Below are 137,851 nucleotides of genomic sequence, written 5' to 3'. Positions count from 1 at the left end.
AACTTTACATTACTCCCCTTTATTTTGAAAAATTTAGGATGCAGCTTAAACAAGTGTAGCAGTTCAGCCTGAGCACACATTGAATGCACATAATGCATTGCAGTCTACTCATTTTGTTCATCCATTCTTAACATTCGAGCGCCATGCCTGTAAATAGTGCTACATTTTTAGAATCAGAAAGGACCATTGTTTTGCAATACTAGTGGATCAGTATTAGCATACTATACCATGCATGCCGGCTATAGCAGTGCACTTATAAGCATGCCTGCCTGAAATAGGGCAAAAAATGTACGATTCTGTTTCCCTTGTTCCACAGGCCATGAGTAGGTTCCACGGCATGTGCATCTTATGTGCCAGCACACTTTCACTGGTATGAAAATGGATGGATGCATATGCAAGACCCCATACATCACTTCCATGACTGCATGAATACAGCCAATAACTACTACTATCACCTCAGGTAAATTGCACTCTAAATGGTTGCATATAGTACTGATGGCAGTAGAATTGAGTGTAAGTGTGTGGATTAAGCAAGATAAAACAGCATGCGGAGAGGCTATTTCCTGTCTCTACACTGAGACAACATTGCATAATTGCTCATAGATGCTTAAGGGAGCAGTAAAAAATGCTGTTCATTTCATAAATACAAATGTGATTCAGTAAGGTTGCTAAAAACATGACTAATAGAGCAGGTCCCTAGTAAATGCAACGTTACAGAGAATTTAGAAATCTTAATTATCAATGCACTACAAATAAAAATATTGTAGTATTGTTAAAATGGTAATTCAATTGTTTATAAAATGGGTACAAGGGACCAGTTAGCTTCTTTTGAGAGCATCACTAAATGTAGCAGACTTTATTTTCAAATAAAGCAAGCAGTGCAGAGAAAGAACAGGTTAAGACTTGGATGGAATTTTAAACTTAAAAGGAAAGCAAAGATGTATTCACAATGCTCTCTTGAATATATCTTTCCAGTAACCAATGTTATAAAAGACTCATTTTGCCTAAATCATGGCTGCAAAAAGTACCATTGTGACCCACCCACGCACCCACACCCACACCCACACACACATATTTGGAATTACAACTGAACTGTGGCCGGCCTAACACAAAGAGATTGGTGTGGGCCCTGGAGCCATGTGTTGATTAGGAGGCCCACCATTTCTGCTAACCGGAAATTCTGGATTTTCACCCTGGAATACTTTGTTGCAATCTTCTATGGACAGCTGGAACTCCTATGTGGGAAGTTGGTCGATGAGATCACAGCTACAGAACTTCCTTCTTCGTGCGGGCTCAATGGTTTCTAGTATTCTGCATGAGTTAAAACAAGAAGACATCAACAGTGTAAAACAAATTGTGCATCAATATTATTACTCTCTTTTAAAATCAATTAATGCACCTAGGACAAATTAAATAAGGGAGTAGTGACACAAGAACTTCGTGCCCCACTTGCGTGATTCTTTAGGTAGTTGCCGACCCCACAGTTATGACATGGAGGCTCAATTCCTTGAGTGTTGCTGAACAGGACAATGTCATCTGCAAACCGAAAATTGCTGAGATATTGACCATTGATCCTTACTCCTAAGCCTTCCCAGTTTATTAGCTTGAATACTTCCAAGCATGCAGTAAATAGCACTGGAGAGATTGTGTCTGACCCCTTTCTTTATAGGTATGTTCCTACTTTTCGTGTGGAGAATTAAGGTAGCTGTGGAATCTCTGCAGGTACTTTCCAAGATATTTATGCAAGAGTCCTGTACTCCTCGATTACGCAATGCCTCTATGACTGCTGGTGTCACTACTGAATCAAATGCCTTTTCGTAATCTAGGAAAGCCACATAGAGAGGCTGATTGTGCTCTGCAGATTTCTCGATTACCTGACTGGTGACATGGATGTGATCCACTGTGGAGTATCCCTTCCTGAAACCAGCCTGTTCCCTCGGTTGACTGAAGTCCAGTGTTGCCCTTATTCTATTCGAGATTATCTTGGTGAATATTTTATATAATACTGGAAGTAAACTATATAATAGGCCTAAAATATTTCAATTCTTTAACGTATCTCTTTTTGTGGATTAGTATAATGTTGGCATTCTTCCAGTTCTCTGGGACCCTTGAAGTTGATAGACAGTTCATATGAAGGGCCGCCTATTTTTCAAGCATTAAGTCTCCTCCATCTTTCATTAAATCAACTGGTATTCCGTCTTCTCTTGCCACTCTTCCTCGTTTCATGTCTTGCAAGGCCCTTCTAACTTCATCGTAGTTATAGAAGGAGCCTCTGTAACCTGTTCATTACTACTTCGAATGGAGGTATCGTGGCTGCTTTTGGTACTGTACAGGTGAGTATAGAATTCTTCCGCTGCTTTTACTATATCTTCAAGATTGCAGATATTGCCCTGCTTATCTTTCAGTGCATACATCTTGGTTTGTTCGATACAGTAAAAGCTCGTTAATTCGAGCTCCGCGAGGATGCTACGAAAATTCGAACTAATGAAAGTAAGAGAAAAAAATCGCTCGGTTAAGGCGCGTATATATAGTCCGACGAAGCGTGAGCGCGCGCGCACACACACGCGACGTCACGTTGGCGGGAATAACAACGTCTATACTTCGAAGCACTGGCGCACCCAACGTAACCGGACTCGGCCAACGCGATCCGACATGCCCAACGTCGAGATGGCTCTTGCTGGACATCTCGTAGTTTCGCACGAAAAGCGCGAAGCATCGATTGCGATAGCAAATTAGTAGAAAGCTAAACGAAGGAAGGATAGGGTTTATCGGCCGTCTAAACTAGTAAACATTCGCTTATTAACTAAACTAACAAGTGCAGTGTCACGCGCGCACAGGTAAACATGAACACATCTCTCTTGATGACCGCGGAAACTCGCTGAAAAACGCTGGAGCGAGGAATCGCGGCACTAGCAGCGAGCGAATTGACCTTCGTACAGCTCTCGCTCAAGGCGAACGAAACGTAGCAAGCACATCGCATGCGAAGCCAACGGCACTACGCGCACTCCGCAAACATAGCAGATCGCTTTGAAGATGACGCCCACGCGGGCGCGCACCACGTCGCAGATCGCTTTCAAGATACGGTGCCCGCATGGCCGCGTAGTAAGCAGCAGCCGCCGGAGAAGAACGTCCCCATAAGGGGCTTCATCGCCACCTCCCTCCGCCTCACTCCCGTGCCTCGCGCGCGACAGGAGAGGACGCGCATCCGCCCGGCATTCCTCGCTTGCGCACGCGAGATTGAGCCACGTTCGCCCGCACGCTTTCACTCGCCAATACAGCATAGGGCGCATGGCGACGATTTTATCGCCCTTCAGTTTTATACGGAACTTCACGGGAGAGAACGCCTCTGTTGCGACCTGCAACAGAGGCGTTGGCCATGCCATGGCCAAGCGCAAATGTGTCTCTCTGCAGTCAGGCCTAAACAAAGGGCCGCAGATGGAAAAAGCAAAGCTGCGCGGCCCGCGCGGCGACGACAGCATCGTCAACATGCTCCCGCACACTATAGCACTCGCCCCATCCACGATGGCGCGGTGGTCGAATTATCGGTGGTGGTGCGGATTTCAGTGTGAATTAGCGGGATGTGTTACATATTGCTTTCGATACCTTGCTGCACGGACAGCGGCGGCTGCTTCGAATTATCCGAAATTTCGAATTAACGAGCTTTTACTGAACCAAGTTTCCTTCTCACCGATTTCATGCTGCGTCTATTTTTTACTGCTTCCTAAATCTTTCGCGCATTATAATTTCGGATATCTCTTATTTTCGCCTTGTTGATCAGTTTTGGCAGTTCTGCAAATGTTATCTGGTCTCTTACACCACTCCCACTTTCATGCTATGCTACTTGTTCTTTAACTGCAAGTGACTTTCTTTCTTGTTTCGTATTGCACTACTTGTGTTCCTCTGCTTTATTATTTTTGTACTGCTTTGCATATCTGTATATTTACTGGAAAATGTTTTTTCTTTAGAGTGGAGCTTTCTTTGCCTCTTCCTTTGACTTTTCCACTGCTTCCACTTCCACTGCTTTGACTTTTCCATGCCGCATCGGTTGGTGGTTCAGAGCATGCATGTAATGGCAGGAGTACAGTGCCTAGAATATATTTTAGGCACTATAGCAGGAGCACCACTGAGAGTAAAGGCGATGCAAGAAACTCGTTTGAACCTTTCCATCGCTTTGCATGTGCACAATGCTCTCTGGAGCTCCTTGGACATTGCCACATTATCGTATTGACAACTGTAATTATTCGTGACCCCCTGCAAAAGCATTGCGGATACTTCATCATCATCATCACCATCATTATCATCATCAGCCTGGTTACGCCCACTGCAGAGCAAAGGCCTCTCCCATACTTCTCCAACTACCCTGGTCATGTACTAATTGTGGCCATGTTATCCCTGCGAACTTCTTAATCTAATCTGCCCACCTAACTTTCTGCCGCCCCCTGCTATGCTTCCCTTGGAATCCAGTCCGTAACCCTTAATGACCATCGGTTATCTTCCCTCCTCATTACATGTCTTGCCCATGCCCATTTCTTTTTCTTGATTTCAACTAAGAAGTCATTAACTCGCATTTGTTCCCTCACCCAATCTGCTCTTTTCTTATCCCTTAACGTTACACCTATCATTCTTCTTTCCATAGCTCGTTGTGTCGTCCTCAATTTAAGCAGAACCCTTTTCGTAAGCCTCCAGGTTTCTGCCCCATACGTGAGCACTGGTAAGACACAGCTGTTATACACTTTTCTCTTGAGGGATAATGGCAACCTGCTGTTCATGATCTGAGAATGCCTGCCAAATGCACCCCAGCCCATTCTTATTCTTCTGATTATTTCAGTCTCATGATCCGGATCCGCGGTCACTACCTGCCCTAAGTAGATGTATTCCCTTACCACTTCCAGTGCCTCGCTACCTATCGTAAACTGCTGTTCTCTACCGAGACTGTTAAACATTACTTTAGTTTTATGTTTAGTTTTACCTTTCCGTTAACATGCAACAGTCCAGAGGCGCAGCAGACAGAATGTTAGAGAGGAGGTACGGAGAGAAGGTAGTGAATGAGTAGAACGGACGCAGTCATGAATCGAGTGAATGACAGCCTTGCCACTCTTTGCTCGCAGTTCCCATTCATGGGGGATGGGAGGGGGAAATGGTGATGCAAGATGGCGAGCAACAGCTGCTACCAGACACGACAGTGGTCATGGCCAAACTGGATAAAGTTCAAGGTACAATAAGGTACATTTTTGCCTTTTCTGAAAAATTAACACCATGCAAATTTGTCAAGTGTACAACTGATGCAAGGCGTACAGACGTAAAGCAGCATTAAAGCACCGTACTGTCTAGGCGACACTACAGAAGCAGTCACACATAAAATCAACACTTTTGCACCTGCCAAGGTAGCTTCACGACTATGGCTTGCTCGAGGTTGCTGGTTTGATCCCGAACACGGCAGTCGTATCTCGAAGGGGGCCAAATACAAGAATGCTAGTGTACTTAGATTTAGGTGCACATTAAGGAACCCAACTGGGTCAAAATTATTCCGGAGTCGGCCCCTACGGCATGCCTCGTAATCTGATTGTGGTTTTGGCATGTCTGGCCCCATAATTTGAAAGGTTAGCACTTCTGCCGTAATGCGATGTGCCGTGTGAGGCAATGACAATGCTAATGTTTTCGGAGGTTATGAACAATGACGCAGAACAACGCTTCAAGCAAGTACACCCCACTGTGTGCTCTGTTTACTACGCAGGCAAACAGCAGTTGTGCATTGCACACAAGGTAAAATTTAACCTCAACTCACTACTCTGGTATTGGCCTAAACAGTGAAGAAATTGAACATTTGCCGTTGGCACTACCGCTAATTGTCAAATTAAACAGCACAGAAAGCTTTGCTTACATCAGCTCCCACAGTGCAAGGGGTCCACATAGTTATATGGTTGCTTTTGCTTTTTGCTCGTGCCTGCTTCCCTCTGTAATGTTGTGAAGCCGAGGGCACAAATACATGAATTGAAAAGCCTCATAGAGACTTCATATGAGGCTTTGTTCATTTAAGTAGAAAAGCAGGCATTGTTGCCTTGATGGGTCAGTAGTTGCATCTGGTCCTTTCCTTCATTTCATCCTCCATTAGAAACAGACTTGCGAGATTGCTTATCAAGAGAGAGAGAGAGAGAGAGAGAAACAACTTTACTTGCCCTTAATGAAATGGAGTGCATTAAGGGTGGCTATCTCTTGACGGGCTCCATATGCTTCCGGGGCCGCCTGGCCCCTGTGGATCAGTCGGAGCTGGTCTTGCAGGGCGGGGCTGGATAGCATGATCTCCAATCGCTTGTAAAGGGTGGGGATAGTAGGGGGGTTAGTTATGGGTATAGGTGGGGTGTGGTCCTTGGAAAAATTGCACTCTTCTATGACGTGCCGAAGGGTGCCTAGTGCATTGCAGTGAGGACATGTGTTCTTGTACCTTTCTGGGTACATTTCGTTCTGGAGGTAGGGGTGGGGAAATGATCCTGCCTGGATTTGCCTGTATATGGTTTGCTTGGCTCTGATCAAGGCGTGGTGGGGGTGCGGGAATGTCTTCTTACCGTCCCTGTAATACTTGACTATATCTATAAATGGTGATGGATTGCCATTGCCTTGCCTCCTCCTTGGTGGCCTGGGAGTCGAGTGCTCGGGCCTGTTGATGAGTCGTTGCCCTTAACCGAGTGGGCCAGGACCCAAACTAGTTGGATTGTTTGTTTAGGAGGCGTAGCTTTTCAGAGGATTTTTAGTGCCGCAAGGGACACCCAGCCAGATATGTAGTTCTTGTATGCAGCTTGTGAGTCCGTGACGATCTTGGTGACGTTAGGTTGTAGGAGTGCGAGGGCTACCGCCGCTTATAATGAAGGCATAGAATATTGAAAACTAGAATACAGGCAAGTGGTCCCATTAAGTGGAATTCACTTAGCAACGACAGTGATAGTGCATGGTAATTGTTAAAGAGCTCAAAGCATGAAATTTTTCAGTGATTAACTGCTTCCCCTGCAGTATGAAGTGAAATCTACAAGAATAAGAAAAAGAATAATTCTGGTCCAATGCTAGAGGACTGCAAACATGGTGTTAAATTTCCTTAACCATAATAGTTAAAGGGCTTTTCACCAGGTCTGTCCATTTCGAGCTGACAAGCGCAGAGCATACATTGTGCGATAACGAACGTGTCTGCAAAGTATTACATTGCTACGCGCTGTGGAAAGATCTGAAATTTCAAACCGAATGCCATTTTTCCTTCTCCTCGTGGCCGCCGCACTCCAAGGGGGACAGTGACGTACTCGTGTTCCTGCGTCTATGTATTCATGTCTGCAGTGTGACGTTGCTCGTGGTGACACGGGACTTAAAGAATTATTCAAGACATCTGTTATCTGTGCGATCTGCTGCTTGAATTGACGAATTGAAGCTTTGAGAAATAATAAAACACACAAACAGAATGTCTGTGTGCTTTTCTTGTTTTACTTCGCACCGAAGCAAGAGAGATGTACTTCTGCTGAGTCTGCTTGTTCCCACGGTTGTGCAGTCACGTGCACAGGTACCGCAACTATGCCATTTTCTTCCGTGTTCCAGCGCGTGATCATGCTCTGGCAATCCGCTTGTTCTGCCTCAGTATTCGTGTAGCACTGAATTATACCGCTAGTCATGCTTCCTTGTGCATAGTGCGCAAAATCATGTGCTGCGTGAACGAGACAATAGCTCGCGTGCGACTCCGTAAGCGGAAATGCGTAGCGCCGAAATAAAAAAAGCAAGAATGAAAAATGAAGGCGGGGCCTGTGACGTGTGCATCATGTGATCCTCGAGGTCCAGTATGGGAGAATGCAGAGAAGGAATTTCGCTTGCGCAGGCTAGACGGGGCGAGTGGAGAGAGCGTCTTGCTTGGCAGTGGACCCCGCCTGCTGAAATTGTGGGTTCGCGGCATTGAAATATTTCTATCTTGGCTATTAATGAGCCAATTTGAAAAATTCTTGTAGCAGAACGCTCCCTAGAGGACACGTAACAACTTCCAGCGTATAACCAAAATTTGCTATGGGGCCTGGTGAGGGGCCCTTTAAAGTCTGCCATCTTTGGTAAAAATTTTAAAATGCAGGAAATGATAGGTGGATATTATTAATGAAGTTTGGTTTTAACTGAAAGAGAATGGCACAGGAAAGAAAGAAGAAGAGGCATACATAGTTGGCAATTCTGCAATCTTTAATGGTGAAGAGAAGATAGCAGTACAGGTTTGGCATACAATCAATAATAATTTTTATGCCTAAGGTGTAAAATGTACACTTCATCACATTAACAATAATAATGTGGCTGCAAGCAAGATAACACTTGTACAAAATGATTGACTTCTTCAGCGTGAATACCCGCCCTACTTTCTACTGTTTAATGAAACAGTTAAGCACTACTTTTTACAGCCATGGTATCAGCACTCGGCACCACTTATGACAATATTTTAAGAACATTCATCGAGTTTTACAGCTCGTACACGCATTGGTTGCACATGCCTGACGACAACACAACACCATAGTTGTCAGACCACTACAGTAATTTTACACTAGTAAAGAAATGAAGCAGGGGCCACAGCGCATGATCTTAAAGTCAACTGGAACAAAATCTACCTTTGGCTAAATTGGTAATGAATGAGTAGTATATACTACTGAAGCAATCATGGCAAAGCTGCAGGGCTTGTAAATGTCTAAATTTCTTATTAACAGCCTTTGATTAGCACCTGAGCAGACAACGCGCACACCTGTTGGTTAGCGGATGTGATGCAAGTCCCATCACATCGCCTCTACGGCAGCTGCAAGTTGCAATCAATCTTGGAGGTCATGCCAAGAGCTGCACGTGCCGAGTCATGCGTCACTTCCGACAGAGGTAACGGCAGCATTATTTTTCTTTCAGTTACGGTATCAAGAACATCTACTCCTACGAGCTTTTTGTGATGCATTCACTTGTATTTCAAATGTAAAAACATAAAATTTTTCACGAAGGCTTAACTATGACTACACTATCTAAATTATGCTTTTACGCTGCCCACAATTTCGTTGCAGTTGGCTTGAGTAAAAATACCGCAGAGGTCACTGATAAAAAGAGGTATATGTGTAGAGGTAGACATTCATGTGAATAGCTTTCACTTCAACCTTTGCCCCCAAAATAAACTCTTAGTACAGTCTAATGTGAAAAATAAAGAAAAAATATGTCACCATAATGACTGATAAGCTTGAAGTCAAGATTTATGGTTGCCTAGGAAAGCAAAACATGTCTTCAGAGAAACACTGAAAGAAGTATGAAAGGTACATGTGAAAACGCTGAATCTTAATTACGTTATTGCACCTGACATTGTTCAAGAAGATGAACCTACGAAGTATCCTCACGCAGACTTGCATGAGGGTTACCCGCCGGCTTCATCACCTAAAGTCTTGGTGTCAGCAAAGTCAAAAATCTACTTTCCAATACTTTTTTTTATTAGAAGTTAACATTGCTTGCTATATCTTAGTAGCTTGAAATACACAATGCGCAATTTAAGTAATCCAGATTCAGAGTAGGGGCTACAAAAGAAATACATAGCGTCATGTTTACTGTGCATGCACAAAGTTCAAATGGTACTTGTGGTTCCCATTGAGCACATAATTGTTTTAATGTAGTGGGTTGTCCAAACTGCTTCGTGCCAACAAACATGGTGGCACCCATTGAAGTGATGGCTGTTGTCTTAAAATCTAACTAGATTTCTGAGCAACCCGGTAGCTTTGCAAGCAATGAATTGTGATGTAGGCTACCACTTTGTCTCACCTCACAAAAATCCCAAAGACTGAACAATAACCTACCATGGTTTAAAGCCAGAAGGTTTCGGCATTGCTGGTTGACCAGACAGAAACAATTTCACATTCAGATTCAGAATCGCAAACAGGATTGTAGTCTTATTTATTTATACTATTACTTAGAATGAACATTAACAATGAGATGCTTAAGGTTATACTACTTAGTTCATATTCATTTAAAATTTTGTAGTTCTTTCCTGTAGCTGCAGTGGTGCTGCAAGCGCGTGAGACAAAGCGTGACTGCAAGAAAAAAAAAAAAAGTTATTCTAGAGCTTGCTGCCCTGCATACCCTCATTGGGGAATATGTACCTCCACTTTGGTGTACCTATTCTACAACTATGTAATGGCTCGGTGCGGTAAAACCATGCCAATGTTTTAACAAATATGATAACTGGCTTTCACACATAGCGGAAGGACTAGAAGACTGGGCACAAAACTGGACATCAACAACACATCATGAGTGGAGCATGAAAGATCTAGCACTACTGTAGGCAATGAAATCAAACGTTTGTACAAGAGTCCTGCTTGGGGCTTTTGCAAATTACATTTGCATGTTACATGTTTCTATGGGTCCCTCAAATAAAGCAAATGCGAATAGCAGTGTGTTGAGAATACAAGCAAATTGTGACATTTAAACACTCCCAAATATCAACGTACTTTTGATACTTTAAGAAATATAGGTCTAGCAGGGCTATACACAACAAAGTAGCTTTCTGCTATCTGTAAGTGACCATTCAGTTACAGCGCAAGCAAAGAGTCTTGCAACCAATACCTCTAAACATATACAGCTGTCATTGGCATTAAAAAAGTACGAGTTCATTCTGTTGTGTAAATGCACAAGCATGGAGAACAGAATGAATAGGTTAAGCTCGTTTGCTAGATTTGAGTTCTGGAATACCGGATAGATCAGTCCTAATATGAGCGGACTGGAAAGCCGGAAAAGATTAAAAAATAAATGACAGGTGGCGATGCCAGCTTGAAATTCTCGCACCAGCTCCCTGAGATATCATATATTTCTATGAAATCTACTTAGGGTTGGATAGGGTCCATCACAAAGAATGATTCTATTCAAAAGCGAGCGGCAACTCATCATGACAACTTTCAGGAACTCTTCCAACATAAAGCTATTTGAAGATACAGTGACACCAGCCACTTCATATTGACATCATTAGCACATGAGTTATGGTGAAATATTCTGAGAAGAAAGCTTGGCCTCTTCACTCTATCTAATATCAATTAGCTTTCTGCCAAAAAACAAAAATGAAGCAAGCAGAATTCTTTAAGGACTACTCTGCTAATTTAAAATAATTTGGTGCCGCTCCTTAGTGTTCCTTTAGTAGTAGCCATGCAATCGTAAGCCTCCACAGTGTAAAAAAAAAAGTAATTGCTAGACAGGTCTACCTTCGTATGTTTGGCAGTGACGTTTTAATTACAATGACGCTAGATGTCGGTGTGTGAAAGACTATGTGAAACGATGAAGTGAAGAATGTTGATTACAGCTGCCAACAACAATGTAAGGCTTTCGTGCCAAGGCTAGAATGACCAGATTTTTCACATTGGGAAATGAGACATATAAGCACTTGGAAGATGAGGATAGGAGAGGACTTGGACACAAAAGAATACTTAACAGAATGGATGCTATGCATTGCTACTCACTAATAAATAAGCATGTATGGTTTTATGTCAGTAAGCCACTGTAGCCTCCCTACTACATGTATATCCCTTTACTAGCTGTATTTTCGTAAAGAGGACATTGTATTGAAACAGTGCCCAGGCACTTGTGTATGAATTATCAAAGGTATCAAAAGGCATGATGCAAGGTAGTAAAAAATCTGATTTCTCTACTCTGGATTCACTATCTTTAATCCATGCGAGATGTCCATCCTAAGAGTGTGCCATCTATTTATCTGAGCCAGTGCCGCACCTGAATCTTTCTCCTTTTTTACCACCATAAATAAATTCATCTGACCTTATCTTTTCCATGGCACCTATGCCGGCTTACAAAGTACAAGGACTTTGATAAAGCTGCTAAGAAAAAAAAAGGATAGATGCTTTTCAGTTTGTCACACAAACCACATCTGATTTCTAGTGCCCTGCAAATCATCTAAAAAGGGCCTTATGTAGCTGGCTACCAGCTCTGGCTGATTCATGTGAATGTGGTGATCACCATCGAGCATTGCCATTTGAAAAGTGCGGCAGTGTTTTTTCAAAGCATTTATCATTCTGCCATTCTGGACTGAACAGCTGCCAAAACCAGGCACAGCGTCCAAAACAAGAATGTCATTTTTAAACGACTTCCACCATGGGTCGAGGGCAGCTTTGTCGACCTTGTCCAAGTAAAGTGCCTTTAGCCGAATATCTCTAGTAAAGGTGTAACGACCATCTGCCTGGAGCTGGCAGCCTCGTTTCATCAATACCTTCACATCATCAGCACGAATGCATCCCCAAGGCATCTTGGCATAGAGAGCCATGATCTCCTCTTCAGTATAACTTGGTTGTTGACTGAAGTCCTTCTCTTCAAGACGCAGAAAAGACTGAAATGTAGTTCTTACAGTGCCCAGGAGTTGGCTTCTAGCTTCATAGGTTTCTCCAAAGCCCTCCACAAGTATTAGTTTTGACACCTGAAAGAAGTGCAAAGGTCACAGTAGAATGTTTTCAGATGAACATTGGTTTTATATCCAGGAAAATTTCGAAGATGGGTCAAGAAAAATAAGCCTTCTGTACAAATATAACAGCTGGTTGATTATAGAAAAACAAACAAACAATATAGTACTGGCAGACAATTCATTCTACAGATGCAATGTAAGCTTCAATTTATTGACATCAGTAAGTAAGTAACCAGGTTTAGTATTCATGCTTCTGTCTGACCTAATTAAATGCTATTAAACTGTTAAGTATGTAATCCAGCTTTGTGAATGTTCCTACGAATATTTCAATACATTAGAATGTGAGAAGACATAAAAAGTGCCTGTCTGCTTCTCTCTCTGTCTTCCTTGTGCAAAGTGCGTGCTTGTTCAACTCCTTCCGTGCCATGCCATTATTTTAATGTTTGACCAAAAATGGCCAAACTATTTTTAGAGACCTCAGTTGCGTGCACATTTTAATTCCTCAAAAAGAATAAATTTGCTTTTGCTTGCACTGCCTAATGGATTGTGTGCTGCCATCTACCAAAAGCATGACTAAACAATGAGACAAAATTAGGCTTGCCCATGGCATTGCTAGAAAATGCTAAGTACTGTTGACAAGTGGAGCTCATTTTTGGCCATCTTTAGCAAAAATGCGACGACGAGCGCGGCTCGCTCAAGGCACGAAAGTGGTTAAAAATGCAAAAATATATTTTCCTGAAAAGAAGAACAAGCAAAACTTATTAAAATGGACTTCTGATTAATATCAGTGATAGATATAATACCCCCTTTATATAAAATATAAACTGCATAACATTTTAGATCTATACAGGCACTCAATATTTTTTACATTTGCAACAGTGCTATCACCATACAATGCTCTACTGAACTCTTGTATACCACCTTAGTGGTCATACCAGACAATTTTCAATAGGTCCAGATGCACTCTGAAAAGTTGTTGAGACACTTGAGCATTGGTCTAAGAGCTCAGCAGACAGCTATGCCCATACGGGCGCTCTGCCCTGCACTCCACTTGTGAGAGCAAAAGAACAGCTTTGAGTTAAGGCACGTTCACAATATGAACATGGGGGACACAGCATCAAGCTCTTGTGCTCTCAAGAAAAAAAGGCACCAACCTTTTGAGGAAATATGCTGGCATATCTGTGTCCCACGAGGCCTCCTACACTGTGGCCCAGCAAGTTGAACTGGTCCCAGCCAAGAAACTGAACAGTACGAGCAATATCCAACATTAGGTGTGTCATGGTGTAGACGCATCCCTTCGGCAGATGCGACGAGAGACCATGGCCAGTAAAGTCTAATGCCACAGCCTGCCACCCACCATCCAGCTTTTCAAGCAATGGATCGAAGCTCCCAGCATTGTCTTGACCACCGTGCAGGCAGAGAAGGTGTTTCTTGGGATTGCGCTTTCTCTTGGCCGGCCAAACCTTGGCAGCCAGCTGGCCGTAAGGCACGGGAATGGCTATTTCCTCTGGTGGCCGGTTGGCAAGCAAGTGAGCTGTTGAAAGTTTACGCAGATGCTGCACTCCAGATGTGCTCACACTACACTTTAGGCGAACATTGCAGATACTTCTGGGGAAAGAAAATGCTTTTATCAGTTTCTGTATGTTTGCAGAATTTCGTCACTGGGCACAGAAAGACAGTCCACAATTTCTGAACTGCGGGCAGGGGGCACATTTCTGCATTTAAGCTTAAAAGCAGTGCAGGAAAAAACTTTGATGAATTATATGAAACATACCATAGCAGGATAAGGAACCTGAGCACTTGCCTGCATGTGGGTATGTGCAGTCCAACTACATGAGACAAAATGTTGCGGGCTGCTGGCATTTCTTCAACAAAACATAAGCCTGCAATTAGAGATAGACAAGATTATTTACATACATAAATTTCGGCTAGTTAGTATAGATTCACTGTGGTGCTTAAGACCATGATGAACAAGATTACTTGTTGAAGTGCTAATGTGCTTCGTTGCAAGAAACGTGCGTAAGAGACGCCAAACATAAAATACTTAGTTATTATTAAGAGATAATGTGTACTGTCTCAAATAGCTGTAACCTTTGCATGCAGTAAATAACTGCACTACATGATAGACCAAACGAAACGAGATTGTGAAGCCTGGTAGTATAGTCGATGTTTCATGATCAACAAAGTAATAAAAGCTGCAAAATTATAAAAAGTAGTGTTAAAAAATTTATTCAACATTTTTTATCTGAAAGGACAGTTTGGCTACATGAATACAGTAACATATATGTGTTTAGGCCAATATACCAATGTTGCTATGTTGAATTTGATTCCATGCACTTTCACAGTACTTTCATACGGGCAATCATACAGCGGAAAATCAAGGCTGAAGCTAGTTTCACTCATTCTCTGCAATAGACGTTTTTATACTTATGTTGGCATTGACCTTACTTCCTCATGAAAAGAAACAGTAGACAGGGCATAGTGTAGTACAACTTTTTACCTTTGATTCTACTTTTCTTTTATTACCTGTTACATTTACTGGTTGCTATTAATAATATCACAGAAAATAAACCATATTAGACAATGATGAAGTGCAAAAAGAAATGGAATAGAGTTGTTGCCTGATACCTCCGTCTTGCTAATAGTCTCATGCATATAATTGTAATAAAAAAAGAAAACTGGGTAAGAACGACCTCCATTCATAGAATTTTTCATTTGAAAGGTCTGTCAGACACCATTACAATTCAATTAGGGCATATCATGTTAAGATTACCCAAAAATGGTAAATGTTTGCTTTGTAGCATTACTGACAGTCTATAAAATGTTGGTCAAGTTTGCAAGTGAAAGAAACAGTCAGTGCAACCTGTACTTAAATTTAGGTGAATGTTCAAGAACTCCAGGTCAAAATTAATTGGAGCCCTCCACTATTGTGTCTCTGATTGGCACTATGCAACTTAGGACATTAAAATTCAACTTGTTTTAAAGATAAAAGAAGCTTATGGACACTATGGTGGGAGTTCTTTTTATCTTTGTATTCAGCAACGCGATCAAATGAAAAAAACATTGGTGGATAGAGCATGCTGAAGCAGCTTCTACAATGAGTGAAACAGCTGCAAGTTGTACTTTGTGCGCATTATGTGGGATGCTTAATTGGTGAGGTGCTTTGACCTCTAGTGGAATGGGGAAATGGGCACTTTTTTCGACACGTGCATTTTCAAAAATATTCATAGCTGGCTGTCTGGCCTTTACATGACCTGGTGCGATATGCGCTTGGTAGCCCATATTATGCTGTTGTCATGGCGACGATGCTGTGCAACAGCACAATAGAACGCAGGATGAAGTGGCAGGTGGTTGAAAGCAGAGAAGAAGCTAATGGAAGTAAAGAGTGAGAGGGAGGTGTGAAATTCAGTGAGCAGAGAGGAACACAGAGTGGGTGAGTCGACACAGCTGACGAAAGTGGTCGTCGGTGGATGAATGGGAAGCCACCGTCCGGAGCCAATGTTTCAGCAAGGGGGCTTGTTTTCGTCAGTGTAAAGCACTAGCTGGAAGCACCTTGCAACTAAATTTGCAGTCGTATGCAATTTATAAAAAGGCGAAACATGGTTCTACATAGCAATATGAATATAACTGGTTGCATGCGAAAACAATGGGGGACGAATATTTTAGATGTTAACTGTATGTACCGGTGCTTATGATGGAGTGCCGCTGCTTTAGTGCAGTATTAGTGTGTTTCGCGTACTCAGCGTCATTAATTGGCGCACGTTAAACGGCAAGCGACGTTAGTTACCTACTGTACAACAAAATTAATTAGCTACATAACGAAGAAACGAAGCTCCCTAAGCCCAACAAACCCACGCTATATTGAATGTCCATATTTCTCACGAACATTGTTTCAAGCGGACGTATAAACTGGACGAACCTGTCTGCAGAGCTGCTCGCGCACTAGTCTGTTTACACATAGATAGATGCTCACAAGTAAACGATTAAATGAGATCTGGTTGTTCAAATAAGACTTTAGCTTACTTTAAATTCTAACCAGTTATTAGAAACATGCAAAATATATTTGGAAATGAACTTAACAAATAGCACCGATCACACGCGACACAAACATGACAAGGACACTCGACATCAATGATGTTACCTGTCGGTAAAGGTATTCAAGCTGAATCAGTACCGCAGGCTCTCGACGAACCATTTCGTTTCGCCGAAAGGTACTGAATTGACATTTGTGAAACACCCAGCCTAGATGGAGGGCAGCCTTGGGAGTTTGCCGTAGTCGCCGGCCTTCAGCCGAGTAAGGACAGAACGCGGGAGAAATATGACTAAAAGGGTCGTGACCGCAAAGGCAGAGGAAACCAATGGTCATAAGAACACAGCGCGGTCTCATGATAAAGCCAAGATGAGTGAGAGGAGTGCCGCTAGTTAGCGTTTACAGACAGTCGTCTGCCAAGATAATGATAGAAAGGGGAAATTGCAAATAAACGTAACATAAAAGAAAGTACCTCTTACAAAGCGAGGAAGGCTGGAGAGTTACGAAGGACACTCTGTGGCATATGAGAGGTGAAGTACAAACTTTCGTGGGATACCAAATGCAAGGACATGTATCTCAGCACCTAAGCAAACTATCAAGCTCGCAGCAACTAATGGCAACTAGAGAAACCGCGCGACCGCCGTTGCTATTTGTGACTGAGAAGAGCCGGAGCTGGTGGAATGGTCAGTTTCGCTTCGACAGCAGCATAGAAATAGAAACTCTTGACCGAACCGCACAAATTTTTCGCACAAATGTAAACAAAAATACCAAACCAGTGTCTGCTAAGGTTACCGGACAATAACTGACAGCTGAATAATTTTCAAACCACTTTGAGTATTCACGATTAAGCTACCTATTGTCGCAGTCATCAAAATTTTCATCTGGCCACATAGGTAAAAAGGTAGCGCGAAAATGTGAAAGGTTCATGGAGGGAAAGGTTGCTGAATTTGGCTGGCGGTATTTGCTGATTTGAGTCCGCAGCCGCGGCCAGAGCATCGATAGAACTCGTGAAGAGCTCAGTCGAATGTTGGGGGAACAGAACGCTCCGGGTAACATGTACAATTAGTGAGTAATATGCTCTGTAAAATATGTAAAGAAAAAAAAAATGTGTGTGAGTGTGTGTGGAGAGGGGGGGGGGGTTAAACTGTGGATTTCTTTTAGTCGAAAATACGACGATAATTTCATTTATGAAAATATTTTCTTTTCCTAGCCGTCTTTTTCTCTTTGGATTTAAACAGAAGTGGTTCCTATGTAGAGTGAAAACCTTGTCATGAATAGCGTAAGCATACACTGTGAGCATAATTAATTTTGTTTGCTTCTTTATTACCCTGCATTAACCTTTATGTGTAGCTGTACTACCCACGTACGTGTTGGCGCAAATACTCGCTCGCTCGCTCACTCACTCACTCACTCACTCACTCACTCACTCACTCACTCACTCACTCACTCACTCACTCACTCACTCACTCACTCACTCACTCACTCACTCACTCACTCACACACGCACGCATGCACGCACATATAAATGGGATTCACAGCGTGTGCGTACGAGAAGCGCAAGAAAGTTCCGTGATGTTTCCTTCCTTCAAAAAGGTAGACTATGAGCGCAATTTTTTTACTACTGTATAGAGCACAATCATGCGACATTTCTGTCCATGAAGCAGGCATGACGCCTTGCACACGGGTCGCGTGCTCAAACGAAGAATAAAAAAAGAAAGAAATCGCAAGGAGGTCGCGCGTCGAAGAAATAAAATCCCTGCTAATTCATTTAATATCTTCCCTTGCACACGGACTAAAATTATGAGTGTTTGGTACTCCCTGAAAACTTCAGTCAGGAGGGGAACCAATTTTTGGTTTCGAGATAGGATTACACTCCCACGCCAGAATTCGCGAGAGGACAGCAATTTTCGCCCGCTCTGGTTTACTCTAATTTCTTTCTATGAAGCAGTGGCGGAAAAAGACCTATCAACATATTATTTAGGTGAAACTGCAGAGAAAGCAAGAAGTGCCTCGAGTCACAAATGTCACAATGTGCCTCGAGCGGTCAGTTGCACGGCAAATTTGCTTGTATTCGCTGCCTTGTTTCACGCTCGGAAAAACACTGTCATGTAGCACGTACTGAGCAATAGAAAGCTGTATCAGTAGTTTTCCATGTTGCTCTACAATATCGTCATTGACACTTTTCATCTAACTATAATATTTGAGGAGTTGATTAACTAATTAAAGCTAATTATGTAATTAGGCTGAATGCCCAAAAAAATAATAATCTGAGTACGCCCAAGCGAAGGCAAACAACATTAACTCGGTTCTGTCCAGCTACGTGGCATTTGCATATATAGCAAGCGATTGCGCCACGACCACCATTCCCACACGAACGTGAGCTGGATTCACATATACATTAATGAAAGCTTCCAGATTAAATAGGTCCAAGCCGCAGAAAATAAAAACAAAACGCCTAAGAATCACATGTGCGCACCGAGAAGCGTATAGCGTGCCCGGTAAAGTTGGGGAATGTATATAATATTGCTTCACGATGAGGCACGCGTTCGGGGAAGGCGTAGGTTTCTCAGCACCATCTTGGAAGACAATATTACTTTGTCGTACAGTGCAAGCTGACCGACAAGGACGACAGAAATGCACATCTGACACACACAGCGCTGTGTGTGTCATATGTGCCTTTCTGTTGTCCTTGTCGTTCAGCTTGCGTTATGCGACAAAATAAGATATGCCGTACCAACAAGCCCCTGTATCTATACTCATCGGAAGACAATACACGCTTTAACGTTCCAATTCACTAACGGGGGTCACGAGAGCCCGCAAATCGCAGAAACCAGCTGACACGGCTGGCTGTACGTCGCCTGCGATTCCACAGCTACCGTAGCGTGGCGTCGACAGCGGTCGCTTGGCACGGGCTGCGGGGTACACCGGTGAGCCAAGGGCGTACCGCGCGGCATGGTCGGGAAAGTCGCCGTAATAAATTTTAGCCCTTTTTAATCGCGCATCTTTACTTCAAGTACCGTGTCTCCAGCACTAAATTATTTCGTTCATTCAATTTTTTTTTTTAAGTATATACGCAGTTCTGGACTTTCAACTACGGAATTTGCTATATCAGGTTCCTTTTTTTTTTAAATTTTTAGTAGCCGCTTCGATTAACTCTCGCAGCGCAGGATTGAAAAGACAAGCGCGTACGCGAAAGAAGAAACGAAATAGACGGGACCAAGGTTGGTCGTTTCTTTCTTTGTGTGCGCGTCACTTCGAGATTGCGCTGCGATAACGGATGCGAGCTTGAGCAACCACATAGCCCACCTTACCGCTTTGCCATCCTATAGTAGCCGATTTCCTTAAATTGTCGTTGCTAGCAGACAATAATCAAGCCGACATAAATGGTGAAGCAGATAGCAGATCCCCTTCATCATCATCATCATCATCATCATCATCATCATCATCATCATCATCATCATCATCATCATCATCATCCTAGTTACGCCCACTGCAGGGCAAAGGCCTCTCCCATACTTCTCCAACTACCCCGGTCATGTACTAATTGTGGCCATGTTGTCCCTGCAAACGTCTTAATGTCATCCGCCCACCTAACTTTCTGCCGCCCCCTACTACGCTTCCCTTCCCTTGGAATCCAGTCCCTAACCCTTAATGACCATCGGATATCTTCCCTCCTCATTACACGTCCGGCCCATGCCCATTTATTTTTCTTGATTTCAACTAAGATGTCATTTACCCGCGTTTGTTCCCTCACCCAATCTGCTCTTTTCTTATCCCTTAACGTTACACCTATCATTCTTCTTTCCATGGCTCGTTGCGTCGTCCTCAATTTCAGCAGAACCCTTTTCGTAAGCCTCCAGGTTTCTGCCCCGTAGGTGAGTACTGGTAAGACACAGCTGTTATACACTTTCCTCTTGAGGGATAGTGGCAACCTGCTGTTCATGATTTGAGAATGCCTGCCAAACGCACCCGAGCCCATTCTTATTCTTCTGGTTATTTCAGTCTCATGATCCGGATCCGTGGTCACTACCTGCCCTAAGTAGATGTATTCCCTTACCACTTCCAGTGCCTCGCTACCTATCGTAAACTGCTGTTCTCTTCCGAGACTGTTAAACATTACTTTAGTTTTCTGTAGATTAATTTTCAGACCCACCCTTCTGCTTTGCCTCTCCAGGTCAGTGAGCATGCATTGCAATTGGTCTCCTGAGTTACTAAGCAAGGCAATATCATCAGCGAATCGCAAGTTGCTAAGGTATTCTCCATCAACTTTTATCCCCAATTCTTCCCACTCCAGGTCTCTGAATACCTCCTGTAAACACGCTGTGAATAGCATTGGAGATATCGTATCTCCCTGTCTGACGCCTTTCTTTATTGGGATTTTGTTGCTTTCTTTGTGGAGGATTACGGTGGCTGTGGAACCGCTATAGATAGCTTCCAGTATCTTTACATATGGCTCATCTACACCCTGATTCCGTAGTGACTCCATGACTGCTGAGGTTTCGACTGAATCAAATGCTTTTTCGCAATCAATGAAGGCTATATATAAGGGTTGGTTATATTCCGCACATTTCTCTATCACCTGATTGATAGTGTGAATATGGTCTATTGTTGAGTAGCCTTTACGGAATCCTGCCTGGTCCTTTGGTTGACAGAAGTCTAAGGTATTCCTGATTCTATTTGCGATTACCTTAGTAAATACTTTGTAGGCAACGGACAGTAAGCTGATCGGTCTATAATTTTTCAAGTCTTTGGCGTCCCCTTTCTTATGGATTAGGATTATGTTAGCGTTCTTCCAAGATTCCGGTACGTTCGAGGTCATGAGGCATTGTGTATATAGGGCGGCCAACCTTTCTAGGACAGTGTTCCCACCATCCTTCAACAAATCTGCTGTTACCTGATCCTCCCCAGCTGCCTTCCCCCTTTGCATAGCTCCCAAGGCGTTCTTTACCTCTTCCGGTGTTACTTGTGGGATTTCAAGTTCCTCTAGACTATTCTCTCTCACCTTATCGTCGTGGGTGTTACTGGTACTGTATAAATCTCTATAAAACTCTTCAGCCACTTGAACTATCTCATCCATATTAGTAACGATATTGCCGGCTTTGTCTCTTAACGCACACATCTGATTCTTGCCTATTCCTAGTTTCTTCTTTACTGCTTTTAGGCTTCCTCCGTTCCTGAGAGCCTGTTCAATTCTATCCATATTATAGTTCCTTATGTCCGCTGTCTTACGCTTGTTGATTAACTTAGAAAGTTCTGCCAGTTCTATTCTAGCTGTAGGGTTAGAGGCTGTCATACATTGGCGTTTCTTGATCAGATCTTTCGTCTCCTGCGATAGCTTACTGGTTTCCTGTTTAACGGCGTTACCACCGACTTCTATTGCGCACTCCTTAATGATGCCCATAAGATTGTCGTTCATTGCTTCAACACTATGGTCCTCTTCCTGGGTTAAAGCCGAATACCTGTTCTGTAGCTTGATCCGGAATTCCTCTAGTTTCCCTCTTACCGCTAACTGATTGATTGGTTTCTTATGTACCAGTTTCTTCCGTTCCCTCCTCAAGTCAAGGCTAATTCGAGTTCTTACCATCCTATGGTCACTGCAGCGCACCTTGCCGAGCACGTCTACATCTTGTATGATGCCAGGGTTCGCGCAGAGTATACAGTCGATTTCATTTCTAGTCTCACCACTCGGGCTCCTCCACGTCCACTTTCGGCTAACCCGCTTGCGGAAAAAGGTATTCATTATCCGCATATTATTCTGTTCTGCAAACTCTACTAATAACTCTCCTCTGCTATTCCTAGAGCCTATGCCATATTCCCCCACTGACTTGTCTCCGGCCTGCTTCTTGCCTACCCTGGCATTGAAATCGCCCATCAGTATACTGTATTTTGTTTTGACTTTACCCATCGCCGATTCCACGTCTTCATAGAAGCTTTCGACTTCCTGGTCATCATGACTAGATGTAGGGGCGTAGACCTGTACAACCTTCATTTTGTACCTCTTATTAAGTTTCACAACAAGACATGCCACCCTCTCGTTAATGCTATATAATTCCTGTATGTTACCAGCTATGTTCTTATTAATCAGGAATCCGACTCCTAGTTCTCGTCTCTCTGCTAAGCCCCGGTAGCACAAGACGTGCCCGCTTTTTAGCACTGTATATGCTTCTTTTGGCCTCCTAACTTCACTGAGCCCTATTATATCCCATTTACTGCCCTCTAATTCCTCCAATAGCACTGCTAGACTCGCCTCACTAGATAACGTTCTAGCTTTAAACGTTGCCAGGTTCATATTCCAATGGCGGCCTGTCCGGAGCCAGGCATTCTTAGCACCCTCTGCAGCGTCGCAGGTCTGACCGCCGCCGTGGTCAGTTGCTTCGCAGCTGCTGGGGACTGAGGGCCGGGGTTTGATTGTTGTGTTCATATAGGAGGTTGTGGGCAAGTACTGCACCAGGGTGGCCAATCCTGCTCTGGTGAGAGAGTGCGTTACCGGTTCTGGTCACCGGGATCAGGCCGCACTCAGGCCTGTTTGTGCAATTTTCTCAACACACGGTTGTTTTTTTTCCTGGTATTTTCCGGTGGAGAATTGTGTGGCCCGGGATTTGAATCACGGTCCTCTTGCACGGGAGGTGGATACTGTACCGTCCCCGCAGGAGTTAAATTTAAAAAAAAATTGTGGGATTTTACGTGACAAAACCACTTTCTGATAATGAGGCACGCCGTAGTGGAGGACTCCGGAAATTTCGACCACCTGGGGTTCTTTAACGTGCACCTAAATCTAAGTACACGGGTGTTTTCGCATTTCGCCCCCATCGAAATGCGGCCGCCGTGGCCGGGATCCGATCCCGCGACCTCGTGCTCAGCAGTCTAACACCATAGCCACTGAGTAACCACGGCGGGTCCCGCAGGAGTTGTACGCCTCATTTAATATACAGTGGTACCCTATTTGATCAGTCAAGGTGGACCAATCTGAGCTCGGTTATACCGCACGGATGGCACTCGGCTAGAGAACCTGGTATTTATGACCTGCACATGTGAGGCCATACATATTTGAAGATATATATATCTTTCTTTTTTTATTTTAGGAGGGTTCCCGTACAGTGATAAAATAAAGGAAAAGACATTAAAAGAAAGAAAAAAAAAAAGAAAGAAAAAGGGGCGAAACAAAGGAACATAACAGGTGATTTGAACTCGTGACCCTTCGATGTTGCCCGGAAAGATAGCTCAGTCGGTTGGTTCGTCAGGCCACAGGCTACTTTCAAGCGCCACAGCTCCTGCTCCGAGCCTCACACTTACGTGGAAAGGGACTCATGTTGTCCGTGATAGTCGGTTGGAAGGCATACTTTCTTGGAAAAATGGCTGCCCGAGGAGAAGAGCGAACTCGAGCGGCTTTAGAGACAAGGAAAACTGCCTTAAAATATTTCGACTTGATGGAAAGCTTCGTTAACAAACTATAACACGGCAATCAGAACTCGAATACGACGAGAGAAATTATTGAGACGTGGAAAATTTCCTTGAAATAAATATGGTTTGCGAGACAAATGCTTGTAAGTATTGAACCTCTTAAAAGATGAGGGGAAATTTGCGCTCACCGAGAGGGCATCGTCCGTACGAGACCACCACCAGGCACCTTACTGAGACGTGGAGAGCTTTGCGGCCGGAACAAAGCCTCCCGTCCCCGCCCCTTCATAATCGCATATTATTAGTCAAAACTGAAAGCTGAGCAAGTTTGTAAACGAGCGCAGAAGAAGGCAGACAGAAGAAAACACGTACGCTCAACACGAACGTTCACTAATCGTTGAAAAAAAAAAAAAAAGAAAACGAAGCCGGAAAAGCACGAAGACCGAAGTAACAACTTCGCATGCTCATTCGAATCCCCACAGCGAACACGTCAAGCCCGAGTAAACAGAAAAAGGTTTAACAACTGAATACTGGAAAGCACAGTTCCAAGACGGGAAAAAAGAAAGACACAGAAGCACAGTACAAGCGCTAACCGGCAACTAAATTTTATTGTGACGATTTCGCCTAGTTAAATACACAGCAGACCAGGATCGCGCATGCGCACAGTCCATAAAGCCAAGCGATGCATCATATCAAGAAGCGTATAGATTACAGCATCATTTCTAGAAACTGCTTTTCTTTGTTACGCAAAGCAACCGACGTATCGCTAATACAGGCGCTTTCTTTCTTTCTTTCTAATATAATATGCCTCCATGATTTCGCTGGCCAAAGCATTGTCGCTCCTGCCTAGAATTCGAATACCGGAAAGAATTGCCTCACAGGGACAGGACCTACAATGCATAGGCAACTGGAAAGAAGCTTTGTTAGCTATAGATCGATCATGTTCCATGCGCCCGATCGTTGATGCATCGGCCGGTTTGTCCGATATATACCTTTCCGCACTTAAGCGGAATCGCGCACGCAACGCCAACGGTGCATGTGACGTATGGCGTAGTATGCTTCTTCCCACAGGCAGGTTTCCTCGGAGATACCGAAATGAGTGGGCACAACCCTGAAAGTTTGCGTGGCGCGGAAAACACAATAGGCACGTCGTACCTTTTTGCCACATTCTCCAGGTTGTGCGCAACCGAACGTAGGACACCATTTCCGGCTTTTTTGTTCGTAGAACCTGCCGAGGTATTTTCCTGCCCTTCAGTTTCTGAAGGAGGGTCTCGGACACAGCTGTCAAAATCGAATGAGGGAAGCCAGCCGCCTGTACGCGCTTAATCCTGAGCCAAGTGAGCACAAGGCTTCGCCAGCACCGACTCAAGACATTGTGTTGCGATCGCTCGTTTTACCACCTTACTATGTGCTGAACCAAACGGCAAGAGTTATTTACGAGCTCGCTGAGAGTATTTACAGCAAATGCGAAGCCCACTAAAAAGCATGTTAATATCTAAAAACTGCAAAGTGTCATTGTAAGGAAGTTTGATTATGTGAGTATATACGGTGAGTATCCTGAATAATGCTATCGCACTAAAACAGGCCATTCGTATAGCAATATACGGAACCCGGTGATGTCGAAGAGAAGGCCGGTTGAGGAAGCCTATGAGGCCGCATAGTGCAACTCAAAGCAATGATAGGGAATGACGTTGCCCTGCTGTGACGTCACATCTTCGCAATACAACGCACTGCCTCCATTGCCCTCGAGCGGGAACAACGCTGGGAGTGTTATCGACCGCCAGGAGAGGTGAGGCAGGTGTCGTAGGAGGTTGGATAATTAAATGGAGTCCGGCACTAATGGATTTCTTACCCCACATTCAGGCTGTATTTCGCTAGTTTGCCGCCGCAGCCGCACTGCTGCTGGTCAGACTGAGTTACGCGGAAAGTCGGGTGTAAGCGTTTTTTGTTGTAAGCACCAGCGGCAGTGATCCATTCGTTCGTGTATATGTTTTCGCAATCAATTCTCCGAAAACGCTTTCGGATAGATCGGTGCTCTTCTTTTGCTCGGAGGCACGGGCCTAGAGCCTACAACCTTCCTAGCTCTCGTGCTCAATCCAACGCTTTCCCGTACCTGGCAGGATTGTCGGCAGCCAACAAGGTTATTTACTTTACCCTCGCGAACGTGGCGCTCGGCTTCTACGCCGGGCATAAAACACGCATGTCTTTCTGTGATTCCAGGTTACGGCCTCTGGTTTCAATTCAGCCCCGTCATTACTGCAGTGCCTTCCGTTAAAGTGATGCTGAATCATTGCGCAATTGAGGGTCCTAAGGTAATGGCCGAGCATGCTTTCGACCACGGTGCCTCCAACTTTGTCTCAGCACCGCAATGCACAGTGTACCTGCGTTCAGGACGCGGCCGTGAAGGCCCAAATATGTGGAATTTACCCCTTCACTTGCGCAAACAATTACCTCGCAAAAAAAAAAAAAATCCCTTTTTTGCGCTTCAACTGATTACGTAATTTGGCGACGCGTGGCAGAGAGCAGTTACGTGGCACTTGAGGAGGAAAATAGAATACTATAAACTGGAACTCGACAAATCCCCAAATACTATTTTCTATGTAAATAGTATCGAGTGTGTGCTAATGACCCAACGAGCACACGGGGCGATATATGATATTCTATTTGCAAAAGGATAAACGGGGATACAGCGCCGCTATTTTGTAGCGATGCCTTATGCCTTACTCTATGCTATTCTTATCATCCACCACACACGGCCGCCTGATCCCGTTGATAATGTGGGCAGACCGTCGCTCTGACCACTGGCCAAGCGCGAAAATCCTGAAAGAGCATAGAATCGAAAAAGGCATCGCTACAAAATGCCGGCCCAGGTCACAAACATGAATAGATTCATTTTACTTTATGATATAGGGCCGTATAACGTTAAACTATTCCAATATGTTTTTATTCCACTCTCCTGACGTCAAATTTGCGTAACCGCCGACGCAAGCACCGGGCGGTCACCCGCAGGGTTGTCTGACCAAACCAGCCAAATGCTCCCCTCGTTCATAGGAGGTCACTTTTGTTTGCTTGAAAAACGAATAACATTGCCTGCACTGAGCGGCTTGTCTTATCTAATTGGCTCACAAGAGGCGATGAGCATGCTCAAGTGGAGAGGGATTCGATGGGGCCGAGCCACTGCACTGAATATCGATAACCGGATGAAGAGTGTGGTGCCGGCGTCTGCGATTGGTCCGCTTTCTCTTACTTAGCTTGCGGTGGCTCATCGAGAATTGCGGTGGCATGCAATGGAAGCTTAAGAATGACGCTGAAACGGATCCTCAGCAAAGAAGAGTTGGCAGAACGAGGTCGTAAACGTGCCGAAAGCTCTCGAAAACGTTACACGGCGACGCAAAAAGTTTATTACACGCAAATAAACCCACGCTCTCCAGCAGGGGCGAGTAGCCAGTGCCGGAGCGATCGGCGGCCGCCATCTTTTATTCCTTTCGGAACGGGGCCGCCTGCGGCTATTCAGAAGAAAATTCAGTTTTGTTCGGCATATTAATGCATCTTTAACGCGTACGCGTCACTTTGAAGCGGTAACTTTTTGCGGTTTCGTGACGTCGCGTGACAGGCAGGTGAAGTGAGTGCAGCCCGAAAACTTTTGACCAATAGTCGAGGGCTAATGGCAAAGAAGCGTCGAATCAGAAATAACTATTTTTGTTTTGTTCGGTCAATTTATGCATAATCAGTGTGCACACGTCATATCAGATGGGGAGCTATCGCGGTTTTCGTGACGTCGCGTGACAGACAGGTGAAGTGGGGGTGGTCCAAAAAGTTTTTGACCAATCGCGGTGCGCTGATTGCATAATTGGAATAGAAAAGTTTGGAATAGTATTATGTTATAGCGCCCATAGTTTAGCATTACAGGTATAATGTACTTAATCAGTGGGCAGCCGTTGGCCGCACGTGTGCTTGGTACTTTTAGATATGGCCTTTGGATAGTGCACATGAATTAGCATTTTGCAGGGCAAGTTGTTCATATAGATGCAGTGTGTCATTCCTGTTTATACTGATGAGCAACATGCAATAACTAGAGTTGCACGGGTCACATGTGTGCACTTCAAGATAGTCAAACATGGATTGATTTTGCATTGTACATGAATATTTGCCTTCGTTTGAAGTACTTGAACTCATTTCAGCTTTATGATTTTTGTTTACCAAATGCAAGAAAAAAGTGGGCTATATGCATGTGAAGAGAGAGAGCGAGAGAAAACAAGGGTAGGAAAGGCAGAGAGGTCAACCAGAACAGCATCTGGTTTGCTACCCTACACTAGGGGTGGGGGAAAGGGGAATATAAAGAGGAAGAAAGGGAGAGAGTAAGCACTGAGTACGGTGTGGGAGGGACACCATACACAAGGACGCTATAAACGGTCTCTTAAGCTCGTGCACTTCAAGCACTGCACTAGTGCACGAATCTCTTTTCGAGCCAGTGACGGGTGTGGCCATGGTCCGAGTATCTTTGACTCGGTGAACGGTCTCGAGTCCAGTCTGCGTAAAGTTGCCCGCAGGGAGAGGCGTTGGACATCGTAGCCAGGGCAGGTACACAATAGGTGCTCGATGGTCTCCTCGCACCCACAGGAGTCGCACATCGGGCTCTCGGCCATTCCCATACGGTAGGAGTATGCGTTCGTGAACGCCACTCCCAGCCACAAGCGACACAACAAGGTTGTTTCGCCGCGGGAAGGGCTAGATGGCAGTTGTAGCCGTAGCATGGGGTCCAGTTTACGTAATCTGCAATTGAAGGCACTTGAAATCCTGAGATCTTGTGACTTCTTGCGAGCAAGTAGGCATGTGAAGCAAGCATGTGAAGAAAATCTGAATAATATTGCGGCAAGAGATAACGAAATCAACATCAATAATCAACTGTGCGAAATAGTTTCCTATAAATCAGGTATAAATATGTACATTACATGACCCGTTTTTCTCAATTTGGGTCCCCACATTGGTCTAAAGATATAGCCTTTGTTTTCTGGACCTAAATTCTAGCGAACTTAAAGTGTTTCACTGACGCATTTGTCTCCGACTTAAATTAAAGGGGCGTCGTTTATTCAAGTTGTACTTCGTTATCCGATGCTCCGTCAATCCGTGCGTTTTTGTCATTGTCTACTCCCCCGAGCAAAAGTGTACAGACTAGGGATTTCGAAATAAAGCCGATTTTCTTACCCGTCGATCAATATAATCTAAAAATTGAGGAATGCAGTTCAAAACTGGCATTAAGAAAGTTACAGCGCACTTGTCAGTTTCAGCTGGTACGTCTTAATTACGAATAAGTTTTTATTTATTTTTTTCGGCGAGCAGCTGTGGCCCGTATACTTTTGCTGCTCACGGGTTACGTCCTTCCATTACTGTGGTCTCGGCTTCCATGACAGCCGCATCTTGGGGTGAGTTAGGCTTAGTCTGGTGACCGGCATAGCTTGTTGCGTTAGCACAGAATGGTATAGGCGCATTGTTTCTCTTCAATTGGTCTCTGCAGCTTGTTACGACTTTGCATCGGTGCCACCACTATTACGACTTTGAGGTGGTCCCGTAGCGCTCGTCACCCGTTTCGTGACAGAGCGTTGGTAGCGAAGACTCCGAGTCAGGCGTCGGTGAGAATAACAAAAAGGACTTTATACACTATATACAGGTCATTATACAGGACATGAAGGGATCGGCACTGGGGCCGAGAGCTCACAGCAAACGCGACTGTTCCCGCACGGCGACGTCCGGCGAAAACGCGTGACACATCTCACTCCAGTCGAGAGCGGCACTGGCTCCCGGTGGGTCGGCGGATCCGGTTTTCCAGGCGGCGCGTCGCGGCTTATAAGCACCGAGAACCATTGTCACTCAAACGGCCCAATACAAAGCCAGCACTCGACGGTCGTCCGAGAGGCCACCCGGTTCAAAGTTCGCGCGCGCGGTGACCTCCCGGAAAAGGAGGTGCGGCGCCGGGCTGTCTGGCACTTGGTGGCACGTTTGGACATGTTGCTCGCCGATACTTCTCCGCAGGACACCGCTGCCTGACGGCTCAGCATCTTGACTTGTCAAGGGAGAATTAGGGCGCTGTGCCTTTCGGCGCAGACCCGGGTTTGTCCAAAGGGCGCTCGCAGGATAAATTCTGCATCTTGTAGATTCGGAATCCGGGCTGGTGGTAATGGCACAACAAGCTTTACTCGACTGCAGTATCGGTCAGAAGAAGGAACAGCGACCGAAGAGTTTCGTTTGTACGTCGTCTTGTAATGATGTTGCCGATTTGCACGTACTGACGAAGGTAAGTGGCCAGTGGCCGCACACACTCTTAATATCGTTCCCCATGACTGGGTGGGTGGCACACTGGAATATTTTTGCCAATGTTGACGAAGGATAGCGCGACGCACAAGGAACAAGAAAGAATGACCACAAGGAGCGCCGAACTAACAACTGCGGTTTATTGGCAGAAATTTACAGAAACACAAATACATATTACATAGCATCACCACACAATCGCACGCACACACGCACGCACGCACGCACGCACGCACGCACGCACGCACGCACGCACGCACGCACGCACGCACGCACGCACACACACACACACACGCACACGCACACGCACACGCACACACACACGCACACACACACACACACACACACACACACACACACACACACACACGCACACGCACACGCACACGCACACGCACACACACACGCACACACACACACACACACACACACACACACACACACACACACACACACACACACACACACACACACACACACACACACACACACACACACACACACACACACACAGCTCTGGACTTCTTCTTTGCAAATATGTTCCACCTAGTTGATAGAACTTCTGCGTAACGAGGTTAAGAATGAAGCAATGACGCAAAATATGGGCATTTTGTTGCTGCTCCCAGACAATGCTACTAACTCGCTATATGGAGGGCAGGCCAGGAACCCCCAGCAGTAGGAACAAACAAAAAATCTGGGTGTTCTGAAACTTCTTGCGCAAACTCCTAGCTCTTTCTGAACCGTAGCGTCTGGTAACTTTTCCGACGTCGTCGTTGAAGTAGAGGTACAACGTCTTGTTTCGCACACCTGTTTATTGGAGTTCACCGACGTGGGTGCTGGCGAACGCTGTCGCCACAAAGAGGGTCAGAGGAGACAACGCCTTTGCGCTGCACACAACAAAGACCAAACGCCGGAGAGTGATCGCGGGAAAAAAAATTGTTTGGTTCGGGAATTTGGTAAGGCCTCGTATAGGCAGAATGTGATTGCTGAGGGGTGACCGTCCACGTCCATTTTATTTCTCGTATGCTTTAAGTATATATGGACAGCACGCTTCTGCCTTCTACCAGGCTATGAGGGGCATTGTTCTTGTCTTTATACAGCTCCTCAATGTTCCTCATGGTTCTGCAAAATTCTGATGAATGCTATCAATCTTAACCTTAACTTATTCTGTGTCAGCAAACCCAATCGCCAATATGTTGCGGCCTCTGCAAACTATAGCGTTTTGTTTGTCTCTCTTATCGTGGCTGGTACCTCTTATGGGCGCTTTTAGTTCCTTTCGCGCTTTTTCTATGCCCTTTTGATGCATTTTGCACGTGCTAATTCCTGACAGATTGCTTTGAAATGGATTTACGACGACAGCGGATCGAAGAGGCTGAAAGGTGAGCTTGTCTGCTTCCAAGAAGAAAAAAAAAACGATTACTAATACGCGGTTACGCGGAACACGGCATGCGGTCAGTGTTACTTCAGAGCATCAGATTGCTGGCGTCAATTGGTGTCACTAAATGTAGTCACGAAGCGAGACTGCACAATATGCCAACACTTTCGCATGCGCGAAGGCCAGTTAACGAAAGCGTTTCATAAGTGATTACTAGAGCGATCAGGCCGACCTCTCAGCCTTTCTAATAAGTTATCTCTCTCTACTAGAGCACGAACCTGGCGCTTGTGGCTTGCTAAAGCATGTAATAAGTGCAGCTCAGCAAGCCCGGTAATGACGGCATGTTCAAGCGTATTTGGGCTGACCTTTTTCTCTTTTGGCTTATTTTACGTCACAAGCTCGGTACAGAATCCGACCGGTCACATTTTGGAATTGATTTACTTGGGTGAACGTTACTGTCCTATCATTAACTAGCGTTATTGACATTGTCGATGGAGGCGAAGTTAGTGCCGTTGACAGCTGTGGATGTAGTGATCCCACTTTGGCTTGACTTACCTTTGCTGAAGGTTATAGCGTCCGCGTTGTGTCCTCCTACTTCGTATTCGTCTTTTCAAGAGCTTTATACCCGTTACTCTGCCATAAAAACAAGGCCGGACATCAACTCTAGTCAAGGGGTGAAGATACACGCAATAACACGTTATCTAACGATTGAATATTTTGTACTGCTCCAAACCTGTACCACAGGTATATTATTTTAGTCCATTGAGCAGTGGAAATGTTTACAAAAGGCCAAACCTGCCGCTCTGTTAATATACCTGCCTAAGGAAACACGTATGATCGATTAAGAATGGTGCGGATTCACACCTGCCGTTCCAGTGTGCATCAGGCGGCTGCGTGTACCACGCATTGGGGACACGCGCGGGATAGGAAGGAGCACAGGAACATTAGCACGTGAAGTGCTTGAAGCCTTTCATATTAAGAAGAAGAGAGATGATTGTGTCAGTGTGCCTTCCGTATCGCTCTACGAGAGTGAATCTTTATTTTTAGCTAGTGCTGCAAGATAGTTTGTTTGCGCGTGCACTGCGCTCTGTGCGTTATCGGATCTCTGAAGAACATAGATTCATTTGAATGGTGTGCGGAAGAATAAACGTCTGGGGAAAAAAAAAGTATGGCGTCCTATTCTGTCCCTCTTGAGTTTCCTGCCACTTACATCACGCCACAAACCTTTCGTTAAAGCTATGCACCAACTCGCCCAACGTTACACTCTATCGGAGGGATTCGCACTAACGAAGAAAGAGCGCAAGCGAAATGGAAATCACGCGCGACAGCCGGGCGTACTAATGTCCTGAGCCGCGACGCTGCACGAGACTGTTCCGCGATCGTGGTCTGAAGCAACAACGGCTAAGCTGATGACATGCGTAGTGCCGCAGCCGGTGCTCGCGCAGCCTGATCTGCATGAGCCGATTAATCGACGTCTAAGCTCCCGACCGAGGTTTAGCAGCACTGAACTCGGAACGTAGATCAGAACGCGTGTTGGAATGGATATTGTTCGATATTCCACTTTTATTATTATTTATTAGGGTCCTAAAGGACCCTAATAAACTTTTTCATTCATCCATCCATCCATCCACTTTACGCAATAGCGAAAACATGGCCAATAACTAAAATAAACGCAGTCATATATAAAAAAAAAGAAAAAAAGAAAAGAAAAAGGAAAACTGCAACGTATATGATCCCACCATTCGAAGGACCAATTTACATAATTATTGAGATAGCTTGCGGAAAACTCGCTCCTAGCCTTTCTTAGATTTATGCACAAAAATATACCGCTCTTTTTTTCTTGTCAACCCCCGCACTACAATGTCAAATAAACTCTGGTTTTGGTTTACGCGTCACGGAAACGTAATCATCCGTGCTCGTGTTCCCAGCCCGATTTTAATGATGGCCCTTTTCCTCCTTCAACAATTTCGGGTCGAAACTATAGTACATACCCGTGAAAAAATTCTCAAGCTACACATCGCAAGCAAGGAGTAAAAATTTGTGCTCATGTTTCTGATGTGCTCCTGTTTCGTCGCAGGTTGTTCCCTCGCGATATGTAGTGGTTTGCTCGCGAAGCCGATTGTGTTCCTTGCGCAGGCGATCGCATATTCAGACGCTACCGTCTGGGCTCGCTCGTGCACGTGTAACAAATTGGCATGCTCGTTCGCTGCGCCGCGAAAAAGCACTGGTTGAACTAACAGCTCTCGCTTTCAGAAAGCCGGAGGGTATAAGCTATTTAAAAGGAAGTGAAGTAAGTCGAGTAAAGTAAGCCGAGTAAAGTTTTTCGCCGAGTAAAATAAGCCGATCCCGGAGACGGTGTAGCGGTAAACTGGGCCCACCCCGGAGATGGTGTAATTTAAGCTGGGACCAACCGTGGATGTGATGTAATTAAAACTGGGCTGAACCCCGAGAATGTGTAATCAAAAGTGGTGACTTGGTGGAGCAACCCTTTCATCCTGCAGCTATATGCGCGATATATATGGTGTCCCAGCTAACGTTAGCCAAGCTGTTAAAAGAAAAACAAAACAAATTAAGGAACAGTGCAATTTTCGATTTCAAGTCCTACGATGATCAGGCGTCCGACCTCTGGTCACCGAACACCCCAAGTTTTATAATCGCTAGTACCGTGCCATTTCCATTTCTTTTTTCTTTGAAGAGCTTGGCTAACGTTAGCTTAGACACCCGGTGTGCCTTCGCATGTGGTTTATAATGCGAGCCGACCTCGCAAGCACTGCAATCCTGATTTTCCTGATAATGCCATACCCCTACAGTAGCTGAGGTGTAGCACGCAGACATAACTTCTTTGCCTCCTCCTCTGGCTTTGGCGTCGGTGTGGCGGTGGCTGCCCTTGTTTACTGCCCATACTTATTACAAGAACCTCTGTCTTGTTCGGATTTTCACCGTGTTTCAAGCGTTTCGGCGATCTTTAAACCAACATACAGATTGCCGACACCACCCTCCCCACCACGTGACATCACTTGGCTAACCGCTTAAATCAGGTACGACAAGAACGTGGAGGCCCCCTTCGAACAAAAAAAAAAAAGAAGGAAAAAGGAAATAATAGCTGGACCTATGGACCATTCGTCAGCTTATGTGAGGTACTCCATGCTATACCTTATTCCAAATCAGGTACCCTTCTATCAACTTTAATTCCCAATACACCTTCCCACAGCACAGGGTAGCCAGGCGGTTTTACGCTGGCTAAACTCACTGTCCTCCCTTCCTTTTTTTTCACTCGCTCCTTTATCTTACTCCTTTTTATTCAGTTTACCAAACATAAAGTTCTAAATAGGGAACATTAATTTATGCACCAATAATGAGTGAAGCGTCTATTTTCCTCGCCGAGAAGTTTTTGGAACTTATATATACTTTCAGGCCCGCCCAACAGAAAAACAGTAAGACAGGACAGAGCGCTAGCGCTCTGTCCTATTCCACATTTTTGCCCCGTTAGTCTTGTTCGCGCTAGTAACTATGTCATTGATACTGCACCAACACCAACTAGCCTAACTTTCTGCGTTAATGACTTTCAGGCCGGCCTCTCCGCCTTTCTACCATTAATGTTTCTCTCTCTCTCTCTCTCGCTATAGATTTTCGTCGCGATCAAATAAGGTATCCGTGATAAAGGTGTAAAACAGAAAAGAGAATGAGCAGCGCTCAAGAATGAGCGCGGAATGTATAGAGCGGAATGTGTTACGAGGCCAAAAAAAAAAAAAAAAAAACACTCTGCCATAAGCTACGACGACGACGAAGACGAGGGGCAAGGACTATCGAATTTACGACACCGTGGACGCGGAAGACAGGACGGACGATTTTCGCTTCATTCCACGTTCATTCCCTGCGTGCTTCAGCTGCACCACAGTCATGCGAGGCAATTTTCCGGTTCGTCGGACAAAGACTATACGCACGCACTCGGGCGCCATCGTTTCGACACCGGAAGGACGAAGAGTATGTCGTGGCGATGGTAGGTGCGTTGTCGGTGCAATTCTATAACTGGTGTAAACACGAGAAAAGAAAAGAATAACGCGAGAGAACCGACCATCCCTACGTCATCAATAATAAGCCGTTGCGTCGAAGAAAACTAGAAATTAAGTTGGAAGAAAATAATAAAACACGAAAAAAAAAACATCGTATACTTGCTGCTGTTATACTTGTCGCTGTGTTCAGGCGCAGAGATTAACAGCATGCAGGGGATATTGTGCATGCCTTTTGGTGCTTCCGGAGCGAGACGCGTCCGTGACATGCCGCGCTGTGGTGAATTCTGAGCTGACGCTGTCGTAGCCACGATTTTTCTTCTGTTGTCAGGGCGTCAGAAGAGAACACCGCTTGGAGATCTTGGTGTGGCGCACTTGCCGGTGTCGAATGTCAGTGGCGGAAGGGAAGGGTGATGGTGAACAGGAACATCACTTTGTCTCTTTCTCTATTACTCCCCACTTCCCCTTTCCTTTCCGGCCTCTCTAAAAACGAGGAAGAATGAAAAGAAAAGAAAGAATATATATATATATATATATATATATATATGTATATATATAATTTTAAGCAGTCACCTTAGGGCACATGAATAGCATTGATGATTTGAAGCGCCACACATCGACACAGCTAGCAAACTCATCGCGCATGCGGCACTATGGAGGCGAGAGTTCAACGCGGCAGTGATTCATTTCACTACATTTTACTTCGGTTGCGGGATCCGCTTGCATGCTTATGGTTACTTCTAGAAAAAAAATAAGAAAAAAGAAACCCGGAAGGCAGCTCCCGATAGCACGTCCGGTAAGCCAGTGGATCAGTTGCCTGTATCTCCGCCTGGGAAATGGCACGTCCGTAATCGGCGCGCGCCTCAGCCAAAGTCTAAAAGACTGTTTATAGTGCATGTCGTCTTATTCATCACATATGCTTCCCCTGTATTTCTCCTTTCGCATCCCGAGCGTCTTCGAAGGGGGTTTATTACGGGCGTATGAGGGCGCACGCACGCACGCGCGCGCACACACAAAACGTAAAGAAACACTTTTCAGTCGGGCGGAATAACGAATTGGCGCAGTCGAGCGTGCAGGCAACACTGCGGCGCACGCGACCGCGTATAAGCATGCCAGGAGAATCACGGCATCGCTGCTTTTTCTCGACGCAATCGAAGCGCAGCGTGCGTTGGGCCGAAACTCTACGTCCAGCCCTACTCGGTCTGCGTCGTCCATTATAATTTCCCAACTTCGAGTCCGGAAAGGCACGTGCGACCACACTGGATCGACTTCGAAAAATAAAAAAAAAACGAAACATAGCTGCCGGAACACCATACTTGCGCGTTGGCGATGTGCCGTATATAAGAAACCCGCATGCCCTCCCCGTATGAAGCTGGAATCCACCATAAATAATCGAGTTAGCGCCATTGTTCGCTTGTACCGCTATTGCCGAGTTATTGCCCGGGTGCGAGAAGGTTTACCAGCAAACACGCAGCACGCGGGAGGCCTTGAAAGAAAGACACGCATTTTCGTATCGGCCTTATAGCTCCGAACGATCATTACTCACAGAAGGCGCGCAGGCTTTTACTCGTCTGTGCGAGGCCATCAGTAAATGACCTGGCCAGATGTCTTGACGCTCGTTCTATATATCACGGTCTCCGCAACGCTGACGCAGTGCGCTTGTCAGCGCATTTGCGACACACCACAGCGTTAGCGAGGGAGTGGCGTTACTGGGAGGGGCGGGAGGGCGGAGCACGAGCGCCATGTCCCTGTGTCCACCGTGGTTTACAGCTGGTTGTGGTCGCTGTTTCCTCATTCTACAGGTTAGGCCTTGCCCTACCTATTTGTCATCGCGCTAACTGCACATTACCAGTTTGGTTATGGCGAAATATTACTGAAAGGAAGGAGATTGATGATTAAGTGCCGTAAGCCGTGGACAACCATGTATAAAACGTATACTTGAAAATATAGGACCGATCGTCAGCGCGTTGATCTAAACAGATATCGCTATGCTTCATATTAGTTACCCTGCATTGTCGGGTTGAGTGCACAGACAGCACTGAAATAAATTGTTTGAGGCAAAACAAGAAAGAAGAAAGCCATAAAACTAGCTCTGCAGATGTCTGAATGCGGTGAAGTATAAGTGCTGATGAACACGAGAGTTGGTGTGTTGAAGTTCGTCCTTTGCTGCCAGCGTGAATGAACCGGACTTAGAAAAATGTTCAGGATCAATAACTTTGACCATAGGCCGTAGTTTGAAGGGAACAAATCATTTACGTACGAAAAATACATGCTGTTGGCGATAATGGTTTCCAAAACGGGGAAAATTTGACGCAGAGCACAGGCCATATGTAGTGGATGGATGGATGGATGAACTTTATTGTAGTCCTTTAGCGAGCGCGCGAGCGTGCTGCGCGCCGCTCCCCCATCGTGACAGAGAGGCCGAGACTCTCCGCCGCGTCGCGGGCTCGTTGGACAGCCCATAACTGTTCTTCGAGGCCATAGCGGATTCAACGTGAAATCCAACGAACGGCGTCTCGTGTTCAAGGATTGCTTGATTTGCTTGCGCATGTGTCAGCATTTTCGGCAGAGCAGTAAGTTTTGTTGATTTTTACGCGTGTGTTGATTCCGGTGAAAGCGGTGGTGGTGACATCACGTCCCCGATATGCCCAACAAAACGACGTGCTTCAGCTCTTGCCCGTCTAAGGTCCTCGGCCTGTCTGCGCAGCGCTACGCGGGACACACCGGAGTCTGCCTTGTTTTACAATCGCTTCCAGGAATTAACACTTGTAGAAGACACTCAGCCAAAGCCAGAGATAACCACCCAAGCAAACCCGTCGTATTCTAAGGCGCTGAAAATTAAAAAAATAAGGACAAATCAGTTTATCGTTCTGCTGGCAACACATTTAATAAAGCTGATGTAGCTGAATAGCAAGATACTGTTGACTTGGACGCACAGATAGCGCTGCTGCCACGGCAGCTGGAACTGTTGCGCGAAAGGAAAGCACGGGTATCTCTACCCGCCGGAAGGAACTCGCAGCGACGATGCCACTTACTATGGCCACGTCTACCTTGCGATTCCCGCCAGCGCAAAAGGAAGCCCCTACTGGTTCGGCCACGTGGCCGTTTGTACTTGACACCCTGAATAAACTGACGCAGCTGATTCGAACAAGTATTCGGCATGGTCCACGTACAGTTAGTCGATTACAGCAGTTTTACAATGGAACTGCTGAGGTGTCTCGAGCAAATTAGGAGAACTAAAGTAAAAAATATATTTCGGGGAACTTAATGTGTGGGCGTTGCTTCTACAGGAGTCGCATAAACTCTGTGCAATTCCACATTTCATTAGTAACCATACCGCTTCCATTCCAGATAAGCGGAGAGGTTTCTGAACAGTAAAACCTGTTCCACTCAGTGACCACTCACCCGTGTTGATTGACACACATACTAAATACATTAACAAACTTTGTCGCAAAATACAGGTAACTGATTGGGGCGAGGGCCGCGGCGATGACAGATGAAAGGCGTTTGATGCAGTGACTGCCATCTCCAACTGACAAACAATTTTACACGACTCAATGATTTCTGCTACAGTGAATGAGGGCCAACCGACTCCTGACCTAAGCCTTCTCAACCTATGGGCGCAGCGCCGCCAGGCGGACCATCTGGCTAATCGTAATCCTTTGCAAAACGAAACCCGCGCTTTGGCTAACCGCGCCACTGCGCGTTCTCGGCACTACGGAAAAGCGACTGTTACGAAATCACTGGCCAGATTGGTGCGAGCACCTATAGGCTCTGGAGTAAGAAACAATAAATTATGGCGCCCTTTTTCGGCCATGGAGCGCGGTGGTTATCCTGCAGGCGCATTGTCAGGAATCCGACTGGCTCTCAGCTTTACGCCGGAAGATTTTGCTCTGTAAGCAGCTGTCAGCGTTTTTCTTAAATCACCAGCACCTCCTTCTTCAGTTGATGCAGATGATACAGTGGACATTACGATTCCTTTCACAAAAGCCCAGATACTCGCTGCAGCTGAAGGCCCAAAGCAACATCAACGCCTGGACATGACCGTCTGCCGTATGAGCTTTTTAAGAACTTTGAAGGTGAGGCCACTGACACTTTACTCCAGGTTATGAATAGCGTGTGCATCGAGGGATCTCTCCCACCTGAGTTGAAACACTCCACAGTGGTGCTCATATCTAAACCAAGAAAGCCGCCAACAAGTTCTGAAGCTGTCCGACCAACTTCTTTGACACCAACGATCTGAAAATTGTTTGAGCGAATGCTGACTACTCGGCTTTAACAGTGGCTAAACACAACCATAAATACCATGCAGCTCAGATAGGATTCAGGCCGTACTTGGGTACGGAAGATTGCCTAGCTATACTTGCAGATGAAGTGCTGCACGTCTCATCTTGAAATCGCTTGGTGTGCACTGTGGTGGCTACTGATATAGCTAAAGCGTACGATAATGTAAATCACGAGATTATTCTACGAAACATGGACACGCTCGGCTGGCTAATTCAAGTAAAGAAGATAGTGCACTCATTCTCACCCCGCCCGACATTTTCTGTACGTATATATAGGCAGACAGGACCTCAGTTCTTTTACATCAAACTATGGGGTACCACGTGGCTTCGTTCACGCACCGTTATTATTTAATATTGCGTTTACGCCTCTAGCGTGTAAACTGCAGGACGTTAGCAAAATAACAGTTCTCATTTATGCCGACGACGTCACACTGTGGTCCACTCATAGAGACCTTGAGATACAATGTGAACTGCAGAAAGGTCTTGTTGTGTTACACGAATACGTGCAGTCCACTGGACTCCGGATATCGACAGAAGTCTCGCTACATACACGTTGCCAACAAACCGGGCAGAAATTCATTTTGCGATAGCGTCTTCCACCGCTAGGTTGGCCCGTCGGTGATTCCTAAGACTGAATAGTTGCGGGGTCCTGGCCTGGAACTTCATCAGTCGGGGTCTAGCGGGAAGTGGATCGAGAAGACAACGAAAACTTCAGCAGAAACCGTTCACGTGATTCTCAGAATAGCGCCACGGAGTGATGAGGCTCGCTGACTCCTGCTCCGTCCTGCAGCCTCGCATTATAAGTCGTAGGAACGGCACTTGATATACAGTACTGTATATCAAGCGCAGTTCTTACTACTGAATGCTCAACAGTGGGACAAACTTGAGGTTATGAAAAGAAGTGCCCTGAGAGCAATTACTCCAATAGAAACTCCAATAAACCACAGTTTATCTGTCCTAGGCCTGCCCAACTCCATTTCTTCCTTTTAATGACTAGCATATATGCAATATAAGTACAGCAACAAAACGCATGCGTCAGGCAATGCGAGAAGACAAACTACGGCCTATTATTCATCCATCATTGTATCCAAATATCAGAGTAATGTAAAATGATTGGTGTTCTGGTTATACTCGTGTCTGCATTTCACTCATATATTACGCCTCAATGGCCGCAGCACGTGCTTATACTTACTGGAGTACAAAATATTTGTTTTGTTTTTTCAGACATAAGTCTACATTTGCACTGGTCAGAGTGTACAGCCAGGTATTGTATCTTAATCAATAATTGATTATCTGTAAATTTATTTGCTTGATTTCGTATTGCCTCGAGCATGCTTCTTGTACCTGTATACGGAAGAGATGCTCTTCCAATAAAAACGTCGTAGTTTCCCCGGAAAGGCGAAGCATCAATTGCGATAGCAAATTAGCCGACAACCATACGAAGTGAGGACAGTACTTTTATCGACCGAGTAATCTTGTAGACATTCGCTTGCTAAGTAAATTAACGAGCATGGTGTCAGCACGCAAAGCAAGCATGAACTCATCACACTCGATGGCCGCGCACACTCGCTGTCAAAAAGCTGGCGTGAGGAAATGCGGCAGCAGCAGCGAGCGAAGTGGCCTTGGTGCTGTCTATTGCTTCAATGCAAAATGAGAGCCGAGAATACACAGCACGCACAAGGCTACGAGCCGCCGGCGCACCTAGTCTCTGCCACATAAAAGTTGCAGCCGGAGTAGAACGCCGCCTCCTTCCTCCTTCCCTCGCCCCAGTGCCTCGCAACGTTGCGTGGCTCACGCGCGACGAAGACGGCGCGCTTCCTCCGTGCGTTCCTCCCATTTGAGTGGGCGAGAATGAGTCGCGATCATCGGCCCCCTTAGCACGCTTTCATTCGCGCGCACAGCGTAGGGCACGCGGCTACGGTGTTATCGCCCTCGTACTTTATACGGAGCATCACGGCGACGGCGACGGCAGAAACGTGCCTGGAGTGTCCATGGAGTGGGCACACATAAGATAACATCGATACTTTGTTGTTGCCAGAGATATGACGGCCGTGAATGACCGTTGTGGAGCGAGGTTACAAGACTTCTATAGAACAGAGGCAAATTAGTGTCTCTAATACTCTTAGCAGTCGAAAAGAGCTGCAATATATTGCAGAATAGCCAGACGTACATAACAGAACGGTTGTATTAATTAGCTACAATAGGTTAATTAGTACTCATTTGTACGTGAAGCTTACAGCTCCGTTGGGGAATATGTGTGTTTTGTGGTGGCACTAAACCCAAAAACACAGACACTCCCCGATTTGGAAAACACCGAAGAGCTGCGCTCACGGCCCAGTTTAATTTTCGTGCCTATACATGCTATTTCCTTCCTTATAGACTTTCTTCTTTCATACTTTACAGGCTCCCGGCGTTGCCTTCTCTGAATGCTTTGCTGGAGCTTCACAAGGAGCTGGAAGGTACCGTTGTCTCACGGAGGAGATGAATAATAATAATAATAATAATAATAATAATAATAATAATAATAATAATAATAATAATAATAATAATAATAATAATAATAAAGGTGCTATCCCATAACATCACCAAGCGTCACAAGGTGTATGGAAAATTGTCACAGAGAATCGTTGGGTGGCGCAGGAGCAGTCCCGCCCTTAGTTCGCGGGGTCCCCAATGTCCGGACGAAGACTGCTATCCACAGAAAGCATGACAAGATCCTCCACTGTCATAAAGCGCTGAAGTCCGTGCGCAACTCTGGGGATATCTTTCCGTTCGTCTCCTTTGTGGACAGAGTAAACACGGTCGAGTGATTCCTGACCGAGGTCACGTAGTGCTTGGTGCCGCCGAAACTAGAGCGACCGTTCCCGAGTTCGCTCTCAGCGACGACGTCTCTACGGAAGGCCATCGCGAAACGCTTCCGTTTTGCGTTGCTCTTCTGGAAGCACAGGAAGATGTATGGGTTGATGGCGCTGTTCGAGGCAGAGATAACTCCGAAGAGAGCCACCAGGTTTCGGTCCAGAGAGACGTCCGCACCTCCGAAGGCCAACACCATCTCCTGGACCATGTAGGGAACGTTAGTCACCAGAAACGCCGCGAAGACTGCCGCCGTCAACTTGACGGTCTTCACCTAAGAAAAAGCATGGGAGATAGGAACGCTATATCAGTTGTGAACGTGACTCGTTTTTCGCAATGATGACACTCCAGTGTAATCTTGTCGCATTTTAATCAGCGGGTTCACGTTGCATGCTGGCTCATATCAGAGGAGAAAATATTTGAGAAGAAAGAGTTGGGCTCCTCAAATAGTTTCTTTTTGTTACCAAGGGAAGGGAAGCGTAGCAGGGGGCCGCAGAAAGTTAGGTGGGCGGATGAGATTAAGAAGTTTGCAGGGACGACATGGCCACAATTGGTACATGACCGGGGTAGTTGGGGAGTATGGGAGAGGCCTTTGCCCTGCTGTGGGCGTAACCAGGCTGATGATGATTCTGTTACCTGAACCTGAACTTGTGCTAGTGTTCTGATCCATCACAACGTTCGCATTTAATGCCCGAACACTACGTGCGAGTCTGCAATCATGTTTTCACAAATGGCGTAATTTTTCGATCCCCCAAGCACCTGTATTGAACAATCAAATATAGAAACATGATGCTTCACCAACTATACACTCACCGCGGTGGCTTAGCGGCTACGGTGTTGCGCTGCTAAGCACGAGGTCGCGGCGGCCGCATTTCGCTAGGGGCGAAATGCAAAAACGCCCCTGTCCCGTGCATTGGCGGCACGTTAGAGATCCCCTGGTGGTCAAAATTAATCTGAAATACCCACTACGGCGTGCCTCATAATCAAATAGTGGTTTATGCACGTAAGACCTCAGAATTCAATTAAATTCACCAACTTTGCATAGTAGCGTGGTATGCCACATTAAATGCTGTAATTTACAAGGGTGCACCCCATGCGTCGACGCTACATTAGCCTTCAGGAAGAAACAATAAATGAGCCGGGTACAATTATGAATCCAATCACACGCAGAACTAGTTTACGATACATATTCCAAGGTAATTTAACACAGCAAGCACAGAGGCAATGCTCTCCTTATATCGGTAGGCCTTACTGCTCTCCCTATGTACAGTCAGTGAACATTATCTTATTTCTATGTAATACGATGAAATAATGGCGACTTCCGTGAAAATACTTTAATGCCCTGTTGTACAAAATGTGATGAATTAGGCCGCTTACGCCAACGCAAGGGTCAGAAGGCAATTAGAATAAAAGAATTGCAAACATCAAGTCAAGCAAAAATACAACGAAACTGCCTTACCTTTGCCTTTGGCAAGGACGAAGCCGTCTGGTGTCGCTTCCTGAAGGCCAAGCTCTGGTGCCAGATCTCCATGAGGATGCGACCATACAGGCCAACCAGGAGCACTAGCGGGAGCACAAACACGGCCAGGAACACGAATGTCATGTACAGTTGTCGAGGCAGTGTCGAGGCAGTCTTGCGCGCATAGAACAGTGAGGCACAGTATCGAACGCCCGTGGTGGCCTCCACCACACGGAACACGAACAGGTTGGGCAGTGATGGGATCAGCGATGCGATCCAGGCGGCCGCCGCCAGGCGCCACGGCGCAGGGCATCTGGCGAGAGGGTGCACGATCGCGAAGTGCCTGTCCAGCGCTATGCTCACAATCATGTACGTGGAGGAGGCGAGTGCGAACGTCTGCAGGACCTTGAAGACACGGCAGAAAGCGTCGCCGGCAATCCAGACGCGACCCATGACCTCCCAGACCGTCTGCGAAGCCATCGTCACTGTGGTGACCAGAAGGTCTGCCAAGGCGAGGTTCAGGAAGAGGACGTGGGCCTTCTGGTAGCGACGCCGACGGTGGTTGCGCAATAGGCGCCAGCAGACGACACTGTTGCCCGTGACCGAGAACGCGATCATGATGATGATGACGGTGATGCGGACTTGGCTATGGTACTGCGGCCCGAGGACTGACTCCGGGCTGGCATCGCCACGTCCATTTTGGCTGGTCTGGTGAAATGAGAGGCTGGAAGTGGTGTTGGCGAGGACCTCCGCTATGGCGGCATGGCTGGGGGCCTGTGGGATGCTGTCGGGCATCGCTCAGGTGCTGCACGCGTCGCCAACCATGAGGTCAGCTACTCCGACTGTGTCCGTGCCTTCGGCGTCTTGGACTCTGATGCCCGTTGAAGCACTGCAAGATGTAAAGGAGGCGAGCAGACGGACACGTTAGCCATAGCATATCAGCACCTAAGAAGAATTAATTTAACAGGATAGTTTTCTAGAAAGTTGCCATCATTGCAGTAAGAGGAAAAAGTAGTCTGTTGACGCAACCAAATCGGTCTGCTATTGGCACGCATGCTTAGAGTGTTAACCACCTTCAAAGACAAATATATTGGCACGCGAATTTTATTCTGTAATACCCTGTAGTATGTGAACACAAAATCAAACACATTATAGAACACAGCGTTTTCATCTTACCGGACAGTGGAGATGACACATTTAGAGGGAAAAAGCACTGCACTTTCTGTGCTTCAAGGGTTTCTTTACGAAAAGTTTACGAAAAGTATTTTTGTCTGGTTTCGGATATTGCGGCTGCAAGCTCAGACAAAGGTTCGAGACGATGTAGAAAATGCGTCCCCCGTGTATGACAGGTGCATCCAGCTTGAGTAAAGAAGGCGTCATTATGACCGCGCCAGTGACAATACTCAATCACCTCTCTATAGAGTTGAACCACTAATATGTTACGTGTCGATTGAATTGCCGGAAAGGATCACCCTCTCCCTTGCTTGCTCCAACTGGCATTGAATGAAAAAGCTGATAGGTCGACCAAGAAGGGTTGACGACTTTTCACCAGAATTGCGACTACGTGATCAGCGAAAGCGTTCGTATGACCAAACTGAGTGATTATTGCGGTAAACTTCTCTCCTTCCACTCTGGAACGGCCATAAGTCTGTTGAGTTCCATTCGAACTGTATTCTTCCAGAGCTGTTCGTTGGTTGTGCGGAAGAAGCGTACTCAGACGAGTGTTAACAGCGGTTGGGAGGGGGGTATTCTGTAAGAGTCCACCTAGTGGACTGTCCATTTCGGCCGCTGCTGATTGGATGCAGCTCTACAAGAGAGGAGGCGAGCGGCCCTAGCCAATATTTTAAGGCAGAAAGCTGGGCTAGTTGGTGGTTATTCGTATAAGGGGACATTGCACTAGCGCGTAAAAAAAGGACACGGACAGGTGTGTCTTTTTTCATGTTCCTGTCCGCATCCTTTTTTACGTGCTAGTGCAATGTCTCTTTATACGAATACCTAGCCAATCAGCAGCAGCCGAAACGGACAGTCCACTAGGTGGACTCTTACAGAATAACTCCCCCCCCCCTCCGAACTTAGGAAGAAAAAACAATTGCCAACCCTTCCCCTACTGGAAAAGGGGGGTAAGCCAAGCTTGTACTGCGTGCACTTGACCTTCGTCACGGTTAAGTAACCCACAGGTAACGGTGCCGGATTGCTTCGGTCTCCCGCTCCCTCAGCTCGGGATCTTCTCGATGCTGTCGGATTGCCTCGGCTCGGGCGGCTGTAAAGGCGCGTTTATAGTGCGACGTTATCAGCGCGCGGGCGAGCGTTGCTCGACGCCGGGCGCGTTGGGCGAGTCCGGTTACGTTGGCTGCGCCAGTGCGCCGGACCAGCGCCTCCTCTATTTTTCAAGCGAAGCTCGTATTGGCTGACAAGTGGCGTTGTCGTGGTCGCGGAAAAAGCGAGTTGCTCCCAGAGAAAAGCAGCTGTGGGAAAGGCGGTTTGATGAATTGCGCCGGAGCGCGAGTCATTAGCAAGGATTCTGCAACCCATCAGAGCCGTTTCGTTTCTGCCGGGGAGGGAAAGGGTAGGAAAGAGTCTCGCGCGCGCTGCACCGGCTTCGTTTCCGTTCAGTTCATTCTTGGAAAACGGATGGGACGGCTACACGTTATGCGTCCCCCCCGAGGAACTGGCGGCGTTCGACGAGTTGCTGCGAGAACTTGCCCGTGCACTGGCCCGTGAAAGGGCTCGCCGTCGGCACGCCGATCCAGCCGTTAGAGCCGCCCGAGCCCAGGTAACCGGACAGCAACGAGAAGATACCGAGCTGAGGGAGTGGGAGGCCGAAGCAATTCGGCACCGTTACCTGTGGGTTAACAGCGACGAAGGTCAGGTGCACGCAAGACAAGCTTCGTTTACCCCCATTTTCCGGTAGGAGAAGGGTTTGTAATTTTTTTCAATGTCAGGCCAGATGCGGCTGATCTGACCGTTCCCCACCCTCTCCTTTCATCATTTCCTACTCTCCCCCGCCGGCTGGCATTCGCGCCTGCTTTGCGGTCGTGGGGGGGGGGGGGGGGAAACCATCTGGGTGGCGCCTCACGACGGAAGTCGGAGGAAGACTGGCAGACGCGTGATAACCTGACAGACGCAGGGACGGAGCGTCTACCGCTTCTTCACCGCAACGGCAGCAGCGCGCGCTCAGACGCACGCGTGACGCAGGCAGTCGTAGCAGCTGGGTAGCGTCGCATCGCGGCAACTCACTGAACTAAGGCGCACCAACGGCTCCCATTGGGGAGCGAGTGATTGCACTGGCATAGCAAAAATAGAGGAAGCGATGGTCGAACCATCGGTCGAACTATAGACACTGTTGTTCTCGTCAATATAACGTAATTTCTGCGCGAACTCATGCTACGTCGGACAATATTTAGCCTTGACGGCTGTGTCGGCGCGCCGACGGCGAGCCCTTTCACTGGTGCGCTCACGCTGTCGCTCGTCGAAGGCTGCCTGTTTCTCCGGGGAACGCACAACGCGTGGCCATCCCACCCGTTTTCCGAGACTGAACTGAAACAAAACCGGCGCAGCGCGCGCAAAACCATTTCCTGCCCTTTCTCTCCCCGGCGGAAGCGAAACGGTTCTGACTGGCTGCGCGCGTGGCGTGAGCGCGCAACCAATCGAAACGCCCTATTGTTTGCGCTTTGCCGCCGCTGCTCTGCTCGGGGAACAACTGTTTTTTTTTGTGTGACTACATCGCCACCGAAACTTGTGAGCCAATACGAGCTTCGCTTCAAAAAACTATATATAGGACTAAGCAAGACAGACAAGGACGTCGCTGTGAAGCCCACTCGTCACAGTTGTATGCATGTTTCAACTAGTTCTTAATAGCTACTTTTGCTCAGTGTGCGCACGCGCGTGTGCTTGGATTCACTGATCCCGACACTGCCTCGTCACCACTTCATACCGCGCGCTATGTGCATCTTTAAAAAAATTAAATTGTGGCGTTTTACGTGCCAAGACCATTTTCTGATTATGAGGCACGCTGTAGGGGAGGACTCCGAGCATTTTGTCCACCTGGGGCTCTTTAACGTGCACCTAAATCCAACTACACGGGTGTTTTCGCATTTCGCCTCCATCGAAATGCGGCCGCAGTGGCCGGGATTCGATCTCGCGACCTCGTGCGCAGCAGCCCAACACCATAGCCACTGAGCAACCACGGCGGGTGTGCATCTTATTCAGCGTGTGTGAAAAGGCGCTCCGGTTTATGTAGATATTTGCCGCCACGCACCGTTGAACAGTGCGTTTGTGCGCCCATATATGCAATACCCGTGTTCCACGGGCACGCATGAATTCTTTTAGGATAAGAAAGCGCGAGATTTCCTAAGGGAGTTCAACCTCGAGGAAGTTATGGTCCTGCCACACGGCCAATAACGAGCTATTAAAAGAAGCCGCCAAAGGCGCTTTCTGCCGTGTTTTTTTTGTACAAGTACAAAAATGTAACTTCTAATTATGTTCGTAGCTATTATAATTAACGCTCCTTCCATAAAACATATATTATTTGATATATTCGACGCGAAAAACATACAACTCGTTAAATATGAAAATGCGCTCGCTAAATATAGCAGTGCTGACAGCGACGCTAGCCAGCCTGCACTTATCTGTGTGCTTCCTTGCGGCGTGGCGAGCAGGCTGCAAACTATACTCAAAACGCAACATTTTATGCACAGTGACATTTTATTTTGTGTACTGTGCCGGTGTCAGTCATGAGTGACCGCACCGACCACTGTACGACCATAGCACGACAAAGGCTATGTTTACATGAACCCGACGCGACCGGGTCGAGTAAAAAAAAATCTGGCTGACCGAGCCCGTTCGGACCGCGTTTACACGAACTCAGAAGAGTACGCATTTGGGCTGGTTGGTTCATTATTACGAGCAGTAAAACAGCCCTAAACAACAGGACGAGGAGAGGGACACAGACACCAGCGCCAGACACATGAACTCGCTTCTGACGAGTCTGGACAACAACGACGGCACACAGCATCAAGCTGAGACGTAAACGCGTTCTAGCTGTGCTTCCAGTTACCGCTGCCATATTTATGTGCCTTATCAGTATACGACGAGGTTGCACTGCACAGTGCTTGCTTTGGCCTTGTCTTGGTGCTATTCCCGCTGCGCCTAAATCGCGACGTCACAGTGGTCCCGCGCAAATCTTGGTGCTGGCGGGCCCGACTCGACGCTTGTTCAGCCAACCGACTAGCGTTTACAAGTACTTGACAGGCATATTCCAGCCCGACAAGCTGACTCAACCCGCTTCTGTCGGGTTCATGTAAGGCCCTGAAAGACGAGAAAAAATCGTGGTGCAAAGCGGCCTAAGTCGAGAGTATTGTGCAGCCTCAAGCATGACTGTTACTGAATTGTGTTCGAACTTTAATTCAATAGAAATGTTTTAAGCACGAGAAATACTAATTTTACTGCGAATAATAATGAAATTCTCAGTTTTACAACAACCAGTATGGGCACGAGAGTACTGCCTTCAGCTGCCGAGGGAGGGCGCCGATCTCACTTGACCAACAGTGTTCCTGTATATGCTCCCGCAGGGAGCAGAGTTGCGCATAACGTGTCCGGCGCCGCTCGCACCGCTATTTGCCGAGCGCTATCACGTGGTGCAAAATGACGTCAAATGTTCAACTGCGCCTCTGCGAAGCCAATTTCACGGGTGCGACACCGACTTGTTTCCGTCAGTGCCATTGAAATTGCAATCAGCGGACCGTCGAGCGTGCGTGGCACCAGTCGGCTCCGGTGCAGGTACGGTATTCGACGATATTAAGTTCGTACGGTATTCAACGATATTAAGGGCACGACTTTGGTGAACTGATAAAAACGCATCATTTTGACACTTGTATTCCAGTTATGACGGGGTGCAGCGCACCAAACTGCACAGACCGCACGCATAAGGTGGCAAAGCTTTTTACGCGGTGCCATGCGGACGGACTAAACCGGCCGGCTCCGAAAGGCACATGCGAGGTGCGTTCGCCTTGTTTACAGAGGCGAGTTCGGCTTGTTTACACTAAAGCAGCATTTATCTCGAGTAACACTCCTGTACGCGCTGAAACGCGTACGTCTGGCATGAGAGGTCGTTCGCTTGTGCAATTTTTGGTCTATATGTGCAGCGCGACACAGACGCGGGACAAAGAACGAATGACGCGTCTGTGTCGCACTGCACATATACGCCAAGAATGTTAACTTACCAAATCGTCCAATTGGCTGTGTTGCTTGTGCGATAGTTCTGACTATGCAGGTCGAGAACGGTGGGTTCAAAACAGTAAATACTAGAGAATAGATTTTCCCACTGCGCCCTGGTGTTTCTCTACTCTGTTCCTTTTTTTTTTGTCGGCGTTCTGACTTTTCAAGTAAGGTCGATTGATGTGCTGGCGTTCATTGTTTTGTGGTAAGCGAAAACATCGCGCGTTGACGCTGATGAGACAGCTGTGGTAGCTTAAGCAATTACCGCCCGCAATATGTTGCTTGTTCGATCAGCCTTAGTCGACGTGATGAATGTGAAGTTATTTTTGTACGTCTAATAATCGCTGTGTTATAGTAAATTAACCTGAGTAGCATGAAGAGATCAAGAAAAATTTGTTGTCATATTACAGTCTGCAATGTGTGAATAATTTATTCGCAAGTTTGCCATATTATGTGATTAGTGCAATAAAAATAACCTGTTGTTACTCTTAACTTGTTGCCTTTCCAGTGGCTTTGAATTCTGCCACAAAGGCTCCAAGAACCAGCACTCGTAACCTGCTGCAACCAGCCATTGCTCATTCATTCCCTTGCACTAAATAAATTTGATCTAGAAGCTCGTGCATCTCGATTTTTTTCCACTCGGGCAGATTTGCTGCTACGATGCAGCTCTGAAGTTCCCGGCATGAATCGTAAAAATAAGCTTTGTATAAAATGTGCGCATGTGAACATTTGAAATGCGTTTAAATCTACGTGTCTGCACGGCATATATCGAAAACGTGCAGCTGCTGTGAACAACGGTTAGTGATGAATGACAATCACGGTTAACGGTCACTGACATAACTGCAGGCATGATAGTTCTCTTGGCGAAGATCATTATTCGTATGGTTTCGGCAGCCAAAATGTGCTCACATAATTGTCCACCACACGTGTGTGAAGTTTTCTTTAAGCACCCTTTAAAACATTTCTTACCTTCCGGCCTCCGCGAGAAAACTTCATTTGCATGCTGAAAAGCATTGCACCGGTTTTTGTTGCAAGGTATTGTGTGTTTGCACATGAACTTTTGAGCTGTTCGAGCGTAGTGAAGATTTTATTTCGAGGGATCGAGGAGGACCCTACTCCTTATATGTACGTTCGTGCATGTGTTTGTATATGTGCGTGTATATATATACCTACAAACTAAACATTTCGAACGGTTGGCACGCCTCCGGCTACGCAAATCGTTCGAGCTTAGCCTGCATTATAAAGCGTCATCTTGTTCAGCGCTTGCGAACAATTGCCGCATGTAGCTCACGACTAGCAGACAAAAAAGCAAATGGAACACCGCGCAGCATTTGACTCCTGCGCCCGCAAGGACTGGCTTCACTGCAGAGCTGGAACATAAAGCGGACCTATGCGCAACTCTGCTCCCTGGGGGAGCATATACCGGAACACTATTGACCAAAAGCGTTTGCACATCCTTTTATCCATGCGGCTCTTTGTAACTGGCTTACGTATACACTGCATTGCAGCAGCGTGTCTCTACTTTGTTGCTTACACTACTGAACTACTGGCCCATTTTTATTTCGTGGTTGAACGAGCAGTATGCAAACTATTATAATGCCGGCTTTTCATCTATTGAACTACCATACCCTGGCGCAACCACGCCGGAGGTCGGAGTGGTTAGTGCCTTACTAACCGGAATAAGCAACGGTAAAAAGCGCAACAAAAACGAGAACGAAGCGTTGTTTGATCCGAACGTTGCACAGATGTATAAATGGGGATCTCTTTTGTGGCTAACCTCGTTACAGTGCACAAAGGAACGGACTCTAAACTGTGCTGGGTATCTTATAGACACGACCATCGCCATTTGTCGGAGTAAGGAATAGACGAGAAAACCATGGCCAGGCGGCGCTACTGCGCCTCCTGACAGCGCCCCCAATGTGGAAAGGTGATGCAGCGCGGTCGTGCCGTGGCGCGGTCTCCGCTTTGTTTACACCGGTTCGCCCGCGCGTTTCTTCGCTGCTCGTTCTCACGGCGCTCAGTTTTCGACGGCGGCAGATCGCCTGCTTGCGCAACAGCGACGCAGAGATTGCAATGCGGTTTCAAGAAGGCTGCCGACGCGGACAGATTTTTTTCGTGGCGGCAACCTCACGAAAGGGGAGCGTCTGCTTCCGCACGTGTACGGCGTTCAACAAATCGTGGACGGTGATGTGACAGTGAAAGCCAAGTGCGTGTCACAGGTGTCCAAGATCGTATACGATGTCGATTTAGAGGTATACATCAAGTTCAGAAGTTTAGCCACTTTATTTCTATATGATGCAGGCACAAAGCGGTCATGCATACTTGCAGAGATGTGGAGGGACGGTGACGATTGCCGTTAGTTTCCTCGGTAGCTGAGTGCGCGCACACGGCTGCTCTCATTTTGTGCTTCCCCCTTTTGCTGCTAAATTTCTTGGCTGGAGCATTTGTAAATTACACGTTTGTGTTCATTCTGATTTGCGCGGAGCTGTCAGCGAACAACGGCAAGCGTTATCGATGTCTTTGCTTCGCAAAGCCTGCTTGTTTTTGTAAATTCGCATGCTTTTGGATGGCTCCCAGGGAGTGTCATCAGCACTGCGAGCACAGAAAGAACACATGTATTAGGCACAAATGAGCATGGAACGTTACTAACGAGAAAGACCATCTTCCCACCTTCAACAACGTGGCCTAGCCTATAGCTCATTATACACTCTCAGGCTTAGGTTCAGGCAAATCACAAATTAAGCTGTTTTTGACAAACTGTACACGCCTTTAATACATGGTGATTCGGAGATGCTTGTGCCTGTAACTTGTGATGCCTATTTCTTGCCCCAATAACGTCACTGCGTGGCACGAAGAGAACTGCATTATAAAGCTAACGCAGTAATGTGGGAAGTTGGGCGAGTTGGTGATTAATCATCGTACCGTGTTGGTGAAGCAGCGCACTGACCAGTACAAATAGGAGAGACACAAGCACAGCGAGTGTCTTGTATTCATGTGTGTGTCTGCCTTGTCCTGGTCAGTACGCTGCTTCACCAGAACACTAAAGCAGTTTCCTTCCCAGGATACACGAAATCCTAGAACACAACAGCCAAAACACACATCTGCTCAAAATTAACAATTTAAATACTACATAGGCGCATATTGCTTTGAATCATGCTGCAATAAATATTTAGTGTATATCACGCCTTATTCAATGCAGATGTTGGAGTCATTGCAACTCATCGCATTAATCAGCAAGGTGCGTTTTCACTGCTAATGAGGATCGGCTCGTACAGACTGCTCCGCGAAATGAACCCAGACCACGTTAACAAGCCTTAGGACCAACAGCACGAGCGCAAGCATTAGAGATACATGCCTCACCAAAGCAAATCTAGTGCCTCGTCGGGCGAACAGCTAAAGTAAGCTTGCACCGATGGCCGGCTACTACAGGAAACGAAGGTTTTTGGCAGGAAGAGTGAATCAGCAAGAACGTGCAAGGTGGTAATTGCCTTAAAGCAAGCTTGGATATTGTGAACTTAGAAAGCATGGCCAAACAACAAACATAACGCGCACGTCTCGATCGGCTGCTTTCCGATCTGCCGCTTACCGACGCACGCGACGACCGCGGCTTGCATTAAATGCTGTCTGCTATCAGACAAAACTAGCGCGCGTCCCCTTTCGTTACCTGCACAACTAGTAAATTAAGTTGCAGCGTTTGGAAAATGGAAATAATTCTCTAAAGCTCGTCCATGCCGATTGCGAGTGAAGGCACAGTAGAATCAAATAAATTCGGGGGTTTTAACTGCCAAAACCATGCAAAACCACTAAATCATTATGAGGCACGCTGTAATGGTTAGTCTCAGGAATACTTATTACCTCCGGGGGTTCTTTAACGTGCACAAAAATCAAAGCACGCGGTAACAAGGGCGTTCTTGCACTTCGCCCCTATCGAAATGCGGCCGCTGTGGCCGGGAATCGAGCTCGCGTCGTCAAGCTCAGCGTCGCAACACGCATGCATTTACCGCTAACAAGCAGCGGATGTCAACACAATTCAACAACGCGGCATGACTAAACAAACGGTTGGGCGCTAAAAACAGGCATATCACTATTCCGTTTCATCGAGCAGCCGCGATATTGCACGCGAATACGAAAGTATGGTGCTTACTTGACTCGGCGCACTGCAATTATCCATGCTTGTCGTCTGACCTTCTCGTACCACTTCCCCGGAAATCTGTAGAATTTCACGGGCGGCGTTCGACCTTTCGTGTTTTCGAGGCTGTTATGGCAATCAACAATACAGCAGTATTGCGTGCCACCTTTCCTTGCTGATGAGGTCGCACTCGCCATCGCAAAAACAACGCGCCCGAGCCAGCACGAGCGCTCCCGCCGAACAGATCACGGGCGCGCTCTCGCGCAGCGACGACCCTCGAAACTTCCATCGGTCCGCTAGGGGAGCATTCGGCGCTGGTGCCGCGCGGGCAAACTTTAGGTTGCCTCGTCTATACTGGTGCACATGTCCCGGCCGTCATCTGCTTAACTTTCTTCAAACGCGTTGCTGCGATGCTAAAAGACACGCGAGTTGCCGTGACAAGCTGCAATTAATAAATGTTATCTCTGTGAAAAGAGGCTGGCAACGTGTGTGACGGCGGCAACTCGCTTTACAGCGAAGCTGCTAGCCTCTAGTTGGTCGGGATTATTCGCGGCGGCATCCTCACGAAAAAAAAAAAAAAAACTGCGATTGAAGTGAAAAGTGCGTACATTCTTTGGTATCGCGCATAGAACATACATCACAGCATTCGTTTCAATAAAATACAAGCACAAAACAAGCTTTCAATCAGCATAATTGATGATAAGGCACTCCCGCTAACAATGCGAAGCACGTAGCGCTCCCCGCATACGTTTCCCTGTTGCAGGTTGCGGCGAGGGGGGGGGGGGGGGGAGTGACGTCACTAGCCCTTCACATATAAGAAAGTCAGCCTAGCGACTGATTTCATTGTTGTAGTATCACCGCTATGGGTCAGTAACGCTGAGTTAGGACTCCAGAGGAGCAGCGTGAATACGAGGAGCGACAAAGGGAAAGAAGAAACGGCAATGCGACCAGCAGCGGCGTGTTGCCACCGGTCGTATTGCTGTGGAATTCCAACACAGGGGAGGTCCGCACAACCACAGTTTCCCGTGGCTAAGTAATGCGCCGGAGGAGTAATTGAGCAATAAACATTGCATATCACCCTAAGCAGTTGTTGTGGTGGTTTTCAACAGCTTTGCTTGGCATCCACTTTCGCAGGGCCGTGATGGCGAGTCAATTTTTCGTTTAGTCAAGCAATTCATAACAAAGATAGATCAGTTCAAACAAACAAACAAACAAACAAACAAACAAACAAACAAACAAACAAACAAACAAACAAACAAACAAACAAACAAACAAACAAACAAACAAACAAACAAACAAACAAACAAACAAACAAACAAACAAACAAACAAAATAACTAACTAACTAACTAACTAACTAACTAAGTGATTGCCTGACTGACTGACTGACTAACTAACCAAAAAAGGATACTGAAATAATATCCAAACACAAGTCGGACTGCGCTTACAGTTCACAAAAGAGTTAAAAGAAGCACATGCGCACATTAAGCGTACATAATATTTACGCAGCGAGTAACGACAGATTGTTTTAAAAACGGAATGAAAATTAAATAGGAGCTTACAAGAGCTTGTTGTTGGGCGAGTTGGTGCATATTGGCAAACAGTTTTATAACTGCGCGAACAAGCGACCTGCGACACAAACTGGCGTTGTGTGCTCTCTCTCTGGTCGTTTGTTCGCGCAGTTATAAAACTGTTTTCTCAATTGAAGCAACCTCACAGGCATTTCCCAGCCAGTAATACGCTTTTGCGGTTCACTTGTTGGCTATGGTTCCAACAATTTTTTGCCAGCGGGAGCAGTCTTCCGTCCTGAGCGCGCCGTTTCTTGCATAGTTCTTTTATATACGTCAGCATGGCTACTGCAGCGCAGCTGAAGGGGTTCAATATCACTGAACTGTTGCGCGCTTCGTGTTTGTGCGCCCATTTTATATTTATTCCTTTCCCCGTTTCTTTTTCCTCATCTTCCGTTTCCTTTATTCCTTTGCCTTTGCACAGCCTTTATGCAACAGAGAGCTAGCCAGCTTACCTCCCTGTATTTACCTCTCGCTATTTTCTTTCTCTCTCTCTTTTCTGAAGCGCTTTTGTGTAGCAATGAGCTTCGAGCTTAACGGTCGGCCTGATCACGCTGAGTGCCCTGGTTCTGATCGAATTGTTGAAAATTCGCCTCTCTTAGAAGGAAGATCGCAACTACTGCGGGCGTATACTTTGCTCCCATTTTAGTTTTTCGCGATTCTCGCGACGCTGTCTCTGAAAGTGGCACGCACTACGGCGTCGTCATTGTGCCGAAGCAACCGCCTCATCAATCTTCTTTTTTGATGCGCTGTAAGTTTCTCCAGTGGCTGTCTTCTTTTGTGGAACGAAAGTAGACCTGTTTTGATCGAAAGGACTGGCACAATAAAACACATAGTTTTAGGATGGGCAAGTGTTTGAAACGGTCGAGCATCACAACTATCAAAAGGTACAAAAAATATAGTGTAAGAGCAGAAACTAATAATAACAACTGATGGACAAGATTTTTAAATTTCGGTTTATCGATCGTGTGACCCGCGTCCTTAATTTCTCTTGATGTTTTTTGACCGCGAAGAACTGTGTACGCGGACAGCAGCCGATTCCACCTAACTCAGTCGCAGAGTTGTACCTGAGAGACCCATGTAATGTAGAATGAGGACTGCAGATAAAAAAAATAGCACATCAAGCAGAAGAGAAAAATAAAATAGAAAGAAAGCCCCGAGTCACTGGATAACTCAAGAGTGAGAGTACATATCGCGGTTGCACGCGATACGCACGTCTCGGACACTTGTTCCATATACGATGCTTTCAAAACCCACAGACGACGCAACGTTCAAAGCCATTCACGAGAGACTCCGCTAGAAGAAACACGATGCGGCGCTTCGCTTCCCATTTCTCTCCTGTTGTATGCGATCGCTTAGAGAAAGGCATTGAAAAAGAACGGACACTCTCAGAGAGCCCAGCCGCCGAATCGACTTAGTGCACCAAGCGGCTGATGCGAAAACCTGAAACACACTTCGATATTACATTAAATTATGGGGTTTTAAGTGCCAAAACCACGTTCTGATTATGAGGCACGCCGTAGTGGAGGACTCCGGAAATTTCGTCCATCTGGGGTTCTTTAATGTGCACCGAAATCTAAGTACACGGGTGTTTTCGCATTTGGCCCCCTATCGAAATGCTGCCGCCGTGGCCGGGATTCGATCCCGCGACCTCGTGCTCAGCAGCCCAACACCATAGCCACTGGGCAACCACGGCGGGCAAAAAAGCACCCTGCAGGTTTTCGTTTTGGGCGCGCGCGTTTAACGCTAGCTGGTACGCGTTACGACTGATCGACGCAACATTTGTTTTAGCTTCTACTACTGAATCGCGCGTTGTTTTAGTGCGGAATCGCTTTTTTAGAGCTCAGCTCTCCGGTGCCCGTTCTTACGGCAAGCGTCAGCGGCGTAACCGAGCGAACGAGCACAGCGAAAGATGAACACGAACGCGGAGCGCAGCGGGTGATGAAATACGCGAGGAGGAAATCGGAGAGGAGGGTGCAGGGGAACCATGAGGTGGAAAGCGGAGGAGGATATGGCGAAAGCGTGAGGAGAAAAGCGTAGTGCGGCTATTATGTCTACGAGATGGCGCCAGAGTAACCCGCGTCATCTGGGAGGTCTGTCGGCGGCATCGCGCCCATGCGCCACTCACGCGCTGGCTCTCGCGATTTCCAGATAAGCGAGGGAGCTGCGCCGCACTTCACTCCATTTGCAACGTGCCGAACGAAGCAGATTGTCCGCGCCCTCCAATATATCGCGGAATGAGAACACGTATAGAGCTGCGCTCAAATTTCGCATTAGGTAGTATCGCAATCGTCGGTGAATATTTATTGAGTAAAATAAATATGACTGCGAGCGATCTTTACATACCTCCATCGAACGTGCAAGATGCAAGTTCATAAAGTAGACGCAAGACGCCTTGTGAAATGATGAAATGTTTATTTTGCTCTCAAAATGCGTGTTCCGCACTTTTTGTGCGTTCACCCAATGTTGTGGTACTAGATAAGCAGCAGTAGCTCCCGCACAAAGCTCCAACGGAGGGCATCAGCTGAAGAAGTAAATTTCAAGCATGTGGCGTTTTGATACTTAGACCTTATAGGAAAACTGCGTGTACAGACCAAACGTGCGAAAGTGGCGAATGGGCGATATTACCAACGAAGAAAGTTCTCTTTTACAAACATGGCGTAAAAACAGCTTACTTATCCCGAGCAATACCATGCACGAAATATGACGAAAACAGCATTCCCCCGTTCCCAGGCCCTAATTCCTGGTTTTTCAGAGCTCAAATACATGGGTGACTGCGCGTTTTCGACAAAATTCGGCCTCAGCCGACGCGATTGTGCACCACGTACACAGAGGTGGCCAGAACACAGATTCCCAACCAGACTATGCTACACTCTTTGGCAAAATACGGCCTAAAGGGTGTAATTTTGCTTCAGAACAATAATCGTCATCTGTCTTGTCCGCATTTCCTTTCCGCTGCGAGCCCGGTACTTCCAAGTCACGAACGGCATGCGCGTTATCAGCATGACAGAGCATTCTCGGTAGGAAACTAGCGAGCGCAGCGTTTTCTAGAAAGTAAACGTGCATTCTAAATCAAAATTACACCTTTTGGGTCATATCTTGCCGCACAACAACAAACGTCATCTGTCTTGTTCGCATTTCGTTTAACGCGGCGAGCCCGGTACTTCCCTGTAACGAACGGCATGCGCGTTATCAGCATGACATAGCATTCCCAACAGGAAAGTAGCGGGCGCGGCGTTTTCAAGAAAGGAAACGCAAGCAAGGCAGATGACGATTATCGTTGTGTGGCAGATATACACCCCTAAGGGTGTAACTTTGTCTAAGAGTGTAAGCAAGACAGATGACAAATATTCCTGCATGGCAAATATACACCCCAAAGGGTGTACATAGTTTAAGAGTGTACACATAGTTTAAGAGTGTACATTTACACCCTTTGGGGCTTATCCTGTCCCACAACAATAATCGTCATCTCTCTTGCCCACGTTTCCTTTCTTTAACGCTGCGAGCCCGGTACTTCCCAGTAACGAACGACATTGTGGGGAAAATATACACCCCAAACGGTTCAACTGTTTTAAGAGTGTACTCTTAGGCAAAGGTACACCCTTTGAGGTGTATATCTGCCACAACGATAACCGTCATCTGCCTTGCTCGCGTTTCCTTTCTTGAAAACGCCGCGCCCGCTACTTTCCTTTCGGGAATGCTATGTCATGCTGATAACGCGCATGCCATTCATTATTGGAAAGTACCGGGCTCGCAGCGTTAAAGAAAGGAAATGCGGACAAGACAGATGACGTTTATCGTTGTGTGGCAAGATACAACCCAAAGCGTGTAATTTTGTTTTAGAGTGTGTATAGATGCTCGCAGATTGCTTTGTACGTTCTCAGACAACGTACACCATTTCGGGTGTATATTTGCCACACACCAACTCTTTAAAAGAAGTTTACTACCTTTGGTGCTTATCTTGTCCCCTAACAATGATCACCATCTGCCTTGCTTGCGTTTCCTTTCTTGCAGAGAATGCTCTGTCATGCTGATAACGCGCATGCTGTTCGTGACTTGGAAGTACTGGACTCGCAGCCTAAAAGAAAGTAAATGCGGGCAAGACAGATGACAATTATTCTTGTGTAGCAAGATACGACCCAAAGGATGTAATTTTGTTTAAGAGTGTACTCGCACTCAATACAGATGCGTGGGTGCAAAGCCTGTTTTCAGTCGCTCAGGAGACGTAATTTTCGAATTACAAGTTGTTCGTTTTTTGAGCTCCCCGGCGCAAGCAACACAACTGTTATCACTCTTGGCAATATCTCGTCGCGTTTTCGAGAAGCGGGAGTACCGAAAGATATATGTTGCTTGGGAGGCTATAAAGAGCGTCACAAGCTTGACCCCGTAAGAATCAGTCAGCGCGAAACTAACCAACTTTAAGTTAACTGCGCCGCAGCGGCCGACCTGCCTTTAACTAACTGCGTCACGACACCCTGTGCGGCCAGCGTGCCCAAAAAGTACCCCGAAAAGCACCGAACTTGTAATAAGTCTGGGGGCCATACGAAGCAGCCCAAACATGTCCTATAGTAAGATTAAGAACACGCCTAACTGCACCACAACGGCGGAGCTGTCTTTCACTAACTGCATCAAAACGCCTGGTTCAGCGAGCGTGCCCAAAATGTCCCGAAATAAGTGACAAAGTGTTGAAGCCCATGGAAAGCGTCGCAAACACGTCCCAGTACGATTAAGTTCACGCCAAACTAAGCCGCCACGACGGCCGGGCTGTTTTTCGCTAACTGCGTCACGACGTTCGGTGCCGTGTCTTACGCCCAAATTACTTGAAATGCAGTGCAGACGATCACACGAAATTTCTCACCTTGCCGGGGTCCAAGAGCGCAGGAGTGCCGTGGCGAAGTGCAGAAGAAACGTAAAAATACTTCGAGAGCCTAAGAGACCAGAACTACATAAAAAAAAAGTACAAACGAAACGTCGAACAGATGAACGCGCTCACATGCGCAGCCGGCCTCGCTCGCTTCAGTGCATGTCTGGCGCATGGCGCGGGCATCTGGCGCGCCACGCGTGTCATTGGCTTGTCGCTTCGTAACTCAAGAAAAGTAAGTAGCAAAGTATAACCTAATTTACACGCAAAACTTTTTATTTTTAGCGGGAAACAATAAAGGAATAAAACAATGTCTGTTAGCTTCATCTCACATTCCTGTTTTCCCGATGCTCCCGTCAGCTAACGGCTAATGTGAATAGTAGCATGACTTATTTCCTGTCGCCAGTTTTTGCCGAGTGTCCGCTCTTGTTGATTCTTTTTCTCTATGGCGACAGTTCCATATTTTTTATAGCACTCTCTGCGTGACCGGTATTCTTGCGTCACTGAGAGCTGCGCAATGACGATTCAGCAAGTTCTGACGTGTAGCGAAGCCTCTAGAGTGGTGTGTACGCAGGCAAACTGCGCGCTTCACTTCGATTTAATCAAGCTGAGTAGGCACAAACGAAAAAAAAAAAAAAAATTCGCCATTCGCCGCTTCTCACGCAATCTTGTTTGCCCAACGCTGTAAGTACCCGCGCATGGACGGTGAAGATGCTATTCAAGTAAACTGGGCGGATAGCCGACTGCGGCACGCAGAAGCAGTCCACACTTTCCAGTGCAGTAGTTTGATACCGGAGTTGCTGGCTCAAGCTCTTGTTGTCTTCTTTATGGTCGGACGTCCGCTTCGAGACGCGTACGACTCAGAAAAATAAAGGAAAGTGCTGAAAGTATTTCGCAGTGTTTCCGACACATTATTTCCGACACAGTATTTCATGAATCGTGCATATATCGACCTGACGCAGACTGAAGGAGGCGGTGTTCTGCGAGAACTCGTTGGCGCAATGTGGTGCATCCTGTTTGCGTCGTTACGTCTAGCGCACTTCGATCGACGAGTAATCTTGCACCATCTTCTCCTCAAGTATCCAGAAAGAGCGGTCAGCGCGTGTCCTGGATGTGAGCGGAGGCGCGTGATATGTAAAACAGAAACAACAACAACAGCAGCAGACTCCAGCGATTCCTTCTGCTCTGAATTGATTCGTCGCTACAGCAGGCAACCTCCCCCCCCCCCCCCTCCCCATGACTACCCACTACGTCGCAAACAAACTTCCTGCAACTCTGTCGAAACACATTTCTAGTTATAAATGGAGGGTGTACACTTTCAGCTCAAACTACCGTCTGCGTGAACTACTTCGCCTATGTTAAAGCAAACCTGTCAGTTTTAATTAGAAGAGGCTTTAAGAGGATTTAACGGAGCCGATAAAGAAAATTTAGCAAAAATCACAGCTCTTGTTTATTAAAGCGAACTGTTATCTCCAGTTCGGCACGCAAACACGCCCGCATGCACGGAACCAGCACCTGGCCATTCTACCCATGCTGCATGCTCGTCTGAACTGCGTTATAAGGCACCGTTATCGCGGAGACTCAGCCGTACACCGGTCACAGGGGAGCGAACGCCGGTGCCTTTGATGGCAATAAGAGAGATCAATTGCCTCGCCGAATAACGTGCACGATCCAGAAGAACTTTCGGGCTATAGCTTGCTAACAAGCTGGTCGGCTGCATCGAAACTGTCAGCGCGCTTCTAAACAATTGACGTCGCCCCAAAAAAAAAAAAAAAAAAAAAACGCATATTAGGTTAACACGCGTTCACCCACAGCCGCGGCCTTGTCGTAAACACTTCGGCCGAATCGGTTGCGTCTCTTGCTTTTGAGAAACGTCGCGAAGAGCAGTATGCGCTTGCCATCAAAATAGGTTTTTCTCGCAGCTCCGCAGGGTAAACAAGATGACCAGGTGCGCGGGCAGGAGTGCGACGTACGTGACTTGTGCAGCGCCTTGTTGAGTTCTGGTACATACGTGCCCGCGATGTGAACTGCCCGCGGCCTTGAGCCTGTCTTGATCCGTTTCCAAAGAACGCCTCAGCCAAATCCGCCCGCGCTCCTGGGAATCGAGGAGGCTGGAATGGCGATTAAGGCGTTGTGCTGGATACCAATCCCGTTGTTTGTAACCTCGGCAGGAGTGACAATAAAGAAGGTAACGAAATCGCAGACACGAAGGCTACAAATGAAAAAAAAAAGAAAAACGAAGAAGAAGAATGAGGTATGCGATGCTATATTTTATTTTTAAAGGGACACAATGAAACTGCCACCGCTAAGTTTCTTTAAACATTTTTTTCTTTTTTCCTACACGACTAACAATATTAAGAACATTACCATATTAAGATATTCCTCAGTATTAATAATGACGGAGTTCAGAGATTATTTCATTCTCATATTCTCATTTCCTTTAGTGTGTTTGATTTACGCAATTCCATTTTAGTTTTTTTCCTCCTACTGTCGCCCGATTAATAGCCCATCACTCGTAGTGGGTTGAGCCATATCACCTAGAATCAACCGACCAAGGAAGATTAAACGAAAAGAATTGTGTTTTAAAAGGCTCCTTTCAGCCAACCATTTTGGCGTTTCCTCCACAATGCATTTGTGCCACTCTTGAAGATACCACCACAATCATAATCGCTGCAAAATGCCTTCTCCAGATTACTGTGTAGCTCTCTATTATTGAGTTCATGAATGAGCGGCGTAGATGCTGTGGTTCATGGTCCCGCCTATTTTACGTGTATTAGTGGGATTCCTACTGTCTGGAACAGCTAAAAGTCCTTGAAGTGGTACACTCAGCATACCGTGTACGCAGATAACAAACAAACAAACAAACAAACAAACAAACAAACAAACAAACAAACAAACAAACAAACAAACAAACAAACAAACAAACAAACAAACAAACAAACAAACAAACAAACAAACAAACAAACAAACAAACAAACAAACAAACTCACAGTCACACCATAAGGGCGAAGCACTGAATGCGCTAGCAACATGTTAGAATATTACACGAAGTGTAAGACTCCTAGCTGTAGTGGCAGTATGAATAGAAATAAACGTAAGTGACGTAAAAGCGCGGAGTTGTGCTAGGGGTCTTTTGTTTGAATGTTGCCGTCGGACAATTTCATTTATGTTTATTCATTGAGGCCAACGTCTTTCATAGATCGATTTTACCACCACTTTTCCTTATTGGGTAGGTTTGAAACTTCTTTCTTAGGCTGAAACTCCTTTTTTAGCTCTGTTATTGTTTCGCACTTTCAATATTTAAGTCTGAGAAGATTTAACATAAAAGGCATGCGCTGTCGGTATTCTGTTTTTTTTTCATGATATTTGTTTGTTTGTGAATTCACAAAATTCTGAGGAATAATTTTGTTACGAACGTAAGACCTGGTATGAGTAACTTTAGGGATAGAATGGTGCGGCAATATAACCCGCATATACCGCATGCCATATATCATGGCATGGCATATAGCATACGTATACTTAAACGTATGCGCAACCTCGCGCCGACGCCGACAGTGACGACGATGGCAAAAATTCGCTTGGTGTGTTCATATATTTGCTATCGCAATAATAATGTATTTGAGTGTCTGCTGAAAGGCCTCTTATAGTGTGTGCACAGCTTTGTTTTGATTTTATATATGTCACATTTTACGTATGACAGCTGAGGCATACTGAGGTATGATAACGAAGAAAAATTACAGTGATTCTTCTTCTGAATGCTATCGTCTACGAGATGACACTTGTTGATCTCAACGCGTGTGCGCGTCTTTTCGATTTACGTTCTCCTCAGCAATTTAGACTGCGATGAATAATAATAATAAAGGAACTGAAACAAGCAGAAGCGCCCCTCTATGCGTGTAGGGTATATTATTTGTACGAGAACGTTTAGGAGAACAGAAGGAACATTTTTAGCAAGAACCGCACCAAGCAAATAGATCTTGAAGAGAAGGAAATCATAGAGGAAATAAACCCCCCCCCCCAAAAAAAAAAAAAAAAAAAAAAAAAACGTATGAAATGTAGTCTGAGTATATCCGTAGCCATTGCCATGAGGGGCACTGGTTAACACCCTCAAGGCTGAGTTTCGAAAGTTCACTCCTGGGGTACATGTGCAAATTACGAAATCGAAGCCGACCAGTAGTGAATGGTCGCATCTGCTCAGCCGAAATTCTAAAAAGTGGCACCGCTTTTGACATAGATACATCCACCCTTAATATGTACCACGAAATGCACTGGCGTTCGAGCAACAGTTTCCCGAAAGCCTCCCTCCAGCGGTGTGCCAAGCGTCGCTCTAAAGTAGGACATTTCTATACTCCGACGCAGTAAAGAAACGTTAAGGTTAGAAGGCTATAGGCATAGCATCCTTCCTGCGCTCTCTGTGCCACCGAGACAACGGGATGTAGCGTAGATTTTTGGCAACTGTTTCTTAAAGGCACCGGCTTTCCTCGAACCTGCGCTGTCCAGAAAAGCGCAAAATAATGGCCTCGCAGGCTACCGGAATTGAGCCTCGAATGGTTTTGAACCAACAGGGGCTTTCGCACGAGGGCCGTATCAGATCTTGGGGAAAGCGCAAGTTTTTTGCGAACGTGGGTGCGCAGCTACAGGCAAGATGTGAAAAGGCTTCCCGCTGAAGAACTTTTGATCGGACCCGGAAAGCTTTTTGAAGAGGAAATAAGGCGCGGGTCAGTCCGAACGTGCGTAGTAGCATGTACAATCAAACTGCAAGCAATATGGAGCATGCAGTGGCTATCGTAAGAGGCTATCGAGAGGTTCAGTCAGCCATTTTAGTCGGATTACTCAGTAAGCTGACTATTATTTTACAACGATTTAGCATTTGTTTGAAAGATCTTGTATTTTCAAATGAAAACGGAACGGGAAGTGTCGCAAGTGCTAACGGAGGCATCATGTCGTGAGTGCCAAATGGCGACATAACAAGAGCTTCTATGCTGCTCCGACGGCAGGCGCAAGGTCACGGATTCGACACCCAACCTCAGAGGTCGCGCGCTAAGGTATGCAAGATTGATCTGCCGTGTAGCTGCGAGTTGCTAAGCACAAAACTGCTGCTAGCAGAGACTTCTCAATCAATCAATCAATCAATCAATCAATCAATCAATCAATCAATCAATCAATCAATCAATCAATCAATCAATCAATCAATCAATCAATCAATCAATCAATCAATCAATCAATCAATCAATCAATCAATCAATCAATCAATCAATCAATCAATCAATCACGTTTTTGGCATTTTGCTACTCACATGCCCCAAGCGCACGTGCAGATTTCGCGCATGCAGTCGCATTTTCACGTTTTCTATAGAAGACATTCTTAGAAGTGACCAGAAGGTTACTTTGATCTTTGCACGTTTTTCATAGCCAATTAAATTGGACGTAGGGTCACAGCTAGTGATGAATGTGCTTTCGCGTTCTAGAAACGGCTTACTTCAAAGGGGACTGCAGAGCGTTAAGCGGCGGAGGTACGTCTTTTCGGCTCATCTTACTGAGAGCGGTTTGTGTGAGTGCAGAACGCACGCGTCGCCTTTGAAGTTACACATCGTATTTTGGAAGGATATCGCTGACCTTTAGGAAGGGCTCGCGTAGACCAAGCTTTTGATCGCGTTTGTGTGCAGTCAAGAGACGGACAGAGAAGTTTTTTCATTGTTGTCAATCGACAGTTCATCGCCCCCCCCTCTCCTTTTCTTTTTCTACTTTCCTTTTATGTCCTTCATTTGGGGACCTCCAGACGATGCGCTCGGTTTATTTCGCACTCGTACATAATTAGGAGAACTGGAGATAAGCGAGGAGGAGTGTAAAAAGGAAGAGGAGGGGTGTTGGTTGCTGCATGCGGATTTTGCTTTTCAAAAGTTGCCGGGAGCAACTTCTCCACCTGAATACCACCTATCACACGGGATACCGTCTGGTACGCTTCGCAATCCAGCTAACAACACCAGATATCAAAAAGAAGTTGACACAAAGCCCTCTGCGTCGCGCGCTTTCCAAACCATGATGACCTGTACGGCTCACCATTCCTTTCCGAACCATCACGGTGCAACTTCAGGAGAAGCCGAAGCACCTTTCTCCTTAGAACTGAGGTTAAACAGTGCGAAAAAGACGAGGACACAAGGAAACAAATACCACAGTCAAGCGCTGACTGCCAAATGGCAGTTTATTTGAAATTCACCGGACATTTATACCTTGTTTAGCGTAGGCATGCGCACACCAGTCGCAAAAACATCCGCAAATCAGCAACCTTATAATCTTTCATCCAAAAATGTTATTTCTTTTCCCCACAAGGCAAGAGAGGGGGTGCTTACACATTTATCTCCTTCCTTTCTAATGTGAAAAGCCTCTACTATTTCCCTTTCCCTCTTACTTTTACCTTTTCCTATGAATCTTGTCTTTTTTAAATATGGGGGTGCAGTGACACTTGTTACAGTGTGCAGCTAAATGACTCCCATAACCATTCTTTAAGGAAGGAAGGAAAAAGTAGAGAAGGAAAGGCAGGGAGGTTAACCAGTTTAGCGTAACCGGCTTGCTACCCTACACATGGGAGAGGGATGGGGGCGATGAAAGATGGGGAAGGGGGAGAGAGAGAGAGAGAGAGCACATAGCACAGCACACAAACATCGTCCGGTAGAGTCCATCAATCTGGCATTGTACGTGATAACACTGTCAGAGCCGCTTGTCCAATCCCGTCTCTTTCAAAAACTGAAGTAGTCCCTTCGTCGCCTTCACCTGCGATGTCTTCTGTCGGCGGCATGTGAAAATCGTGTCGAGGGACAATGGTCTAGTGTCAAGGTGCGCGAGAACGGATGCCAGGGACTGTCGCTGAACATTATATTCAGGACAGTCGCACAGAATGTGTTGCAGCGTCTCCTCGCAAAGACAGGCATTGCAGAGAGCGTTGTCGGCCATTCCAATGCGGAATGAGTAAGATTTCGTGAAAGCCACCCCTAACCATAAGCGATAAAGCAGAGTCGCCTCGCTTCGGCGGAGTCCAGTTGGCATATAGAGATGCATCAAAGAGGGCAGGTGGTATTGACGGTTGCTCTGGTTGGTCTGGCTGTTTGGTGTGCACCATGAAGAGAGCGTCATCTCCTGTGCAAGCACTCGAAGTCTGCTAGCTGCGTCGGATCGTGAAAGCGGTATGGCCTCTTCTTGTGCGTCTTCAAGAGCTGCCCGAGCGGCATTATCGGCGTCTTCGTTTCCAGTGACGCCGCAGTGACTTGGCAGCCACTGAAACGTCACGTGGTGTCCTTTCTCCTGTGATGTATGGAGTAGGCATCTAATATCGAATACGAGCTGTTCGAATGGCCCGCGACGCAGAGCTGATAGTACAGATTGTAGGGCTGCCTTTGAGTCGCTGAAGATGGACCATTGTCGAGGTGGCTCCCGACTGACGAAACGGAGTGCAGCGCGAAGAGCAGCTAGTTCAGCAGATGTCGACGTTGTCGGGTGGTCAGTCCTGAAGCTGATGGTAATAGCTTTTGCTGGGACAACCACAGCACCGGACGAACACTGGGTGTTTGTGGAACCATCAGTATAAATGTGTTCACTGTCCGCGTACCTCTCGTGCAGAAGAAGCAGAGACAGTTGTTTGAGGACAGGCGACGACAGTTCAGACTTTTTTCCGATTCCTGGTACACTGAGATGTACTGTGGGGCTGATAAGACACCAAGGGGGTATCGATGGTTTAGATGCAGCGGTGAAGCCCGAGGGAAGTTTGTCGTTGTACTTGTTGATAGTTTTAGAGAATGATGATTGGTGCCTGTCCGAAGGTAGTGCTGCAAGGTGGTGATAGGGGGCACGTGCAAAATGTCTGATGTGCGTTCTCAGGGCTTCCACCGTAATGTGAGTTCGCATTGGATGGTCCCGAGCAATCGCAAGAGTCGCCTCTGTTGACGTACATCTGGGCAAACCAAGGCAGACTCTGAGTGCTTGAGCTTGTACTGCCTGCAGAACACGAATATTTGTCTTGCAGGTGTTGTTCAGTACAGGTAGACTGTATCTTAAAAAACCGAGAAAGAGAGCTCTGTAGAGTTTAAGCATTGCGTCTACTGACATCCCCCACGTCTTCCCTGTCAAGTATTTGAACAACTGGGAAGTAGCTGTCAGGCGCCGTTTCATGTAGGCCACGTGTGGGCTCCAACAGAGGTCTCGGTCAATAATGACGCCAAGGAATCTGTGGTTTCGGACATAGGAAATGGTCCGCCCATTGATTGAGATGACATAAGGCGTCATCGGTTTCCGAGTAAATGCGACTAGTGCGCATTTTTCAGGTGAAATGCTGAGACCCTGTTTACACAAGTAGTTCGCTGTCAAAGTGGCCGCTCTTTGAAGTCGCGCACGTATCTGAGGACGTGTGACTGCCGAAGTCCAGACACAGATGTCGTCAGCGTATGTTGAAATCTTGATGGTAGTTGGCAAGCATTCAGCAAGTCCAACAAGAGCGAGGTTGAATAGCGTCGGGCTGAGAGCACCGCCTTGAGGAACGCCCCTGTTGGTATAGCGTCGCGTAGTTGGGCCATCGTCAGTTAACACATAGAATGATCTTGCAGACAGGTAACTTGCAATCCACAAGAAAACTCGACCACCTAGGCCAACCGTCGCAAGAGCGTCGAGAATGGCCTCATGTAATACGTTATCATATGCCCCTTTCACATCTAAGAATAAAGCTGCAGATAAACGCTTACGGGACCTTTCGTGCTGGACATATGAAACGAGATCAACTACACTGTCGATGGAAGAGCGGTCACGTCGGAAACCAGCCATGGAAAGCGGATAAATCTTGTAAAATTCAAGGTACCATTCCAGGCGGCCAAGGATCATCCGTTCCATTATCTTTCCTACACAGCTGGCCAGTGCTATTGGGCGGTAAGAGGTGAGTTCTAATGGGGATTTGCCCTGCTTTAAGAGTGGCACCAGGCGGCTTACTTTCCATTCGTCAGGAACATTTCCCTCCTGCCATGAGGAGTTGTAAAGGCTCAACAATTCTATCCGTGCGGACTCTCCGAGATAGCACAAGGCCCGGTATGATATACCATCTGGACCCGGAGATGATGAGCGCCTGCAGAGAGCTAGTGCCGCTTCGAGCTCCTCCATTGTAAAAGGAAGGTCCATGCGGCAATCACGGGAATGGGGGACGTCAGCTCGGGCTGGAGGATCTGGACGAGTCGCTTGGTCTGCGATCCGCGCACAAAAGTCTTCTGCGACATCGATGTCTTGCCGCCCTTGGAAAAGCGCTAGCGCCTTGAATGGAAAACGCCGTTCCGGAAGGCAACGCAGACCATGCACCGTTTTCCAAATGTGAGACAGTGGCTTGCGAGGGTCGAGTGTCTGGCAAAACGTTGCCCACCGTTCCGACGCTAATCTATCCATACGACGCTGAATCTTCTTTTGCATCCTCCTGGCTGCCCTAAGGTTATGGATTGATTTTGTACGTCGATATCGACGTTCCGCCCGGCGACGAAGCGCTCGAAGTCGCTCTAATTCTATGTCGAAGTCATTTCGCGTGGAAGAGATCGTCATCATGCGAGTGGCGTTTTGCATCGTCATTTTAATCGTTTGCTCTAACCCAGAGGGTAGGCCCTCGCGGCAGGCATCTTCCATCTCAGATTTGAAGTTGGCCCATTGAATCGTCCGAATGGTATTCCGTGAGCCTGATGTAGACGACAAGCCTTTGATGTTCAGATAGGTGGGAATGTGGTCACTCCCATGTGTCTCAATGTCTGGAAACCACTTCACACATCTGGCGAGAGAGTGGGAGACGAAAGCAAGGTCGAGGCAGCTGCCGTATGTCACGCCTCGAAGAAAGGTGGGGCTACCATCGTTCAGGAGAGTAAGGCCATAGTTGTGGGCGATACTTGCCAATCTTCGTCCTCTTGCATTTGTCCTTGTACTTCCCCATGCTGGATGGTGCGCATTGAAATCTCCTATGATGACCCATGGGGCGGGACAAACACTCAAGATATCCTCAAATCTTTTGGTATCGAAATTGCTGGAAGGCGATATATACACGCCTATGAGAGTAAACAAGAGTTTGTTCTTTTTAACTGTGATGCATATATATTGATTGTCGTCGTGGGGCGCAATTGGTTGCAAAACATAGGTGAGTTCACGACGAACAAAAACGACGATTTTGCTGCATGCACCGTTTGTTGATGACATGATAAACTCGTATCCTGACAGTCTTATTGGTTTCGACAAGTTGGGCTCACAAATGACGATGAGTGGAAACCCATTGGTGTAGACAAACTGACGAAAATCTGAAATTCGTGATTTTAGCCCTCTGGCGTTCCACTGGATGACGGACGCTGCTTTGACTTCTTTCCGGAAGGATGGGGTATGAGTAGCGATCTTTCTAGTTGAGGGATGCAAGCACTGGGCTTAAGGCGTCCAACACTTTAAGTGCGCTTCGAGCAGATGGTGTCCTCATGTCCACTAAAAGCGCTCGAATGGCCTCCATGAGAGAACGTAGCACCGAGATGACTTGACGGTCTGTTTTGGGTGAATCATCCATGGCCGGAGAAGGATCAGGTGGGGCCCCGACCTTCTGAGGTTCTTTCGCAAGGGAGCGGCTCGGTAGCGTAGGCCATTCCTCTAAAGATAGAGTCTTTTCTGCTTCCTTCGTGGAAGTGGTGGGCCCTTTCGCGGCGCGGCTAACTGGCACCGCAGAGGAGTGGGTACTGTCACTTCGCGCATGCGTCTTCTTCGAAGACGTACGATGGTGCCGACGTCGACGCCGACGCCGGACTACTTTGGCTGCCTCCCTGTGGGCCGAATTGTCTCTGGCCATTTGCTTGAGAACCGCGCGTTCCCTCTTGATGCGGGGACAGTCTTTCGACGAGGCCGCGTGAGGGCCGCTACAGTTGGCACACTTCAGGACCGTGGCACCGCAGGTCTGTTCTGCATGAGGTTCAGCGCAACGGGGACACAGTAGCGAGTTGGGACACACGCCCTTGACGTGTCCTAGCCTGAAACACTGATGGCATTGAAGCGGCTTCTGGATGAATGGTCGAACCAGATGTCGAAAATGTCCGACTTTAACGTGGGATGGGATACAATCCCCCTTGAATATTACTTTTACGCAGCGCGTATTCCCAAGGCGGCGCACTTGCGTAATGATCGTGCCTTCGTATGCCGGCTTGATGAGGCTAGGTAAGTCATCATTAGGAATGGCTATGTCGATGTCGTAAATCACACCGGCTATGGATGTGTCGTCGATCGGGATAAAGGGGCGCATTTTGATTCCGCCTAGCTCCGTGATCGCTTGAAGTTTTCCAAGCGCAGTCGCGTTGTACACATCTATGGCGAGTATATTCTTGCGTGGATTTATTCTTATATCTTTAATTTGATCCGGCACCGCACGTTCCAGAAAAATGGATAGGGCTTGCCTGTTCAGCAATCGTAGGTTGCTTGATGGCTCTTCCGGCATATAGATGATGACGTGTGGCCAGCGCGCAGGCCTTGACTTCATAGTCGTTGTGCTCGCAGGAGTTGACGGCGCTGTGTTGACGATTTTTCTTCTCGCCCTCTTACTCCGGACGGGTATGAAGCCGTCGTCGGATGAGTCGTCCGACATGGAGTACAGCTCGGTGTCTTCGGTGTCACTGGGGGAGCCAACTCGCTTCCTTGCGGTTGACGGCTGTGATGACGTCTGGCCAGGCGGGCCTCTAGCATGCTCCGGGTCCATGGCTGCAAGACGGGGAGGCGAGGCACCTCGAAAGCCGAAGATTTTACCAAAAATTCACAGAGCACAGAAACAAGTGTTCTGCCAAGAAGACACTTCGTCGTCTTCTACCTTTCTACCATTCTTTAGGTTACTGCTGTGCTGACGAGCTCTTTCATTGAAGCACTGTCCCGTTTGAGCTATATACGATTTTCCACAGCTTAGCGGTATCTGATAGATAACGTTGCGCCTGCACTCAGTGAAACGAGTTTTATGATTTGTGGTGCACAAGTGCCTTTCGCGCTTGTTCATGCGATTACATATTGAGGACAGCTTACAAGGGGCACTGAAAACCAAATTAATATTATGTCTATTGGAAACTTTCTTAAGATTGTGTGACAACTTGTGCAAGTATGGCACCACGTGCGCTTGTCGTTTGTCTTTCTTTTCTTTTTTTGAAATTTCGGAACTTCTTTTCTCTTTCTGCCAAATTGCTTCGCATACTGAAGTGATCACAAAACTGGGAAAGCCTGCGTTCTGTAGTCGCGCTATCTGATTAAAAAAAACTTTGATCGCACTCATGCTCACATGACCTACTAAGTGCTGCCTTAATGCACGTTGTAGCTATGCCTCTCTTAATCAATTTAGAATGTGCGCTGTCGTAGCGCAACAAGGTTTTCTTAAATCTGGGATGATATCCCCAGCATGCATGCTCGTCCAAAGAAAAACAGTTTAATATCTAGAAACTGAATACGGTTGTTAATTGGCAATTCATACGTGAATTTAAGTCCTCCTGATGAGTTGATGAACAAGTCCAAAATTTCTTCGACTGCATCATGAAAATGCATACAGGCATCTTTCTTCATAACAATTAACTAGTCGTCAACATATCTAAACACTCGCGTTACACGCATGTCCACCAACTTAGCAGAAATTAAATTGTCAACCGAGGATAAAAAAATGTCACATAAAATGGGGGCTATGGCTGATCCTATACAGATGCAAGTGCGTTGGATGTAGAATTGGCCATCATATTTAACAGAAGTTGAATGAAGATAAAAGTCTAAAAGCGTTAAAACATTGTCGCTGTTGACACCTACAGATTTCTGAAAATTAACTTCGCCGAAATCTTCTATCCTATCGCGCACAGCGCACATCAAACCATCTTTCGTCACAGTATAATATAAGTCCTCTACATCTACTGAAAACGCGGTTAGTGCAGTCCCCTGGTCTTCATTTAACGCCAAGATAACTTCTTCAGAGCTTCTTACCAGGAAAAGGTCATTTATCCGCAACTTCTTGAGATGGCCTTGCAGAAATTTTCCTACATGACATTACCATGACGTCTTCTCGGACACAATAACCCTAAAGGGGTATCCAGGCCTGTGGGTTTTGCAAGTGAAGAAAACATCAAAGAACTCCGTCTCCACTTTGTTCACAAGCTGCCGTAACGAGTCTAGGTGGAAGTCTTTGAGTAGCTTCAGGGCGGCCTTCTTTTGCTTTTTCGGGTCGAAAGGAACATCTTTGAAATTCTTCATAATAGCTTGCTTGGATTTTTGGTTCATCAGGTTTTTAGGCAGAACAACAAAACCGCCTTCTTTATCTGCCTGCAGTACTTCAAGTGCATCATTCTTTAGCTTCTTTACAATTTTCTCGATGGGAGGCATACGTGATTTTCCACACGGTGCGTGCTTTAGGACGCAGTCCACGGCTTCACCGACAACTCGTTCACGGTCTTGATCCTCAGCTCTGTCACTAATGCTTCTACCCATGGCTAGGGGCTGTGGAGCAGTAAGCTTTTGCTCAAAACTATATTTCGGGTCTTTTTCCAGGGTCCTCCTCACTTGGTCTGGAATTGTAGCCTCCCCAAGCGTGGTGATTGCGTTGGCACTGGCGATCCTGGTGCACGGCTTCGGTAAGATCCTGGCGCGGCACGTTTTTGGGAAGTTCTGAAACTTCCCAAAAAGAGAAGAAAGACAAAAGACAAGCGCACGTGGTGCCATACTTGCACAAGTTGTCTCACAATCTTAAGGAAGTTTCCAATAGACATAATATTAATTTGGTTTTCAGTGCCCCTTGTAAGCTGCCCTCAATATGTAATCGCATGAACAAGCGCGAAAGGCACTTGTGCACCCCAAATCATAAAACTCGTTTCACTGAGTGCAGGTGCAACGTTATCTATCAGATACCGCTAAGCTGTGGAAAATCGTATATAGCTCAAACGGGACAGTGCTTCAATGAAAGAGCTCGTCAGCACAGCAGTAACCTAAAGAATGGTTATGGGAGTCATTTAGCTGCACACTGTAACAAGTGTCACTGCACCCCCATATTTAAAGAAGACAAAACTCATAGGGAAAGGGAAAGGTAAGAGGGAAAGGGAAATAGTAGAGGCTTTTCACATTAGAAAGGAAGGAGATAAATGTGTAAGCACCCCCTCTCTTGCCTTGTCGGGAAAAGAAATAACATTTTTGGATGAAAGATTATAAGGTTGCTGATTTGCAGATGTTTTTGCGACTGGTGTGCGCATGCCTATGCTAAAGAAGGTACAAATGTCCGGTGAATTTCAAATAAACTTCCATTTGGCAGTCAGCGCTTGTCTGTGGTATTTGTTTCCTTGTGTCCTCGTCTTTTTCGCGCTGTTTAACCTCAGTTCTAAGTATGAACCAACTAGCCCTCATCAAGATCTTACTAATGCACCTTTCTCCTAAATGTCGTGTCCTTGCGGCAACAAAATATCACTTGCAATTGAGTGTGGCGTCGTCTTGCGCTTCAGTTCATTTATTAATATCTTACGTTCTGCTTAAAATTCGGGACACTTTAGTATGTAATGTTCAATGTGCACCAGAGCTTGACAATTCCCACCCGACGATGACTGGCCAAGTCCAAGTCTTGCTCTGCGCGAATGCGATATTAGAGAGCGGCATCAATCATTTTTCTTAACCACACAAGGTTGATGCGGTGGAGGCCACAACGAGCGGAAGTGGCTTAAAATGGTCTTATTCATGTCTCTCTTTGCCTCCTGGGGAGCCTTCTTGGTTGGCTTGAATTCCACTGGTTTGCGCGCCAGACTGTCAGCGGCCTCGTTGCCTGCTACGCCGATATGGGAAGATACCCACTGGCACGCGATGTTGAATCTAATTTTTTGTAATTATTTAATAGCATGTAATGCTCACGGAACGCACTTGTCTATGGGAAACACGCACGCTAATAGCTGCAGCACAGCCTTGTTGCCTGAAAGCAGAGCAAACGGGCTGAGGCTGATAGGAATTTTCCGCAAGGCTGCTGCAATGGCAACGCTTTCACATGCTATAGAAGAAACGACGCGCTCAAGTCTGGCAGCTCATGTTACATCGGAGATAAGCGAAAGCACATGTATGCATTCTGCATCTATTTTGCTTGGATGATCGAACTAAAGGCTGCATGGAGGCGCGGCACGAGTTTTACGCCACACTGCTGCCGGAATGCAGTGAACGAGATAAGCGACATTAGCTGCGAGAAAAAGCAATGGCAGTCACAACCAATTGTGTCGATATGTCTACTGAGGTCAGGCAGGCTTGTTATCTAGGACAGCACTTTCGGAAATACCGTGTTTCGCTAGTTTTGTCGGTCCGTGTTGTGATCGACGCACGGTGGTACAAGGTTGTCCAGAGCCTGCTTTATGTTGAAGGTCGCGTGGACCGTTTCAAATCATCCGCTTAGCTGGGGGTTACGCTGCTCGCTGTCCACGCTTTTCAGCTTCTCAGCGCCTCTTATCAAAACACAGATGGAGCTCAAAATGAGCCGCGGATTAAGGTTGCGCTGCGGAAGAAACTGTGGCTCGAAACAAGCGCACGCCTGTTCCTGAAAAAAAAAAAAAAAGGCTGCTGTCAGCAGTAGAACAGCTTATTAGCTTTAATGCCCAAACGTTGAGTGGGTGCACGTGGGCTGAGAGGAAAGCTGTATTGAGAGAGTCTAAACTGATTTTGCCGGTCTGGAAGTCGAAGTCAAATATGTCTTTAACATGCGCAGAGCTCTCAGCACACAAGCTTATCGTTTTTTGTTTTCTTTATCGTGGCGCAGCACCAATATGCGAGCTGTGTTTTGCTATGCGAAACGTAAAAAAAAGAGGCCTTATTAGACCGCTGCCGTTTTTGCGCACGTGGCTAGGCGGACATTAGCAACAAGAAAAATTTTCAACGATCATTTCGCAAATAAACTGGAATATCCTATTTCACGTTATATTTATAATTTCAGTGCACGAGTTATAATTGCGAAATTGAAGCCGGGAGTAGTGAAGTGATGTCTGTTCAGCAGTCTCCACCCCTATTCTTTCTGTCTTTCATTTCCGCTTACCCTTCCCTCACCGCAGGTTAGCTAACGAAAATCTTATCCGATTAACCTCACTGCCTTTCCAATCCGGTTTATCTCTCTCTCTCCCTCTCTTTCCCTTACTCTCTGTTTAGCAGAAAACCTAAGAGGAGCACCCCTTATGAGATATGCGATTTTAATATGTGCTGCGAAATACATTGGCGTTCTAGTTAAGTTTCCCTCAAGCGTTACTGTTCTGTTCGGACTGTGTGGACGATCTTAGCTGGAACGCCGATGCATTTATCAGATTTTGGGGAGGTATATCGCAGAAGTTTAACATTTATGCTAAGCAAACGTGATTTCACTGCTCTTTTGCTTCAATTTTCGCATTACATGCAGCCTAAAATTAGTAATTCATAGGTTACTTAGCATTTTTTAGTAAATTAGTGAAATTACTGTTAATTTTTCTTGCTGCTAATGTTGTTGTCTAGCTGCAAGAACGGCAGAGGCACATATTTGAGAGCCTAAAAAATTGTGCTGCATTGAAAGAAAACCTGGTATAATACCTGCATCCGCAGTCACAAATCAATCCCGACATATTTCGCTCAGCGACATGAAACCATTACCGCTGTTCTTCTTCCAGGGAGCGGGCATGAAGGGAAACTTAAAGGGCTACGTAAAAGTGACCAGCACAATACGTTATGTAGAAATTGGGGGAAGTCGGCTGGTTCTTGTCCAGACAGTATATCGTGGATACAAGGATTCCACTAGCTTCTCGAATTGTACGAAGTGCAAGATAAGAAGTTCAGGGGGATGGTAGTGTACTCTTTGGCTATTCTCTCTGCGTTTCCTGTGCACCCGATGCTGCGCTGCACCTGCGTTCCTTAAAGCCCCTGAATCTTCATAAAGCAGCGCTAGCGCCAACTGCCTGCAGCGCCTCCTGGTTTGGTTCAAGTTAAAGAAACTCAAAATGCGCGCGCCCGACCCTCCGCATTGAATTATGCGGAAGTGCGACTTTAACAGGCCAATCCGTTAGTTAACGTCCCATCATAGCGTTTCGCTTCTTTCCCTTTCCCTTTGGGTGAAGAAGGAGAAACGAACTTAGTTTTCTCCTTTCATTCCATTCTGGTTTTATTGCGATAGCAAGTATACGGACACTCCAGGTGCTTTTTTGCCGTCTCCGTCGCCGTGAGGTTCCGTATAAAGTCCGAGGGCGCTAAGACCGTCGCGGCTTGCCGTATGCTGTACGTGCGAGTGCGAGCTTGCGAGGACGGGGGAGGAGCGGCGAACGCGATTCAATCTTGCGTGAGCGAGTGAGGAAGGCGGGCCGGAAGCGCGCCTTCTCCTGCCGCACACAAGGCACGGAGGTGAGGCGAGGGACGGGCGGCGTTCTTCTCTGGCGGCTCCTGCTGACGACGCGGCCGTGCGGGCGCCGTATCTTGAAAGTCATCTGCGACGTGGCCAAAACGCGCTCGCGCGCGGGCCTCATCTTCAAAGCTATCTGCTATGCTGGCAGAGTGCGCCGGTAGCTTCGTATGCGCTGTGCTTTCGACGTTACGTTCGCGTTGGAGCGAGAGATGCACGAAGGTCAAATCGATCGCTGCTGCTATTGCGATTCCTCACTGCAGCATTTTGACAGCGAGTTCCCGCGCTCATCGGGCGAGATGTGTTCATGTTTACCTGTGCGCGCGGGACACTGTGCATGTTAATTTAGTTAAATTACGTTGGCGGGCTAGTTGGTTTGAATCAATGATAGAATGCTTAAGCGCGACTGAACGAGGACGTAGAAAGAAACAGACACACATAGACAGCGCTGTCCCTGTTTGTCTGTTTCTTTCTAAAAGTTTCTATGTCCTCGTTCAGTCGCGCTTTATTATTGGTAATTTAGTTAGCGAATATTTACCGCTTTATACATTAGATAAAAGTACTATCCTTACTTCGTATAGATATCTACTAAGTTGCTATCGCAACAGGTGCTTCGCCTTTCTGGCGAAACTTCGACATTTTATCACTCGCCACGTCGACAACATTGCTGGCCGGTCAGCAACCGCGGCACCCCGCAATAACGCGGGCGCGGCGCAGGACACGGGTGAGTCAAGTCAAACCTATGCGAGCGCTCCGTTTGGGAACGGCGCACGATGCGCGCCAGGCGCGCGTCGTCTGCTAGCCATTCTTTGACCGAAGCAGGAGGCGCGCTGAAGTTATTGTCCAATCGCGTAGCATGGCGGCGAGATCAAAGCCTTTCGCTACTTTAAAAGATCCAGGGGCTTTAGCGTACCTCGCTCAGCCTATCAGATAATGGCGCCAATCAATTTACTCGGTCCCCCAGAAGCGAATGGCCAGCGGGTTTCCGGCTTGCCGGAACGGTAATAGTTCGCGAGGATTTATGCTGCTCCATGAGCGCTCCAGAGAGGATTATGTTGATTCGGGTAGTCAATAAGAGAGAAGAGATAAGCAAACTCTCATCGCATTTTCATTACTGACGTCGGTAGTTTCGCATAGAGAGAGAGAGATAGAGAGAGAGAGAGAGAGGAAGAGAGAGGATTTAATGAAAGGAAAGGCGGACAGGTCGGCCGGAGGAGCGTACCTCTGGCCTGTTACGCCGCCCTGGGTAAGGTTTAGGAGAAGGTTCAGGAGAAGGTTTAGGTCGGCGGCTTAGGAGAAGCTTGTTGCCATTGTTGCCCATCAGCCAGCTGAGCCTGTGAAGAAACTGGACATCCTGGTTGGAGCACTATAGAAGAGCACAGGTTAATTGAAATAGAGGTTACGGCTCGACCTAGTCACGTACATCTAATTTGGCGTTTTCATGGGAGCTTGCCTTATGGATGCGGTAAAACGGTCAGCAGTGTATATATCGACTCCCTGTGATCGCTTAGTGAATCGTGGAGTTCCTCGAGTTTAGCGCCAGACAGAAGAGAGACATCGGCGTTCCCTCGAGCGCCTGCCCGTGAAATTAAAGCTGTCTGAGGGCTAAAGATTAACGCAGCGTCGAATCTTATAAAAAAAATTCTTTAAAGAGCAACGTTTATTGAGAGCGCAGTGCTATTCAGGATAAATTAAGACGCTAATTAGATAGCTATGTCCGGACAAATCACCGCTCATATTTTTATTTATTTAATTAGAGATACTGCAGGCCCTCTTCGAGCCCATGCAAGAGTGGGTACATTCAACAAAACATGAATGGCTGCTTAATGATTGCATAATACTTAAGCACATTCATTAACAATCCACTGCGTGAGCGCCTGTTCGTGATGAAACTAAGAGAAAGCACGTTTGCAGATATATAAGCTAAGTCAATATCTGTAGTTTATTTCTGTTACGTTGTCGTATAAGCTAACCTATCTGGGACACAAACTAAGAAATGCCCCTTCAAACGTTAAGCTACTCACTTACCTAACCTATATCCGGCCGAAACTTGAATATGCTTGCGTTGCATGGGATCCCTATACTAAAGTCAATGTTAACAAACTTGAGAGAATACAGAGAAAATCTGTTCGTTTTATTTATTCTAAGTTCAAAAGTTCGGATTCCCCGTCAGAGCTGATGTTGGCTAACGATATTCCTTCGCTTGAACAAAGAAGACAAAAACACAGGCTAGACTTTTTACATAATCTAATTAATCACAAATTGGCTTTGGACCCTTCACTATATGTAAGTCATCTCTCCACTAGGTATATACGACACCATCGTCCGGATACACTGACACTTATCTATGCTAGGACAGACAGCTATAAGTTCTCCTTCTTTCCCCGAACTATTTCTGAATGGAATTCGCTGCCCGCCCCTTACAATATGTGACTCTGTTTAATGTAAGCTTTTATTGTCTTTTTTTTTTCTGCATAGAATGTGTTTTTCCTGTTGAATGAGCGGGGCAGGTCCTCGGCTCTCTAGCTCCCTTGCCTTTGATGTGCAATTTCCCTTGCCTATATTTTACATCGTTCTGTTTGCACCATTAATTGATTTAGGTATCGTGTTTTGATCCTTTTCACTAAATGTTTCTGTGAGCAATATATCATTGTAAAGTCTCTATATTTTATGAATGCATACGAACGTATCTTGTATATGTCTTGTACTCAATGTCTGCCCGTCCTGCAAGGACCACAATGTGGTCTGCAGTATGTACTAAATAAATAAAATAAATACAGTATATATGGTGTTAGCCAACCGGCATGAACATAGGTGCTGTTTAAATTATGGAGTTTTACGTGCCAAAACCGCTTTCTGGTTATGAAGCACGCCGTAGTGGAGGACTCCAGGAATATTGACCACCTGGGGTTCTTGAACGTGCACCTAAACCTAAGTACATGGCTGTTTTCGTATTTCGCCCCCATCGAGATGCGGCTGCCGTGGCCGGGATTCGATCCCGCGACCTCATGCTCAGCGGCGTAACAGCATAGCCACTGAACATAGGGGCTGTTAGAGAGGCCTTAGTGCAAGGCTCGTTAATTATTTTGACTGCGTGGGGTTTTATAACATGCACGCAAATGTCAGTACATATGCATCTTTTGAAATATATTTCTTTCTTCCTGTACTTTTAATGCAAGTTTTCTTCGCCTATCACCCCGTGGTTTGGCCTAGGAAGGTCGGTCCGTCGCTGATCGGGTTCTCGCTGAGTAGATTCCTCCTCCAACTTAAAATAAAAAGAAAGAAAAGAAGCTTGTTCATAGGCAGGATTCCAACCTCGGCCACCTAGCACAGCAGCCTGATGCTTCAAGTATTAAGTCACAATCACACTTTCTTTTTCTTTATTGCATGCACATATGAGCAATGTCGAGCGAACAATATTTACCATTACATTTAGACACACTAAATAGAAATGCGCACATGCTACAAAGTCAAATGAAAGTTAAAATATCTGGCCAACCTACACAAGCGTCTAGACGCCAAAGCCACTCAGTAACGGGATCGAAGCCATGTTTTTACTGGCGAGGTGGAAGTGTGTAGCTTAAAGAAAAGATGTCTTTGCTGCTGGTGATATACATATAGCTACGGCCACGACAAAAAACATATTGGCTAAACAGAGATAAATACGGTTTACGGTACGTCGGTTCAGGGGAAAGGTCACGCACAAGTGCTACATTTAGCGGCGTCCAATCAGCACTAAACAAATGCTCTATAATAAGTCTGGCTTTTAAATATAAGTTAGTGTCTATAGTTTTCTTAGGGAACATCGTAATGGTGATTCTTGAGCAACACTTTCATTGCAAAAAGAAAAGGGAGGTGTGAAGCAAAACGTGCTCGAATAACCGTATACTTCAATCGTGCCAACGTCAACTAGCTCTGTGAGATGACCGCCGCGTGCCGATAATGATTATGAGTTGCATACACTGACACGTACCCACAACGGGGGATCGCTCAAGAAGTGGTTCGTGCGTCTGAAATAAATAAGAATAAATAAACAAATACAAGCCACTATAAGAGTTGTCATATTGCACGCGTACGCGAAAACATATGCACGCGTGTCAGTTTACGCCAAATACGAAGGAACGAAACGGGAAAATTTATAGCATTTCATTAACCGCTATACGGAAGCTTCGATTAACTTACATACCGAAATATGCGTTGAACCTGCATATTACTTTTTTTGTAGGTTCCGACGTATCAGAATGCTTAAAGCTCTGGTTTAGGGGTCCAATTCTTCAAACCTGCGACGACATAGTTATTCTTCTTATCTCTCTCATCTAAACGCGGCCACTGAGCGCGGGTGGTGAGTGAGTGAGTGAGTGAGTGAGTGAGTGAGTGAGTGAGTGAGTGAGTGAGTGAGCGAGCGAGTGAGCGAACGAGTGAGCGAACGGGTGAGTGAGTGACACTTGCCAAGAAAACCTGAGTATGTCCTGCACCTGTCAAAAGATGCCTTGAAGCAAAATAATAAAGAAAATAATACAATCGCAGGCGGCAATCCACGGCCTCGCGCGCGGCCACGTCTCGCGGGAAGCGGCCCGCATACTCCAAATTTGTGACGACGGCGACTGGACATCGCCCTCGCAACCCCAAAATTATACGGTCTTCCTCCTTTGGACTTCGGCACACACCAACGTGCCGCTCGCGGGCAACGAGGCGGCTCACGCCACGGCTTGAAGTCTCTCACACACGCCGAACCGCCGCAGGTTATGTGGCCGTCGCTTCCACCTCCGAGAGTGGGGCGTCGGATCTGCAGGATCGGGACACTACGACAAAGACGCAGCAACAACAAGATTCACATTGGGCGTGGGGCGATCGCCTGACCACGTTGAGAGACCTCACCCAACACTACAGACTCGAAAGACGCACATTCCCGCTACCGCACGATAAATTAAACAGGAACGAGGCCGTAACCTTACGCTTACTGCAAACAAACACCTACCCTAGCCCGGCAGGTCTTACACAACTGTTACCCAGGTTTATACCCAACTGATGCGTGTAAAGTGTGCGGACGCAGAGCAACGCTGCGACACATGCTCTGGGAAGGTTCCGGCAACAACGGTACTAAAACCACCTCCGTTCGCGACGCGTCCATAATCGCGGCCAGAGTACAAGGAGCCTCGAGCTCGCTTCTTCCTGACGCCGCCCCGGCTGCGGGAGCCGCTGCTGGGAGGCGGCTCTCAAAAGTTCGGAGTTGGAAGACCAGCTCTGGGCCGTCCGGCAAGCCGAAGATGCCGCCCGAGTCCAAGGACTGCGAGCGCCACCTGAGGCCACCCCATCCGAAACTGCCGGACCATTCTATTTAATAAAGCCTATTTTCTTCTTATTTTTCCATCGGAGCAAGCAAAATTAACTTACGTTAATTGGGGTCACAAAATACGGTGTGGCCTTCATTACAGGCGTCAATTTTGTCTTTTGCTTTTGTCCGAGGTTATTCACTGATTGCCAGTAGCCTCTTGGCTAACTCACGACTCATGAATGCGCGAATTTTCTGGCGGCCTTCAGCCAATGACTACTTGCTTGAGCTTTCAGTGCACTGGCAAAGATGTCGCATGTGCCGACTACTTTCTGCACGTGCTAGTGATTTGAGCTTAACCCGCACGATCGCACGATTATAAATTGAGATTTGAACAGCCAACGGTCGCATAAATATGGCCATGTGGAATTCTGTGGTAAGAAAGGAAAAGCAGCTTTCTTGTTTGTGACCTTCAGCGGAAGTCCTTTTAACGTCCCTGCAGCTCCGGTGCTCTTCAAGGCGAAATAGACAGAGTAAATCATTAGTTCCTACGCTGCGCGATTGTCTATCGTCCTGGCTCAGATTGCAGGTATAGTGAACCCGATACACCATTCTGCCACGGCAGGTTCCTTCGTTTTAGTGCATCGAGACAAATTTAGGTAGCGTACGTTGTCTTCTTATTTTCTAATTTTGAATGACTCTTCGCGTGGTCTGCTACTGTAAATGAGCAGCTGCGGTGGAACATTTAAGTTAACGTTAGTTTAGTTACCAGAGAGTGTGTAGCAACCTTGGGACACCCTCCCCTTGCCTATTTGAAACAACTGCATTTGAGCGGCTGCAGAGCTATCGATTCTGCAATTTAGGTCTCTGTTTTAGGAAGAGAGATTTCAGGGATATAAACCAATCTTTCTTATCAATACATCATTGTCAGTCAATACGCAGAATAAATATTTCCCGTAATTCTCCTGTCACTCAGTTGGACCTTTAAGAAAGGTCTTGAAGGAAAGATTATTATGCTTTCTGGGCCTTATTGTTTACGTTATTTATTTATTTATTTATTTCATCATTTAATACTGCCTGCAACCTGTTGGCCGCCAAAACAGGAGTGGGTACATTGCATTATAAGTTATTTTTGTTACAGATCACTGTCGTGCTGTGACGACTAAAGAACAATGAAACATACAAACTCCAACAAGAGTAATACAATCAACATTCAACACTTATTAGCATATAGGAGCTTTCTAAAAAGTAACAAAGAACGCGCAGCACTCACAAGAAAAGGAAAATGACTGTTAAAAAAAATTCGGACGTTGACAGGTTCACCACATTATTCGGCAGCACGTTCCACTGAGCAATAGTCCTCGGGGAAAAAGCAATGTTACTACGCATTTGTTCTACATTAAAGTACCAAATGAAGGTCGTGACGTGTTAAATTGCACGTATGAACGGAAATCTAGTTTGACCTGGCTGCTAATGATGTTGAATAGCATTTTGAGGCGATGCAACTTTTGCCTTGATTTGAGTGTGTAAAGACCGGACCGCGTGTAAAGATCTGATGTGGACACCTGCCTACCATAAGCACTGTAAACAAAGCAAAGCGCTTTCTTTAATACGTTCTATGCGGTTAGTTTCTGTTTTGACGTGTGGATCGATCCCCACTACTTCTGCGTACTCGAGTGATGGGTGTCTGATCATTTTGTTTTACTGTTACAGTGTTTCAAATAAATAAATAAAATAGATAGAGTGGAAGGATGAGCTGTTTATCCAGCACCTAGCAATAAGTTCTTACGAACCAGTGGTACAAAAACAGCTTGCTAACTATTATTCGCTGGTATATTTTTCTGTTTACTTCAATAATTCTTAAAGAAAACAACAGCCGACAAGAATGCGTGATGCCATTTCGCTGGAAATGGTAAGGACGTGCCTTACACTGGCCGAGCCGAACAAGAATGCCAACCTATTTGCGGTGTTGGACATATCACCAGCGGCGACGACTGGGCACTGGAAGAGTGCACTTTGGAATGAAAATCTTTGTGAATTTGGCTGCTGTTACAATAAGTCCACAGATCTTAACCTTTTCTGTGAGATACATGAATGTAATCAAAATTGATTCAGCGGACGCTGAGCAGAACGAGCACTCCGTTCACGTGTGTTCAGACAGAGGTTACAGCTGTAAAGCTTCCTCCTAATTAACCCTTTGTCCTCGTTTTCATCTCTGTGAAACCGTGTTTCTTGACTGCGAACAAGAACTTCACATGCAATGTCAATGATGCCGTTGCTTTATGTGAAACGCTTTTTTGTCAGTACGCGCAAGTTCAACATTTAACAGTGTCCAATTGCAGTGAGTGCCTCTGCATCGTTTTCTGCACTTGTTTTTCATCTGACGTCGAAAGGAAAATGCTTATTACATAGCGTGGTCGGGCTTTTCCCAATGCGTGGGCTTTTTATTGTAAAGCGTGCTTCTCCGCAAAGTGAGCATTGTTGCGACAAAGCAAATATATCATGTTTTTTTTTCTCAGCGATTTTTTATTTTCTCTCAGTACACGCGTACTTTTCCATATCGAGCACGACTTTCTCAATAAAGTGTTAAAGCTGCTAGGTTCTAGACTGTGTTCACAAACACAATGTTCTTGGACGATGATCTTCAGCGCCGTGGGCTCAGAAAGCGACGCGGGCATAGACTGCACTTACTGAAGGCGACTGGCCTCATTGATCTTTTGTCAACGTGGTATGCACCTTCGCGTGCGTACGTAGCCCGTGCTCGCCTTTTATTGTTTTAATGATAATAACAATTGGGATTGATCTGCAACTTTATTTTTACGGTGGGCCGGGTAGCGCGGTTTAACTGACTTACAACGTAATGCCAGAGGGCGCACCTCTGTTCTGCGTAATAGAGCAATAAATCACGGCATAAAATCTTTACGTATATGGTTGTCACGTACCTATCCCTTAAGCACACAGACCTCTTAATGGAGTGGGTGAATGGGTAAATAGAATAGAATGGAAAGCGAAGGAGAAAACGCCGCAACTGAGCACCGCGTCTTCTTTCACGGTTTATTTCACAACAAAGAAAACACATACCACGCGCTCTCGTGAACCGTGCGTCGCTTTTCTTTTCGATAGGCGCATGTTCCACTGCAGACGTCAAAATCGCGGTATATAACATTGGTCTTCTAACCGAGCCTTAGGGAGGGTCACGTCAAAATAGCGGCATGTAAAATTTCTCTAATGGTACCTACGCGTAAATATCGTCGTGTTCATAACGTGGTCACCAGGGAACTCTACAAAGCGAAGATCCACAGCTACATTTTCAAATTCAGTCTTCATAGGCCGCTGCTCACTCTTCTCAATGCAGCGGCCAACATGGTGCCGTCGATCAGCGTATGTCAACATGAACCTGCCACACCCGTAGCATAAGCACGTCAGCATATTATTAAGGATTTGTCGCAAGCTTGTGCAAGTGGCCTAACTTAACAAAATGCGCGTTGACTACATCAACCCTTGCCGTTCTCTCATATCTTACACAGGTCCCACTCTATGTGCTATCTATGAGTAACAAGCATTAAATAAACGCTTATTCACAGGCTTTGCGCCGGCAAAGGCTTCGCATAAACATAGACTCCCACATTACGTGCGATCTGCGAACTTCTTTATTCCCTCACAATAGTATGATTCCACTCTAGGACAGCAAACTTAAAGTGGATGTGGTTGACTACCCTCTCTTCATTCTTTTTCTCTCTCCAGGTAGTTGTACAAAATTTGAACGCCCAACTATATTCTGTAACTTGAAGGTTTCGTCAGCGGCACAAAGTGTTATATATATACAGGTTGCTTGAATCGGGCAGGGATGATGAGTTACGCAAGGAAGCAAACACGAAACCCAAAGATATGTCTCTAAGGCTTGTACACCCGCGCCAGAGCTGCAGATAAAGAGTGCTCGGTTAATGTATTTATAGCGATCATAAACCAAGCAAGCGACGTTGCTCGCCTAGAATAGGTCTGCAGTTGGGGATCGATACGAATAATATAAGTAATGTACACAAATACGACTGGTTACCGTTAAAATACACTATATACGCGAAACAGTGGCAAGAAACGTTGTCCAGAAGTATTGGGCGTGCCATCCACACTTGCATATAAAAGAAGTTTCTGCCCCAGACACGCGACGCAAGGACGTCAGCTAGAACAAGCGGTACACTCCATTGATCCTCGCCGAGCTTTCTCACTCGCAAAACTGGTGGGCGCATGGCCATAGAAAATAGCCCAGCGAAAAGCACTGAATCCACTCGAACATTTTTACGAAGATACAGGCATCCTTAACAAGTACTAGATAACGCACTGAACAGACACACAATCTAACTGCCACTTGCTTTCATTATTTGTAATTATTAGCGCTTGTATATTACGTGTTATACTCCTTTGCATTATGTACTGAAACTAACTCTTGATTGTCATATTCTGGGCGTGTATTATTTTAATTCTGTGCAATTGCTCATCTGTTTACATTCTCATCGTAGACTACATCGCGGCCGCTTGTGTGACTTTGCTTGTGACTTTGTTAAAGAACTCATTATGGTGCCACTTGCCTTTGCCTTTTATATTTTTATCTTCGTGCATGTACAACACTGTGTGCTGTGGATTTATGACCCTGTGGCGTCACTTTTTTTCGTTGTCCTATTATATCTGTTTTATATACGTTGTTCTTTCTGCTATGAGAAAAGGAATAGCGGTAACCATTATAGGGTGACTACATCTCTTTCTTTTATTTTTATTTCAATAATGGAAAAGAAACAAAAATTCTGGTAGGTTTCGGTGATAGTGAATTAGCTTGACCGACGTGATTAAAGAAAGAGGAAAGCAGAGGACGTGTTCAGTAGATGAAAGAAAAGTGTCTTTGGTGGTTAATGAGAGAGGTTTCTGCCCTGCTGTGCACGTAATACAGCATGATAGTGATGACGATTCTGACGATAACATTGAAAGTCAAGCGATTGTTCTTAAGCACGTTCGGATTATTGTGAACTTGCAAGCACCATATGTATTTTTTAAAGGTTTAAACGAACCGCACTTTATACGAAATCTGAAGAAGAAACTCTTCTATTTTTACGATTGAAACTCCTGTTTATGGCTAGGTTTTCCACAGACTTCTGGTATCAGGATGAAATGGAAGCAACGACTTTGGCTTCATGCCAAGCGCATAGATATTTATGACTCGTGGGGCCGTTTCGCGGAAGGTGAATGATATTGAAGGCATTCGCTTCACTTCATTCCGCCTCGTCAGCAAGGCTCAGGCGTAATTTTGGTTGTCTTAGTGAGCTTGCTTTTCATTATCGAAGAAGGAAAGTGTAATTATGGTAAGCCACAAGCGGCTCGCCATGTCAATGGCTTGGATTGGCGTGGCTTACTCATGGCAGTTCACACTTTAAACGACTGAAACACTCATTGGCGCACACAAGCGCACAAACGCGTGAAAAAACTTATATCCGCAGGCATGAAACGCGTAAGTTATTATCCCATTTCTGGCTCACGTTCGCTCGTTGGAGCCCTGAGACGATTTAAATGCCATTTTCTGCGTTTACATGAACACGACAAAGTCGGATGTGTTGGCATATCCGGCCGCAATCGCGTTTTTAGGTCGATGAAAACACCAACCAGTCGTGTTGAGGGACCGTCGGAAAGGGTTGGGCGGGCGGCGGATTGGTTTGATCGCCGTCTTGCCGAAATGCAATAAACGCGGTCGAGTTAGTCTGGGTCAATGCGACAGGTGAGCCGACTTACTCGCGTTGGGTTTATGGAAACGTGGCTACTGACATTCACGAACAGCTGAATGCGTGTAAACTTTTCTATGATTGTTTCTCGACTCAGCGGGCGTAGGTCGTACTGACAGTGGAAGCGCCAGGTGGACGGCTTCCTAGGGTGTTCGAAACGTCACATAGACCGAGGCCATAGCCGACTACGCGCTACTTAAAAAAAATATTTTTGACTATTTGTGAAAGTTCCTGGGCGAGTTGGTGCAAGCGTCCGTCCGTGCCTAACGCCTTTTCCTTGCGTGCGCGTCCTTTGTACTTCACTCGTACCCCATTTTTTATTAAAGTTATTTTTGACTACTTTTGCAGTTACAGCAGCCCTCAGCACCCTCAGTTGTTGCGGTCCCCTTCTCCGGTTCAGAAATCAGATAGTCCTGAAATTTACTTGTGTCACTGTGTTAAATCGTCCTGTTTGTATTCCATTTGTTCACAACTGAACATAACACGCGAGGAAATCTGTAACACTTACTAAGCTACAAGCTACAAGGGCAAGGAAGGTGAAAAGTCACAACCATGTTACCCTTCTATGAAAATCACAAATAGCGCGAACTCTTCCGTCTTCCCACCGCATTTAATGCCTGATGAAAAACAAAGTGACAAGCTGTTGCTGAATCTAGCAAGTGAATTGGGGAAAGCAGCAGTGGCAAATCCTTCCCGTAATATACAGAAGTGGTCACCCTGACTGGAAATCTTTATATGTGACCATGCACGTGTCATGCATCTGAGATGCGGCATTTGCTATTCCCCCTTTCCCGTCCCCCTGTGTAGGGTAGCCAACCAAGCGCATTTCTGGTTAACATCCCTGCCTTGTCTCCTTCTTTCCCCCTCCTCCTCCTTCGTTTTAAGCTGACCTCATATTGTACTAAAAAATAATATAATACATTCCGACGGCACGTTCACATACACGCCCCGCATGCCCAATACCACAGAAAGCCGTTTTCGATTTTAGCTTTTGCCTGCATGAAGTGAGGCGCTACATCGCCGGCGCTTCCGAAAATCGCGATCTGAACTTCGAAGTCGTCTTCTCTAGCTCAGAGGGAAGCAAGAGACGAAACAAACTTGGTAACTTAATGAAGCAATGCTTTTGCAGTCTGCGTGCGCGTTTACCCATTAAAGGTATAAAATAAGGTCAATCATTGAATGGCCACAAAATGTGAGTGGTATAGGTTTATCTTCAGTTCTCTGCGCACTTTCTGCGGTTTGCGTCTAAAATAGAACGACAGCTGGTGCCAGGGATTTTTTTTTTCATTTTCTTGCGAAGTTTAGTCTAGCAGAACCATTTCGCATGCAGACGTTTGCTTGAGAGTTTGCCATGCCCGCCCTTTCTCTAGATTCGGTATATAAAAGCTAGTTTCAGAAAAAGGTACTCGAGTCCACTTTTTGTTTGCTGAAGAGGTTTTGAATGCGCTTGACCTGGATAATACCTAAAATAATTGGTTTGTGATTCTACTTTCCAACTGGCAGAAGGAAATTAAGCGACTGCGTTAGATAATATTTAGTTTTCTTTTGTATATCCTTGTTTTATGATTTAGTGCGCAAGCGAAAGGCAAGTTGAGCCAACGAAAAAGGAATTTAATGGTTTCGTCGAAAGGACCGAAGCAGTGACAGCCACAACGGGGAACCGGGGCATGAAATTCTTGACTTCTTTTCTTCAGCCTCACTACTCGATTTGAGAGGCAGTATGGTACTAAATTTTTTTGCTTGCTTGATATGGAAGGATGGAGATTGAAACGTGCCGTTATTTCTTTCATTTCCTCTAAAATTTTCACCGCCGCGGTTCTCTTTTTCTTCGCCTTTCTTTAAAAAATGTACAGTCTTTCGACATCGCTGGATTAACTTTTTATTGTACTATATGCCACTTTTTTCTAAAGGAGGTCGCAAGCTGACAGTCATTGTTGATATGACAAGGCGCAGCAACCCCTTTCGTTATGTCTTACCACTATTATATAAATTTCCTTATACGACAAAACCTAGAATTTCTTGCTCGAGTTATCCCGGTGCCGCGATATAGCGGTTCAGAAACTGTGATTTTGATACGGAGCATCTTAGTTCGAATCTGAAGGTCTGTTATGAATGAGAAAGCATTATATGTCCCATCAAGCAGAAAAGCCGGCGTTGTAGGCAACGACTGGCGCAAAAATTGTCATCAGTCACGTCATCAGTGTATTGTATGACGTCAGTAGTAATACAAAATTAAAGTTAGAAGAAGTTAGAGTAAGGTGACTTAAAGTGGAGTAAAGTGAATTAAGATTTAGTAAAGTGAATGAAGCTGAACCGAAGTGAATTCAGGATGATTAAAGTGGATTAAGGCTGGTACAAGTTACAGCAAGGTGGATCAAGGGGGATTAAAGTGAAGAGCATTGAGGTGAATTAAGGTTGGTACAAAATAGAGCAAGGTGGAATAAGGTGGATTAAAGTGAAATAAGGTTGGTACAAATTAGAGCAAGGTGATTAAAGTGGATTAAGATTGGTACAAATTAGAGCAAGGTGGATCAAGGTGGAATAAGGTAGAGTTGTGAAGGACACAGGACAATGTATGACGTCATGTATCATGGACGTAACCACTTAGAGAAATCACGATGCTTTCGCATTCAAATCACGCAAGGAAACTTAAGTGACTGTCAGTTTTGTTTGTCGCTTTCTTGAGCGCAGCGCGAGGCTAGGGAGCGACCCATCGTGATTGCTTTGTTGTTATGGTGTTCGGCTGCTAAGCACGAGGTCGCGAGATCGAATGCAGGCTACGGCGGCCGCATTTAGACGGGCTGAAATGCGAAAACACACGCGTACTTAGACTTAGGTGCACTTAAAGGAACCCCAGGTGGTCCAAATTTCTGGAGCCCCCCACCAAGGCGTGCCTCATAATCAGATCGTGGTTTGGGCATGTAAAACCTCATATTTTTTTTAAGGTTATGGAATGCAGCTGCAACGTGCCATTTCGGAGTGTTTTGCGCAGCTGGCGTATAGCTCTGCAATGAGTGCGCATGCATTGGACCCACAATCGCTTACGTAAAAGCAAGTTGGAAAACATATGTTGTAGTGAAGCCTACGTATATATCAGGGGCGTAGCCAGGGGGGGGGGGGGGGGGCGCTTATGGGGCTTCAGCCCTCTCTTCCCCCCCCGACATTTTTTCGCGCTGTCCATGCACGGCCGACCAAAGCAACCTCCGGCGCCGTAAATCATTCTGGATTTTTCCTAGAATGTCCTTTTCACGCTCGAAGACATTTCACCGCAAACCTTGCGAACTCGGGCTCGATTTCGCGGAAACGTCCATGCACCGGCAGTCGCATAACGCAAGGAGACCCATCCGAGCACCAAGTTTCAAGGGCGTTTTGATAGTGAACGGGCTCGCCGCGGAATCTACGGAGCGCATGGATGTCAATTTCGAAACTTTATGGGTATAAAGTTCTCATAAACTTTTGATGCGAAAGGTGCATTTACATTTCCAAAGTTGATCTTTAGATTTTGAATTGCGGAACTTTGTTGGTTTAATGTTGTTGTAAACATTTGACGCCAATGGTGCATTGACTTTTCTAAAGTCTTACATCGGAACATACAACGAGACAAGCCTAATCAACACACTATCAGACAAGTTGACAAAACACGCAGTGAGGTCCTATGAGACGAAACGTTGTGGTGGTTCATTCGTGCCGCCATGTCACATAAAAAATATCAATATTTGTTTCACCTATGCCAAAGCATCCATGTGAAGACACTAAAGCCACCCAAGGTAACTATGTTCTTATTCATTTTTTGTACTTTTGACATTTATTGGCGAGGACACATTGAGCCTCTTCAATTTTTTGTTCTCGCTGCCCTACCTGCAGGCTGCCAGAGCCAGCCGGAGCGCATGCGTTTTTCTCGTGTTGCTCCACCATCGCGCAGCGCACTTCGGTGCGCGTTCGTTTTTGTCTGGCTGAGTGGATTTTCGCCTGGCAGAGTTTTGGACACATTCTGGCTACCAGACGAGAAGAAGAAACAATGGTCACTCGCCGCCATCACTGTGGGTTCGCTTGAGCGCAACCTCTCCGGAAAGTCTTGTCTCGCCGGTGTAGGATACCGAGCAGTATACGTATAGTTCTCGGTGGACGAAGCGTCTCACGTTTTCTTCGATATTCCTTCCGTAGCCACATTAGGTGCGCAAAGTAGGCATTCGATTGTGGCCAACATGCTTTCCTTTGCGTTTTTTTCATTTCGGTGCCCTCGTCTCACAAAAGAAAAGTGACATTGTTGTGGTGCAGCGAATTGTCGCATGGTGAAAGTTCGATTTTGTTACATCTTTTGCGGAAGGTAATGGGCCACGGGACGCTTCAGTTGCCGATAGTCTTATTATATTATTGCGATAGCAGTTATATGGACTTCCCAGGCGCATTCCTGCCGTCACCGTCGCCCTCATGTATTGTATAAAGTCCAAGGGCGGTATCATCGTGACCGCGCGCCGCATGCTGCACGTGCGAGTGAACGTATAGGAGCGGGGGGCTGGGGGGTGGAATGGGTGAGCCGACGATGGTCGCTCAATCTTGTGTGCGCAAAGGAGAAAAGCGGGGAGCACGCGCACCACCTTTCGTCTTGCGCTATACATTGGGGGGAGTGGATGGAATGGGGTGGGATCTAGGATTCTGTGAATCTGTGATTGCGCAACATGTTTATTTGCCTTGTTTGACGCATTATATACAGTAACTTTTTCTTAGATAGGTAGATTTATTGGAGACTTACACGTATACTTAAATAACTTGTTGCCAGGTTTTGTGTATACCTGCAGTGAACTTTGTTTCTGGTGACGCTTTTTTGCCCTTTATCAAGCTCGATAAGCATCGATGAACTGGCAGAGCGTGTGGACATCAATCATGGTTCGGTTCACGCCATAATTCATGAACATCTCGGTTATCAGCTCTTGTGTCTGCAATGGATGTCCAAGATTTCGAACCACCGCCAGAAGATGGAGTAGTTCGGCGCTGCCTTGACTCCTCTTATGCGGTATCATAATGAGGCTGACGACTTATTGTCTGCAATTGTGATCGGGGACGAACCATGGCGCCACTACTACGAGCCTGAAACACGACGGCAAAGCTTACAGTGGAAACATTCGAATTCACCGCCCCCAAAGAAAGCAAAGGCCGTCATTTACGCCGGAAAGGTGTGAGCTTTTTTTTTTTTTTTCGATCGTCGGGGGCCATTACTGATCGAATTTGCTAAATCTCGAGAGACTATAAATTATTTCCAATATTATGAAACGCCGGTTCGGCTGCAAGTCGCAATCAAGAACAAACGACGGGGAAAATTGACGAATGGGGTCATCTTGTTCCACGACGATGCCCGTCCCCACGTCGCTGTTGTGGTTAATATCAAACTGGCAAAGTTCAAGTAGGACACGCTGCAACATCCGCCACACAGTTCAGACCTGTCGCCTTGCTGCTTCCACATTTTGGGGCAACTAAAAAACAGCTCAAGGGAACCAGATTCGTGTCGGACGACGACCTGAAAGAGTAAGTTGCAGACTGTTTGGAGCAGCAACCCAAGGATCTTTATGAGACGGAAATCACGCGACTCATTAGAGAATGGGACAAATATCTAAATGCTCATGGAGACTACTTTTAAATAAAGTACCCCGTTTGTCATGTATTCCCATTGGCTCATTTTCATTTGACTCGCCCTCGTATATTTTGCAGAACCCGTGCTTTTTATACGTGCTCTCTGTTGCGACTATAATTTCGGTGCAATTACTCACTATATACGACCGGTGACAGCTGCTCCTGCGTAATACATTCGAACAAATGACAGCGTCATTGAGTTTTTTCTCTGGCCGTTGCATATGTACGAGAATGTGAACAAATTTCTTGAATGACAGTTTCATTGACACATTTTTCCTCAACTTGCTCATTTCATGGCCTTTACATTTTTCATATCAGTGGCACGCACTGCTTTGCTGGTTTCGAACTGATCTAGTTCTAAAGTTCATGTGATATTTTCTTTACTTATTAGATATACAAAAAACATGGAAGCATTGATATCAGTTATTGCGGGCACAATTTTTGGGACATACGAGTACATTCTATTATGAAAAAAATACATATTTTGCTTGTTTTGACAGTGTGTAGCGTTGAAGAATTCGTTTCCAGCATATTTGGCAATGGCAATGCAGTTATTATTTGTGTATTTGATCCCTCAACAAATTGTTTAAGAGGAAGCTTTAGCTCGGGCCCAACTCCGACAGGGCCTATTCAATTACATGTAAAACGCAAAAACGCTTTTCTGAGATAACCCCTCGATCGCTTTCATTGAAATTTGTTGCACTCTAGAGAGAAAGTTAAATTCTACTGTCTGTTGGAAGCGGAATTACGGTTTAGGGTCTGAATCTTGTTTAAATATTTTGAAAAAAATCGAAACTTCGAAAAAAAGAAGCACGACGTTTAAGAAGTAATAGCTCTGCATCGAGAACAGATATCGCGGTTCTGTAAACGGCATCTATTCTAACAGTGAAAGCGGACAAATTTGGTATGTCAATTTGCATCTTACGCGAATTGCTTACGTTGTGTACAATGTTTCTGCAAAAGCCCAATTTCCATAATACTAAAGTTCTTGAGATTCATGGGTAACATATCAATTTCGTCCGCTGTACATGTACTATTAGATGCAATTCACAGAATTGCGATATTACTTTTCATTGTTGAGTTACAGTTTTAAACTTGATAGTTTCGTCTTCTGAAAATTTGTGATTTTTTGCAATTTTTAATAAAGAATTGGCAATATAAATGAAAAACTCGAAACCAAAGTCAGTAGAATTTAAGTTTTTATATTAAATCCAACAAACCTCGTCAAATTTGGTGCAGTGGTTGCCGAGAAACACGAATTCTCCTTCAACATGTATTTAGATAGGAGCACCCGAGCTAAAGCTTTCTCTTGAGGAGGAGGGCGAGCTACAGTGTGTCACACTGTAGCTCGCCCTCCTCCTCAAGAGAAAGCTTTAGCTCGGGTGCTCCTATCTAAATACATGTTGAAGGAGAATTCGTCTTTCTCGGCAACCACTGCAATAACCTCACGAGGTGATATATATATATATATATATATATATATATATATATATATATATATATATATATATATATATATATATATATATATATATATATATATATCAGTATTAATTGAAGATGTTGGGACGGCTGTCACCTTTCCAGCAAGAAAGGCATCCAGCGAGATAAATTTTATGCGTTTCGGTGTCATCGCCGTACGGACGCCGAAATTGCGTCTGGGGATTGACGGAGCAAGGAAAACGCATAGAGAAAGAAAGAAAAGGCACGTATCTTAACTAACGACGTTACGATATGACTGCACAGGATGGAAGGAATAATAAAGACGAGAGGAAACGTACGACTCAATCATGAGTTAGCGCACAAGCCACATCACTTTAAGAGCGCATCGGTTTCTTAGAAGCCTGCAACCCCAACGTCCGCTGGTACAGCGGCCCAACGACCCCGTGCTCCCGTATAGCGCTAGGTTGTCAAGTCTTTAAGGCGTGACGTAGTGGCTGTCCTCGCATCCTTACGAAAAAAAAAAAAGAAATGGAGGCAGTTCCAAAGTAGATGCACGTACTGTTGAGGCGGATGGCTCTGTGAATATAGTCTGGCGATTCGTGGCCATTATACGATGTATGCTGAAGGCTACGATGGTGCGTTACTCTCAGAAGAGACGAATTCAGCGCATTCATTGCGCAAGTTACATCGCCGCACGCATTTTACGAGGCGAACGAGAGCCACTATACCCGCACAGGACGTTCATCATCATCATCATCATCGTCATCATCATCATCATCATCATTATTATTATTATTATTATTATTATTATTATTATTTTTATTATTATTATTATTACTATTATTAATATTATTATTATTATTATTATTATTATTATTATTATTATTATTATTATTATTATTATTATTATTATTATTATGTTTCTCTGTGCGGTGCTCTTACGGCTGAAGAGCAATTACTAACTATTCTCTTCACCTAGCAAAGAGAGCGGGAAGAATAACTTGTCATGGTTTAAGCTGCAGTGTTATTTGTCGAAATCATAGCTGCACAGCGCCACTCAACATTAACAATAAGAGAACCCCACCTAATTTGCCAAAATCGCAGACTTCGCGCTTTCTGCCGTGCTGCGGTTTCGACTGGGCTGGAAACATTAGGTTTGGCCAGCGCCTTTTAAAATGCATGGGAGCCATAAAATGGACTCGCACTTCTGATCTTTTACGCCGAGAAGGCAGTAACGCGCGGCTTCCCTGCATTACACCATTATTGACAACGCAATTTCGGTCCAGCTGTGGCTTCTCCATGTATAGTTGCTGCGTTGTAAAAAAGCACCTCGTATTCAGCGCATTGCACAACATAAATAGCGCATATTTCTTTTTCTGAGGCTCACCAATAAAACCGTCCAACTTAACGACTTTACTCGGAACTTTGCAACGGTACAATTTCAGGGCATGCTGACACAATAACCGGGAGCTCTATAGCCAACGCTGCGTTTGTTGCTACGAGACTGCGTCTCTTGTTGCCGATGTGGCGCATTCGAGAAGCATTTAATTTTCACAAAGTTCAAGTATACGTTTCAAGCGCACGTCTGGTCTGCTCCGGGCTTTTGCCGACCAGACTACGTGCTAGAAACATTGCTTTTATCGGCTAGGATGCCGCAACACCGGCCCGCCAGTCCTGACACTCGGGTAGGCATAGTGCAACGATTCTAGTGCGTTCTTATTCCTTTTCGCGCTTTGTCAGCTGCGTAAGCGGTGCTCCGCCCACATAATCACTGATATCGGTACATGATAAGGATGATAAAGGGTCGATGCTAAGAAAGAAAATGGAATCGAGCGAAATGAATTCTTACATTGTACCAGCCCAGGATTCGTAATGGAAGTAATGTTGTAGAAGTCGCGACCATACAGTAACAAACTGCACTCTTATTTTAATTTGCAAGTGTTGCATTCTAATGGGTGCTGCAGATATGGACTAGGAAATCTACTGAAAGCATTCATATGTTTTTTCAATCACGCTTGCTCTCAGGTACGGCGAAGCGTAAGTAAAAATAAAAAAAGGAGGAATTTCGGTGCAAGTAATATGAGTGAGATGCGATCGAACCAACTGTCATTAGTTTTAAGCAGAGTATTCTAAGCAATACAGCACGGCCAAATCCTACAAGATAGCAGATAATACTGGGGTTGTCAAATCGTCCTTTCACGTTGAAAAATGTGCAGAATGAGCAAAAAATAATAGTTTTTAAAACATGCATTCTCGCCGTCTCGTTGACGGCTCGGTGTTGGTTGGTGGTGTCGTCGCGTTCACTAGGACGATATAGTCTGGAAGCCTCGTAACAACACCCTTTGTAACAACTCCCGTCGTAACAACGAGCGAAGGAATATATGAAGAAATAATGGGCGCAGAAATGAGAAATCCAGAATATGTCTGCGATGTCGATGCATAGTGAAACGAAGTACGTGATCCGCTGATTCTTTATGGGAACTTATTTGTTCTGGTTACTGCACTTGTGAGAAAATCTAAATAACATGCACGAACAAAAAACAATGTTCTTGTGTTGCGGGGACTTAGGTGCTCTGACGCTATGCCTTATTAGGTAAGAAAATAAGTTTGACACATGCTTTAATCTCTGCCAACTTCTGTATCATTATGGAAATTTGTTTTCAGGTTGTCAGAAAAGTTCACAAGTGTCAAATGAAGTCCAAGGGCAGCCGACGCTTTCCTCTACACGTGCCTTACAAACGTTCCTTATTAGGAAATGAACTGCTATGAGTCGGGCGTACTCCCTGGAAATCATAAATTACAGTGATTTTACTAGGAGAAACGTTAGGGATCTTGCAGCAATCATCGTACGCGTCAGAGATTCCCGTGATTCCGCACTAATTTTCTATGACAGCAGTTACTCACCGGACTGGCTAAGAGATCTGTAATTCTATGCGAACTACTCTCCCAACTGTGTGCAATGACGACGACACGACAACAACACAACGACAACACCACCGAGACAAAAAACGACAACGACGCACGCTTAGGCACAGCGGCACGAATGAAAAAAAAATATTTCAATAGGAACGTACTTTTTAATATTTTTGAGCTGTTTTTCCCAGACTGATGAAAGTTCTCTTGAGACATTTATGCAAGAAACTGCATTTTATATATATATATATATATATACATACAGCATATATGTATGTTATATACACCACGTGTTTCTAAGAAGACCTTAAGTAATATATCAATATGGCCGTTTTGATACTGATATAAAATGACCTTTCCTTCGGAGACAAGCCGTTTGCGATGGCCGCCACGCGGTGATGGGCGACACGTGGTAATTAGTCGCTAATTCACAAAAGGCCATTCATTAACTTTTAAACATTTAGTTTCAGTGGGCATGTCGTAATTAGGAAATTGAAGCGGGCTCTCCGTAGAAGTTATATCAGCTTTTGGATCTCGAAAAAGGCGATTACCCGGCGAACTGTGACACGACGAATTTCAGCAGTCAAAGCGCGCGAAACCGAAACCACGAGGCTTCAGCGAGCGCAAGGCCACTGTTGCAATTCATCGTGCCACAGGCGGCGGCATGGAAGAAGGCGGCAGCGATACAGAGATTCACATCCCATCCCGTTTATGGCAACCTATACATTCATTTTTATTATATTCTCGGTTCCTGACTATTGCCGCGTGTTCTCGGCGTGACGAAGTATCATTTAATACAATTTACATGTTCGTACGACACCTACAAGTCACCTAGAAGCGGTTACAACATAGCCAGATTCCGCGTACGCCAAACCCTTCTGAAGTCTGCAAAAAAGACCTTGTATTCAAAAACGCCAGGCGGCATGTTAGGTGCACAAGAGTATCAGACTTGGGTGTGAATGTATAACAACCAGTGGCGTAGCCAGGGGATGGCAAACAGGACGCGTGCTGGCTCGGGGAGAGAGAGAGAGCGAGGAAGAGAAATAGAGGAGAGGAAAGGCAGGGAGGGTAACCAGACGCACGCCCGGTTTGCTACCCTGCACTGGAGGAAGGGGTATAGGGATGAAAATAGAGAGACAGGAGATAGAGAGATCCCAGTTTCGCGCACATTTGAATGTTCGCACTGAGTCTACACAACGTCGCCAAGACCTGTCGACTTAAGATACTGCAACAACGCATTCGTGGCTTTCTGTGCCATCGACGCGTACGGCCATGCTCTCAGGATCATTTCTGTGTTTGTTTGGGCCCTGTCCAGCTGACCTTCCTCTCCTGTCATCCTCTTTCTTCCTGGCCATGCTCGTGCCCCCCGCCTCCCGAAAAACATTTCTGGCTACGCCACTGACAGTCGAATATGTGTAAAACACAAACTCGTTATAAAACCAGGAGTAGCCGGTACTGCATTCATGCGCCAACATCTAATTTTAATGCGATTGCAATTATGTGGACACTCCAGGCGCATTTCTGCCGTCGCCGTCGCCGTGAGGTTCCACATAAAGTTCAAGGGCGATAACATCGCTGCGCGGCGTATGCTGTATGTGCGAGCGAAAGCGTATGAGAGCGAGTTGGCGATCGCGGCTCAATCTCGCACAGGGAGAAAGCGCGCCGTTTTAAAAAATAAAAGAAAAATAACAATAATAAGAAAGCGCGCCATCCGCCGGCGCGCGCAAGGCTCTGGGTGGAGGGTAGGGATGGTGGGGGGGATGCGTTCTTAGTCCGGACGGCCCCGGCCGCGCCTGCCCGCCGGGCAGCTGTATCCTGAAAGCCACCTGCGACGCTGACAGAGTCCGCCGTACGCTGTGTTTTCGCGGCTTTGTTCGCGTTGGGGGGATGCGAGACGCAGCACGAAGATCAGTTCGCTCGCTGAAGCTGCCGCGCTTCCTCACTCCAGTGTTTTGAGAGCGAATTTCCGCAGCGATTGAGTAAGATACGTTCATGTTTTTCTTGTGCGCATGTGACACAATGCTTGTTAATTTAGTTTACTTTTAATTTAGTTTATTTAGTTTAATTTAGTTTGAATATAATTTAGTTTATCGGCCGTATAAACAAGTTTATAGGGCCGATAAAACTAAGCTACTTCGGACAGCTGTCCACTAATTTGCTATCGCAATCGTTTCTTCGCCTTTCGGGCGAATTTGCGACTTTGTTGCCAGCCGTGGTGGCCATGCGGCTATGATGTTGCGCTGCTAAGCACGAGGTCGCGGGATCAAATCCTCGTCGCGGGGCCCACAGTTAGATAGGGGCGAAATTAAAAACGCCCGCGTCCCGTGCACTGCAGTCCCGTTAAAGATCCCCTGGCGGTCACAATTAATCAGGAGTCCTCAACTACGGCATGCCTCGTAATAAAATCGTGTTTTTGGCACGTAAAACCCCAGGATTCTATTCAATTCAAGGCCTAATTTTTATCATGTCAATAAAATAGCCAATGTACGAACTCCCCCAGCACTTTACTTGGAAAAAACCATGCTTCAAGCTCATGACAGCTTCCTCAGTGCAGAATGTCGCATATGGCCTGCATATCTTATACTGTTTCCACCCTCACGGTGCGACGGCGCAGACCGTGGTGAAACGGAACGCCAATAGAGGGGCCTTGTTCCGAGTTCTTAGGTTTAGGCAAAACTGTGCCTATTCGACTTCTCTATTTTTAACTCGGCAATGACTACTTCAGCCGCTCTGGTAGCATTATATAGCGTTCTTTCCGTACTGCTCATTGTCGCTTAAAGACCAGTGAGGTAGCACGCGTTTGAGATTGACAGGGAAAAAAAAATACTTGGAACACACGTTTTTCTGTGCCTAATCACTTCAAGTTTCTCCATGAACGCTTGTGACACTGGAGATTCCTCTTCGACTGACTGTGAATGAGTGACTATTAGTTTTCTTCTCTGTCCTTATCTGTTCGTATACCTTTTCCCCCTCCCCAAGTGTAGGGTAGCCAACCGGGCACGTCCTTGGTTAACCTCTGTACCTTTCCCTCTTCGTTTCTTTCTTTCTTTCTATATATGGCAGGAGGTCACGTTACTGCAACATCTTTGCTTACAGTGCCTGTTGGATTTTCCCGCAATTCGTAAAGAATCGCTGAAACAGTTTCGTTCGCTTCGTCAATCTTGCAAAAGCTGATTTTCCATTTTTAAATATATATAAGCTTTCCATTTTCCAAATATATTGCGCTAGGTGAATGGGAGCAAAGATGACGCACGGTACGTTAATAGAAAATCACATAGCGAGAAAATTAGCGACAAAGTGATACCTGGTGGCAGCTCAAGACGTCAGCGAAAAATTTAGCGTTTGGCTTCGATATTCAACCGAGAAGCCATGGAGATGATGAACGCGCCCACGCAAGGGTGCGCCTAAAGTGTTTTATAACACGGTCCCCAGAGGCGAGACGAAGTATTATCAGCGTCTGGGCGGCGACAGGGCATTCATCACAGCCGCTCGCGCTTCGGAAACTTGCTATAGTTGAGCGCACGTTTTTAGAATTCTTTATGGGTGTCTCGAAAGACGTGAATGTTCAGTCACATTGACATGGTCTTAGGATCTGTCACATGCACTCTGGGGCACGATTTTGGAAACATGCTTTTTCCGATGCTATTCAGTTTCGCGCTTCTGGCTCTACGTCAGTGTACACATCGACGCTTGCTCCATTCGCGTCATCAGTAGAATCAGCCAGCCGTGAACGATTGATCATAAAAGTGGTATAGAATCAAGCGTAAGGCATCGCTTACAAAGCCACAGCCCAGATGGGCCAATTTGGAAATCAACGGTATGGATTACGTATGGATACCACCACCATGCCCCAGCGAGTTATCTTCAACATAGAAGGCGTAGGTTCGTACAGTCGGCGGCAGTGAGTGAGTGAGTGAGTGAGTGAGTGAGTGAGTGAGTGAGTGAGTGAGTGAGTGAGTGAGTGAGTGAGTGAGTGAGTGAGTGAGTGAGTGAGTGAGTGAGTGAGTGAGCGAGCGAGCGAGCGGGCGAGCGAGCTAAATTTAGCAGAAGGAGTCAATCTTGTAAAATGGCGCTAATATGAGATAGATGTAAGTCCCACATATTTATTAAATCGCATTCGACCTGAAGCAACAATCAGCCAGTGCGCTACTGCTGAGAATCCCCGGATGTTTTCTGCGTGCCACACTTTCTCGAGCGTGCGGTGCACTCTGGCCCGGAGCTTCTTTGTCCTTGACTTGCCGATTATGGTTCGCCATACCGGCATATTTCCGCCCACACGCTTCATACGATTTGTATGCCATTAGCCATCAAATTATAACCTACCAGAACGGAGACGATTCCGTGAAATCCTGAATGCTGTATAGCTGTCGTCGTCTTCCCTTTGGTACTGTTTTCAATAGCAATAATAAATATTAAAGAAGTTACTCCTTGGAAACTTACTTTACGGCATCATACTCGATGGCATGCTTTATTATGCTTTATGCATTAACGTGCCTCGTTGCACCAAGCAGGCCTGCCACCTGCCTGCTTCGTGGTTCTCCCGTATTGACTAACCATGGTGTCTCCAAATATCGATTTTGAGATATTTCTCTCTCATCTTCATGTTCCCCTGTTCCCGTCTCGCAGATAAAGTTAATTGAACCAGACGCTTTTCTGGTACTTGATAAGATTGGTAACAACTGCCAGCGGCAGGCGAACACATGGATCGTAAATAAACATGGCAACCAAGACTTGTTATAATAATTAGCATGCATTGTATTAGTTAACACACGCGTTATCACTAACGATGTAAGTGTCAACCAGCGCGGCGCTTTTTATCAACCAAATGCGTCGCCGGGGTTTAAGAAACGAAGTTGAACGTTATATTCGCCATCGCAGCTTCGTTATAAGCTAAAAAGAGACAGTTGATCTGTTGTACTTTTTATTCACGAACGATCGAGAAATATAACCGCATATCCAGCTCGGAGCGTTTGACTGCGACGTTGCACAGACAGCAAACTACTGAGTAAACTTCTTCAACGTTGTACATCGAGGTGGGTTGACAAGTGGTAGCGTTTGAAAAAAAGTCGCAGTTCCGTCCGAAAGGCGAAGCATCTATCGCGATAGCAAATTAGTAGATAGCTACAAGAAGTAAAGATAGTAGTTTTATCGGCCGTATAAAATTGTAAACATTCACTTAATAACAAGGACGGTGTCACGCGTGCAGGTAAACATGAACGCATCTCGCTCGATGACCGCGGAAACGCGCTGTGAAAACGCTCGAGTGAGGAATCGTGGCAGCAGCAACGAGCGAATTGACCTTCGTGCATCTCTCGCTTCAATGTGAACGAAACGCCGAAATCACAGCGCATATGAAGCTGCCAGCACTTCGCGAACTCTGCAAAAGTTTCCGCTCGTACGGTATATATTTATCGATGCGCACGAAAATAAAATTCTATAGTTGAAAGTGAAGCGCTGTGTCTGTGTATCTGTCTCTTTCTACGTCCTCGCACAGTCGCGCTTATGCACTCTACCATGGATTCTAACCAACTAGCCCGCCAACGTGTTTTAACCATGCAAATATCACAGATCGCTTTGAAGATCTAAGTCCGCGCAGGCGCGCACTTTGGCCACGTCGCAGATCGCCTTCAAGGTACGGCGGGAGAATAACACCCCCCCGCAGGAGAATAACACCCCAATAGCAACCGCAGGAGAATAACACCCCCCCCCTCTTCCGCCCTCCCCCCTCGCTCGCCTCACTCCCGTGCCTCGGACGTGACAGAAGAGGACGCGCGTCCGCCCCGCCTTCCTCGCTCACGCACTCGAGATTGAGCCGCGTTAATCGGCTTACCCTCGCGCGATTTAACTCGCGCATACAGCACGCGGCACGCAGCGACGAATTTATCGCCCTTTAACTTTATACGGAACCTCACGGCGACGCCGACGTCGACGGCAGAAATGCGTCAGGAGTGTACATATAATTTCTATCGCAATAATGGCTCCTGTTTCCATGATGACGTCGAAAGTATACGCTTTCAGGGCAATCCACTGCTGGATCATTGTTGTTAGAGTAGGGGTGCATCCGTCTTTTGAGCACAAGATTCTGTGTTCAAACCGTGGCTCCGCTTGCATCCCCATCACTTTAATAGGGCGGTAGAAGTTAGTTAGGCAGAAGGTAGAATAAGAAGCAAATGCCTAGCACTTAATATGGACTTGTTCAGGCTTGGAAGCGAAGCGCTCCCGTGTCTTACAGCAAACTAGCCTCAGCTAGAGTTTAACGACCAGCTACGATGGCTGGGTGCGTACAGACAGGTATGTTATGTGTATTTATGCCCCCCCCCCCACACACACACGCACACACACACGCGCGCACGCCCACACGCGCACACGCACACACACGCACGCACGCACGCACGCACGCACATGCATATGTACGCACATGCATATATACGCACGCACATTTTTTCCAACTTGCGCTTGCCCACTTTTTGTGCCTTAAGTATCGCCCTGCAGTTCTGCCGATGCCCACAGTTCTATCTCAGTCGCAGTAGAAGGCGCGGAGCCTTGCGCGCGAGGGAAATTACGTTAACCGTGTGATTAGGTGAAACTCAAGTTTGGTAACACCTCGTTTTGTTAGCTCGTGCTTTATTTTTTGTTTATTGCTTATTTTGGGGTCCAAAAGAAATCAATCTTAGGACATATAGCCTTTGGTCCGTTGTTGACTGAACGTTAGCAGCTAATATTCATATATTTAAGAAAGGTTTGATGGCTGACACTGTGTTGATGTGGCACACATTGACAAAATGCACTCCGTTACAGTGGCTTGAAAGCTTCATCATGAATCCATGCCATAATTTTGTGCGGCAAGCAGCAAACTAGACAAGCGGTATTCAGGCAAAATAGCCCAAAGTGACCCCTTCCACATAGTCTACCTGTAAGCTTTACATGTTCAAACAAAACCGCCAAACAGTAGAATGTCTACAGCAAGAAAAACAAGCTGGTTGTAGATTAGGGTCTCCAAACTATGAGTCCTTTGTTTTCTCTCTGTCTCTTGTGCCTTAATTTTAACTTCATAAATTACGTACGTTTGTTTCAGTTTGCCGTAGTATCGACCGACCATCGTGCTAACAGTATCAACGGCTTCTACAACACTGAAGTCGTGCCCACTGACTTGTTTTACATAATTTATCTTCCTATGAAGTAACAAGTAGATCTGAACACAAGTAAACGAATGCTTTCGTACCCTTCCACTCTAAAAGCATACGAAAGAGATATCTGTGGCAAAAAGATACATGAGACTCCCGTGCAAACAACGAAGAGAAAAAAATAAATAAAAATAAGCAGGTAGAGCGGGAGACACGCATGTTGAATTCACAAATTTTGCTCTTGTACAAACCGTCTGGTCTTGCAGCTCTGGCATCTTTCGCTATCAGTAGTGCTTTGTATGACTACCGGCTTGCGTCTTGCCTTAGGAATCGCTCTAGCGCACTACGTACTTTGCGATTGCGGTACAGTCTCTTCAAAGTTCTCGGTAACGGGAGAGCGACAGCTTATACTCACCTGCTTTCACGAAGCGCTGGTCTCCAAGTTCTCCAGTCCACGCCGAACTTGACGCCGGACCTCTGAGGTATCAGTCGGAGCGCTCTCTTCAGTGACGTCTCCAAAAATGAAACGGAAGCAACGGATGAAATCCTTCGCGCTCACAGCGACTCAGCCAACTTGGCGAGCAGGCGAAGCTCGTATCACTTCTCCACGGCGAACTCTTCCCGACCGCCCTTCTTCATTCACATCCGAGGGAGCGAGTGGCGCGGAACGGCGGTGAGCGGCGGCGGCGGCGGCGTCTGATGCGGATCTCGTAGCAGCGCGTTTCGCGCGGCCGAGCCGACGACTACGTCACGGCGGTCTCGCCTCTCCCGCTTCTCCCTCTCCCTTAGCGGAGTCTGGGGAACACCACGTGACGCAGGGATCGTTTGATGGTTGGGCGCAGGTCTCGCGGAGCTCTGGCTGGGCCTCCGGCGGGACGCAGCGAATAGCTGTGCTCGGGTTCTGTGTATCGTGGGGCCGCGCATTACGAGTCAATTATTAATTAATAAATTATTACTCGGATGAGGGATTGACTGAATGTCTGACTGAAAGCTGGACGCGCACGAAAGTTTCACGAAAACGCGCTCGCACTTTGGCCGTGCGCTAAGACAGCACACGCTTAGCGGAGCGCGGCGGTTTTGCTAATCAGAAACGGTTGATTCGTTGCTTGGCTAAATAATGGACTGTATAAGGTTCAAAATGTTACACAGGGAAGAAAGCTTGGTCAAACATTCTCACGGTTAAATGCAGTGATATCAGCCGTTTTCGTTCCTTTTTTTTTTCTTTTTCTCACAGGCGCTGTGCCTCCAAATTCATTTGATTGAGTAACGCTTGCTTTGAAGCCTTTCTTTTGTCAGAAGACATTCTTGAATGGGTTTTGGAATTACGTATGTAACTTTCCCCGTTTTTGTTCGGAGGCTTTTGTTCTGCATTAGTAAATTCACAGCACTGCATCTGCAGTGATATCAGTCGTTATGCAGGCTGCATTAAATATAAGCTTCTAGTTAGCACTGGCATGGCAACACAGGTCTCGCAATATTGCAGAATGTTTTTCTCCTATTAGGTGGTTAACGCTTGTTAAAAATTCAACGCATGACGGATCTAAAGAAAATAAGAACCAAATACGTTCAAAATATTCGCGAAGTAAGGCAGGATGGATGTAGCAAATGATATTCATTGTGGGTTATGTTAATGTCATCAATTAGGTAATTATTAAGTCTGTGGAATATAACTTGCCCCTTTTCTAACGTTCATTGGCTACAAAAAAAGAAGGTGTTGAATTTGACATAGGTACCAGCAGTGTTGCAAGAATTGCGTAGTCAGGAAGTAGAGGATGCAGATAGGTAATCTCGGAGAATACCTGGAGATTCGACAGCTACCATTTTTCTTAGCAAGATAAGCGTAAAAAAACAACGACTAAGAATGGTGTCAGATAAGTAGACACAATCCTCGCAATGTTCTTCACTACACGCTAGGAAAAAAAAGTATTCAGAATTGTAAATTGAGGGGGGGGGGGATATTAGGTTCGATGATCAATGGAGAATGTCTTTGCAACACTTTCACAGATGACTCCATGTTCTTCAGTCGATGGGGAGAAGAGTGGTAGCGCGAAGCTGGACGAAGAGACAAACAAGCACGAGTGCTACTTCCAACTGAGATCTGTTATGGTAAAACACGACCCGCCGTGGTTGCTCAGTGGCTATGGTGTTGGGCTGCTGAGCACGAGGTCGCGGGATCGAATCCCGGCCACGGCGGCCGCATTTCGATGGGGGCGAAAGGCGAAAACACCCGTGTACTTAGATTTAGGTGCACGTTAAAGAACCCTAGGTGGTCGAAATTTCCGGAGTCCTCCACTACGGCGTGCCTCATAATCAGAAAATGGTTTTGGCACGTAAAACCCCATAATTTAATTATTTATGGTAAAACACGGAAATTAGTAGCCTGCTGGAAAAAAAAAGTAGAAGAGAACAGCAGTCTTGTAATCTTGACATTCCCGGATAATAATCACATACCAACAAGTCGAACGACTACGCTTATGAGTTACATTTCTTCAGCCACGCTTCGGATCACATTCAATGATTGAAAAAGAACTAGGAAATTCTAACGGTAAGTTTGAAAATTCGAATGAAAATGACTTTCTCATTCTCCCTTTATTGAAAATGACGAATGTAATGCTCAATAGCCTGACAAGGGGAACGCGAGGACCACGATCATGAGAAATAGCTGTTCAAGCGAATACATGTAAATATGAGAGGATATGACAGGCATTGCTAAATCATTACCAATATCCTTAAAAAAATAAAGAAAAGATGTCTACGATTCGTGCATTCTACCCGCACTAAGCTATGGCGCTGAAATTTGAAGGATAACACAGAAAACTGAGAAGTTAAGGGCAGCGAAAAGAGTGATGCAACGAAAACAATGGGCGCAACGTTAAGAAACCGGTAGACGGTGGTACAGATTAGAGAGCAAACGTGTGTTTCCGATACCCTATAGTCGAGATCACATGGCCTCACGTGGTCACGTGAGCGCCACGTGTTACTGTGCCGTGGTACTATGCGGTAATTGCAACCGACACTGTGGTCGTGTATGTGTGATCTCAGTCTCTGTCTGTCTGTCTGTCTGTCTGTCTGTCTGTCTGTGTCTCTCCTGCTCTTCTCACCTCCTCACCTGTGTCTCACCTACTCCCTCCTTCCCCCCCACTACATTTCCCAGTGATGGGTAGCAAACCGAATTTTCTGTTCTGGTTAGCCTCCCTTTCTCCTTTTCTTCGTTTCTATGTATAGTTCTGATTAACAGGAAGAATGGGAGTTGGGCAAGTCACGTAGTGCGTAGAACAGATAACAGGTGATTTATTAAAGCCACATAATGGGTGCCAGAAGAAAAGAAACGCAGTCGTGGACGGCAGAACATTAAGAGGTTTGACAAAAATAGAAAAGTCGCGGGCATAGGATAAAGTGTACTTAGGCAAGACGAAATTAAAGCCGGAGACACACGGTCCGATTCGGTGTCCGATCCGGCGTCCGACGCTCCGGAACGGCAGCCGGAATCGAGGTGTTCTGCCGTGCCGAAGCGCCGGATCGGACGTTCGGCGTGCGACAAACTGGGTAGATTTTCATCGTCCGATGCGTCCGACAGCCGCACCGTCGTCTGGCCGCAGCCAATGACAGCGCGGCTGGCATGTGTCGTTCTCTGACTTTCCCTCCACGGAGGCGGCGCTGGCTGGCCGGTTTCTCGCAGTCTTTCTTTTTTTCCTTGCCTGCTGGAGTTTGTTTCCGACACGAAATAGTTACCAGTTAAGCAAAATTATCTCGAACATGTTCCTGTTATTCAAAGCAGCGCCTAGTACACTAGCACTAAGCTACTGGCGAGATCGGGAGCCGCGACGCGAGGGCATTTCGCGGGCAGACATCACACACCGACCGTCTGAGCGAGGCTGCTCGCTTCGCTTGCACGTTTCCCCTTCGCAACGACTGCGTCGAGTAAACCAGTTGTATTTAATTACGGCAAACCTAAGTGTACAGTGTTAATTGTTTTGGCAAACATAAGCGCTCTTCTACGAGCTCGGGTTGTATTGTAAGCGCCGTCGGCCGAGGCGTCTGCCTAGCTATAGGCTTACCCCTATCGCTGGCTGTTAGCGGAGTCGTCAGTGGACAACGCGCCGTCGTGAAGTGTTCTGTCACTCGCAGGGGCATAATTTTATTGACAGTGTTCGCATAAAGCGAAGCAGTGTTGTGCAGAGTTGTTTATATTGCGTTTCTGGACGTGGCTATGAAGTCAAGCTTGGGGGCTGCATCTGGGCGGAGCTTACGCGCCGCTCAATCTTTCAGATGCACGCACCATGTGCCCCGAATCGTCGTATGCCGCATGCCGGAGCATGCGGCGCCGCACGTCGGATCGGACGCCGAATGCGGGGTTGATGTCGGCGAGGACCACGTCCCACCTATGCTTTCTGATGCTGGGGCGCAGCTGACAGAGAGAAAGCAACCGGCGTCGGTAAACCCGCACCCGTTAGCAGTAACTGTTGGAATACACAATCGCCGCTCGAAAGCCACTGGGAAAAGCTGTAACATACGTTTGTCGCCATTCATGTTTTGTTTAGTATATGGTACTTAGGAGATGCTGTCGCCTTTAATTGGTGTCGGCTACTCCATTTCACATTCTGATATGAAAAGTAAAGGAAGTAACCTAAACGCATTAAAATTAAAAGTCATCTCCAAATCACCATAACACAAAGTCCAGTCGCATAAGTACACTAATGCTATACTAAAACTGAAAATCAGCTCAGAAACACAGCAACACAAAGTTTAGGCGCATAGGTGCACTAAAGTAAACATAATGTCTGGTCTCATAACTACACTAAAATCAGGGCACATAAGAAAGCACGGATTAGATTCAAATGAAGGTACATGAATCCAGGCGCTGCATTGGCCAAAGCTGGGTAAAAAAGTCCCATAGAGTGAGCTTATCCCAAATAAACACTGTACTCAATAGTTTCCGGGAATATTGCTGGCTTCTAGAAATCTTTGGAGGGCCGTTAATGCTCGTCTTTGCAATGAGTATGTTGGCCACGGACATAAGATATACCTTAGGCTGAAGGGCCTGCGATTTAATGCCACTAAATAACGTGCTAATCGTTGTATGTGTGTATCGTGTCGCGGACCTTCTAACAGAAGATGCGGTACGTCTTCATCCGCGTGGCTACAAGTGCATTCCGCACTATCAGGTCTTGAAATTTTTTTTGTAGAAAGTGTTTTATGTACGCAGTACCGAGCCGCGGACGGTGAATGAGCACTTCAAAGGCTCTGGTTGTATTCAATGTGGACGGCATGTTAAATTCAAGCTAAGGGTCGATGTGACATAAATCTGAAGATAGCGAGTTCTGATCAAAACATGTCGCTTTACAACCACGGGCTAAGATCTTTCTTAGTATGTGCCGCATTTCGCCTTGCGTTAGAGGGAGACCATATGCGGTGTTATTAGCATGCGCTTGTCCATCTGCCTTGTCTGCTGCAACACTCCCGGGGATATTGTAGTGGTTATGTATCCATTGGAGCATTACTGCGCGATTATCTTCACTTGTTTTTGTGAGTTCCTCTAGTGTCTCGTAAACTAACGCCATGTTTTGCGAATTGCTGATGTCACCATGAAGTGACGACAAAGCTGCCTGCGAGTCACAAAGGGTGACCCATTGTTTCCCTTCTTGCATTGAATTTACGTATCATAACAAAGACAATATTGCGAAAAGTACTGCTGTAGTTGATCATGTGTGGGACAGTTTAAACGCCTGTATTCGGTTCCAGTCTGGAATAGCAAAGGCAGCTGTAGAGGAATTTGTTTGACAAGAACCATCTGCGTTCGCTTGAATATAACCAGGGCATCGGAAGTATCTGTGGTATAAATAGCGCTACTTGTTGTGCTACTAGCATAAACATGTCTCGTTTGCGAATAATTCTTTCAATATAAAGTTCAATTTTTGTGCCTTTGTGTACCTTAATCACCATATTGATGCAATCCCTGTCTTTTCAATAAGTGCAATTGCTAGTGGGTGCTGCACTGAAACGCGAAAGAAGTGTCCGCAGGTTTCAACCGTCCCCATAATAGGAAATGAAGGATGACGTGCCTCTGAAATTAGTGAGGAACTTGAGGTTGCTCGAGGAACGCCTAAGCATATTTTAAGGCTCCTGGCTATTAATCGTTGAAGACGCTCTACTCATGAATGGGAGATCTTTTGCTTTATAGGTGCATTATGTACTTTTCCTATCTCTAAATCACAGTGTAGGGTAGCAAACCGGAGACTAACATCTGGTTAACCTCCTTACCTTTCCTCTTCATCTCTCTCTCTCTCTTTTAGTAGCGATGAAAATGACCCTCCCCATGTCGTGCCTGCTACGCGGCGAACAATTATTATTGAGTTTATTTGTTCTTCGAGGGCTTTAATGTCATAATTCCAAGAAAGTGGTCTGTCTAATATAACCCCCAGAAATTTGTGTTATTTTACTATATCCGAATGTTGTCCGTCAAGGCACAGCCAAAAGTCCTTTAGATATCCTTTGGTGAAGGGTAGCACAGCCGTCTTACTGTAAGGCAGTTCCATTACTCTTTCCTTTGATAATTTGTTCACTGTTTAGGCCTTCCTGCAAAGTTGATTGAACAAGGCTGGCACATGAACCAGAGGCCCAAATACAAACATCGTCCGCACATATAGAGCAGTGTAGTGCAGGCGGAAGTCTTCGCGGTAAATCTGCCATCGCACAATTAAAGAGAAACGGATTGAGGACACTGCCTTGTGGGACCTTTTGAATAAAGTTAATTGTTTGGATACTTAATCGAAATAATTAATTGTTTTAATAAATATTGATATATCGTACAAGAAGTTGGATAGCCACCGTAGATCTCTTCCAGAGACTCCCAGCCCTAGCAGGCCACACCATATGTGAGCATGGCTGACTGTGTCGAATGCTGGTTTGATGTAAAAAAAGTAGCTTTTGTGGCATTTACCCTAGCTCGTTCATGTTCAACAAAGGTAACGATATCCAAAATTGCATTCATGGTGCATCGCCACCTTCCAAATCCTGCCATGTGATCAAGAAGTGCTTCTGTTTGCTCAATAATTTTCTCCATGACCTTGCATAAACAGCTCGTCAGAGTCACAGGAAGAAAAGACGCAATAGAAAGAGAAGTTTCACTAGGCCTCAATATAGGTAACACACGTGCTATTTTCCAAGAGTCAGGGACAGATTAATTTTTTCACAAGTAATTGAGTAACTCCAATAGTGCCAATCGACCATTAGGTCCCATGTTTTGCAACATACTGTATGCAATGAAATCTGGACTAGCAGCAGTCTTTGTCTAACAAGCCGCAAGCGCACATTTCAGCTCAATCATAAAGAATTCATAGGCTAGTTGTTCATGCTGCGACTGAAAACACGCAAAAACATTTTGTTTTGTCATTTCGACTGAATATTGAACTCAGCACAAGTAAGAGAAACGCTTGTTCTAGTTATGATGTTACAGAATTCTTCCGCAATCGCTAATTCTGAAGTATCTTTAGTATTGCGAGAGCCAGAAATGGTTGTGTTTGAACGACAGGGCCGCTTAAAGCACGAATAATCATCCATACCCGAGGAACTGGCATCAGGGGAGACAACGTATCGCAATATTCACGCCAGCCTTTTCATTTTTGCAGCCGTCTCCGCATGCCTGAGTAGATCTGCTGCGAATTTCTCTACGCTTCTGTATTTCCATTCTGGCGATGAGCTCTTTCTGGTCTTCTTACAGCTCTGAAATGTTCATATTCTTCATCAACTGATGTCTACTCATTAAGAATAGGCACGTGTTTTGTACAAATTTTCATTGTTTCTTGTGTCACTGATGTGCGTTTCTCTACGTCATCTTCAGAATTCACTCGACTTGACAAGTGTTGACGGAAGAGTTGCCAGTTTCGCACTACTTTTTAATCGTGGACATGATATAAAAACTGGGAAGTGACCGCTTCCACGTGTTTCTGCGTCTCTTGTCCACCCAGCATCGGTAACAAAATCCGTAGAGCACAGTGTTACGCACATGAAACTGACATAGCAATATCCACCTATAAATGTCACAGATCCATCATTTAATACTGACAGATTGCATCTTTCCGCGGCGCGTTGAACGACATTCCGATGGGCATCACAGTAATTACTCCCCCATATTAAGTTGCGTGCGTTAAAGTTCCCACATATGATAATATTTGATCTTGTGATACTACAAATATTATTGCGATAGCAATTATTTGAACACTCCAGGCGCATTTCTGCCGTCGGTGTCGCCGTGAGGTTCCGTATAAAGTCCAAAGGCAATAAAATATTTCTTACCGCGCCGTGTACTGTATGTGCGGGTGAATGCGTGTGAGAGTAAGCCGGTGTCTCGCGCACGCAACGAAGGAAAGCGGGGAGGAAGATCGCCGCCTTCCGTCACACGCAATGCTTCGGGGGGAGGGGAGGGAGGGGGGGGGGGGGGCGTGTTCTGCTCCAGGTGGCCGCACAACACACCCGACCGGCCCACTGTATCTTGAAAGCCATCTGCAACGGATACAGAATCCACGCTGCGCTTTGTTTTCGTGGCTTAGTTCACATTGACGCGAGCAGCTGCACGAAGGTCAATTCGCTCGCTGAAGCTGCCGCGCTTCCTCACTGCAGTGTCTTGACAGTGAGTTTCTGCTGCCATCTAGTGAGATGTGTTCGTGTTTGCTTGTGCGCGCGTCACACCATGGTCTCTAAATTAGTTAGTATGCCTAGGTTTACGAGTTTATACGGCCGATAAAATTACTATCATTACGTCGGATAGCTGTCCACTATTTTGCTATCACAATCAATGCTTTGCCGTTCGAGCGAAACTGCGTCTTTTTACCATGTTATCAGTCGTAATAGGTCTCGATGCATGCAGGTATGTGCTTAAGACTCTTTCACATATTTTGGCGAGATATAATTTGCTGGCTTGCATATTCAGGAAAACCTTAACTGCTTGATTGAATAAGGTGAGAGGGCAAATCTTTTCGAACGCAGAGCATTGTTCTATTCAACTGGACGAGACGATTTACATATTAGGAAATTACAAAGACGAAAGTCATATTGTCCTCCAGCCTCTTGTATGCATATCAAAGCGAAGCTGTATTGTGTAACAAACTTGCGAAAATCAACATATTTGGATCGAAGGCTATTAGGATACCACTGAAATATTACATTTTCGTAACGACTATTTAGGATTGCAATCCGGTAGCACTGATGTGGACAGCTGACTCATTAATGGTTCCTTGGACAACAGACCTTCTACCTCTGGAAGCTTGTTCGCCTGTGATACAGCTGCGACAAGTGATAGAACAGGAGGAAACACCATGGGTATATAGAATCAGCTGCCCAACACTAAGTGGCGCGGTGTAATTATCCTCGAATGCCCATGTGTGTGTGAAGTGATTTTTAAAGAGAAATGAAAGAGATAAGTGCAGTGCCGTAACTGTCTCTCACAGCCCATGTTCCGGCCGCCTTTTGCGGTGATCGCTGAGGGGTGTTCTGAGAAGATCGCCGAGGTTGTCCTAGGCTCGGCGGTTGATATTGTTGGGATGTGTATCCTTTAGTGGCCGTAGAGAAACGATGGCTCCGCTGTTTCTGGAACCCTTTCCCAGAGTGTTGCTTTAACGCCGACGAATACGATGTTTCTTTTGGTTTTTGTTCAGTTACTGTTAAGAGGCGATTTTTCGCCGGGCTTACTCTATCTAGGTTCGTAAGAGGCTTCTTGTGTCGTTACTTGTTTTCCATAAATTCATTCATGTTTGCGTAGCGTGGATGCGGCTTTGTTCTGTGGACATCCTGAGAAAGAAGCCGTATGGTTACCTGCACAATTTGCACATTTAGGCTGTTGCACAGACTTGCAATCAGCGGGCACTTGGTTCTCGGAGCAGATTTTACATCGACGTGATACCCGAAAGTTTTTTGCCAGGTGTTCAAACCTCTGACGGTTATAACAACTCAAGGCAGGAGCAAGGTATTCTTTCACCGGGTGGCTGGTGAAGCCAAAGTTGGTTCTCTGAGGTATTGGTTTGACATCTATGAAGTGAACGATTGCACTCTACGAAGAGCGGGATTCAACTGTACCATCCAAACAGACGGCAGTATCTTGCTTGGCGGCGGATTGATATTACTCCAAAATCTTTCAAAATCTAAAGCAGTTGTCCTTCAGTGTACTGAAATGGCAGTTGACGAATATTTCTGACATATCGAGTGTATGAAGCCGGCTTAACTCGTAGTCCTGCTACTTCAAGCAGTAAAAGCAGGTTTTTCGCAGATGCCACTGAGGTAACATTCATTGAAAAACTGCCGTCTCTGTTTACTCAGAACATCTGAACATTTTCCTTTGCCGCCAACGTACTTTCTGAGGCAGCATGATTTGGATTGACTTGCGAAGAATTGTGTCCTTCTGCTGACGGTCGGAACAACGCCCGGATTCCTTCATTTCTTTTCTTCTTGTAGGTTACGAAAGCGAAAAGTGCTTCATCATACTCAATGGCTTTGTAATTGCTTGGGTCATAGTTTGGAGTACTGTCGTTCTCGTGATTGTTTAATCAAGACGAGGTCTCTTTCTCTCACCTTCGCTGGGTTCCACCATGGTCACCATAGACGGGTCATCGGCGCCTTGACTATCCGCGCCGGTTTGATGATGTCATTCGCATGGTGTGTGTTGGCATAATCTTGGACGCGCTCCTGCGTTGCGCTCATGTGCCTCAAAACACACTGGCGGTCATAGGGCTCGTGCCGCCGTTCTCGGCTGCCTACCGCGATAGCGGTTGGAGACACTCCGAGGAAAAAGGCAATGAAGGCACCTTCAATGAGCTCATAGGTCGCCACACTTCTCACTGAATTCCTGAGCAATGAATTCCTGGCCCAATATAACCAACTACTCAAAATTGAAGTAAAAAGCGAGCAGCAAAGAACAGGGCAACCGCCTCGGAGAACTTCCACTCATGTTTCTGCCCTTCTGCGTGTGTCTTTTGAGCAGCAGATATGTATTTCAGTAAGCACCAACTAGGCCAAGGAGTACTTCTGAAACATGAACAGCGCTTGGGTGGACGATGAACGCGATATACCGTCTTTACTGTGTTTATGTTGATTATTATGAAGCGACCTGTCGTAATATCAGTTGCGTTGGCGGCGCTTCTTTTGATCGAGCAGCAGCCTTTGCGAGCTGCGTATATGCAGCTCGAAGTGCACCTTACCATCCGAAGAAGTAGTTGCACTATTCGGTCGTAAATGAACCAGTTTCCGATTCAGCGCACACACAGGTGGCGGGTGAAGCTGCCAGAACTATCGTATGCTCAACGAATTCCGTAGACCACTGAACCAAATATGGCTAGGTGATAGTATAGAGCGCTACTTATGCAGAGGCACTCTGCATAAGGGACAGGCGAAAGACGAACGACCATCGGTGAGGCAATGATCGAGCGAGATGCTAAAAGCGCCGGCTTACCTGTCGGCCGCACTCACGGGTTGCTTGATCGAGAGATGCACTTTCGCGTTGATGGGCTGCGGAGGCGAGCATCAAGCGCTCTTCTGAAAACTTGCAACAGGAGCGAGGTTGTGGGAAAACGACTCGGCCTGCGGTAAAATATTACGGACACCTGTAGGCGTTGTACCGAGCCGCAAGAGGAGTTCCCACGGTTAAGGGGGCGGCCGCTCTTCTAAACTGGTTTGGTAATGAGTGCATAGTTCTTTCTAAGAAATTTCGTATAACTAGCGGACAGCTGTGTTTGCGCTACTTGTTAGTGCGATGCAATGTTTCTAAATTTGGAGCACGTACTTGCAAATAATGAGCAGCCTTGAGCAAGCAATTCTTCTACGTGCGTTTAGTGCTGCAAAAGGTTACAAGAGGGTTATGTTCTTTTGTTGCGATAACAATTACATGAACACTCTAGGAGCATTTCTGCCGTCGCCGTTGCGGTGACGTTCCGTACAAAGTCCAAAGGCGATAAAATCGTCGCCGCGCACCGTATGCTGTATGTGCGAGGGAAAGCGTGCGAGGGTGAGCCGGCGATCGCGGCTCAATCTCGCGCATGCGGCAGCGGAAAGCGTAGAGGAAGCGCGCCGCCTTCTGTCGCGCGCTATAGGCTTCGGGTGAGGGCATACAGGGGGCGCGTTCCTCCGCGTGGTCGCGCGCGCCCGTCTGGGCCGCTGTATCTTGAAAGCAATCTGCGACGGGTACAGAGACCGCGCTGCGCTGTGTTTTCGCGGCGTAGTTCGCGTTGATGCGAGCGGCTGCGCGATGGTCAATTCGCTCGATGCTGTTGCCACCTTACTTCAGTACAGCGTTTTGACAGCGAGTTTCCGTGCTCATCGATTGAGATGTGTTCATGTTGGCTTGTGCGCGCGTGACATCGTGCTTGTTAATTTAGTTAGTATGCCTATGTTTACAAGTTTATACGGCCGATAAAACTATTATCCTTGCTTTGTATAGCTGCCCACTAATTTGCTGTCGCAATCGATGATTCGCGATTCGGGCGAAACTGGGGCTTTTCGTATTTTCTTTTTGCCGCACGGGCTCCCATGCGGCATATAAAATTATGTAAATGTGCGCATACCTTCTTTGTGACGAAGCTGCATAAGTGGCTTTTCAAACTTATTCTTCATAATTCACCAATTGTAGTTTGTGGGCTGGTCTGTCCATATTTCATAACCTGTTGGTTTTCGCGCGAACTGTCTGTGACTTCACAGCCTCTGTTTTGCTCTCCGCTAGCCGCCTCTGTGATTCTAGCTGATGTCCCTGCACCGATGCATAGCCAAAGGCCGCTGGCGCGTTAGCCACTGCAGCTTTGGCGCTTGGCAATTTGTGCGAGCTTGTGTGCATAGAGCAGACTTCGAGAGTGGTGGCAACTGTGCGCGCGCGTATTGGAGGCCACATTGGGCAGTGGTGTAGCGGACGCGGGCGACCAGTTGTTCTCGAATTGAATTGAATTCTGTCGTTTTACGTGCCAAAACCACGATTTGATGATGAGGCACGCCGTAGTGGGGGAGTCCGGATTGATTTTGACTACCAGGAGATCTTTAACCTACCCCCGATGCACGGGACACGTACGGGAGTTTTTGCATTTCGCCCCCATCGAAATGTGGCCGGCGAGCCAGGTTTTGATCGCGCGACCTGGTGCTTAGCAGCACAACACCAGAGCTGCTGAGCCTCCGAGGCGGGTGAGTTGTTCTCTAGTATGGTGGGTGGTATCCTCTGCCATTGTCTGTCGCTGGTCGCGATAGATCAGACCAAGGCCTGAGAAATCGTGGAGGTCAACATGAAAAATCATGTCGATTTTTAAACATGATTACATAACCGCTCCACTGGGTCTCTTTAGTGGTTAAAGCAATTTGAAATGTAGCTGCTGCTAATAGAAAGTGTGGAACTCTAGGCCTCTAGCAGAAGGTCGCTTATCGTCTCAGGAATGAAGCGTGCATTCATTTATTTGCTCAATATACGTAGTAGCGAAACTCAACAACAACTCAAAAAGAAAGCGTTAGCAGAGAGGAAACGAAACAATGTGAAACGTAAGTACGGAAGTCACGAAAATAAGTATTGAAGCTTGTTTTTATTTTTGTGTTGAACGCGTTAACTAAAATTTGTTGCAGATATTTCTAGTCTCTTTTTGCTGTCCACTACGGGAGCAATTAAGTTTGTAGCCGAGGCAAGGACATCGCACGACTGGATACTGCCTTTTCGTGGCAAGAACCAAACGTTTGAAAGACAGCATTAGTGCCAGGGAGTAATAACTATTAACCCGGTCGTCCCACACGAGCACCACTCTCATCTTGGATTACGGTGTTCGAACGTAGCCACTTAGGAAAGAAGGAAAGACAGAAAGGATCATTCGCAGAAGTCAGGAATACAATTCTAAGCCGAGAAGATATGGAACATTTCTGTCAGCGCGCCGCGCGGCATTGCTAAATTACGGGAAGCTTCGGACACTACCCTCGAACTCACTGCTATGACCACCACCACTTTTCGAAATTGGTTTCGCTACGTAGCACATATTTCTTTCAAAATAGCATCACGCCCAGCTATATAGAAGCCATTTACGTACACATACATACAGAAGCGTTTACACACACACACACACACACACACACACACACACACACACACACACACACACACACACACACACACACACACACGCACACGCACACGCAGACGCACACGCACACGCACACGCACACACACACACACACACACACACACGCACACGCACACGCACGCACGCACGCACGCACACACACGCACGCACACGCACGCACGCACACACACACACACACACACACACACACACACACACACACACACACACACACACACACACACACACGCGCGCACGCACGCACGCACGCACGCACGCTAGCCTCCTGGGCTAACCAGAACTAACCAGCCAACGTGACTTTATCCTAGTCGATGCCCCTGTCTTTAATCTTCCATTTCTTTATCTCGCTCTCTCCATCTCCCCCATTCGCGGTTAATATTTTCCTCTCTCCTAAGAAGAGACTCGCGATAACATTACTAATATGATCCCAAGTTTCATACTTCCGATCGTGCTTGAGTTTGCCCGTATGTTAGTCGTGCTCAAGTTTCATACTCGAGGCGCGTTCTTGACGGGCGACCCAGGTGTTGTGGTTACGGCGTTGCTCGAAGTTGAAACGAAGCCGCGAACAGGGCGCGCCACTTACCTGCATTAGCTCGAACAGGCTGTTAACCACAACACTCGAAACAATCGGAAGGCGCACCTGAGGTACTTCGCTGCTTCAAGGGACGAACTTTTGCAAGGACACGTGTGCGCGTAGCAACGATGTGACGCAGTTCCTTTCTGCTTCGCTTTTGTTTCTCTCTCTCTGGCGAAGTCTCCAGGCGTTTGTTGGAAGGAGAAAAAGAGAAAAATGTAGTTATGGTAGAAACAGGCAACGCGATGCGCCAAACACCGATCGCTAAGTAACTCTTTCGTCTTTCCACGTTTACGTTTTTTTCTTAACGGTATTACGATCTTTGTGATTACTTATAATAAGAAAACTGAGTCCCATAAAGGTGAGTGCAATGTGAGAGCTAACTGTTTCACGGCTTTACAGTTTGGACACAATTCTGCATACCAACAAACAAAATTGGCTACAAGGAGGTAGGTCTCAAGCCAATTGAAGGTTTTCATTGTTGCTAAGGAACTATTCGTAAATTAATTTGCTTCTCAAATGGTCTTGAGCCGCGCATACGAGGCTGCGTAAGGTTTCATTTTCCAAGCTACCTGTTTCCTTACTATTTGACATTAGCCGACTCATATATAAAACCGTTGAGTTTGTTGCCTCTATATGAGAGTTGACTTCTATCATTTACCAATTTAACGGGGTGGATACTATAATGCCCTCGCAGATGCCTCGAATGCAAGATTGATTTATAAGGGCTTAATAAAAAGCCACAAAAAATTTGTCCGGGAGTTTGCAGTGCTGACGGGAGATGTTGTCCAGGACTTTGACATTCGTTTCTATCCCTTTTTCTTTCCTTTATAGCCCAATACGACGAGTCATTCTCTTTTATATTTATTTGCATATTTATTTTATAACCAGGGTGTTCTTTTATATAGCTTCTGCACGGCACTTGACAAAGGATTACTAGAACGGGCCAGCCTCAGCTGAAACCGAGCAAGCATTGACCACTCGATCGTCAATGTCTTCTTACACAAGAGAAAAAAAGACAAAAAAAAAAGACAGTGAAGCGCCTTGGAAGTACTGGGGGCGATATTGTCCAGTTTATTTATTTATTTATTTATTTATTTATTTATTTGCAAACACTGTGGGCTTACAGCGAGTCGTTAGAAGAGCGTGAGACTGTTGCAGCAAGCCTCCTTCACAAACAGCAAGCCCAGAGCCTGTCGACAGAGTCCAGGACTCCTGCGAAGTGGTGCCAACTTTAATCCCCTCAGCGGCACGGCGCTCTTCTCCTCCCCGACTGATGCGTGCTAAGGGCGCAACGCGAGCTATGACTCGTTCGTTTCGGTGTTCTCTCGTGCTCCGAGACGAGTTATACATTTGCGCGTTTCTTTCGAGAATTGTGGCTTCTTGCTCTCTGGAAACCTTTTCAGCCTCCGCAAATAGCAAAAGGAGAAAAGAAATAAAGAAGAAGAAGAAGAAGAAGAAGAAGAAAAGAAGGAGAGATAGATAGATAGATAGATAGATAGATAGATAGATAGATAGATAGAGAGAGAGAGAGAGAGAGAGAGAGAGAGAGAGAGAGAGAGAGAGAGAGAGAGAGAGAGAGAGTAAAGAATAAGAGCCCGAGACCTCAGGGGAGCAAAGTGGCGAAGTAACGCAACGCTGAGAGCGCACGTGCGCATATTCGAGCGCGCTATTCTCGAGAAGATAAAAGAGGAACTCGAAACGAGTCGCCAGGGGCCCAAACACAATGCAACGGCCACGGATGCACGTAGGCGTGCGTCCCAAAAGAGCGCCACGGGAACGCACGGCGCTAGATTTATGCCCACCATTTAGGAACGCGAACACGTTGCCAGTGCGGGATGCCTCGGGAAGAGGCTCGCTTTTGGGATCATCCACAGCGGGCGCACGTGGTGAACGACACCGCCGCGAACGCGCCGAGAGCGGATTCGCGCGCGACTTCTGACACGCTGCGCTATACGCTGCAGCATCCTGCGCGGTGGCCGCGTCAAACAGCGGGCATCTGGGCGGCGCCGTTTGCGCTTGTTGCTACACACGCGCTGTCCTATACAGAGACAACGGCGCTCCGCGTCTTGCGCAAGCCAGCCGGGTGTAAGCACCAGTCGATGGCCTAGCGAGGAGAAACAAAGAAAGCAAGCGCGCGAATTCAGCGGTGGCTAAAATAATGCGCTTCCCATTACGCGCCCTGTGCGCGCGAAGCGCGAGCGCTGAATAAACGGAGCTATGCGAACGGGCTGAGGCAGAGAGAACCAATACTCCCGCCGTGACGTACTTGCACACTCCGATGAATTCGACTGCATCGTTATGAGCTGTCACCGGCTGCTGGGGCAGAAGTGTGCGCATGTGTCTTTTATTATTATTGTTATTATTATTATTATTATCATTGGCTGATTAGAGACCATCGCTGTCTGCATTGCAGTGATGGAGTCGCCAGTGTGCGCATAGCGAAGCACGGGGGGTGGGGGTGCAGTCAACGCGAAAGCGCCGCAGCCAAACCAACCAAACTGCGTAGAATGAAAGAACGAGCACACAAGAGAGGCACCCCCGAGGCATGCTCGTACGCAGTGGCATTCGTTTGTTCGAAGCAATGCAGCGGATACCGCAGCGCGGTAAACTTCGCAGTGCGCAGCGCACCTGCGAGACGAAGAAGAGTCGACTTCAAATTTCTTTTGCAGCACATACACACACACACACAGAGACGCACGCACGCACGCACATAGAAAAAAGAGGAGGAGAAAGAAGGTGACACGTTGCAGCAGCTTGTGGCGGTTCTCCCGATAGCTGCCGTCGGCGTTGCAGCGGAAATAGCTTTTCCCAATTCCTCGTGGACAACCAAAAACCTACAAGAGGCTCAAAGTGCGCATGGAATGGAGTTTGTGCTTGTTTATTTCGTGGTCTTCTTAGACACAGTTTCTGGGATGAAAGTGGTTCAAGGCTGGCATACTTTGCCTGAAGAAGGATCCAAGATTGTGCCATGGCAAAAAGGAAAAAGAAATCACAAAAAGGCTTTATTTATTTATTTTTATGCGGGAGAATTTTCCGCAAGGCGTAAAGAATAAGCGAAAGTTAAACAACCTTGTTCACGCGCGTTGACATGGGCCGAGCAAGAAATATTCTTTGTGTGGTGAACCTGACTCGGGTATTTCGTAAAGTCTTCATCTTTAGTGATGTGCGAGAGTATAGAGTGCGAAACGTGCTATGCAAATAGAAAGACGGGCATTAAAGAACCAGGTAAAACCAAAATGGAATAGGTTGAGCCATTTGTTCTTGCTATACTCAGGCGTACGCTGCAGTTTAGTGTTGTTCTCACATGGGGTTCAACGTTTTGCGGAACTAGTGCGAATAAACTCGCGAACAACGTTTTGCAACAGTGTAGCCAAATCTTAATATGAGAAGCGTCTAAGGGAGCCTCGGAAGCTCTGGGTGTATTGGAGCTCGCGCTTGTATTTCAGAGGCCACGGCAGGCAACTCTGTTGCGAACGAACAAGGCGTGTTTAGCGCAACGAAGTTGTTCTTCGGAGAAAGTTCTCAAGAATATTTCGTGCAAGAAGTTCTTGGACCCTGGTCGAGCCACAACAAACGGGGTATAGTTTTCAAGGCATGACGGAATTTTATCGTGGACAGCTATTGATAAATTTTTTCTGATCAGTAGTTTATGTGCATTTTTTTAGTTTCTTTATGTTTCCGTGACCGCTTTATGCTGATGTTGTTCTTGTAGTCTGATAACTTTTTTCTCTGTATTTGTACCGTGATCCACGTACTTGCTTTATTAGTGTTTTCATGGTGATTTAGGGAGTTTAATCGCACAAAGGCTACTATGAACATAGAGCATGAAATCAGTTATTAGTGTTTTGTTATATCGTTATGGACCTTTAGCAGCCTTTTGTATTAAAGCGAATTGCTTTCTTTGAACCTTTCGCCAGTTTTCATGGTTGAACGGTGGTCAGTGAATGGTGGCTGTTCGGTGGTTGGATTCGACATAAAAAAAAAAAAAAAAAGAAACGTTCGTTCGCTCGTTCGTTCTTTCTTTCGATTAATTTATTTGAGTTGATTTATTTATGATATTTCGACACAGCCAACAATACATACTACCGAGGTTTTACCCTTTGCCTTACGGCTAGTCCGGTGTCTACTCGCTCGTTCTTTCGTTCGTTCGGCCTATTCGCTTACGTTGAGAAACATCGTGGATGGTTGCTGCACAATTTTTTATTATCTCTTTTTTGTTTTTGTTGATTTTCTTAGCTAAGATATTCAGATAGTCGGGCTTTTCTGTGGCCAAACTTTCCAAGTGTCGCATCTAATAGAGAAGAAGGTTGACGTTGTCCATTGCCAGAACCTGCTGCGGTCTCCCTCACTTAATAATCATAAACGAGTTCCGAGGAGATGGAATCGCTGAAGTGTGTCGAGCTGTATTTCGAGCTGTATTTTATTATTTTGGATTAAGTGCAACGGGCCGCATTTCCGCAAACAAAGTTGACGTTAAACGTAGGTGAGATACGAGTCGACTTTAGAAAGAGAACCCTTTTTTTTTTCTTTCATAAACAAAACAGACGGAGAGAGTGGAGAGAGGAATAGCAGAGAGGAAAGGCAGGGAGGTTAACCAGAAGCACGTCCGATTTGCTATTCTGCACTGGGGAAAGGGGCATAGGGATGAAAAGCGAGAGAGAAAGGAGATAACGATAGCACAGTTTGGCGCAAATTTGAAGGTTTCCACCGAGTCTACACACCCACGGTTGCCAAGACCTGTCGACTTGAGGTACTTCAACAACGCTTTCGTGGCTTTCTGTGCCATCGACTCGTACGGCGATGGCGGAAGGATCTTAATTTCCTAAAAGTCCAGCTGGTCCAATGCTGTCCGGAGAGCTTCGCGCTCGAAGTCGTACTGGTGACAGAGACATAGGATGTGTTCAATCGTTTCTGTAGTTCCATAAGAGTCGCACATGGGCATATCCCCCATTACAATGTGGAACGAGTATACGCTTTCGTAAATGCCACCCCGAGCCTGAGGTAGTACAATACTGTCGCGTCAGAGTGGTAAATTTTGATGGAAATTGTAGTTTTAAGGATGGATCATGCTTATGAAGATGGCACTTCGGGAGATTGGGTGAAGACCAGAATTTGTGTGCCATAGCTTTAGCCGCGATATCAAACTTTCTTGCAGCGTCGGTTCTGGATAAGTGAATTGGAACTGGTCGGGCTTCTTTATGGACAGACCGGGTGGTTTCGTCGGCGAGGTCATTACCAGGAATGCCGCTATGTCCTGGTAACCACTGGAATATAATTTCATGCCCTTTAGCGATAGCTTGATGGTGGTCTTCTCTAATTTCATATGCCAGCTGCTCTTGAGTTCCATGATATAGGGAAAAATGTAGACTCTGAAGTGCTGCCTTAGAGTCGCAAAACATGACCCATTTCTGGGGTGTCTCTTGGAGGAGGTATTTGACAGCAGCACGCAGGGCCGCAAGCTCTGCTGCCATTGATGTTGTTATGTGTCACAGTTCGAATTTTATTATGGTTTTCATAGCCGGAACAGCAACGGCATTTGAAGAGCTGGTAGATGAGACCGAACGATCAGTATAGATGTCTCTTTGGTCCCCATATGTCTTATTGATTAACAGCAGCGTTATCTGTTTCAGAGCTATTTTTGGGTGATTGGCCTTCTTTACACCCGGAATACTTAGGCGCACCTGACGCTGTTGGAGACATCCCAAGGGCAATGAAGGCCTTGCCGCTGCTATGTATCCCATCGTTGGATTAAGGGGGTGGGGGCTAAGGGGGCTGCAGCCCAGGGCCTCACCTCAGACAGTAGGAGAAGGGGGCCCATTTATTCTAACCTGCCCAGTATATCGAACCATCGACAACGGAACTTCGAGCGACATGTATGAAGCGAGAAAACCAGAACGAGCAGACGGGGCCCCCCGCCTAATGTAACAGCATGCGCTTAGCCTGATCATATGGAGAGAGCTTGTCGAGCTGCAAAAACAAGAATCCCCCGCTACCCCGGCGGGGCCCTCTTTCTTACGAAGCGAGGTGCGTTCGCTTGGAAGAGTTTTCGTGGTTTCCTGTCAGACCGTTTGTCCAGTGCTGTCTGGAGAGGAGGGGCAAGGGGGAAACACCTAAAACATGTAACATGGGATGAGGACCTAAATCTCCATTGCCCCTCGTCATCACCATGCCACCCTCTGCCTCCCGAATAGTTCCGCCGCTGTCCTTCTCATAGAAAGGATGTGCTGCAGTACCCAACAGTGCCTCCCATTCGACATTTCTTTACCGTGATGGTAATTTGGGCGGGGGAGGATGAGTCCGACAGCAGATGATGATGAGTCTGATGGCAGAGTCTAGGCAGGAAAGGAAAGAAGACGTCCCACGTGCTTCTGTCCACGTGCCATGGCGCATGGAATGTTCACTGTTCGGGCTAGGGTTGTGGAAGAGTGAAGGGGGAAGTTGGAGAGCTGGACACAAAGGCCTGTCTCCAGGGCCCATTCCTGCCTAGTGGCTGCGCACCCTCGCACGCGCTCGACGGAAAAAGTAGGTCAGACTGGCCGCAGAACTTTCCAGAAAGAAGTAGAAAAAGATGACTCAGAGGCGACGGAGGGCGCGTAACTTCGCCCGCGCTAGGAGTCGCCCTCTCCCCTTCCTTCTCGCGCTCGGCGTCGACGGGGCGAAAGAAAAATCGAGAACCTCCCAGAACAGACGATTGCTCCTAGCCAATAGGAATACGAGACCGGAACGGTAGGAGTGAGTTTGTACGGAGAAGGAAGGAATTTATACAAGGAGCTCTATGTGTATGTGAACGCCTGCTTTGGCGCTAGTAACAGAGAGACGCGGCGCGCATCTATAAAAAGAAGTCGATCGCGGGCTGCGATTCAGCCCCGAGCCGCTGGTTAAGCTTGCATAAGCTTGCATAAGCCGGCTCGCTGAGGAGCTCCCGGGGGACGCACCACTCTCGGCAAGCCACGGACCATCCAGGCAGCGTGCGCCAGTCATCGGGACGGCCACCGTTGGACTCCTGCGGTCGCGTCGGACTGACGAAGTGCCCGGTGAACAATTAGCCCCCATTCATGCGAAAAGGCTCGGTCGGAAGCATCAAAGTGGTGCGTCTAAACGAAAGGCGAAGTTAGAAAGAGAAGAGCGTGAAAAGAAGCTATCAAAGATGACAAAGTACCTACTGAATGCAGCTTCCGCGGAGCAGTATAATCGCTCTACCCAGAGTCCGTGTCAAACTCACAATAGTACCGACTGTGCTTCTGTGGAGGACTTTCCAACTCCATCACCACGGTTTCCTGGCAAGAAGCAACGTTTGACTCATCTTGGTTGTCTGGATCCTGTGAAAATGGTGCCAACCTCGGTCGTCCATATTTCTGAGCAACCGACGCTAACCGAGCCCTGTGCTGTTCCTGAGTCAGCAACGTCTATGCTACTCGGCCGGGCCTCTGCCACAGAGCTCCAGGTGTCCGGTCCGCCACGTCCGATTTCTACTACTGCTGATCAACAGGTGCCAAACCTCCCCGATGAGCCTCTTTCTACTGACGAGCGCCAGGAAACAACACTCAAAGAACCGACTCACTTGTTTCCTGTTAGTTTGGCTTCAAATAACCATGTTACCACCCACAAGGTGTGCCTCGAGAGGACGAATCAGACGGCTTCTCGTTGCGGCATCAGAGAAGTACAGACACCTTCGCAGCAAGAGGTACGTTGGGAGATTCTCTGAAGTGACCCTGCTAAGCTGCAGGACGTTATTACTGACAGCTTTCGGAGTATACGCCTTGAGAAAGGGCCATTGTATATTCAAAATCGGGCAGAAAATTTTCCGTCTTCCGAAAGGCAATACAAAACTCAGAAACGCTATATGTCACCTCATCTTTTCATGCGAAAGGCTGTAAATGGGGAGGCGTACAAGCAACACTGGTTAATGTACTCGGAGTCCAAAGGTTCCGTTTACTGTTTCATGTGCAAACTATTTTCGATTTCAAGCAACCCTAGTGCTTTCACCCCGCACGGATTTTCTGATTGAAGAAGAGCAGAAGAAAAGGTTTGCGCCCATGAAAATAGCATCGAGAACCGGAGCTACGTGGCAGCATGGCTCGCCCGCTCTAACTAGAGAGAGAGATAACACTTTATTATGTCCTTGATGGGGTTGAGGGGTGGCGGGGGTCGGGAGACTAACCCCCAATCCCCCCCTTCCTCAGACGGCGGCTAGTCCTTGCTTTCTGGCGGCGTCTTCGGCCATCCGGACGGCCCAGAGCTGCTCCTCTGGGTCCAAGCTGAGCAGCAATGTCTCCCACTGCTCGGCCGTACTAATGATGCGTGTGTTAGTGCGGGAGGTGTTGGTGGGAGAGGCTTTGGGGCATTGCCAGATAATATGATCGAGGTCAGCGCGGGCTTTGCACGCTTTGCAGAGTGGGGAGTATGCATCGGGGTACATGCGGTTGTAAAGCACGGGGTTCGGAAAAGTTCGTGTCTGAAGGAGTCGCCAAGTGGTGGATTGAGACTTATTCAGTGTTTTGTGTGCTGGGGCGTAGCGTAACCGCGCTCTGCGGTAGTGCAGGAGAATTTCTCTGAACGTAATCATTCGGTCCCGCGCGTGACCACGATGCAGAACAGAGGGCTGGTCGGGATCGGAAGACGCAGGTGAAGGATGATGCGCCCGGTGTGCGAGAGCTCGGGCGGCATAGTGGGCGGCTTCGTTTCCAGCCAGACCTGAGAGACCAGGGGCCCAGATGATCTGCACGCGGCGTTGCCTTGGGGTAGGAGTGCCAGAGAGAATCTTCTGCGCTTGGGGTGCTATCAGTCCTCTTGCGTAGTTACGAGTGGCCGTTTTTGAATCGCTGATGATGCAGTGTGCATTGGTAGCCGCGTAGGCCAAAGCGATGGCCTACGCTCTAACTAGAGCAGCACAATTGACAAGGAGCTGGTTAAGCATCTTGTCACTGAGACCGCTTACTGGACAGAGGTGTTGAAGCGCGTAGTCGTTGTGTCGTTGTAGTTAAGCTTCTAGCTGAGCGCAACCTAGCGTTTAGGGGTAGTGAGGAGACTTTTGGTTCACCGAGAAATGGCAATTATATTTATTTATAAATGGCAACTGTCCAGCAGCTTGTTTTGAAAAGTCTCTCTGAGACCAGGTGTTCAAGACACGCTGAATCATGTAAGGCCATTCTGAAAAATTTCAATGCAGTCTCGTGTTGCCTTGAAGCTATATCAAAGGACGAGGAAGAAAACGGTGACACTAGGAACGAAGCGCACTCTCTCTTCAAGAAAATGACAAAACTAGAGGCTGCATTCATGGCGATTTTCTGGAGTGAAATCTTGGAGCGCTTTGACAAAACGAGCGTAGCACTTCAGAAACCAGGCGTAGGCATTTCAACTGCTGTAGACGTGCTGAGCTCTCTAGAAGGCTTTGTTAATTCTTTGCGACCTCTCTTTGATACCTTCGAAGAGAAAGCACGCACGCTAAATACCAATCAGTGTTATCAGGATGAGGGCAAACGCATCGTCTTGAGTAAGCACCCGGACGGAAAAAGCGATACTGCGCTACAAGGTAGAAAAAAGTTTATCGTAGAGACCTACAATGTTGTACTTGGCAGTCTACGCTCTGCTTTGCGAGTGCGAAAGGCTGCCTACACTGAACTCTGCGAAAGGTTCGGATTCTTAAAATTGCTGACAGAAGTTGGGAGCGAGGCCTCTCTGGCACAACAGGCGGAGAAGTTGCTGAAAATCTACAAAAATGATTTGGAGCCAGCATCAGTTTGCCAACTTTCTCCACAACTCTGTGTTCCAGGACACGAGTCCCCTGGGAATAATGAAGTTGCTGCACGAAAGAAATCTTATTGATGTGTTTCTGAACCTTTCTATTTCTTTGCGAATGTACTTAAGCATACCCGTGGCAAACTGCATGTGAGACCGAACGATCGTTTTCCAAGTTGTCGCTGATAAAAAATCGCCTTTGTTCGAGCCTCCTTGACGACAAGGTGAACTTGCTTGCTATCATGTCCATTGAAAGTGACTTCCACCGCGATCTATCCTTCGAACAGACTATATCTGATTTCGCCAAAGCGAAGGCGCGAAAGATGCCATTTTGAAAGAGGACTGTTCGCGCTATACATGAATAATTACAATAAGTTCGTTGTGTCGCCTCCCAGCCTCCACGTTGCCAATGAAACGCTGAGCAGTGTAATTCAAGATATGCAAATCTTCGTTGCTCGTCTCTTGTTTGTTGTTGTGACATTTAGCGTGCTTATAAAGAACTGTATTTTTGTTGTTCTTGATAGTGCCACGTTTATTTGGTGTCGTCCTTGCTTGTGTTACCTTTAACGAAAATATTTTCAAATAATGTTTTGTAATTACAGTTGGTAATTTTCATCTGTATTCTAGGGCATTTTATGGTGTTTGTATTGCCTTAAGTATTGTATATATCTATTGCGTATTTATAGAGTAACGTGTATAACGATTACTGCACTCTGATGTTTGAATTTTAATAAAGAATGTTTTGGATACAGCCATGCGTCTCCTCACGGCATTAAACTTCGTGATGCAAACAAAGCCTAGCTTCAGATGGATGGACATCTGAGCTGTGTTGTCTTTTTTACGTTCTTGTTCGTCTTGAGTGCACTAAACTTTTCCTTAAGGCCTAGCTTTTCCTGAAAGCAGAATGCAGATTAATCACAAATTGAACATATGTGTTGGTGTTTACAACAGCACGCGTTTCAAGCATGTTTTGTTGTTTTCCTTATAATAATAACAATAATAATAATCCCGTTGATCGCACTTCATTCTTTTTAATTTGGTGGAATTAAATTGAAACATGGCATATTTCCAGTAGCGTAGCAGGCGACAAGGGGGGGGGGGGGGGTCAGTATAAGGAAAGGGGGCCTGCATGCGCATTAGCCCAGGGCCCCAATTTTTCTTAATCCGGCCCTGATGTATCCTAATGGCAGACAATCTGTATGGGTGATGATAACTTCAGAAAACTTCGGATGAGGTCTCTGCAATGGAAATAACGCCGACTGACGATTTGGGACGCGGTAAAGATGACAGATATGCGTCCTGAGACAATCCACAGCAATGTATGTTTGGATCTTTCGCGATCACGATTGTTGCAGCTGGTGACGCACAGCGAGGAAGTATTAAACAAGTGCGCAATGCGTGGCCCTGTAAGCTCTCCAATGAGCGAACATTTGACTTGCACGTACGAAACACACGGGAATCTGCAACAAGTAACTGGAGTAGAACGACGGGGGGAGCACGAGAGTACATCACCGTACCCGAAGCTGCTATTGGATGGCACGCGAGACAGCAAGACGTTTGATCGTAACTGAAAACTCATTATGTGACAAGCTTCCCGATACGCCAGATTAGACGCTGCGATTTCGCCGTCGGTGTTTGAAGCGCTCGCTCCGGCATGGCTGGAGCGGGGGAGACGGCAGCTTTCGTTTACGGCCTCAAAATATAGCGGTAAGTTTAAATAAAATATACAGAAGTTTTCTGTCCAGCAAAAGAAATTTTCTGTGAATGCTCTATGACAGGAACATGTCAAAAGAAAATAAAAACAAATTTTCTGTTCTTGATCTATAGGCCATAAATCGAGTCAAAGCTAAAATGTATCCGTGCTAAATTATTTTGCGTGCATAAAAGCTATAAAATGACATTTTATATTTTTCCTTTTCTACATGGGATTTTTCACATACATCATGCACCACGCGCTGTCTGCGGTACTGCTTTGATGGCCCGCGCCATGTTCAAGATGGCTGCCCTTCGAGTCAACGCATGGCTGCACTGCTCCATCTCGTCTTTCGCTATGGTTCACTTTCATTTACGTTACAAAGAGTGCGCGATATATTATTTTACCCGACACTTTCTACGTGTTCATGACGTGAAACAAGACTGCTGCAATGCCCGCAAGGAAACTTCAGGCTGACAGTGACAAATTTTAGCAAACTACATGTTCCGACATGTCAGCGTACGTTGCCGCGTCTGATGTGGGTCTTAAACTTAGCTTTAGTTTTTTTTTTTTGTTAAGACACACGCAAGGGCTAGCCAGTGTGCTTGAGAAATGTCTTATAGTCTATGCTCGCCTTTTCGGAATGTCCGTATTTGTTTTCGGTGTGGCTGTGAGAAAGAAAAAAATAAAAAGAAGCGTGCGTGAGTCGCCAACAAAGCTTACTTAGCGAAGTTAGCTTTTAGCGGCGAACAAGTGTTTTGTTTCTTGAAGTCACCAGAAAGTGCGACTTTTTTTTCTGTTACGTAATATTTTATTTGATTTTCTGTGTTTGGAGTGATACGCTGGCAAATATGAACCCGCCGGATGTGAGGGCGCATATGGCGCCCAGTATTGATTTAGTTGTTTCGTTTGCCACGGTTCGAGTGTATTATTGCGTTAATGGTGGGAAAATACTTTGCGTGACCGTTGACTAAGTCGTTTCGTTTTGAAGGTAGCGAGAACATCGCACTGCGTGGCTTATACTAGCGGCGCATTTAAAGAGCACAGCGGAGAAGATGCTAATACCCATGTCGCGAGGACGTGCTGCCATCCCGCTCGTGGCCACAAAGAATCGCTGGCCTGTCGTCTGCTAGCCTCACTCCCTGACTCTGACGAAGAATAAATAAATGCGCAAATGATAGAATGGGGAATAAATGGACAAACATTTGCATACGCTGGACTGCAGCAAATAGTTTAGTAAGAGAAAGTAAAACAGAAAGAAAGAGCAGGAAAATCAGAGCACCGCACAAAGACAATTGATTTCACAAGAAGACTGCCATCACAGTTAAAGGGACACTAAATGCAAATATTAAGTCAAGCTAAAGTGATAGATTAGATAGATAGATGATAGCTAAAGTGATAGATAAAGCGACTTCTAGCTGTCTTGTAATAGCTGAGGCTCGCCAATCACCGTTTCCAGTTATGAGAACTACAGAAACATGCCGACATTATTTCCGCCTTCGAACACAGCATAAAAGCCACCCAATGACTCTAGACGTAATCAAACGAGATAGAAGTTATGTTCATGAAGAAATTCGAGAAAATTTTCATATGTTGCCACGAAATGAGTTTTGGAACTCAGATGTTGAATATCCTCCATGGCTGCTTACACTTCCAAAAATCGAATTTTCAGTAGAGGGGATATTCAGAAAAAGAGACATGTTCATTCAAGCTGCTCAACAACTAGCACTATACCAGATATATATGCGGTATTCAAGATAAAGACACGTCTACACAGATGGCTCCAGTAGATCAACCTCTTCAACTTCAGCATTCATTATACCACACCTCAATAAACAAGAATCATTTAAGTTATCTCGTGAGAATTCGTCCACAAAGGCTGAACTACTCGCAATCCTATGTGGGATAAAATTTATAACGTCAGTAAGAGATGCGAAAAAATGGGTAATTTTCAGCGATTCACAGACGGCTCTAACATCACCCTGCAGCACAAAAGGAAAAACAATCAGCGATACTATAATGTACGAAACACTTAAAGAGCTCACAAAGACAAGCCAAGCGAAGCATGAAATAGCATTCCAGGAGATACGAGGGCACTGTGATATTCCTGGCAACACAGCAGCCGATGAAGCAGCATGACAAGCACATCTCAAAGATGATAAGGTTTCGCTGCCAATTTCAAAGAATGAATTATACTGCAATATAGAGGCAACGTTTTTCAACATGTGTAGAAATACGTGGTTTGACCGGAATTCTAAAAGATCGGATTTGTATATGATCGGTTTATTGAATTTCCGTTGTCATTAGACAGAAATATGGCGCTTCCTACACAAAGCTTTCTTACGTATAATTGGCGGTATGGAAACCGCCATGTGATTGTGGATTTGTAGATGAAGATTTACATCCCCTTTTTATGCACTTGCGAAATGTAGTTTTTTTTTGTACAGCTTTTCTGAATGCCTGCGTTTCTGTTGCATTATCAACTGTACCCACCCCTTATGTAATACCCCTAGCAAAGGGGTCTTTAAGGAAATAAAACTGAACTGAACTGAACCTCCTTCTAGATTGCCCACATCACGACATGTCAAGACGCCGACTTAAACCAACCCTAGTTACATTAGACCGCATGGCTTTCAGTTTAATGAAACTTTTGGGTCCTTGGACAACAACGGCCTCGCAGAAGAGCGCTTTGAAAGCTTTAAAGACTTTTCTCGAAGACAGCAGCATTGTTTGCCATTATAAACACTTTTAATATTCCTTTCATTTCAATGTCATTCTATATATGTATGTGTTTGTTGATTATGTTTTGTTCACTGTTCTGTTGTGACTATATGTGATAACGCCTTTACACGATGTATGCACCACCCGCCGACCAAAGAATATATTATTAGGCGACAACATCATTTGTATTTTTGAGACTGTCTTCTACAGAACTATGGAGTAAGTTAACGTGTATATCGTATGTACCGTATATTACGTCATAGTGTTAGTGTGAAAAGGTCGCGTGAAATGTTCTGGTGCATTATGAAAAAGTTATTTGATATGTAATCTTGAGCCCTGGATGTTGTAGGCTAGACCCATTCAAGAGCTAAGGAGTAGCCGGCGCCTTAAATTGTGCGTCAGCATCTGCTTATATCATATCAATAAAAAGTAAAAAAGCAAGTGTCGTCGTTTCATGTAACGAATACTTTATTTACTCTACAATTAACGTAATGTGTCCAACGCTTTACATTATCAGGACTATTTTCTACCTTGAGCCATTTCGCTTGTGATTGTTGGAAAAATAGATGAAGTGTGATTCTTTTTTTTTTTTTTGCGATGTCTGGTGCGCCGGAAGGTTCGTGTAAGTTTTGTATATGGTAAATGCTGTAAATATCTGGTAATGAGCTATACATTCTGACTTCCATTTCTCCTGTTCAAAGTTACAGCAGACGAGACGTATAGGGCATACGACACACGAGAGCTGTGATTACATGGCGCTCACGATGACATAGTTGTGCCTTTCATGCCCTGTGCGCCTGCACGGCATTTTCAGAGCTGATAGTATAGAGGCAGTGCAGGATACGCACTGAAAGTAAGATATTTTGCGGGAGAATCTATGGGCTCCTCCATCCGAAGGGTGAACGCGTTAGCCTGTTGCCGCACTCCGCGGAGCGTGTATGCACCCAGCGTGTTCGGGCGTCGCACAGACGCCGTGACGCTTGTAGTACCTTATATTTCGAGCGCCCCTAGCCTGCGTTGCGGAAAATCAAGCTTCGCTTCCAGTCTCATATTTCAGTTGCAGGAAAGCGAGCTTCGCGTTTACGCAGCGGTACACTATGTGTTAAGAAATTAAGAAAAGCGCATGAAGCATATAGCACAGTTCGGTCTGTTGAGATGAATTGCCTGAAGAAATGGACTTTACTTGAGGGACAAATCGCAGTGGCAAGGCGGGTAATTAAAACGATTCGCTGAATAACTTTCTAATTATTCTCTTAAGGCCATATGTTCCAAATCCGAATTTGAGGCCAAGAACTAATCAAGTCGTTGTTCCGTAGCAGAAATTTGAAGATTAGCGTTAGCGCAACTCTCGAGACATGTATCCAAATTCTGCTAAAAAAGCGTTACTGTTAAACTAATCCCGAACCATTTCGTGCACGCATTCGGGAAGCTATAAGCTGGAACGCCCACGAATTTCGTTGCATATTTGAGGCCGGATATCTCAAAAGCCTCGAAAGGCACAAGAGGAGGTCATCCGAAGCAAGACAGGAATAATGTAAGATCACTGGGAGAGACGCTTTCGTCCCGTTGTAAACATAAATAGGCAGGTAATGACGATGCTATTAATGATCGATAATCATGATAATCTAAAAAGTGGTGCTTGATTTACTATTTCCGCCGAGCAAGCATCACTTCACTGATCGGCATCAATTCCACAATTTCAACATGTGCCCAAGAGTGAATAGAATGATAGTATATAGAAGAGGTATAAGAAAGGAAGTCGTGAGAGGATGACGAGGTTCGTTTTTAACATCACATACTAACTGGCTGCATTGTTTAAAAAACGTTTCATCCATAGTTGCACACACGGATCCTTAGTATTGTCACGGATAAGTGACATGCATAAAAACAAAAGCAACAATACAACCAAGACAGTGGAAGGGTGGTAGTTATACACCTGCAGCTGAATGGGTGGAGCTCCACATGGGACCTTGCGCTTTCTTTGTCTTCATTAACTGTTGTCTCCTTTAGAATGAAGGAATAGACTTTCTGAATGTGTCTTTTTTGTATGCTTAACAGTATTGAAGAAAGAAAACCACAAATGCCTCAATTAACCCCAGGTTCACACATCATCTAGCTTAGTGCATAATGACAGCAATAAAATGAAGCTTGTCAGTGCAATGTTCTGTATAGCCTTCTACATCTTTGAAACAAGCAACGCCCGCCAATTGGGACCAACGACACGGTGTAGTGTCTGCGTTGTGTGTGGGTTGTAAGTGCTGCGTGTGTAAGCTGGTTCTCTTGTACAGTAGTAAGATGTTCGCTGTTTGCTTTGTTTTCATGTGGCTTATTTAGCCATCAGTTTTTCTTGCTTTAAAATAAAACACTTTCCTGCTTATGTACGAAACCAACTGTAACCTGGCTTTACTATGTAGGATCGTTTATCACAGTTTTAGATCTGCCATCTGCTCTCTGTCACGCGTGGCTCCATGAAATATCTAGTTCCTTGGTTTATAGAAAAAAAAAAAACAAGGGTTAGACTGAAATTAGAATATTCAGGTGACAACTGTGCTGCTATTTTGCCAGTCAACGACGGTACACTTAGATCAACATCTGACAGATTCCTTTTACATAAATAAAAAATAGCA

At 46.1% G+C, this 137,851-nt stretch overlaps 2 protein-coding genes and 1 long non-coding RNA gene across 5 annotated transcripts; all 3 read right to left on the bottom strand.

Moving 5' to 3' along the window:
• Positions 1–8,175: 8,175 nt before the first annotated feature.
• Positions 8,176–17,662, bottom strand: LOC126542300 (serine hydrolase-like protein). 2 transcript variants are annotated; one of them, XM_050189318.3, is made up of 4 exons: positions 16,928–17,662; positions 14,223–14,301; positions 13,573–14,026; positions 8,176–12,433 (listed from the first exon to the last, which is right to left on the bottom strand). In XM_050189318.3, exons 2-4 carry the CDS (start codon positions 14,279–14,281, stop codon positions 11,876–11,878), a joined length of 1,071 nt encoding a protein of 356 aa, XP_050045275.1. In that variant the 5' UTR covers positions 14,282–14,301; positions 16,928–17,662; the 3' UTR covers positions 8,176–11,875. The 2 variants fall into 2 exon arrangements, with proteins under 2 accessions (XP_050045275.1, XP_050045273.1); XM_050189316.3 differs by having other exon boundaries at positions 16,921–17,661.
• Positions 17,663–41,263: 23,601 nt separating this feature from the next.
• Positions 41,264–107,105, bottom strand: LOC126542299 (gonadotropin-releasing hormone II receptor-like). 2 transcript variants are annotated; one of them, XM_050189315.3, is made up of 3 exons: positions 106,824–107,105; positions 44,136–45,024; positions 41,264–42,950 (listed from the first exon to the last, which is right to left on the bottom strand). In XM_050189315.3, exons 2-3 carry the CDS (start codon positions 44,928–44,930, stop codon positions 42,549–42,551), a joined length of 1,197 nt encoding a protein of 398 aa, XP_050045272.1. In that variant the 5' UTR covers positions 44,931–45,024; positions 106,824–107,105; the 3' UTR covers positions 41,264–42,548. The 2 variants fall into 2 exon arrangements, with proteins under 2 accessions (XP_050045272.1, XP_054933131.1); XM_055077156.2 differs by lacking the exon at positions 106,824–107,105 and adding an exon at positions 60,906–65,693.
• LOC140215922 (uncharacterized) lies at positions 52,616–56,199 on the bottom strand. Its single transcript, XR_011892514.1, has 2 exons — positions 54,496–56,199; positions 52,616–52,943 (listed from the first exon to the last, which is right to left on the bottom strand). It is a non-coding gene; the product is annotated as an uncharacterized lncRNA (long non-coding RNA).
• Positions 107,106–137,851: the final 30,746 nt, after the last annotated feature.

Source organism: Dermacentor andersoni, chromosome 2, assembly GCF_023375885.2.
Source record: "Dermacentor andersoni chromosome 2, qqDerAnde1_hic_scaffold, whole genome shotgun sequence".
NCBI lineage: Eukaryota > Metazoa > Arthropoda > Arachnida > Ixodida > Ixodidae > Dermacentor > Dermacentor andersoni.
The sequence above is the reverse complement of the archived record's forward strand: the minus strand, read 5'-3'. Positions and strand labels throughout refer to the sequence as shown.

Excerpts from the sequence above, each read along its gene's own strand:
- LOC126542300 (XM_050189318.3), bottom strand. The coding sequence starts at position 14,281 with ATGCCAGCAGCCCGCAACATTTTGTCTCATGTAGTTGGACTGCACATA. Across the intron at positions 14,027-14,222 it reads CTGCACATACCCACATGCAG|AAGTATCTGCAATGTTCGCC; the intron begins GCAAGTGCTCAG and ends TTCTTTCCCCAG. Across the intron at positions 12,434-13,572 it reads CCAGCATATTTCCTCAAAAG|GTGTCAAAACTAATACTTGT; the intron begins GTTGGTGCCTTT and ends CACTTCTTTCAG.
- LOC126542299 (XM_050189315.3), bottom strand. The coding sequence starts at position 44,930 with ATGCCCGACAGCATCCCACAGGCCCCCAGCCATGCCGCCATAGCGGAG. Across the intron at positions 42,951-44,135 it reads CGTCCTTGCCAAAGGCAAAG|GTGAAGACCGTCAAGTTGAC; the intron begins GTAAGGCAGTTT and ends GCTTTTTCTTAG.